Genomic DNA, 105,414 nt, shown 5'->3' on the forward strand with positions numbered 1-105,414 from the left:
GAGTAGTGCCCCGGCACGCACGAAACGCGGCCATGTCACGCACTGCCGTCTGGCTCGACCGGGCCCGGGCATCTTTGGCATGTTTGGTAGTACTCTGATTTTACAGTGATAATGATTTTATGGTGTTAGTAGAGTGAGAGTGATTTTAAGATGAAAGTGATTCTGTTTATAAAAGCGTTTGGTATGTTAGTGGTGGAAATGATTCATAAGAGAATATATGAAATAATATATGAAAGTGATTATGTTTATAAAAATGTTTGTTATGTTAATGGTGGAAATGATTCATAAGAGAATATTATGTTAAAATCGAGAGAATCAGTCGGAAATCGGTATAAACTAGTTTTTTCAACTTTTACCTCGCTATACAAAATGGGAAGTGATTTTCACGCGAAATCAGTCCCAAACTAACCCATTTAACCGCGCTGAGAGTGATTCCAACGCAAAATCAGTTTCCAGAGCTCTACCAAACTGACACCTTAGGGCTCGTTTGCTTGCAGCCCTGGAATCGCAAGCAGCACATCCAGGCGTCCGATTTCAGACACCTAGAGCTGAATGCTGCTGTCTGGCCTAGGCAGCTTCACTAAGGTCCCAACCAAAGAAGCCCCTTGATCCTTGTGACCCTCACGCCGAGGCTACGGGGAAGAGCAGGCGATGCGATGACCACTCTTTTGAGGTGCCGGCCGGTCACTGATGCTGAACCAGCTAGCATGGTCTATCGTAGTACATACGCCTTAACTCGAGCACCTGCTACATATAGGAGTACTCAACTTGGGATCATCAAAAAAAATTTAAGCAAAAGAACTGTCTATTATATTCGTAATAAGAAGGTTGAACCCGACGGTCAAGGTACAGGGAAAAACAAAACGGTGTAACCAGAGAAGCAGAGAAAAGAGAACGCTTACTCTCGGGAGATTAGGTGTCTGAGATGGCGTGCACCTGTGAAGGGTAGATTTTTAGTGATACATCATATGTACCAGACCTATAAAAATATCTTTTAACTTAGTAAATAAGATATCTGAATCTTTAATCTAACAAGAAAGACATCTAAATATTTTAATTATAGATCGGTCACTGCACGTGAAGACCCAGCCTTACAAGAGTATAGGTACATACAATCAACACTCTCTTCTTTGGAATGGAGCTTCCGTTGAGAGAGAAATCAAATTCTATAAGACCGGATCTTATAAAACATCTCTTTCTCTATGATAACATGTGTCTTATTTTTCTATTAGCTCTTCGGGACCGTCATTAGATTAGATAATATATAGCTGGATCAAAATATAAAAAAAATCTTTTGTATGAAGGTGCCTGCATCCCTTCAGATTGGTGTGGTAGTACACGCTGCGCAGATCCAGGAAACCGAGCTGAAGAATTGTTTGACTGATGCGGAGGTCTCCGTGCTGCTTGCTGCTGCTGCTGCTGTCTGCTGGGGTTGTCTGGGAGCAGCAAGCGCGGCACCAGTAGCACCGGCCGTTACCTACGCACGCGGTGCTGACTTGCCAGGGGCACCGCACCCGCCTTTACCTCTTAAACACTTGCGGTTGCAACGGGCAAACCAAAACGATCTGATATTCTGATTCCCATTCTCATTTCATGTACCGGCAGGGTCATTTGGTAGCCCATCTGCTCCTGGCCTTCTTCTGGTTCTGGCTACTGACGGATGGATGATTCCCATTTTGAAATGAAGCCACTCGATCTGAATCTGTTGGGCATAAAGAAAAAGAAAAAGAAAGAAAGGTCATTGCCACAAACCTTGACCCTACCTGTGCCAACATGAATCTGGCTGCTGGTACTGTTCCATCTTCTAATCTTTTGTGTGTTTAGGTTGGGATGGAAGCCGGGTTTCTGACATATATACATGCTGGCCTGCCTAATCAATGGTTTTGCACAAAATTAAGGACTCTATCAAATCAAACAATACATCGGTAAATTTCAACTTCAAGTGAAGAAGGGAGCATGGCCAAGAACAATGGCAGAGGCAAGCAGGCAGGGCACGTGGCCACCACAAGGAAAGAGGAATCCGTTCTGATGCGTTAGCCTGAGAGGAAAGAGGAAAGGTAGCAGACCAGGCCGGACACCACTCCCAACTTCCCAAGCTGGCCGTTCGTTGCTTTAGGAGTCGTATTCCTGCAGGAATCCCTTTCGCTCCGCTCTAGAAACGATTGGAGCGGAGAGATCAATCCAAGACTAGATAATCGGAGATAAGGATCGAAGGAGGATAATTGCCAAGCAAAAGTGAACGGTTGGATATACTGAATTTCAGTCAGAAGACTAGATCAGTTGTATTCCAAGGAAAGAAAAAAGCTATCTTATCTTATGCTTTTCTAGCTATCAAACCGCGAAGGAAAGAATTATGTCTAGAGTTAATTTTTGGTAATATTTTGGGAACGACGTTTGCGGTGTACGTGTATTCGTGATAAACTCAAGAATATATAGATTATCAAGTTCATGTTTCTCTAAGGATAACAACTTTATGTCGTGTGTATTTTATTATTAGTATTTATGAACTGATTATAGATGAGTTTTTTTTATCTTTTTTTTCTGTCTTTTTACAAACCGGATCCTCCTCTCTTTGTATACCAGAGAGAAGGAGACCTTACAAATAGACTCCTTTCTGTTGATATATACCTTAGCTAAACCTCGCACTCCTAAGCTATTTAAAATAGACAACGTACTTGCTCCTTTTTTTCTGATGAAGCACCTGAGCTCATCTTATCTGCTGCACACCTCTACACCTACGTCACTCTAGTCAGCCGGTGCGCCCTGTCCCATCACCGGTCTCACGCGCGCGTGTGAAACAATCTGACACGCCTGCGAATCTCCCGTAACGTTTAATGCTATAGGACGGGGCATGGTATCACTGCGTCGATCATAACTTGTCCGCTGTGGAGAAGTAATTAAGGAAGGAAAACACTTGAGTAAAATACATTTAATAAAATAGACTAGTTAGATGTGTACTGAAGGCTGGTCACGAAAATCTCTTATGTGGTAAGGATCCTCGTCATGAAGATGCAGACTGTTCGTGTGGTAGTACCTTAGACCGAAAAAGAATCTTCTATCAAATGGTATTGATCAGTATGGACCCTTAGAAAAGAAGACCCCAATTTTATATACCGACAAATTGATATGTTTAAGTGGAGTCAATTTTCTTAAAAAGAATTGATCTTATACTTATCTAAGTGGAAATAGGTTGGACAAATTTAAATTTTTTAAAAGAAAAATATTTGATAGGTTATATTTATCTAAACGGTTATAGTTAAGTTTTTATTTAGTTTATCTAATCTAAAACCGTATAAACGAATATAAAAATTAATATTATAATAAATTTACTTATGTAAAAATAATTTTACAACACTAACTATATAAATGGATGCATAAAACGGTATCTGCCGGACCGCACTCCGGATGATATTTACACTAGAAGTCATGCTGCAATAGTAGGTAAGACATTTTTTAATAGTTTTCTAGAAAGACTTTGCATTGATTTGTAGGTCCTGTCTTGCTTATCGTTTCAGTGGATAGGTGCACTTCTTTCTCTGTCTTTGCTGCTGGCACTGCAGCTCTGTGCTTTGCCTTTCTTTTCGCGTATCTCTATGACTAGACAGGATCGATCCGTTCCCATCCACCCATCCACCCATCTCCCCAGCCCTGCACTTGGAGGCCATCAATCAATCACGTCGCCGTTGCCCACACAAAAAGGGACAAGGCCTGGCCGTACATGCAGCCAGCAATCACGGACGGTGTATGCGAGCCGACCGGCACCGAATCAACTGAAGAATCGATGAGTCGATGCATCGGAATCCAGATTATAGTTTTTCCCGATGATCCATGCATGGCTCAAGTATGATGCATTGGGCAGTCGGCACGTCGACTTTCTGCCGTGCCGATCCGATCGAGCGGTGAAAGACAGTGGCAGGGGCGGACCAGCTTAGAAATCGAGCTGGAGCCTACTAGCTACAGTAAAAAATATCTACAGTAAAATGAGTGGAGATCCGTACCTCTACTTCTATGATCCGCCTCTGGACAGTGGTGGGACTGAGACATTCGTAGTTACTGCACGCCGGTGTCACGCCGGTGACGACAGTGCTGGCAACCTGATGACGCGGACACGGGACGAGAGGTATTCGTGGAAGGCGTTTTCTATAGGCGAATGTGTTTTGAGTTATGACATCTGTTAGGCATGTGTTGGCTGTGTGGGGCCCAGAGGACAGTGGTATGAGTGCAGCCTCTGGCGTTAAAGCCATGCCCTTGTATCTGAAGTGAACGGAAGAAACACGCAAAAAGAGGAAGAAGAGACTCTCCTCACCATTCTACCGATCTCTCCATCTCCCCCAGTGTCACTCACGTCCCGGCAATCGCGGGTGGCCACGGGAATCACAGCCGGCCAACCCCTAAATTCGCCTGCCTGCACGTACGTGATCCAGACTCCTCCATTGCCTGAAGCGTAGTGTACAGAAGCACGGAGATCTCGTCCTTGATGAGTTTTTACTGAGCGGTCAATTCGTTTGGCTCGTATCATCATTTCTTCTGAGGTGCTAGTGCTCAGCTGTTAATTTGGAGGACTACACTGGACCTGGACCAGAGAAACGGAAAAATATCCCGGATCAGTTTGCGTTGGAGGAGAGTGACAAGAAGGTGATAGATATCCCAATAAATTTTTTATAAAATTAATTGGCTATTTCTATTCGATCACCTAATACACTTCTATAAAAAAATCATAACAGAATGTAATACACATTTATAAGAGAATCATAACAGAATGTAATACAAATACACAATGAAAAAATTGATAGTCTTTTTCTATTCGATCACCTAATACACTTATATAAGATAATTATAATAGAACCTAACATAATACACAGTGAAAAAACTATACCTAACCAGAAAGTTCAGAGATTACGGAGAAAAATCAAAACCAAACTTAAAGATTCAATAAAAAATAGATCTCATGGTTAGAATCAAACACTAGATTTTAAAAACAAATACACCCCTTAATGAATGTATATTTTTTATTTTTCTTTGAGGTTTGTTGCAAATATTCTCATTTATTTTCCTTTAAAGCATATTTATGCATATTCTCATCTTTATTCATATACTCTCCCTCTTTGACAATACAAGCATTAAGGATAAAACATTATGAACATGCAATCTTAAATGAGTTTTTATAAGTATACCATAAGATATTTGTAAGATCTAGAAATATCAAAGGGTTTCAAAAGATAGAACATAGAGTTCACAATCATATAGAGACTCAAAAAGAGACAATGATACAAGAGTATGAAGCTTGACAAGTTAAACCCAAAATATTGATTGACACATTTAATTTCATATAGCTTATTCATTTCTAAAGTGACTATCACATAAGCATACACTCGTATCGAAACAATACAAACATTAAGAACTAGTCAATTTTAATTTCAAACTAGGCAAACAAATGTTCATAACAGTAGGCTTTGTAAACACTCATATATGAAATCAAGATTTAAGTTGATCAAGTAATTAAAAAGAATTTAATAGGTATGAATATTTCTTTGAATTTTATTTTATCTTCAAGTTACCTCTTATTAAGTAAAGTATCACGCGACTCGTTACGATATTTTCGTCTTTTTCGCCGTTGAATGAAAAAAATTGAAAAACGAAATTGAAATCCATGTAATCAAAATTCTAAATACGGGTTCATCGTCTTCAGGTTTATCCCTTTTCCTTTTGCCTGGTCTTTTTCGGCCACAAAGCATTGTGATCACGCCTAACATGCGGTATGATTTGATGATTTATCAAGCCGTTTTGATTTCACAAGTGAAACTGAATTAAAGATTGTTGCAGAGGATGAGTTGGCGCAACTGCACGACGTCGACATGATTTTAGAACTGCAAAACGATTCCAGTGTTTAGCAAGCAATTAATCTATGTATTTTCGTGTTTCAATCACTTCACGTGAAGTTGGTACGATTGGAAGGTTTTTTCTATTTCTTAATGTTTGTATTATTTTGATACAAGTGGTTGTTTATGTGATTGTCACTTTAAAAATGATTAAGCTATATAAAATTAAATATGTCAATCAATTTTTCGGGTTTAACTTGTCAAACTTCGTACTCTTATGTCATTGTCTCTTTTTAGTTTCTATGTGATTGTGAACTCTACGTTTTACCTTTCGAAGTCCTTTGATATTTCTAGATCTTACAAATATCTTATGGTGTAATTATAAAAACTCATTTAAGATTGTTATCTTTAATGTTTGTATTGTCAAAGAGAGAGAATATATACATAAAAATGAGAATATGCATAAATATATTTTTTAAAAAATAAATGAGAATATTTGTAACAAATCTCGAAGAAAAATAAAAGATTTGCTTATAGAGGCTATCATGCAAATAGTCTCATGACATATCAAACAGGTCAGGCCAACACCAACCTTGCCCACCGTTTTTTTAAATCATTTATCCTCCATTTTCCACCAGTAATTAATGCTTGCCACTAGGGAACAAGATGCAAAAAAAATGGGGAAAAGGAGAAATTGTTTTACATGTCCTACAGCAATTTCTGAACAACTACAGAGAACAGTAATTCATACTCCCTATTATCGTATATACATGTCGTTTTATATAAGGCACGATCTCTAATGTATAACTTAACAACTATTTATGATTAAAATATATTTATAAAATTTATTGAATTTATGTTATTATGAAAGTAGTTTTCAAGACAAATCTATATACAATTTTAAGATTTTCAAACTAATTTTGAAAGTTATTATTAAGCAAAATTTTAAAAGTTTAATTAAACTTTTTTCAAACTAACATGTATTTATAACGGGAGGAGTATTGCCAGTAAAAATTTAATTAAACTTTTTTTTCAAACTAACATGTATTTATGACGGGAGGGGTATTGCTAGTAAGAGCGAATAGTGTTGTTTCGGATCAATTTAAATGCAGCAAATTAATACAACTGTATAAGTAAAACCAGAGAAGTTAATCGAGTCAAACTACCAGCTAGTTATTAAAACGCTTGAAAATTTAAGAAAACTTGTAATAGCAAATCAGTTTTCAGCATCTCCTTGAAAAAAATGTGCCAATAAAGATACAGAAGGGAAATGGCACCCCTCTCCTCAACGGAAGGAACTGATTTTCTAAAAAAAAACGGAAGGAACTGATATGTCTGACATAACTGCCCTTTAACGTGGACACTGACGTGTGAATCCTCTCACATCTGGACCTACACGTAAGTGACCATGTGAGAGGGAAGTTCACATCACAGCAACCATTTTTTTTCCCTCCAAAACCGACCCAGCCACGCCTCCTGCCATCGGTGTCCTCCTCGCTGCATGCGCCAAGCAGGTGAGCGACGAGCGTTAGTCTTGAGAGAGAGAGAGAGAGAGAGAGAGAGAGAAAGATACAGAGCAGCCACGGTCCCCACGACGCCCTCCTAGGACGAGCAGACGGTGACCAGTTCGTTCGCGTTGCCCGCGACTGTCTCCTCCCTGCCTCTGCCACCCGACTCTCTCCTCTTCTTCTTCCCACACGCTTGGCGCGCGCGTGCGTCCATCTGTCGGTCGTTGGTTGGTTGAGCAACAATGGCAGTGCAGGCTCATTACCACCACCGCGAGTCCCCGTTCCTCGCCAGGTACCTGCCACTGCCGTCGCTTTAGTCGTTTCTTCAGAGGTGATCGTCGGTCGGGTCGGTCGGATGAGTGATTTGGGTGTATGGCTTGTCAGCAGAGGCGGCGGCGCGCCGGAGAGCAGTCGGATGGCGGCGGCGACGGAGCTGTCGCAGGCGCAGAAGGAGGCGATGGCGCCGCAGAATCCTCAGCACCTCTTCCTGGACTTCTCCCATGGAGGTAATCGAATCAAAGAGTCGCCTTGGCTCTGCGTTTGCATGATTTCGTGTTCTTGGGCTCCCTCTGTTCTGTTTCGGATGGAGAGATCGAGAGGGTTGATTTGGTTGGTTGCTGTGGGCATGCAGATTGCGGCGGTGGGAGGAAGCGGCAGCGCGAGGCGGAGGCGGCCATGTCGCCGCAGCTCTTCTCGATGCAGCCGCAGGCGCAGGGTCCCAAGGTGATAAGCCTGGCGCAACTACACAAGCGGCCGGCGACGGGGCTCAGGCTTGACTTCTACGAGGGCTCGGAGCACGTGTCGTCCACGTCCTCGGCCTCGGCGTCGTGTCTCCTCTCCGACGAGCTCGCAGCGCAGCGTGATCAGCACAAGAACGAGATGGACCGCTTGATCCAAGAACATGTAAGCAGCGCTTGATTGATTGCTTCGTTGCCGCTATCGACATGGCCAATGATTCGTTCTCTTGGACAGCCCGGCCTCAGATGTTGACGAGCTCCTTGTTGCTTGCTTGCAGGCGGAGAGGCTCCGGCACGCCCTGGCACTCACGAGGCGGCGTCAGTACCGCTCACTGCTCGGCGCGGCCGAGCCGACGGCGGCGCGGCGGATAAGGGAGAAGGAGGCGGAGGCCTCGGAGGCGTTGCGTTGCGGCGCGGAGCTGGAGGACCGGATCGCGCGGCTGAGGGCGGAGGCCACGGCGTGGCAGGAGAAGTCGCTCGCCGACCAGTCCACGGCGGTGGCACTCCACGCGCAGCTGCAGCAGGCGGCGGCCGCGGCCGCAGCGCAGGCGAGGGGCAAGGCCGAGGAAGACAACGCCGCAGGCGCCGCGGACGACGCGGAGTCGTGCTTCGTCGACCCGGACAGGGTGGTAGAGATCGTCCCACCGCCGGCGGCGGCGGCGGCCAGGACGTGCCAGACGTGCCGGCAGCGGTCGGCTTCCGTCGTGCTGCTCCCATGCCGGCACCTCTGCGTCTGCGCCGCCTGCGAACCCGTCGTCCCCGCCAGTGCCCCCTGCGCCGCCGCCGTTGCAGCCTGCCCCATGTGCCGCGGCGCGGTCACCGGCACAATGCAAGTGTTCTTCTCCTAGCACCATTAGGAAAAGGAGAAAAAAAGAAAGAAAAATTGGTACTCCTACCAAAAGGCGTACTCGGAATGGCCGGTGAAAATGAAATCCGAGCGACGGAAAATTGTAGAGTGCATCACTTCCCTCTCTTCAATCTGTTATTAACTAATCCCTCTATTAGTATTAGTTCATTCTCCTTGCTTCAAGAAAATACCTTGCTATCTTTTGCTTTGGTTCTTCTGGATTTCTGGAAGCCATATGATCGATCACTGATCAGTAACATTTTGGAAGGCAAGATAAGGATGCTACCATAAGCAAATACTAGTGTGCAAATTTAACTTTTTCTGCATGATTTTAAGTGACTACTACTCACGTTAGACCCTTTTTAACAGGGCTCATGTTAGAATATGTTAAGATAAACTAATTTAAATATATATTTTTAAATAAAAATAAAAATAAAATAATTCATCTAAACACTCCAACGGTTACAGTTTCATCTCCAGAATTTCTAGAACAGTGCCGCTCTAAGACGAACATAGCCTCAGTTTGGCAACCTGCTATACGCCCGACCGGAATGTACTGTACCAACACTTGATCCTAAAAGCCATAAGCCTGGATAGTACCATACTCATACCGTACGCACACGCTATAGAGTAAATTGAGAGATCTTAGATCTCTAGTGCACGAGAACGTACAATATCATTGAACATGCAGTATGTGTATCTTAGTCTAATCTCATATGCTATTAAGGAAATATCTCCGTGCGACATCCGAAGCTAATCCCAAACCTTACTAAGGAAATATCCTCGAGTGTCGATCCTAAGATTATCTCTAAACATATTCCTTTCATTTTATTCACTTTTTGATTTATTTCTCTATTTTTATTTTTTTTTATTTTTATCATATCTTCAACAGCTTACTTACGATATTATTTGTGAAGAGAAAACATTATTTGTGAAGAGAAAAGAGAATCTAAGGTAAAAGATAAAGATAATAATTATTTTGTGATAAAAACTGAAAAAAAAATTGTTGAATCGCTGAATGAAATGAGAATTTTTTTAAAAGAATTCGGTTGAAGATGACTAAAATCAAACTCGGACGGATAGGTTAGAGTCCCAGCGCTACCACCCAGCCATCGGCGAGCCGCATTAACATTCTCCTTTGGAGAGTGATCTGTTCTGCAGTTGCTAGTACTCCAACAGCAAGCCTACTACTACTAGAACTGCAGCGCCTTTTTTTTTGGCGATTAGAACTGCAGCGCCTTTGCCTCGCGTGACGGGAGGTAGTGGCGGGAGACGCGGCCGTCACGTGACGAGCTCGTGTCGTGCCGCCGCGGCCGTGCGATCCCGATCGGGCGTGCGGGAGCGTGTCGCGGCAGTCCTGTCGGTTGTTCGCCGCGCACGGCGTCGTCGCAGTTGCGGTTGCAACCTTCAATGCGGTGGCAACCGCCCACGCTCTCATCGCACGATCGCAAACCGATCGATGACGGGATCTCGAGCTTTTGGTGGGGAGTCGGTACCATCTGGTCTCGAGTTGGGAGCGGGGCTCACCCCTGTCACTCTCGGTCATTCTCTGTAATATTATTATAATATTTTTTAATATTGTTATAGTAGTTTTTATTTTTTTCATCTACAACAACTACTCTATTTACTATATTTTATTACACTTTCTATCCATTCGGATCCACATTCTTCCTTATAAATAGTGTTACCGACCTAAGATCTTCTCCAACAAAAATGACAAATGCCTCATATATCACTGTAGCAGCTGGATTGCCATCGTTGTTGCCTCGGTTCTCTCTCTAGCAGGGACGGTACCTACCGCTATAGTAATAAGATCATCCTATTACGGTAAAATGACTAACATATTTGCCGATTCTCTCTGTGACCTCTATCACTGTTTACAGAATATATCTGTGGGTATAAGTAGAGAAAAAGAAATGTAGAAATATGATAGCGGTTGAAGATAAAAAATATAGAAAATATTATAATAGTAAGATATTGTAACAATATTATAGGAAATACTGTAATACGGTCTTTTCTTTTTGGAGCGAGTAGTTAGCATGGTGTGTTTTTCTTGATATGAGATGAGCATATTACAGGGAGCGAATCCAAGGGGAGCTACCGCTTCCTAGCCAATGGAGCCTCTCCTGAGTCCTAGCAATCTTTTACAATGAATGAGAGAGGAAAAAAGAAAAGAGAGAGGCAGAAGAAGATAGATAGATGGATGAGCATCTTAACTGGCTTTTCTGCATCTGTTACTGCATATTACATTGTATTATTGTGCTAAAAAAAATTTAGGTATGTTGTGCCGAGATTTTAAAAGTTTATTGGGCTGTATGTGCCGAGGTAAAAGTTTCTCGGTGATAACATACGGGACGCCAGAAGTAGTTAAGTGTACTGGGCGAGTGTTGCGCTCTTAATAAACTAGACCGGCACCTCTATTCTTGATGGGCCTAAAGTGGAAGTGAACAGATGATTCGAACGGACCAAATGGGCTTTTCTAATATCGGCATGACATTGCTGAGGTTGTCAGTCGGCCAAGGCCACAGCCACTTTCCGAATGGGGTAACAAAAGCCCATGGAAGAAACAGAATGGACCATCCACGTCAAGGCCTCACAAAGTTATAGTACAATCGCTAGAGGTTTTTTTTAAGCCTCTGGATACAAGTATCTTAACTTATGTTAAACGCACACCTACAAGATCCGAAAACGATTTAAACGAGCAGATTGTGGCTGAAGAAAGGAATAAAGAGCTTGGGCTGGCCAATGCCGGCAATCCAGGCATTGTGGTTCTGGAGCCAGAGCCATCTGCTACTGGGCCTCAAAGTGTTGTTAATCTTTTGTAGCCAACCTTTTTTTGTATCACTATAATCAGAGTCCCTGCTCCTGTGGGTTAAGCACGCGTCCGTCCTTTAAAGCAAGATTCCACATGCCTTATCCTTTGTGCAACATGTATTTATTAGCTTCTCCTCGGCTAGCTAACGACTTTGTTTAAGGTCACTATCAATATATTTATTTTTTATGATATTTAAGAGAAAAGAGAGTAAGAAATAATTCTTATTAAAAAATTAAGCTTCCAATACATGTGTGTGCAGTGGCAGACTTAAAATAAAAATAAATATGTGTCCTACTTATTAAGCTAGAGGTTTAGATATATCAGTTATTAGGTTAGAAGATATGTACTATAAACTGGATATGTAAATGGATCACTAGAAAATAAAAAATTACTTGATATCTTGTATACTTCTAGCCTTGACTGTGAGTCCACCTCTATATGTGATATGCTAGTTTTTTAATCTCTTAAGATAATTAATTATCTTATAGTCGTTTAGAATCTCAAATGTTACTTAGTATTTTTCTCCATAATAACAAACAAACAAGCACCTTCTCTTATCTTTTTGAATTATTCGCCACATCGCAGGGGAGAGAAGCGGCTCCGAATGACAACAGCCAACGGGCAGGTGTCGCGCAGGTGGGCGGGCGAGGTGGCAGTACGCGCACCCGATGTTGAGGACAAGAATGGGTATCGTGTGGGCCCCACAGCCCCACCACGTCGTGGCCGTCCGCCCGCGACGACACCTTTGCGTGCTCGGGGTATAAAACGATGCCGTGTTCGACGTGCTCCTGTGACAAGCCGATTAAGATTGGAAGCAGGTGGGTTCAGGTGTGTGGGCTCTACACGTCAGTGATCACTGCACAACATCAGAGGATCTCGTCGCATTAAGATTAGGCTGAACACCTTCACGTGCGAGCTGGCAGCATTTTACTCACAAGACTATCAAGCAACCTTGTTAACAGTATCTATAATCATATTTTTTATTTTATTCTTTTTTTTTTCTATTCTCATGTCCTTTATTTTCTCTTATCTTCGAGAATTTTCTTTCAAAAAGATTTGTGAACAGAAATAACAGAGAATCTTGAGTTGAAGAGAATGCGAGAGATAATATTTTTGTGAAGAAAACCGTAGAAGAAAGTCGTTGAAACACTGAAGAGAATGAAAATATTTTTCACGAAAGGAAACCATTAGAGATGATCTTAACGTGCAAGTTGAGCGGAGGAGGGCTTGAGTGTGAGGGAGGGTGGGCCGTAGAGATATTACTCTAGTGACAGTGATGTGTAATTAACTTCAAATCGTAGAGTATTATTTAGCTGCTTCACCAAAATAAACTATGAGAATTATTTTTTTTCGAAGTTAGTGGATTCACGAATTAATAGAGCTGAAACATTTAGAAAAACTTTGCCTAAATTTATAATTTTATAATAAAATTTAAAGCTAGAGCCTTCTCAAACAGTTACCCATAAACGGCTCCAGCTGTGCATTCTCTCGAGCAGAGCGTGCTGGACTATCAACTCCCTGCCCAACCGCCAAGTCCCACGTAGAAACGCCACCACCACTGCGAAGCATAATTCCGGTGGTTTATGAAATGGTGGGCCCAAACACGGTCCGCAAATGAGTACTACTGTATGTACAACTAGATTTTAATTTTGTTTTACACTTTTTTTCACTAACAAAAGACCAAAATTTGTAGAATTTTATCAATTTTTTCCTCTGCTATATGAGTACTACATAACAGTAAAAAAATAGATATTTCAATTTTACATTTTTCACTAAGAAAAAGACCAAAATTAATAGAATTTTACCGAATTTTTTTGTTCTTTTTCGTCATATGCTATGTGAATCTCTTATATCAATGAAATAAAATTTTAAAATTAAATATTTCGTTTTTTTAAAATTCGTAAAATTTTGGTAAAATTTTAATTTATATATATAACTTAAGTATAATTTAGAATGTAATAGATAAAATTATTTAGATAAAAACTCACAAAGAAATCGGATGCTTTAAATGTATTATTGTACTCAAGTTCAATAATACCTCGTGCGAGGGCATTCTGGGCATTCCTCGTGCCACCTGCTTTGTTCTAGCGATCTCCTCGTCTGCTGAAATACTGCACGCTCTCTGGCATGCGTGTCAGCGGCCGTACGTGCGAGGATCTCCTTCCGCGTCTGCTCGCCTCGCCCCTTCTCGACTCATTCGAGACCAAAACCGCCTCCTCTGCTCCGCCTGTGGGCAGGCTAGCCCAGCCTCTCTTCTCCCTCACGCGACACGACACGACAACGCTGCGCGCGAGTGAGCGGACCGAGGACCCGAGCGGCGAGCGCTCTCCCCGCGAGACCCGTCGGCGGCGGCGGCGGAGATGTTGGAGGACCAGGTCGCCTCCCTGCTGCAAAAGTACCTCGGCAACTACGTACTGGGGCTCAGCAAGGAGGCGCTTAAGATCAGCGTCTGGAGAGGTGAGTCAGAGGGCACCGCCGCACTTCCCCCCGTCCACCGATCGCTGCTGGTTTAATCCGACTCCTCGTGTGATCACACAAGCAGTTGGGATTGATTTGGTTTGATTTGATATTTTTCTTAAACTGTTGCGCCGTGCGTGCTTATAAGTAGGAGTGCCAGTGCTGGGTCCGTACAAATTGACAACGAATAGTGGTTTCGGATGTTAGGGTGCGTTTGGTTGGAGGATGAGGTTGGATGGGATGGTTTCATTCCTGTTTTTAGGGATGGGATGGTCCAATTTTCTGTTTGTTTAGATGGATGAGATGAGCCAGTTTTCTGTTTGGTTGGTGGGATTAGAGTGGATAGGATAAGTTAGTTTTCTGTTTGGTTGGATAGATTAGATAAGTTGAGTTGATGTATTTTTATAAATTAATACATCATATGAGAAGAACATTAGTAAAAATTTTCTGATTTTTGGAATTTATTTGTGATGTTAAAAATTGCTAGAAGTTATAAAAGTAGGTTTCTTTAGAGAATTTTAATTAAATATTGACTCATGTTTTTTATCAAATCAATTAAAATAAATTGCTAATGAAATTTAATTTACTCATAAAAATATTTAGAATTTTAGACTACTCTTGTCCTCTAAAATAAAATCGAGAGTTAAAAATTAACCACACGTACGATCCATCACGTGCAAGCACGGCTGCATGGACGAGGCAACCTGGATGGTGTCATCCGACTCATTTTTCGGGATGAACTCGTCCAGGATTTGAAGCAAAAATGGATGATCCTATCCACCTTCGTCCGTGAACCAAACACCGGGCGAGCACAAAAAGTTGAACGGGACCGCCTCATCCGACGCTTATCCGTTGAACCAAACACTACCTAAGGGGTTCAGTCTGATCGTGGTTTGGTATGTATGCTACTTTGTGGTGTTCCGATTGCCGAGAGGTGAGTCTGAGCGTGTTTGTACTAGCAATTACAGTGTTAAGATGTCTATCCGTCACTAAGCATATCTTCAAGCTACACCGCATTTTGTAAAACTTCCTTAGAGATTTGTCAGCAGAAGGGCTAGTGTTGTGGTTGTCTGTAAAATGTTCACGCTGCTTGCTTCAGACTACATAATTAAGAAAGCACTCTGCTGGGAAGGGGAGGTGCAGTGAAGTATCTGGATCCCTGAATATGGAGGATCACTGTTAAAGAGATGCATCCATATAGGAATCTAACCACTATAAATATTGGAGGTGCAAAGAAGTATGTCCTTGTGTATAGATTGTTCACACAAAGTAACTGTAACAGGAATATGTCACTGATTCTCCTGAATCTGTACTCTCACAACACTTGGTTAAATATAGCTGAACTCATAATCCACTTGGAATCCTAGATAGCATACATCTCAAATCTGCTGTTGCTGACAGCAGGGTTATGCTTAGGGTTGCAACTGTAGAGCCTCTGTAACAAAGTGAGCAGGGCATGGGAGATGAATATATGTCATGTGGAACAATTCTTCATCTTGGAACTAATAACCCAACAGACACAAGTGGCCTGCATACGAGAAGGCAGTCAATAGATTCCGACCAGAGGGTTTGCCGATCTTGAAAAAGGAGCTATGTCTCCTTCTACAGTGATAAGATGATTGTCTGAACATGCTGATGGCTACATTCATCTGGAATATCTGGCTGAAAATGTAGCAAGATAATTTTCTGGAAAGAAAAGAAATACAATGTATCAGCTTCTTGGTTCTGATTGTTTAGGAGTGCTTGACTTTCGGCGTCATCTTAGGCCCTGACGATAAGGAGTCCAGATGGCAAAATGAGAATTGGGAGATTTTCACTTATAGTCGCTGTAGCTTCTGTGCATGAGAAATCAATATTCTCAGTTATAGTTTCCTTTTTTTTGTGTTAAAAGTAGCAAATTTGTTGAATGGGGGCATACACTTACCTACCAGGTACATGACTTCCCAACCAAAACTGACATAAACAAATGTAGTGATTTTTTTTGAAGAGAAAACAGTATGGGAGGCCCCGACAGTTGGGATTTTATTAATAAAAATATACACTGTACAAAGAGAACTATACAGAGGATCAGTTGTTGCATTTGTGTGCCTGATTCATTGTCAGCCATCTGCATCAGTTGTTGCCATGTTGAGATGATTGCAAGTTACTTAACATTTCATTTGGAAATTAAGGTGGCATGTGGCTTCGACATTTCGTGAGAGCATGGCGGGAATTTACTGAACTTGCCATGACAATTCTGTATCACGAGAAGTGTATGATATGATAATAGGAATAATATGGCTGCTCTGTTAGTGGCTTCAGGGTGTGAGTAATATGACATCGTGGATGGGTGAGCAGGAAACTCAGGTCACTTGCAGAACAGTTCTAGATGTTTGATGCAATTAGCAGTGGTTTCATTATGAAGTCAAAATGCAATGTATGGTCCATGGTATTACGCGTGTGCATGCACGAGGGCACACACTTATATTCCTTGCCCTAGCTATTGACCATGTTTTTTTATCATTGATATTGTCCATATCTTCTGTGACCTAATGATGTTATGTTTTCTGCAACATTATTTCAGGAGATGTAGAACTCACAAACATGCAATTGAAGCCAGAAGCGCTCAATTCACTGAAGTTACCTGTTAGAGTCAAAGCTGGTTTCCTTGGTTCAGTGAAGCTCAAGGTTTGTAGTAATTTCTTCGGTTTAGTACAAATGTATAATTAGCTTGCTGTATTGTGTGATTTTCTGTAATGTGGATGAATGGGCTAAAGGATGATCGTGTCAATGGTTGTTAGGTTCCATGGAGCAGGCTCGGACAAGAGCCAGTTTTGGTTTATCTCGATCGGATCTTTATATTAGCTGAACCAGCAACACAAGTTGAAGGTTGCAGCGAGGATGCTGTTCAAGAAGCAAAACGAAGTAGAGTTAGGGTAATAAACTTGTGACGATAGTTAAGTGATTTTTGCAATTAATGACAGAACCATGCTTTACTGATTTGCTGTTTATTTACACAGGAAATGGAAATCAAATTATTGGAGCGCCAACAGCAACTGAAATCTGAACTCGTATGTGTTACTACCTAGTGCTCTTACTATTGTGTGTGTGCATTGTGACAATGGACCACCTAATGGTTGGAATAGTCAAGCTCCCCTACAACTTTTACCAGCTCCTGTGTGTTTTGGAACTGACCTTCTTAGATACTTCGTTTATTTCTTACTGCAATTTTCTGTCTTTGAAGAATTCATCATGGCTTGGGTCTTTCATTAGCACTGTAATTGGAAATATCAAGTTGTCCATCGGCAATATTCATATCAGATATGAAGACGTAGAGAGGTACTTCAATTCTGTTTAGTGTACTTATCTTTCAGAATGCATGTAAGAATACCATGACTTGTTTCCTGTAGCAATCCAGGCCACCCTTTCACAGCAGGTCTGGTACTTTCAAAGCTTTCAGCAGTTACTGTGGACAACCTTGGAAAGGAGACTTTTGCTACTGGTGGAGATTTGGACCGAGTGAAGAAGGTACATTATTCCTAAGTTGTACATTTTGTTTCCATAATTAAATTGATATCACTTCATGGCCGCTCTCAACTTCTGGGAGTCCGGATCTGTTTTTGCTATCCATGGATCATTCTTTTTTGAAAGGAAAATGAGTACACAAGGAAATGCCAAATCCTGTGGCATTCAATTGATAAACCCTGTCTTCCATCTCCAGAAAATGGTGCTTGTTCAGTTTTCAGATAACAGAATATTAGGTTCCAGAGTAAAAAACAACTATGGTTCATTTGTTACTTTCTAATTTGGTGGTAGATTTCTTTGATGCAAAGCTTTCTGCATTCAGCTGTGAATTGTGTTGACATCGACAGTGAATACATTCTTTTGATTAGGAACATTTGGCATATCTTCTCGCAGATTGTTTCAGTTTGACTTGTCTTGCATAACTTAACATACTTGCCTTTGGTAGCTTACTAGCAAATGGTTTTGCAGTCTGTTGAACTTGAGAGTCTGGCGTTGTATTTCGACTCTGATAGCAGTCCTTGGAGTATGGATAAGCCCTGGGAAGATTTACTTCCATCAGAATGGAGTCAGGTATATTCAGTTGTGTTCATTTGCAAATAAGAATATCTTGGGCCACATGGTGGAACAACGGGTAGATGCTGTTGTATTATGAGGTTTTGGTGGGAAGTCTTATTTCCATTGCTTACAGCCAGTAGTCTTATTTCCACTTGACAAATTTTTGTTGGTTTATAAAATACATTTCAGGTTTTTGAGTTTAGGGAGCAGGATGGTTCCAGATCTGCTTCAAAAAAGCACACTTACATTTTACAACCTATATCTGGCAAAGCAAAATATACAAAAATACAACTTACTGAAGCAAAGAAAACAGGACAGGCATTGCAAAATGCTGCTGTTGATTTGGATGATGTTACTCTGTCACTGTCAAAGGTTTGTACTCTTGTTTTTCCTCTTTATATTTTATCCAAAGCGCTATTAACAATAATACATTTTTCCTCAAACCAGGATGGCTACAGGGACATCTTGAAGATGGCTGATAATTTCTCTTCTTTTAATCAACGGCTGAAATATGCTCATCTCCGACCATCTTTACCGGTAAAATCGGATCCACGAGCTTGGTGGAAGTATGCATACAAGGTGGTGACTCAGGAAATGAAGAAAGCAAGGTATGTATATGCTGCACATTCTTCTCTGACTTCCACTTGACATATGGATTCTATGCTTTATTTATTAACATGATTCGGTGTTCATTTTATTAGTTTCTGGTTACATTATCCTCCTGTATAGCTCAGGGTAACCGCCTATATTCTGAAGGAATGTTTATTATGTTTTGCTTTACTTCACAATAAATCCAGCACACAACCCATCACTTGTTTTAATCATGCTTGGAGACAACTCAGGTCTTGCTTTTGTTTTATTTAGGTGGGCTCATTAATTGTCCTTGTAATACTGTACCACACATTTACAACATTTACAACGTTTATGAAAGGAAAAGAAAGCAGTTGAGCAGTAACAGGGGAATCAAGCAGCAACCATCTTGATATTCCTGGCAATTGATTTGAGGCATTATTTCTTGTGCTTGTGATGTACTTTACTCTGGATCCATGCCCCAAGTAGTATCACTGATGTTTTGTTTGATTTTTTTATAGCATCTAATGTCTCGTCATTTCATGATGTATTTTATATCAATGTGATTTTGTCAATTCATTTGTGGTGATATGTCTTATGAATGCAGTGGGAGTCTATCTTGGGAGCAATTATTGAGAAATGCAAGACTTCGGAAGACATATGTTTCTTTATATGCATCCCTTTTGAAATCTGACATGAGCCGACAGGCTGTTGATGACCATGAGGAGATTAAGAGGCTGGATCGTGGACTTGATATAGAGGTTATTCTACAGTGGAGGTAATGTACTAATGTGTTTCCATGGAGATTAGCTTGCAAGTCTTGGCTGGAAATATTAAGTGAAAAGCTGGTAGCAATGTTCCATAATGATCTGTACCAGAGTTTCCTAAAAGAGTGTAATGTAGAATTTAAGGAGGTTGACATAAGTTTTGCCTTCACAATGTTGTGCACCGCAACCGATGATTAATCTGCAAAAGAAGCTCACCATATTTCACCGTTTTTATCCACTTCCTGATAGCTCGTAGTTCTCAGCTACCCTCTTCCCAGGAATGATAAGGGAATGCATGCTATTGGTTCAATCTTTGACATTCCTATCACTGCTCTCTCACACCTTTCTTTCGGAGAAACAACAGTGATATGCACATTTGTTTAGTGTAAAAGTGCATGTTCCAGAGCATGGCACCAAGCATACCAATCAGCACTGTTGGCTCTTCTCACAATTCTTTCCAGTTCATGAAAAAAATATGTTATATGCTAGCTCTGTCTTGCATGCAACCGTAGCTGAAAATCTCTGATTCTTGAATTGGTCATCCTTGCAGTTGAATTTTCTTTTGTTGAGTTCAAGATGTATCGCATCATATGATCCCTTAAACAGCGCATGTTTTTGATTCTTCACTTATCCAATGTACAATGAACAGACGGCTATGTTAATCAACTTCATCCTTGACCCTTGCCATAACTTGGCAAATGAAAAAATATCCAAGCAACAGTTTGGATAAATTTTATATGGAATTCAAACAAATCTTGTCTGCATATACCCTATCATTTCTCCCGTTGCTTAGTGTACTTGCCTTTAATTTGATTACATTTATTCTGTCTTATTTTTGTGCAGGATGCTGGCACACAAGTTTGTAGAACAGTCAGCAGAAACGTATCAGTATGGTCAAAAAAATAAGAAACAGTCCTGGTGGTCATTTGGATGGTTGATTTCTGGCCTATACAACCTTGCATTTACTGAATTGTTAAATATGTGGCAACTAATTTGTCTTTTCCATACAGGACTGGCTCTTCAAAGGATGAGGAAGATTCAAAGAGTTTTAATGATGAAGATTGGGAAAGATTAAATCATATTATTGGATACAAAGAAAATAATGAGTATATACCTGGTCAGCAGGATATGAAACTGATGCAGTTTTATTTTGAAATTCGTATGAAGCATAATGCATCAAAGCTTATCGTTGATGATTCTGAGTGCCTTGTTGATCTCTCTTGTCAAGATTTCTGCTGTAACTTGAAAATGTATCCGGAGGCAAAAATATTTGATCTGAAGCTTGGTTCCTACAGGCTTTTATCTCCATATGGCCTGCTTGCTGAGGTTTTCACATCTGGTTCTTCAATTTGCCTTTTACACTTTCAGAGTAAATTATGATAGTCACTTAAACGATACCATTTCCTGTATGAATTAACAGAGTGCAAGTGTTGTTGATTCTTTTGTTGGCATATTCTCCTACAAACCTTTTGATGAGCAACTGGACTGGAGTTTGACAGCTAAAGCTTCTCCTTGTTATATAACTGTAAGCTATCGTCGTTATACTTTAGTGTGCGTATATTCGTCCTACTCTTTCATGATTAAAGTTCCTGTTCTGGCAGTATTTAAAAGATTCGATTGATCAAATCGTTTCCTTCTTCAAGAGTAGTCCTACCATTAGCCAGACCCTGTCACTAGAGACTGCTGCTGCTGTACAGGTATCTCCAAGTAAAATTGATTTGAAGCAAGGCTGTCTTGAGTGATCAGATGATTGATTGATTATTCTGTGCTGCTTTGTGAAGATGACATTAGATGAAGTGAAACGTACCGCTCAACAGCAAATGACTCGAGTGCTTAAAGATCAGTCCAGGTTAGTACAATTTCCCCCCACCATTTTCATACACTGAATATTTTGAAGTGGGCAAAACGATAATGTAAAAAAGCAAACTTTTTTAGGGACTGTGGGTTAAATGAGATTTCAGTAGCCTTTTCACAGGTTTTTCAAGAATCCTCAGCTTTCATTTTTTTTTTCTAACACGTAGGAGAACTGCGCGTCATTGTATTATAGAAGAAAGCACAATCTGATTCCAAGCCCAACACAAACAAACAAACAAACAACCACAACAAACCAAAAGACGAACAAACAGAAAAAAACACGCACTCACGAACTCCAGCTTTCATGGAACCTCTGCATCATTCGCTTCCTACCAGTAGTTGATGTGGCAAAACAATTTTTAGCGACCACAATTTAGAACTTAAACTTGGAGTTCAGCATATGGCAGGACATTTAACTGCAATAAGGGGAGTAAATGTCTTACTAGCATTTCAGCCTCAAGAAACAAATTTCCAAAATGCGAGTGTCACTTTGTCTGTACCATGAAATATATGCTGATGTAGTCTATCATGACTATTGATCTATATTTCAATTACTTTTGGTGTCTATGTCACTGTTTTCCTCTACTCTTTTGCTTCTATGCTAATGTTACACTAAAGAATTTGTTATATATTTTCCTTTTGTCAATACCTTCTTGGATGCTGGCTGATGTACAACATAATCCCTGTTAGGTTTTCACTGAACATGGATATTGCTGCTCCTAAAATTACTGTTCCTACCAAGTTCCGGCCTGATGATGTACATGAGACTAAGCTTTTGCTTGACCTTGGAAATTTAGTTCTTCGGACAGAGGTTATGTCTGCTATTTGGAAGTAAGATTTTATGTCTTAAGTTGGTGTTATATTCTACTAATGTCAATTGTTACTTCAGGAAATATGGGATTCCTATACTTCAGAAAAGCAGGATATATATCTGAATTTCAATTTGGTACTTAGTGATGTATCTGCATTTCTGGTGGATGGTGATTACCATTGGAATGAAACATCTAATGAAATCAACTTGTTGCCAGTTATTGACAAGTGTGGAATTGCTTTAAAGCTTCAGCAGGTAAACAGTACTACCCCAATCCACTGCACACAAAATAATAAAAAATAGAAAAGGGAAAAAAGTTAAATCAATGTAATCAACATGACATGGGTAGCTTTTTTTTTTTACACAGATCCAGTTAGAAAGTCCTCTGTATCCTTCCACAAGAATGGCGATACGGGTGCCTTCCCTAGGATTTCATTTCTCTCCAGCACGCTATCATCGTTTGATGGAAATTTTAAAGATTTTTCAAGATAGTGTTAGCGAGGATAGCAGTTCGGATCTTGAACATTTGTGGGATCAGGCTGACTTTGAGGGATGGTCGTCTCTTCTTACATGGAAGGTTTGCATTCTTTTGTAATGTACTCACTAATGGTCAAATCATTTTGGAATTAGGTGTTCTTATTTCTATATTTCTCTTGACCTGTTATTAGGGTGTTGGAAACCGGGAAGCTTCTTGGCAACATAGATACTTGCGGCTTGTGGGGCCATTTCTCTATGTATTTGAAAATCCAACGTCTACAACATACAAGCAATGGACCAGGTTATGCACTTTCCTGTTATTACCTTTCGGTATAGAGTTCTGGATTTTAAGTTATTGTCAAGTTTGGAGTTTATAGTGTCTACGAGCATGTTGGTAAGTTAATATTTTCTGGGATTCCACTCAACAATAGCCCTAAATTTATTGTGTTTTACCTCACTAAATTGCTTGAACTTCCTGTACATAAAACTTCAAATACTTGTCAGCATTTTTATCACGAGCAATTACTTCAGCAAATATTGTAGAGACTTGAGCTTATTATGTCAACTTTTGGTAGCTTGTTACTTTTAGTGATATTTTTTACTCTAATTTTTGCTGCTTACCAGGTCTTATGGTGATTTGTGCTTTCAATACCACGGACATCAATACTTTACATAGCATAATGCCTTCAATGTTTTAATAACGACATGATAGTTTAATCTATTTGTCTGTTTGTCATAATGTCATGTGACTATATAAATGGTTTATATTCATTGTACTTTTGTTGTGTGCCCGGACGCTTGTTTTAAGTTTAGCCTTTTTGTGTTGAGTTGCAGTTTACGTGGGAAACAAGTTCATCAGGTCCCTACTGAACTTACAAATGGTGTGCATAACATCCTGGCGCTGCATGATTCTGGTCAAGTTAATCCCAAGGAACGGCCAAGTAGCATAGTTCATTATTCACTTCATTAAATGTTTTTTTAGATCACTTCACTAATGTTCTTCTGCTTCAGTCCCCCTTGCAAATTGATTATCTCAATAAACTTTATTTGGTTACAGATTCTGGAAGACACTGGTGCTTTGATTCTGTTGTTTGATAATGACGAAGGACGAAAGATATGGCAGAGCCGCTTGCAGGGTGCTATATACCGTTCATCGGTACTCCTTGGTCTTTTCTCCATTTCCTCTATGTTTCATTATAATATCTTCTATTGGTATCCAGATAACTATTAGCCTGCTTGTAGGGTTCTGCTGTAATTTCTAGCTTTCCTGAAGTTGCTCTCCCATCAGAGTCCCACTCCTTCAAAGGCAGCTTTTCGGATGTTGTCGACACAGAGAAATTGTTTGTTGCTGGCATTCTTGATGAGCTAAAGATCTGTTTTTCATGCGGCTATGAGGTATGTCTTTCTTATCCAATTTTCTTTGTAACCTTGATCTAATACTTGTGATTTAACTTGTACATCTGTAGAGTAACCACAAACTGAAAAAAATTCTGCTAGCTAAGGAGAGCAGCCTGTTTGAATTTCAGGCAGTTGGTAGCCAGGTATCAATCTTTTCTTCTATTTTTTGTTCTTGCTTTGTGACTCTTATTTAGATATACCTTTTTTTTGGAATAAACAGGTTGAACTCTCAATGAAAGGTGGCAACTTACTGATAGGAACTATTTTGCGGTCACTAGAAATTGAAGACCAGTATTACTACCCAGGGAGTCCAGAGCCAAGGTTCTTGGCAAGGTCTTTTATCAATAGCATGCAAACACAAGAAGTCCACTCTACTGGTCGAAAGAACAGCATGGGACCTCCATTGAAAAAAACTGAGAGTGAGGAAAGTTTTTTTGAGGCATCAGATGATTTTGATGAATTTGAAACACCATCTCGTTCAGTAGGGGAAGCCCCTACTGGAGTCGTTCAAAAAAAATTTGAAACACCTATGCTACAAGAGAGGACTATATCAGATTATTTCAGTACCCAGAACCTCTTGCCTACTAGTCTTCCTTCCCTACAACCCCCGACATTTAGTCGAATTCCTGGTTTGATACCAGGCAGTGAACTTCAAACTGTCGGAATCACTTTGGAAGGTAGTGGTACTTTCGATAGTTTTGTGAAAGCTCAGATAGTGATTTATGACAAGCATTCGCCTCAGTACAACAACTTGGATAACAGGGTAAATGTCTCAAAAAATCTCACTACATAATATGCTTAGAGATTTTATATAGATGGAGCTATTGCTCCTAGCATGTCGATCATGGGTGATATTTCATCCTTTTTCTTCATTTTACCAGGTAGTTGTAACCGTTGCTACTTTGACCTTCTTTTGCCATCGGCCAACTGTTATTGCAATCATGGAATTTATGAATGCTATCAACCTTGCAAATGTGCCTGATACTGATAAAGATAAGGACACGTGTCTGGACTCTGTAAAAGATGGTACAGTTGAGGAATCTAAGTCTGGTCTGGAACTGGAACCAGCCATAAAAAGGTTACTGGCCAAAGGTAAAAGCAGAATAGTTTTTCATCTTACCTCCAGCATGGCAGAGGCACAGATATTACTGATGAATGAAAAAGGTGACCGACTTGCTACTTTATCACAAAATAACCTCTCAACTGATATAAAGGTAATGTGACACTGTCTCTATGTGATCGATTTTGGTTTGAATTGTCTTATGCATGTCTGGGTCTGACTATCTTTTGCATTACTCAAGGTGTTCACATCGTCATTCAGCATAAAGGCTGCACTTGGAAACCTTAAAATAAGTGATGATAGTCTCCGTAGCAGCCACCCTTACTTTTGGGTTTGTGATATGCGAAATCCAGGAGGACGTTCTTTTGTGGAGGTACTCCATGTTATTTGATTTGGCTTGCCTGTTGTAGGTTGTAACAGACTATGCTTTACATTGTTCTTTTTCTAGAATAAGCTCTTTTTATGACTCGTAGAAGAATAAGCAATTTTCAAAATTGTTGTGCAGATTGACTTTAGTTCATACAATGTCGGTGATGAAGACTATTGTGGTTATGACTATAGTCTCGTAGGGCAGCTTTCAGAAGTTAGAATTGTTTATCTCAACCGTTTTGTTCAAGAGGTATGGTGTTTAGAGCTCATCTAATTTCTTCATCCTGCAAATTTCTTAATCTCTCTGTGTGTGTGTGTGTGTGTGTGTGTGTGCAGATTATCAGTTATTTTATGGGCCTTGTCCCTAAAAGTTCTGATGGCGTTGTAAAGCTGAAAGACGATGTGACCAACTCTGAGAAGTGGGTTAGCAAAACCGATATGGAAGGATCACCTGCCCTCAAATTGGATGTTTCTTTCAGTAGGCCTATAATTGTTATGCCCCGTGAAACTGATAGCACGGAGTAAGGATGCGTTCGTGGATATGAATACGATCTATTCATCTACTTGTATCATATTTTAAAGATGATCACTTTTGTTTGCAGTTTTTTGGAGCTCGATGTTCTATACATAACAGTCCAAAATGAATTCCATTGGATAGGTGGTGACAAGAATGAGATGAGCGCTGTTCACCTTGACATTTTGACGGTTACAGTAAGTTCACTTTGTCAACATGCTTTCTCTTTTTAATTAGGGACAGCAGGGGAGGGCCCTACTAGAAATATTTATTGATAAAGAATAAACAGGGATTAGCCTAGCTATTGGGAAATGGCTTCCATCATATCATTAGAAGATCTCTCGTTCAGATCTTGGAGCAGGAACTGTTTCCATCTACGCTTTGTCTTGGGCCACTTCATCAAATGGCAAAACTGCGCCAACATGTGCCTTAGGTGTCATGTGGTAATCTAGTAATGATCGTGCTGTTTGGGTGTTTATTAATTACAAGATCGAAGTTGATGGCCAGATTGCATTTTTGGAAAACAATATTCCCTGCACGTTGAAGGACATGGGACCCTTAAATCTCAACATATTAGTGCCATTTCGTGTGAACAAATCTTGTGCCATTATGATCACAGTTGATAAACACATTATAACTGTTCTCTCTTCTAATCTTCTTTGGTGGCACGCAGGCATCCTCTGCATTTTTCTTGTTGAAAAGTAGTAACAGGCTTCTGACTGCAGCTTATAGTAACCACGGCTGATTGTATCTTACTACGATTTTTCTGTTTAGGGCTTGCAGGAATCTGAACAGAGTATCTGTCATGTTGGACTTCTTTTATAATTTGGTTTTCTGTTTAGAACACTAGGTGAATCAACACCGTTTTTGCACATCTTATTCAGCATTATAGCGTCTTTTCTTGTTACCGCGCTTAGAGTCATTCTTATAGTGTGATTACACACTTTACTTTGTAGGTAAGGGACATAAATTTAGTTATTGGTATGGATATGGCATGTGGCGAAACTATAATTCAAGATGTGGAAGGTCTCTCCTTTGAACTTCGTAGATCATTGCGTGATCTGAGGCATCAGTTGCCAGTGGTGGAGGCAGCAATTAAGGTAGCACATTTTTTCTGAATGCATTTTTAGTTGAAGGTCCCTGGTTAGATTCATTTTTTTTTGTTTTAGCACCACTGAAATACTCATTTTTTTACCTACAATATCTCATAGGTAGAAGTTCTGAAAGCGGCACTATCCAATCGAGAATACGAAATTATATCTGAATGTGCATTATCTAACTTCTCTGAGACACTACGTACTTTGCCTGCTCTGGATGATCCTCGATATGGAGCCTCCACAACTCCATCTCATGAATCAGCATCTTCTTCTGAAAGTACTCAAGACTTGTCTCAAGATATAGAAACATGGATAGCTAATAAATTTTCCGTCTCAATAAATCTGGTTGAGCTTTCTCTCCATTCAGGATCGACAAGAGATTCTCCTCTGGCTAGTGTGCAGGTACTCAATTTTTGTAGAGAAGTATGCTTTGGAACTGCATTGACTGCTCCATTTGTTTTTCACAGCTTTTCCTTCCGCTTGCAAGGGTTTCTCTCATAATCATGTTGAGAGCTTGCCTGAACACAATTTGTACAATAATGTACCACCTGTAACATTATCACTAAAACTGTGGTGAGCCATTTAGTAGTCTAGTGAAATCAGTATCAATAAATGTATTTTTACTCACAGACCGAAGTTACTTTGTTATAGGTTTGAAAGAAAGATGTAAATTCTAACAAAAACTTCTTCTATGATCATATTACACTAAAAGGATCAGTAGCTTTTAGTTCATTTGTCCAAAGTCAAGAAAAAAAGAGATGCACATTGCATTTTGGGACCAGTTTCTCACCAGTAGACAGCAGAACTTGCAAAATGAATCCTAGCTAGTTTTCCAAGATGGAAATCGGGTGGACTCCTAGCCCAACAAAATGAAAATATCAAACTGCATTCAGTATGGTTGGAAAGATTCAAGTTGGTTTGTGGGCTTGAAGAAAGTATTGGTCATTTTTCTTTACTTCATCTGGAGTTGCTGCATCTCAGCTATGTAAATGGTTGCAGGTACATTCTCTCCAAATTTGGATAGAATGTTTTGTTTTGGTAGTAATGTAGGTATTGGTATCTGTAGTAACATGAAAGAAAGGAAACACTTGTGTGCTGTTTTTGCATGTATTGAAGTATTCTGCCGGTGTTCTCTTTGCCGAGATCTACCGTTAGTTAGAAGTACATTTTTTTTTCTTTGCGATTTCTGTCATGTAGGGGCTATAGTTCTTTGTTAGAGATAGGTTTACATCACCCATATAATCTTCTGTACTCAGGCGAGTGGTGCATGGCTTCTCTATAACTCAAACACACGGGAGGAGAATTTTCTGTATGCTACTCTCAAAGGTTTTTCAGTTTTTGACGATCGTGAAGGAACGAGAGATGAGTTAAGGCTTGCTATTGGGAAATCAGCAACAGTTAGAGACACATCATCCGTTGATGGGTATGATAATCCAAACGAACTTGATTCAGGTGAACAAAGGATACAAAAAGATCCAGGCCTTGAGCCAATCCCCTCGATGCTCATTCTTGATGCCATCTTCCGAAAATCTTCATCATCTGTGTCTCTCTGTGTTCAGCGGCCCAAGTTTCTTGTGGCACTTGACTTCTTACTAGCAATAGTCGAGTTCTTTGTGCCATCTTCTCACAGTCTTTTATCCAATGACGAAGACAAGGACCTTCTGCACATGATTTCTCCTGTAGTATTGACTGATCAGATTTATTACCAGGAGCATTCAACTTTTAGTCTTTCACCTCAGAAGCCCTTGATTGTTGATAATGAAAGATTTAATCACTTTATATATGACGGGAAAGGTGGAAAGTTATATTTGCTGGATAGAGATGGGAAAATTCTCTCAAGCCCTAGCTCTGAGAGTTTCATTCATGTGCTCAGGTGTAAAAGGTTACAATTTCGGAATGTCACTATAGTGGTAATGCTCTATGCTTTCACTTTCTACTTACCACACATATATCACTTTTTTGGTCTTGACAAGCAATATCTTGCTGCAGAATGGTGAATATTTGGACTCCTGTATATCTCTTGGTGATGATTGCTTGTATTCAGCATCAGAGGATGACCATGTCTACTTAGTAAGAGAAAATGATGGTCTCCTGTCGACACCCAGTGAGGAAATTACAGAAGACATTGTTAAAAATTCAAGTGCTGATATTTCAACAGAATTCATAATGGAACTACAGGTATTTCTTCGTACTTGTAGCTATAATTGAGACATAGTTTTCTTGTATGGTGTGTTGTAGGCTAGAATCAGGTGTATTCATTCTTGCAACCATTTATAAAAGTTGACAAAAAGGTGATTGAAAACTATGTACATTTTCCCCCTTGACCAAGATCCTTGGATCTTGGCTCCAGAATGTTTCCTGCTGGTAATTCAGTTAGATTCCCAGATGTTTAGTCGCCAGAATGCAACCTGTATTTGAAACCACGAGCACGCCAGTTACCTGGCTTTATTTTTGTTTAAGTTGACTGAACATCCAATTTATATCTCTGTGAGCATACAGTTTTCCTCTTGTACTGCATTGTGCTATCGTGTTTTCTGTGGTCTGCTAATCATTTCTGTAGGCCAGCTGTGGCTTATTGAAGCGCTCACACATTATTTTCTTTGATTTCCCCCTAAGCTACTAAGCATATTAACGAACAGTTTAGGAATATATCTAACTTTTGATTTTAAATTTGAATATAACTGTTGAAGTATGAGTCTATTGCCCACCTTTCATCATGAGCTTAAGCTTTTTGGGTGGATTCGTTGATGCATGCAGCTTAATATGGTTCAGAACCAACTGTCTTGAGTTCAATTCCTGACTGATATGAAAAAAATTGCAGCCCGCTCTATACCACATCTTAGGAGAACAAATCCTGTGCTCACAGGCCTTCATGCGCTCCCTTGCTCCCCACGATTTCTTGCCATCGGATTTGAAATGAAGGAACATGATTGCAATAACCTAACATGCTCTTGTACATTTTCAGAAACCCCCATCCAACTGGATGAGACATGCCAAAAAGTCCCCATGTGGTCTCTCTCCCTCCCTCTCTCTCTCTTCCTCTCTCCATTCCCACCTCTCTCCTGTTAGTCATCCTCTACGAGTAACCAACTGCACGGACGGCATTTGAAACACTGCAGTGCATTGCATTGCTGAATTTCGGAAGAAGCATAGATTTTGAAAAAAATGAAACCAAATCATATATGGACGCTCCTTCCCTGCCTTAGAGAAAGGGACAGGGAGAGGGGGAGAAAGAGAGAGGCTGTGCGACTCACATCTTAGATCCATCTGGGAGCTTGGAACATGCCATTGCGGGAGCTTGAACATGGTGGCAGATGATTTGGGGAAGATGTACTGAAAGCCAGGAGGACCGTTTTGCAAAATGCACTGGAGATTGGGATGCACAGTATATGTGAATCGTTAGATCTGGATCTGAGGGACATAAAGCAAGGGGATCAATGAAGCGTATGAAAGCCGGAGAGCACATGATATGTTCTCCACATCTTAGACCTGCGGGCGCCGAGAGCCTAGACATGAGGGGGAGTGTTGAACTATGAGTTTATTGCCGACCTTTTCTTCATAAGATTAAGCTTTTGGGTCAATTGGTTGGTGCATGCTGCTTAATAATAAATTAATAATATTCCTAAATCTGCAAGGTTTTCCAAAATTGCATCAGCTGGGATTACTGGTAACTAGTGCCGGACTGATTTTATCATCAGGGTACAGCTTACGTACTATGAAGCCACTCCCATCATGTAATTTTGTAACCTGCTTTGTTCACACATGATTGCGATTTCTTAATTGTATGGTTGAACAGTATTGTCTGATTGTTTCAGGCGATTGGACCAGAGCTTACTTTCTATAGCACATTGAGGAATGCGGGTGAAAATTTAGCACTATCAACAAAGGTTATTCATGCCCGCACAGATGCATTTTGCAGGTTAGGTTTTCTAGTGCCTTTGGTTGAATGTAGTTATCCCAATTTCTGTCTTAGAACTAGGATAAATCGTTCAGGAAATGAGGAAACTGGAGAGACTAAAGCTGCAAATGTGACTTTGATACCAACCTGGGTGCTTATCCCTGCTTGCAAAAAAAAAGAGAGCATTGTTCTAGAAAATGCCAAAAATCGTGCATATAGTGCACACCTGCAAAATTGTAATATCAAATTCAAACATCAGTGTCTCTAAAAACCATAAAAAGACTAGTACATGTAGCGGATGTTGATAATGCATGATGCACCACCCTCTTTTCCTTTTGTTATTGTATGGTACAGGTGCATTAGATATTGAAATATTGTTAAAACTGTTACTATAAAGTTTCTATGAGTGTATGGTACATGTAGTCTCAACACAAGCATGAAATTCTTTGTCTGGATGTCTGGAACTGATGAAACTAAGCTATCATGGGAGCAAATTTGTGCTTGTTTTTTTTTTAACTTTTAGAACTTGAGATCTTTCATATGTTGAAGTACATTGCAGTCAATAATTGATTGTGATAACTACAATTGAATAGAAAAATAAGTCGAAGGATCTGTCGGTGAGAAAATGTTGGAATGAAGTCCACAACAGCTGATGAAAGGTCGGAAATACACTTCAACACCCACTACGTCTAGGCTCCAACAAGGCGACATGGACTCACAGTGGACTGCAATTTTTTTCTTAAAAATGTGTTAGCTATGTCTAGGCTCCAACTTGGCTCTTATACCATATTGAGCTTTTGGTGCATGAACTGTAGATCATAACACCTTGCTAAGCAAGTCTTATTATACTTATACTAGACATGAAGATCTTTCCAGTGGCTACTTCTGCTTGGGAGTTGTTGTCATTTTAATGTAAATCTAGTGGTTTAAAAATTGGTTCCAGGTAAATTTTTGTTCAAATTGTTCGTAAACTACTGCCGTTTAGTATGTACTGATCTACCATCTACAGGATGGGATGAGTTATGTTGGTCAAAGACAGATTGCTGATTGCTTTCATGTCTGGTTGCATTTCATATTGCATCATTTTCCTTTTATATTTCATATTTCCATCCGACCAGAAAATTATACAATGATCTATTTCCAGAAACTTACTGAAGCACACCTTTTCTTGTAGAGGGGGAAAAAAAATTCTCCAACATTGTTCTTGATGTACTCCTCTGTATGTGTTGGGGATTTAATCCCTTTTTCATGTGACAGGCTTATAATGAAGGGTGACAGTATGGAGATGAACGGAAACATACTTGGTTTAAAGATGGAGAGTAATGGCATCAGAGTTATAGAACCATTTGACATGTCTGTGAAATATTCCAATGCATCTGGAAAGACAAATTTGCATCTGCTGGTTTCAGAGATATATATGAATTTTTCCTTCAGTATTCTCAGACTATTTTTAGCAGTCGAGGAAGAAATTTCAGCATTTCTCAGGATGTCATCGAAGAAAATGTCACTGGTGTGCTACCAGTTTGATAAAGTTGTAACAATGCAAGGTACGTCATAACTTGTAGTTTTGTTGGTATATTGCTCATAGTTATAGTTTACAATTCACATTCACCAAGTTTTATTGACTTGTTTTAGGCAATTCAAATGATCAAGTGCTCTCTTTCTGGCGACCACATGCTCCATCTGGATATGCCATTTTTGGCGATTATCTTACACCGATGTTTGTGATTACTCTCTTTCATTCTCTCATTACTTCTTAACTTGCTTTCTTGGTGGAAGAATTTTGTTGACATTTCTTATTTGTTTCATCTTAGGAATGACCCTCCTACTACAGGAGTCCTTGCTTTGAATACGAACTTTGTAAGGGTCAAAAGGCCTTTATCATACAAGCTAATATGGCAATATGGCCCTTCAAGAACAAACAATTTTCATCAGAATGAGAAAGACTCGAAGAAGAAGCTCTCTAATGTTGACCAGCTCTGCTCTGTTTGGTTACCTGTAGCACCCATGGGCTATGTTGCTATGGGTTGTGTTGTTTCAGCTGGAACTGCTGAACCACCATTGTCTTCAGTTTTTTGTTTAACTGCTTCCTTGGTTTCATCGTGTAATCTAAGGGATTGCATTGTACTGAGGTCAAATGAATATTACCTGAACTTGCTTTTGTATTTGACTATTTGTTGTATGGCTATAGAAATTGCACACTCATGCATTGTATCTTTCAATTATATTTTTCAGGGGTAATGCTAACATGATATTCTGGCGCATTGATAACACTTTTGGTTCCTTTTTACCTGGAGATCCTGTAAGTATGAGTGTGCATGGAAATGCTTACGATCTTCGCCATATGCTGTTCAACAGTGCAGACTCATCTTCCAAGACTATCTCTAGAGGGCAAGATATTAGGAATGATGCCACTCAGCTAGAGAGATCAGCATTGACCTCAGGTCGGCTATTTGAAGCAGTAGCAAACTTTAAACTAATTTGGTCAAATAGTGGGACCTCTTCGCCAAAGAAGCTCTCAATATGGCGTCCAATGTTGTCTGAAGGAATGTTTTACTTCGGTGACATAGCTGTTAACGGGTACCCTTTATATGATCAGTCTTTGCCATTTAAGAACTAAGCTTTCTTTGTGATATGAAGCTTAATAGTTAACTCCAAATGTAGGTATGAACCACCAAATGCTGCTGTTGTCCTTCGTGGTACTGGCGAAGACACTTTTCTCAGAGCTCCTGAAGGTTATGATCTTGTTGGTGGAATTAAGAAGCACCGGGGTACTGAGGGTGTATCATTTTGGTTTCCTCAAGCTCCTTCAGGTTTTGTGGCGTTAGGATGTGTTGCATCTAAAAGTTCTCCAATGAAAGAGGACTTCAGTTTGTTAACATGTATTAGAAGTGACATGGTGGCAGGAGGTCAATTTTCTGATGAAAGTGTATGGGATTCATCTGATGCTAGAACATCTGAATCTTTTAGCTTGTGGACTGTTGATAATGATGCTGGTACATTTCTTGTTAGAAGTGGATATAGAAAACCGCCAAGGAGGCTTGCACTGAAGCTTGCTGGTCCACCTACATCGAGCAGTTCAGATAGAATCATTATTGACGCTGAAATCAAAACATTTTCTGCTGTTTCCTTTGATGATTATGGAGGAATGGTGAGTTTTTTTCGAAATGTAGATGAATCTTCCGCTAGCAACTGTTTTTATTTTAATATCTCAAGTGATCATTGGCCCATGTCTTCGTTTTAAGTGCTGTAGCTCTTCTGATGCTGATATTTACTTAGATGTGTTGATCCCTATGTTCTCAGATTCATTTCCAAACTATTCTGTGCAGATGGTGCCATTATTTGGAATGTCCTTTGATAATGTTGGAATTAATTACCATGGGGGTACTCATCATCTGAATGCAACTGTGAGCTTGTCGTTTGTGGCCAGATCCTATAATGACAAGTATAATGCGTGGGAGCCCTTCATTGAACCAACGGATGGATTTCTTAGGTAACTCCTCTAGGAACTAAATCTTTTTTTAGGAGAACAGTAGGGGAGGACCCTACTGAATAATTATATTAATATTGAGATAATTATGTACAAAGGTCTATAAGACCAAGGGTAAAAGGATAAACATGACCCGGGAAAAAGGGAAGAAAGGCCTATGAATGCACACAAAAGTACAATGTCTAGGAACTGAATCTCATGACAAATAAACCATTCTTGTTGCTACAACAATAACAGCTGTTCATTCTTGTTGCTACAACAATAACAACAACAGCTGTTGTCCTAAGCAAGTTAGGGTAGTCTAGCGATGAAACCCACAAGATCCAACTAAAAGGATGATCAGAAAATAATAATGATAATAAAGGTACTAGTAATAGTAAAAAATAAAAGTAATATCCGTACAAGGAGACTGGTGCATAAGTTATGATTCTAGCATGTGGATTGCTAAGTTCCACGTGTTTCCATCCCTGGATAATTCTTTGTGGATATTTCATTCCTTCAAGTCTCTTTACAGACTCCTCCTATGTTAGGTTTGGTCGATCCCTACCTCTCTTCACATTATCAACGCGCCTCAGTATCCTGCTATGCACAGGTGACTGGAGGCCTCCGTTGGATATGTTCAAACCATCTCAACCGATGTTAGACAAGTTTTCTTCAATTGGCGTTATTCCTACCCTATCATGTATATCATTATTTCAGATCTGATCATTTCTTGTATGTCCACAAATTCATCGCAACGTATACATCTCTGGTATACTTAACTGTTGGTCATGTCGCCTTTTAGTTGGCCTTTCGGCACTATACAGCATCAGGGGTCGAATCGTCGTCTTATAGAACTTACCTTTCAGCTTTTGTGGCACCCTCTTGTCACAAAGGATGCCAGACGCTTGGCACCATTTCATCCAACCGACTTTGATTCTATGACTAACATCTTCATCGATATCACCATCCCTCTATAGCATCGATCCCAAATATCGAAAGGTATTTTTCTTGGGAACTACCTCTCCACTGAGACTTACATCTTCTCCCTCATGCCTAGTAGCACCGAAATCTCACTTCATATACTCGGTTTTGTTTCTACTAAGTCTAAAACCTTTCGATTCTAAAGTATATATCCACAACTCCAATTTCCTATTAACCCTTATCCTACTCTCGTCAACTAGCACCATATCGTCAGCAAAGAGCATACACCAAGGGATATCTCCCTGAATGTCCCTTGTGATATCATCCATCACCAAAGCAAATAAATAAGGGCTCAAAGTTAACCCTTATGTATTTTAAGCGGAAAGTCATTGGTGACACCTTCACTTGTCTGAACACTTGTCACAACATCATTGTTTTACACTATCCTGCCTAATTTACACTGTCCATGTTTTTACAATTTTTTGGCTTTAAGCCCTAGGTAAATTGTAGGTATATACTTTCGTTATTTGTTGCTCCCAAGTATTGTTATCTAACCGTAAAAATTGATTGAGATTGGATAATTCACAAGGTTTCGGATTTACTTGCCTGTCAAGCCATATAACATGTAATGCCATATTATTTACAGAATTCACAGAGTAAATGCAAAACCGATTGCTTTTGTGGAATTGTTGTTGCGTAATTTGGTACTCCTTTTTTGTCATGGATATTAGGTACCAATATGACATCAATACACCAGGTTCTCCTCGCCAACTCCGTATTACCTCAACTCGAGATCTGAATTTGAATGTATCAGTTTCCAATACAAACATGTTATCACAAGCTTATGCTAGCTGGAACAATATCAGCCTTGGTGATGAATTATACAAGAAGGTATATCATTTCTATCCACTTTTCACTATCTATTTATTTTTTTTGCTTTGCTATACTTTAAGCTAAGTTTTAACAATTGCACCATCTTGCCATCTATTTAGTCCTTTTTTTAAAAAATAAATAGGGAAACTACCATTTATTCAGTTTAAAGCATTCACTTCACGTTTTTGTCATCATTTGTCTACTGAGTTAGTGTTCTTTCATTCTATGATCAGGAAACATTTTCTCCTACTGAGCAGCCAGTTCTTGATGTGCATCAAAGAAGAAGTTATTACGTTGTCCCACAAAACAAACTTGGGCAAGATATATACATAAGAACAACTGAACATAGCAGTTTACTTATTACTCTATTGCCATCTGGGGATGATAGGTCCATAAAAGTTCCGGCTTCAAGGGATCTATTGGATTCTCATTTAAGTGGAAAATCTGTTAAATTGTATTGTTTGATGATAACTGCTATTCTCGCGGATGCTGAGGTAGCTCTTTTCTTTCGCATTCAACGGTGTACTCTTTGACCTTTTAGCTGAATCTTCAAGCATCTTCTGCTTCATCTGTGTGCCTGCATATTGCTTGTTTGCTGATGAAGTGGTAGTTATCAACTCTTTTATCTACTTGCAAAGCTTGCTTTACTATTTTTTATTTTGTGTTACACACATGCTCAAATGCCCTTGCATTTAAAGTTAGCACCGAGCACCACTAAGTGGTAGTGACGGGTGGCTGGCTGATTATTGACTGTAACCTGACCGGCGAGACTCCAAAATTACCACAACTGATTATTGACTGGTGATGACCGGTTTCCGGTGAACTGATCCGCACCTATTGTTACAATGTCCTAGCCCATGTTTTCTGACCAAAAATGTGCATTAGGGTGTTCACATGCAAACATGCTAGGGAAGGATTAGCAACTGAACCCGATATTGAAATGTTCAAGCCCATGTTTTACATCGGGTTCTGAACCCAATATTGCAATTAACTTCTCTGCTAAATAAATTATTGCAAAGCACAATTTTCAGCTCATCCTAAACTTTGGTTTTCCTTCCCAGATTAAGGTTGATGAAGGAGTAACAACTGGTGAATATTTGACCGCAGTGCGGCTCTTTTCAGAAGATCGTTCTATGTCTGGTGCTCAGCAACAGAGTGCCCGTACTTGTGCTGCTGCTGGAGAACACTCTTCGCAAAACATCAGAAAGGTGAACTGGAACGAAATGTTCTTTTTCAAAATCCAATCTGAGGTATGTAAAATGAGCACATTCTGGAACACTTGTACTCCTCTTCCTTTATATATCTGTGACAGTTGTTCTCTTACTGTGGTTAGTGATGACTTTTCCAACACCCATGTTTTCATTTAATTAACATTTCGTTTCTACCCCAAATGTTTCAGGATAGTTATATTTTGGAACTTCTTGTGCTTGATGCTGGTAGAGGTTTGTTGTTCCTTCTTTGATGAGCTGCACTACGCCCTCAACTTGAAATGGTGCAAAACAAATGCTATTTTTTGTTTGTTTTCCTACACTAGTTTATTATTTACGCTGACAACAGGTCAACCAATTGGTATATACTCTGCTCCATTGAAGCAAGTTTTGAAAAAGCTACCTCTTACCTCAAGTTCAGGCAGTGCCAAATTTGATTTGACTTTAGGAGACCTTATGTCAACCAAAACAGTGGTGAGAACTGACATTCGAAGGACCATGTATTTAGTCAGTTTTTTCAGAATAGAATGCACACACAGTGTCCTTCTGGAATACTTATATTTAGATAAGATTTAATGACATTATATTTACAATTCTTTGCAGGAACATGAAACTGTTAAACCTAGTGGAAAAATAAGATTCACGGTACTTGTTTCTGGTAGAGCTAATGTACAACAAAGGAACAGAACCAGTCCTAGCAGAAGCAAGACTGGATATATTCAAATTAGCCCTTCCAAAGAAGGGCCTTGGACAAACATGAAGCTAAACTATGCTGTACCTGCAGCATGTTGGAGGTTTGGCAATTGTGTGATTGCTAGTGAAGCAACAGTCAAGGAAGGCAACAGATATGTTAGCATACGTTCCCTTGTGTCAGTTACTAATACAACCAATTTTGTTGTTGATTTGCGTCTAAAAGGAAGATTTTCTCAAAGTGCACGATCAGATGAACAAGAAGAGAATTTTGAAAAAGAAGATCAAATCTTGGTCGGAATGTTAGAGCCCAGTTCTACGGTCCCAGTCCCACTATCAGGCCTCTCACATCCTGCTGTACCTTATACATTGCAGCTAAGACCGGCAATTCATCATGAACACATGAATTACTCCTGGAGTGAGGTCCAGGAGAGGGGCAGTCAAACTGAGTTCAGAAAGGAGGAGATCCTAGATATATGTGTGTCAGATCTGTATGAGTCAGAAAACTTGTTATTCTGCTCACAGATAGATGGCACTTCCTGTTCTTGTCAAGGACTGTGGTTTTGCTTGAGTATAGAAGCCAAGGAAATAGGCAAAGATGTTCGCATGGATCCAATATATGATTGGACCATCGTTATCAAATCCCCGTTGTGTTTGACATACTATCTTCCCATTTCTGCACATTATACTGTTAGTTCTAGCCACCTCGACGATGAAGATTCAAGTTGCTCCCAGGGTACCTTGAATTCTGGTGAGGCTGTGAAGGTTCATAATGTCGATCCAAGAAACCCTTTGTATTTTTCCCTCATTCCACATGGGGGATGGGAACTTATGCATGTACGTATAAATTTGCTTTCATTCATAGATGCTTACTTTCTTGCTTCTGTCCTTATTATTGACATGTTTCTGGTTCCAGGAACCTGTTATTATATCACATCCGACTGAAGTGCCTTCAAAATTTATCAATCTAAGAAGTTCTCTATCCAAAAGGTAACAATGCAAACATGAAAACACTTTGTAGATAACATTCCAAAACCTCACTAGTGAGCTTCTCTTATTCTGTTTGTCTTCTATTCTTCTGTAGGATTGTACAGATTCTTCTTGAACAAAGCAGTGATAATGACTATTTGATGGCAAGGGTTATCAGAATATATGTTCCCTATTGGATATCTTTTGCTAGATTGCCTCCACTTACTCTGCGACTAATTGATATCTCTGGAAGGAAAGACAAGAGACGGTTTCTTGTACGTCCACATTTGGAAAGGAGTGAGAAGCTCCTCTATGATATAAGACATGACGAATTGGTTGAGGGATACACTATAGCGTCTGGATTAAATTTTAAGGGCTTAGGCCTTTCATCATCTGTTGGCAGACATGGAGGACAGTTTGGATCTGTGAAAGAACTATCACCTCTTGGTGATATGGTTAGTTTGGATCTTCTTAATCTTTTTTTATTTTATTTTGAACCACTTTGATTATAATGGTGTTGTTTTTATCTATTCTAGGATGGTGCGGTTGATCTTTCGGCCTATGATGATGATGGAAAATGCATGCATATTCTTCTTTGTTCAAAGCCATCCTCATATCAAGCTGTCCCAACAAAGGTAGCTGCATTTTAATCTACAACTACATATCACAAGTGTCAATCAGTTAACTCATGTCCTGACACAACAGGTTATCCATGTGCACCCGTACACAACATTCACGAACAGGGTTGGACAAGATTTGTACATAAAACTTAGTGTTGGAGATGAGCCAAAGGTCTTACATGCATATGACTGGAGGGTTTGTTTTATGTACTCTGAGGGGGATACTGACAAACTGCAGGTACTACATCATTCTCAATGATTGCACCATCTAGGTTAATTGTACGTATGAGCTGTTGATGAAGCCATTATTAAAAGTAAATGACCATGTTAGTATTTACCAAGATCTTTTGTTAGCCATTTGGTTCAACTGGCTTATGCTTTCTCTTTATGTGCTCAATGCTGTGGTGGTTTTACACAAGATATTCTGTTAGCCATTTGGTTCAACTGCCTTGTGCTTGTTCTCTATATGCTCAATGTGGGTTTCTGTACATTGCACTAACTGGTTAATTTTTTTAATTTGCATCTATCATAGTATTGGTTATGCTAATTGTTCTATCTGAAAACGTATAGTGCTGTGTTTAATAGAGAGCTTGCATGACTTGCTCAAGGTTTTTCCTATCTAGGGAGACTGAGACAACACACTGGACTTGCAAGCCTTATGCCTCCCATGCTCTCCAATTTTTTATATTTCATTATTTTACCTTTGCAAACATTATCTATGTTGAGAAATAAGAGTGATGTGTGAATGCATGTGTTACCTTGCAAAAAGACTAATTGATGTCATCTAAGGATATCACTTTTGGCTCTGCTCTCAATAAGATACCACAATTTTCCTTAAGTATTAATACCACAATTTTCCTTAAGTATTAATCTTTGTTGGTTGAATGATTCAGAGGAATATATTTGAACTTCAATTGCCATTTGTCCTATTTGAAGGTTCGGCTGGTGGATACAGACTGGTGTCAACCTCTGGAGATAGTAAAAGAAGACATCATTGTTATAGCAATGAGAAAGCAGGACGGTACTCAGAAATTTGTGAAAGCCGAGATACGTGGTTATGAGGAAGGTTCAAGATTCTTGATTGTATTCCGTCTGGGGCCAGCATATGGGCCAATCAGGTAGTACAAAATGGTATAACAGCATGCAGACATTTGTTTCCGATTTTTATGACTATGACCATTGCATGATTGCATGTAGGATTGAAAACCGGACGAGTAGTACAACTATCATTACTCGCCAGTCTGGTTTAGTTGGAGAAACTTGGATCCAAGTGAAACCACTTTCAACCAGAAAATATTCTTGGGATGACCCATATGGACAGAAAGTTATTGATGTTAGCATCCAGAAAGGAGATGTTACTATTGTCGTGTGTGTTGACCTGGAAAACTCTGTTGGAAGTTCCACCAGTTTTAGGGAACATGGCCTCGAGTTCAGTATAGTTGAGACCATTGATATTAAGATATTGAAGTTTACCGATTACCTAAGAAGACAGGATGAAGTAAACGGATTGCCTGGATCTGAACTGATTGATCACCAAGCATCAGCATTGGAGACACAGCCAGGTGCTGGACCCTTAGAGCTTACTGTTGAACTTGGAGTTGTTGGAGTATCTTTGATTGACCATAAGCCGAGGGAGCTTTTATACTTGCATCTGCAGAAGGTTTTGATTTCATACATGACTGGTTATAATTCTGGGATCACTAGCAGGTATAGTTTCCAACAAATGTATTGTTTCATCGACATTATGTCGAGACATGCGCATGTCTGAAAATCACTTTTTCTTCCCCATGCAAGAGAACTGGATTTCCATCATTGTGGGAACTGGGAATGTTGAGATACACTTAGTTGTTCACCTTGTTTTTTTTTGTGTCATATAAGTTTACGTTCATTCTTGAAGCCACTCTTTTGGAAAAAAAAAAAGGTGACAAATAGGTTCATCATATTTGGCCAAGACGATGCACTTGTTGATTCGTAGAAATGTTTGATATCTAGCCTGTTCATTTGGTTTATTTTCACTTTCTCCTGTCATATTAGATCAGCTGCTTGTTTGGGAAAGTCATTGCTTTTTCCTATTTATGGCCGACATCTGTGGACATTGGCTGAATAGTTTAACTGATGACAGCTATGAAACTAGCTCCATGGCATATCTTTTTCCTATTCGTAGCATTATGGCATTATGGGCTCTGTTGATATATAGTGCTTTTCAGGTTTAAGTTAATTCTTGGTCAGTTGCAACTAGATAATCAGTTGCCACTGTCTACAATGCCGGTTGTTTTGGCTACTGAGACCAGGTCTGATTCAAACCGTCCTGTTTTTAAAGCTAACATTGCTGTTAGCAATGTAACTTCTAATGGTATTCAAGTCTACCCACATGTCTATATCCGGGTAATGTTGTCACACTGCATATTTCAACAAGCAATCTATATAATATTAACCCATGCTAAAAATTGGAAACTGTATTTTCTCTAGGTAACTGATCAAACATGGAGACTGAATATTCATGAACCTATTATTTGGGCACTGGTTGACTTCTACAACAATCTTCGTTTTGTCAGCGCCAGCAGTAGCACAACTGTCACTGAAGTGGATCCTGAGATACGAATAGAGTAAGCTCCTAAGTTGAAGTCCCTTTGCCATCTGAATATTTAGAGCAACTGTTAGATATTTTTATTTTATTCCTGGGACGAGTCTCTATACATCTGAAGCTGCTTGATGTGTTTCCAATTTGATGTATCCTGTCATTCATCAGTAATTAGTGCTGAAATCTGGCGTAGCACTACATTTGTTATCTAGATAGTGATAGATGTTTTACCCTTTTCTAGAAAAAGAACTCACTCAAAATTTAAGACGGTATTTTTGAGTTGGTTGACCTTGTTTTCCAGTTTGATTGCCCACATAGTTCAATTTGGAGCATTAGCTTTAACTGATAATTTACCCGTGTCTATTTACTTAGATGTTGTTGATCATTGACGACTTGCAATTTCTTGCCATGTAATATTTAAGATAATTCTGGCTGTGCCAAGAACTTGCTTCCAATTTTTTTTTTTAATAGTTCTGGAAGATTTGACATTTCATGGATTGCGACCTATAATTATGCTGATTTATGGAGTTCCTGTGAAACATCGTTGTGTTTAAATGATCCATATGTGATATATTTTGTGCACCCTACAAAGATGTGCAGGTGTTTCCATGCAACCATTTTGGATTCTTTCACATCCCATTTGGTTTGATAGTGTACTCGTGTCCAATTAGTTTGATGGGTAAGACTTATGCAGTGACATAATTAAGTCACATTGTGTGTTTAGACATGCAGGGTCCAAAAGTAGGACAAGGAAGTATCAGTTTGTATTGTAATTCTGTTAGTCCAATTGTTTTGGTTTCTCTGAGTAGGAAGTGTTCTGCGATTTGGTAATTTGTTGGCCTATTGCTACTTTTGAACATAAGCACCACTGTAGTTTGTTCATTCATTCTGCTTTTCACAAATTTCCACCCAATACGCGGCACAAGTACAACCAAAACATGTTGCTAGCAATTGGTCTTCTTCGGCATAGTGGGGTTTTTGTTAAATTTGTGTGATTAGTTTGCAAAAGCATCAATGTCTACTGCCTATATGTTTGAATATAACTTAGCTGAAATACAACATGGCATATTTGAGAAATAGTTTTATAATTTGCAGGCTTTATTTACTTGATATTTTTTTGGCAGGCTTGTTGATATTTCAGAGATAAGGCTGAAAATATCTCTGGAAACTGCGCCTACTCAAAGACCCCGTGGTGTACTTGGCATATGGAGCCCTGTCCTATCTGCTGTGGGTAATGCGTTTAAGATTCAGGTAACTTAATTCCAGAATCAGGCTATGTACCGAACATCATGTTTCATGGCCTGTGCCTGACTATTCCAGTTAGATTAGGCCGGATTTGTGCCACTTTCATCAGAATCCTACTTTGAATTTTATGAACTTAGGTGATATTCTGTAGCCGCGCAGGTGACCATGTTCGGGGCTCTGTACTTTTGTAGGTTAGGATGGGTTCTTGGCTAGTCAGTGTTGCCTTTTATATCCTTGTTTCTTTTGTATAAATGGGTGTGGGCTGGTGGCGGATGAGCATTTTTGTTAACATATCATCTTTGTTCTCTGGTGGTTGGGGGGGGGGGGGGTTATTTCTGAATTGTTACATAAAAGATATTTACTTTCTGAATTGTAACTCCCTTGATGTTTGCATAGGTGCATCTGCGGAAGGTCAGGCGCAGAAGCCGGTTTATGCGAAAGAGCTCCATCATCCCTGCTATCATGAACCGAATCAAGAGAGATCTGATTCACAATCCTCTGCATCTGATCTTTTCTGTAGATTTTCTTGGAGTGACAAAATCAACTTTGTCATCACTTAGTAAAGGATTTGCGGAGCTCTCTATTGATGGGCAATTTCTTCAGCTAAGATCAAAGCAGGTGAATTTTTGTGCTTATGTTTTATTCTATGCTTGTTTATGTTACCGCCATGAGACACTTTAAGTGGTATATGATTCAGGTTTGGTCAAGGAGAGTCACTGGTCTTGGTGATGGGCTAGTTCAAGGGACTGAAGCATTTGCTCAGGGTTTGGCTTTTGGGGTTTCTGGTGTTTTAAGAAAGCCAGTTGAGAGTGCCAGACAGTATGGTGTTATCGGCATTGCACCTGGTCTTGGCCGCGCTTTTGTGGGTTTTATTGTACAACCTTTAAGTGGGGCTCTGGATTTTTTCTCATTGACAGTTGATGGAATTAGTGCTAGTTTTATGAGATGCGTCAACATTCTAAGTAACAAATCTGTCCCCCAGAGGATTAGGGATCCTCGTCCTATCCACCGAGATGGTATAGTAGGAGAGTATGACAAAGTAGAAGCTGCTGGTCAGGTATGTTGCTTTTTTTCATATTGTTCATTTCCTTTTTCCTTTTGCTTTTTGATGGGAAAATGAACGTACATAGGGATCCACTGGTTCCCAGAAGACAGGCCACCTGCCTTATAACTGTTTCTATTTAAGAAAAGCGAAAGAAATTTTTAAAAAATAGCAAGAAGAGCAAAGTGAATCTGGTGAAGCTGCTTCCTGAAGATTTTCATATATGCCAAGAACTGTTAGGATTATCACAGCCAAAGCCAATGTATCATCTTTCATTGTCTGAGGCCCTTCCCTATAGAAGCCCAACTAGTCAACATCAACAAGCAAGAGCTTCATCCATCTGAATCACTTTGAAAATTGCATTTTTATTTTGTTGAATCCAAATATGCTAGCAATCCAAAGTTACCACTTCCTTGAAAATGAAGTTTAACCAGTGGCCTTACTTCTACCAGCTTGCAACATGTCAAAAATATCTGAGTCACAAATACCATCTGAATCTCTCTTTTTTGAAATTATAGGATAAATATGACCATCTGAATTTCTCTTTTTTGAAATTATAGGATAAATATGCTTGTATAAAGAAGCTTGAGTTATGCAGAGTTTTGAAGTGGTCTGTACACTAATAGAGTCAATTAACACATAGTTGTGTTGGGCAAAATTCTGCAATAACATGCCTCAAAAATATGTGCTAAATCATACTGTGTTACTTGAAAGGACCCAGTACCGACTTTACAGTTACAACATGAGCAAGCATAATCATACATTACAAAGTGATGTACTATTGCAACATGAGCAAGCATAATCATACATTACAAAGTGATGTACTATTGATTCTATCAAGCATAGTTTCAATCAGTCAAAAGGTCCACCTTTGTTACACTAATCAAGCACCCAGGCCAAGTTTCCAAAAAAAAAAAAAACAAGTAGCAGGAGATGGCTGTCATGTGGATATTACTCCAGTAGGAGAATTATTTTTGCTATGCTTTACACTTATATTTGATTAATCCGTTCTCCAGATGGCCCTTTACCTGGCAGAAGCTAGCCGATATTTTGCATGCACAGAATTATTTCGAGAACCTTCTAAGTATGCATGGGCTGATTACTACGAAGACCATTTTATTTTACCAAAACAGAGGATTGCTTTAGTAACTAACAAGCGGGTGATACTGCTTCAGGTGAGGCTTATTCCTGTCTGGTAATATTATCAAATTACTTAATTTTTTATTAAAACTCATTTTCTTTTGTTTAGTGCTTGGACCTAGATAAAATGGACAAGAAACCTTCAAAAATACTTTGGGATGTTCCTTGGGAAGAAGTACTTTCATTGGAGCTGGCAAAAGCTGGGTATCAGAGGCCTTCACATGTAATCGTGCATCGGAAGAATTTTAGGAGGTCTGAGAACTTTGTAAGACTTATTAAGTGCAACGTTGATGAAGAACATGAACCTCAGGCTCTTTCACTTTGTTCTTCAATTCGGAAAATGTGGAGATCTCACCAGGCAGCCATGAAAGTTATACCCTTGAAGGTTCTCCACCGCCCTTTGTCCCTCCCTCGCTCTCTCTCTTCCCTCCTAAACTGAACTCATACTTGTAATAGGTTCCATCAGGCCAGCGCCAAATGTATTTTGTGTCAGATGATGATAGAAGGGAATCCCACAGTTTTTCTAGGCCTCTTCTAAGCTCGAGAGGAACTTCTAGTAATGTTGAGCAACAACTCATACACCATACAGTTAACTTCCAGAAAATGTGGAGCAGTGAGCCAGAAATTCGGAGCCGATGTAAACTAGTTGCCAAGCAGGTAAGTGACTATGTAAGTGACCGAAAGAGAACTTTTCTCGGATATGCCATGTAAAATAACTCTCGATCTTTATTCTAGGTTGCAGACGATGGAACGGTGTTTAGCGTCTGGAGGCCTCTGTGTCCTAGTGGGTATGTAGACATGTCGTTGTATCCTTCTAATGTATCTTTTTTAAGCGATGCTGAAGGTATTGAGCGAATTATTTTTAGGTATGCCTCAATTGGAGATGTTGCTTATGTCGGCACCGATCCACCGCTTATTGCTGCTGTCTACAACAACGTAAATGGGAATTTTGTACTGCCTCTTGGCTATGACCTGGTCAGTATTCAACGGCACTTTGCTGCCAGATGCTCTTGGTTAATGTTGACCTTATTTTCATGCTGCATAAACTTATAAATTTTTAGGACAACTCATTGTTGTTATTCGAGCACTGTATGGGGGAAATTCTTCTGGGAATTCGGTTCACGGATTTCACTTTCATATTTGCCTTGCGTGCAGGTTTGGAGAAACTGTGCTGAGGATTACAGGAGCCCTGTATCAATATGGCTTCCAAGGCCACCCAACGGATTTGTAGCTCTTGGATGCGTTGCTGTGCCTGCTTTCGAGGAGCCCCCTCTTTATTGTGCCTTCTGCGTGAACGAGAGATACGCTGAGGATGCAGTGTTTGAGGAGCAAATCATATGGGCGTCATCTGATGCTTGCCCATGGGGATGCTATATCTACCAAGTTCAGAGCGGCTCGCCGCAATTCATGGCACTTCGTCTTCCAAAGGAACAGTCTGAACTGAGGCCTAAGAAGATATCGGGGCCCTATCTACAACCAGCATCGGAGACTTAATACCAAGAAAAGCTGGCTAGGGAAAAGAGGGCCACCCACTGGTGCTCGAACCCGGGTGCTCGCAACAAGTATTTTCCTGAGGAGCATATACTGTATAAATCCGAGGAGCATATACAGTATGATCCTGGCCACAGGGTTTGGTGCCCCTACCTAAAAGATGGAAGCCTGAGGAGCATATATTGTATCATATACTGCTGTCTGTGGCTCCGTGATCAGAGCATACATAGGGACCTATATTCAACACTTCCTGGCTGGGTGTAAATGCTGTAAACTAGTAGGTCAATGGTTTGTAAATGCAAAATTTTGTAACGTTGCTACAGTTTTGTCCAGTATTAGTAGATAATTAGGTGTGGCATTTATTTGCAGGGGAATAATTATGCGTTGTGACTTCTTTTGTTCGTCACTTTCTTGATTTGTAGTTGTGCGCGGTCACTTTCTTTTGTTATCAGTTTCTTCCGCTGCTTCGATCGACTATCTTTTACAATATTTCAGTTGCAGTCACATTGAAAACATCGCACGCAATTAGGAGTACCTGTACAACAGAGGTCCTCTCGCTTTGTCCAAACTCCCAAAGTTTCTTGTAACATCGTCCTGCCGGATGAAGAACCACACAACACATCCTTGGAAGCAAATAAAAGGCATCTGCGATTGCATGCACCCTCGCTGCAGCATTCACCATCACCAATCCAGGGCGAGCTCCCGGTTGACCGAGCACAAACTTGCTGGAGATAAGCGCACGGCACGCCGCCTGATTTTGATGTGCCGCTGATGTTAAATGTTAAAAGAGCATGTTTGGTAGAGCTATAGCTAAAAAAAAAAGAGTTAGTATCTCTACCTCTTAAGAATTTATGGATTTAGAGCTCCAAGTATATCAAGTATGTTTGGATAGGATTTTTTGTTTTGATTTTAGACTATAGAGGTTAAATCCACTTTATATTAGCATAAAAACTTCATATCTGAAGTGGAGCTGAGATTGAAGCTCTGCGAAACAGTGACTTGTCATCGCGTTAGCCGCTCCGTGACCTGTGGGTTTGGATCAGGCAACGCCTCGTCTGGTTCGCATGAATGCACGCACGCACGCACGCAAGCACCTGTGAAGCGCTTCGTCGCCGGAGCCACACATCGCATGAATCAGCGAAGCAACGGTGGGCCGTCGAGACCGCGCAGCTCCGGCACGCAACGCCGCCGTGTGAACCGAAGGGGACGGCTAGCTAGCTGGTGCCTGTGGTCCGCGGCGAGGCGGACACGCAAGGAAAAACACAGACCGTGTAGTACGTCTGAACTCTCGAAGAAGGAAATATCAGCTGATATTTCTGCAAAGTGCACTGGGACTTGTTTCTTTTTTTATTTTTGGATTACAAGATGACTCGCATCACTAGTATGTAAGCACACCACACCACATCCACCCTTTTTAACATATTTGTATAGATAATATCGTTGAAATCATTCACGTGCAAGTAAATCATATGCAGTAGGATTTGAACCTTAGTGAATAAATTCGTATGCTTACATCTCTACCACCACACTAAGTGGTTCCCAAGTGTTTCTCTATTTCCTCGCGTAAACTGAAAAATCAATCAGCAGGGGCCTGAAAATTGAACCAAGCCTGAAAATTCAAACTTGGAGGCGGAATCTGGAGTTGTAAGTTTGTAACTTACTGAATTTACTACACATGCGCCACTTGTCATCATCGGACTCGCTAGCGGGCCATGGCCAAGCGTTAGGTCAATCAGCGGCAGGCATATTGGGCCGGACCATGGCCAGACGTAAACAAGCTCCCCAGAATAATCGCAAAAAATCCTCTTAAAAAAAAGAATAATCGCAAAAAGTCTTTTTCGTAAAAGTTCATTTGAAGTGAACACGACAAAACAAATTCCAAAGAAATAGAAAGGAGACAGGAGAGTAGTCGGTGAGTGAAACGAGAGCCACAAACGGATCTAGGAAGGGGCCGAAAAGGTCGCCGGCGCCGGGGCCTATGGGCCAACAGAAAAGCGCAGGAGGAGACGGCGATGCCCGGAGAGCGCGCCGCGGCTCCGGGAACATGGGGTGGAGATGGCGCGGGGACGGATAAGGCTGCCACGCGAGCCACGCGCTCGCTCTTGGTGCCCGCGCGCGGCCGCGTCAGCACCAGCTCCGGGTCTCTGATGATTCGCTCCCTCGGTCCCTCCCCTGGCCTTGGCGCCACTTGCATGACACCCTGACCAATAAGAAACAATCATCTCCGCCCGAGTGACTTCGCTTCGCCGATCCCCTCGCATTTGGAAGGACTGGGAGCAAGCTGCTTTTACAAGAGATCCTATCAATAGTTTTAACTCTAAAAATTCCTAGATCTAAGTATCCGTAGCTCTAAAGATTTGTTAAGTACACTATAACTTGTGTTGTTTGAATAAGTCATCTTATTTTTTATTTTAAATTAGAAATAAATATGTTAATCAGTTTATTTTAGTATATAAACTCCACGTGTGATGAGATTGAGCTGGGAGCTGGAGCTATCAAGGTTGTTTAGATCCGCGTGTATGCTGAGTCACTCGCGTTTATGCAAAGGCGCAAGCGTCCAAACCGACCACGTACCAAACACCAACGGCCTAGCCAAAATAGGAGTACTAGTAGAAGGAAGGGTAATCTTGCTCCTCCTTTTACACTAGACATTAGACAATGCCAATCTCGCTACCAAGTCCAAATTTCACGGTGCTCCGTGACCTTTTCCTCTCAAAGTTTTCAGAGCTTGTTACCTCGGTGACTCCAGGCCCCGAATTTTCTCGCAAAAAACAGCACCAAAATCTACTGTTTCCCAAACAGAACAAAAACTGTGCCATGAAAATTGTCAAAAATAAAAAGGAAAAGGAGAGGGGTAAAATGCAGGAATACACATGTTCCCACTGGGTACAAGTTGAACAAGGGTTTTTTTTTTAAAAAAAAAGCTAGTCTTGGCTCAGTTAGTGGAGTTTTTTATTTTCTACCCACTAGAGATCTAACCTTATATTTATTTTTTATGTGTCTTATAAGATAATTTTTTTTCAACAATAGACGATATATCAGTCGACAACTAGCAATATACAGTTACTTATCAATCTTCAGTGATAGACGCTGTATGAGTTCATATGTATAATAATATAAATATGCAGATTTATCTACAAATTATACTAATATTAAAAAAAGTAGCCATGAATCACACCGTTCGCAACCAGCTCGCGCGTCGCGTCCCGTTCGCACTTGGACCGGCCCGGACCCACCGCCAGCCACGTCGGCCTCCCGTGTCGTCGGACGGAACGGATAATACTTTTCTTATCCGTTTCAAAGCCAAGAATCGCAGCCAAGTGTAGAGTGGACACGTGGCCCGTCGTGTAAATCGTGCTACGCTAATCACACTCCCTAATCCGCTTCTCTGGCTGACTACAACGTTAGCAGTTTGCCACGTCAGCCCTCTGGTTACCTGTATACCTGGTGTAATTTTCTTTACCCAATCGAACGGTCCGAATCCAAATTGAATTCCGACATACTTATCAGATTCTAAGTTATATTTTATATATTTAATTTTTTATTACCAAATTAGATATACAAATCTGACTCAAATTCTATTCGTGTCCGTGTGCTAATAACACTGGATTAGAGGTAGTGTTACTCAGGACAATTAGGGGCTGTAATAGGCACATGATCGCCGTCAGCATGCAACCAACGGACGGACGGATAGATAGATATGCTGATGTAATCATCTGTCTCCAACATTTAATTAGTCCTAATCACACATTCACACTTGCTAATCATTTGATTAGCGGTAAGAAAGAATTCGTGCCCGTCGCCGTCACGTATCTCCGTTGGAAACTCCGCTATATAGATCACCCACCCTGACCCAGCCTCCCCTCCCAAATCTGCTAGCTCTCTCATCTGCTCACAGCCTTCGCAAATCATTCGATTCGAGGCAAAGCTCTCATCTTCTCCCACAAATCTCTCTCTCTCTCTCTCTCTCTCTCTCTCTCTCTCTCTCTCTCTCTCTCGCTTTGTTGTTGATCCAAAGGCAAAGCCATGGCGCTGACGCTGCGTTCCACCACGTCGTTCCTGTCGCCGGTGGACCCCAACTCCAAGCTCCTGCACAAGGCAGGGGGCGACGACGCGCCGCCGTGCTGCGTCGCCGTGCCCTCTCCGGCCCAAGCCGCGGCGCCGAGCCGCAGGCTGCGCCTCGCCAGGGCGGCGGCGCCCGCGGCGGCGGAGCGCGCGCCGACCGAGGCCGAGCCGCTGCTGCTGCACGGCGGAGGCGCGGGGCAGGACCACGGGCGGCCGCGTGGCGGGGTGCCGGTGTACGTGATGCTGCCGCTGGACACGGTGGGGCCGGGGGGTCAGCTGGGGCGGCCGCGCGCGGTGGCGGCGAGCCTGATGGCGCTGCGGGGCGCGGGGGTGGAGGGCGTCATGGTGGACGTGTGGTGGGGCGTGGTGGAGCGGGAGGGCCCCGGCCGGTACGACTGGGAGGCGTACGCCGAACTCGTGCGCATGGTGGAGCGCGCCGGCCTCCGCCTCCAGGCCGTCATGTCGTTCCACCAGTGCGGCGGCAACGTCGGCGACTCCTGCAAGTAAGATTCGTTTCCTCACCTTGCTTAATTTTGCCTCTCCGTGTTCTACTACTAGTAATCACGCACTTGAAAACTAACAAACCGAAAAAATTGCCCTTTTTCTTGCGTTGATCGCTCCCTTGCACGCAAGGGCATGACATTTCCCGGTCGGCAAGCAATTCAATCCATCTAGTCCAAGTGGTTCTGTGTCTTGACAAGGAAATGTTAAAGGTGTGAATAGTCTAGTGGCAGTAGAAGAGAACAGAGGTCCAAAAATTAATTCCCCAATCACCTCTGCTAACCAACAACAGCAAATTGTGCCTGATTAGGTGGACATAATTTTGTAACAGAAGCGATTAAAGAAACATGAATTAAAAATAAATTAGAGTAGGCTTATCCAGGGAAAAAAATTGGCCAGTATATCCAATATATCGGGTCTACCAGTAGACCCAGGTAGAAAAAAATTACCTGTTTACCTATATTTTGTTTAAATTTTATTTGAATTTTGTCCGATATATCCGATAAATCATATCTACCGTGATCTCCAGTAAATTTTATTTACCGGAGAACAAAACCCTGGGCTTATCTGTGTTATCGATGGATGCTCTGATTGATACTAACTTGGATGAAAAGGGTAAAGAAATTATTTATTTGTCTGTGTTGGTACTCTGATTGTGATTGATGTTGGTTGCTCACTTGCTCTGACGTTTGCAGCATCTCGTTGCCGCCATGGGTGCTGGAGGAGGTGAGCAGCAACCCGGACATCGTGTACACGGACAGGTCCGGCCGGCGGAACCCCGAGTACATCTCCCTCGGCTGCGACACGCTGCCGGTGCTCAAGGGCCGGACGCCCATCCAGGTCTACGCCGACTACATGCGCAGCTTCCGCGACAGGTTCCGCGGCTACCTCGGCAACGTAATCGCGGTAATTACCAATCAATCAGCCAACCCATCCTGTTGTTATCGATCACTGGACATTGAAACAGAGAATTGAGGTGTCAAAATCTGACGACGTGTTTCACTGTTGCAGGAGGTCCAAGTAGGCATGGGGCCTTGTGGAGAGCTGAGGTATCCTTCCTACCCAGAGGCCAATGGAACCTGGCGTTTCCCGGGCATCGGCGAGTTCCAATGCTATGACAAGGTAGGAAATGTTTCACTTGTCTAGTAGTGAAATGTTTCCATGGAGCTATGAGTGAGCGCTTGCTGAATTGCTGTACGTGCTTGTGTTGGTGCAGTACATGCAGGCGTCGCTGAAGGCGGCGGCGGTGGAGGCGGGGCACGAGGAGTGGGGGAGGAGCGGGCCGCACGACGCCGGCGAGTACAAGCAGTTCCCGGAGGAGACGGGCTTCTTCAGGCGCGAGGGCACGTGGAGCACCGAGTACGGCCACTTCTTCCTGGAATGGTACTCGGGCATGCTCCTGGAGCACGGCGACCGCGTCCTGGCCGCCGCCGAATCCGTCTTCGGCGGCACGGGATCCACGCTCTCCGCCAAGGTTGCCGGCATCCACTGGCACTACCGGACGCGCTCCCACGCCGCGGAGCTCACCGCGGGGTACTTCAACACGCGGCGCGGCGACGGGTACGCGCCGATCGCGCGCATGCTGGCCAAGCGGGGCGCCGTGCTCAACTTCACGTGCATGGAGATGAAGGACGAGCAGCAGCCGCCGCACGCCAGCTGCTCGCCCGAGCTGCTGGTGCAGCAGGTCAAGGCCGCGGCGAGCGCCGCCGGGGTGGAGCTCGCCGGCGAGAACGCGCTGGAGCGGTACGACGAGGCGGCCTTCTCGCAGCTGGTGGCGACCGCCCGGGCCTCGGGGCTCAGCGCGTTCACGTACCTTCGCATGAACAAGAAGCTGTTCGACGGCGACAACTGGCGGCAGTTCGTGGCGTTCGTCAGGGCCATGGCCGACGGCGGCTCGAGGCCGGTGCTCCCGAGGTGCGACACGGGGCACTCGGACCTGTACGTCGGGTTCCTCGACGCCGTCAAGGAGAGGAAAGCGCCGGAGGCCCAGGGCGCCGCCACCGCGGCGGCATTGTAGGTGATGCCCCATGGCTGTCTGTGCGTGCACCCCATGCTGTTGTAGGGTACGTGCACCGGAGAAGGGAAGTGTATAGATTCAGGGGCTTGCAGGTTGCAGAGTTTTAGGCTGTAATCGAGCAGGCAGGTCCAGAACTTAGGCTCTCTTCGGTTTTTTTAACTCCACTCGATCGAAACTGTATTATATATGATGAGCAGCTTTGTGACTGCTCACGATGTCATGAACTTGGCTGAAACAACTTGCAAGGCAATACTACAATAACTTGCGCAAAGAAAAATAATCAGGCACCTGTACAAAATCTCACCATAATTCCGTATGAAGTTTACATTAATCAGTGAAAAAATTACAGGGATCTTACAAAATTCTCGCGTTCCAAACGGGTGGTTCGATCAATTCAACGAAGAGTTGAGCTGAGCTTCGATCAAGATGCTACGGTGGGGTAAATAGCGCTTTCAGATTTAATTTAATTCATTTTTTTATATAACATGAACAAGAACATACGCAAATAATCAATATCGACTAGATTTGGACTAGCTCCGATGAGTCTCGATTAGATTCGACTATTACTTCAGTAGTGCTCGATTAGCTCTGACGAGTTTCGACTAAATAGCAATGTACGTATCCGATGACGACATATGATGCAAAAGCCCGTGATGTTGAAGCAATAGACAATGACGAAGATGATAATATAGTCGAAGTATATCGCGATGATGTAGAGGAAGCAGATCGTGAGCAGTCACGACGAGTGCTTCCCAAAAACCTTATTCGTCCTCTCCCGGTGTAGTATCTCAAGAGCGATCGATTCTAGAGACCTACTCTCATGTTCCTCGGTGCATGCCGGCGCAGCGGAATAAAGTAGACTACATGCGACGACACAACAGAGAAAAATTGGTAAAACTCTAATTGTGTATATACTTTTGTGACGGTGGCTGGTAGATATATATAGAGGAATGATTATGTGGTTGAGTCGCGACATGATCATTCTCTGTTACGCACCACGATCAGACTTTTAACCTCTTAACCGACATAATTCCATATACTTATATGTTATCAACGTAGCAAAAAGAATAAAACTAAAAAAAACCCGCACCTGCGCAAGCAACTGAACTCGATTTCGACGGACCATTCAAGCAGGTGTCGCACGCCATCCGCCCCTGGCCACGGCCCAGCCTGGTGAGGTTGAAAGTGCATTTAGCCCTTAAGTGTGGTTTTGGTAATTAATGATAATATCTATGTACTAACAATGTTGTTGAGAATTGTTAATAACATATTTCATATGTGATGCATAGAGAAGAGATATGTATCAAGATGAATGAACTATAAGTGGTGCCCAGATAAGTGATGATAATACCTATGGACTCACAATTATATTGAGAATTATTATTAGGATTATTCTATAGAAGATGCGTAAGAAATGAAGCATGAATTCATTGAAGAATGCCATAAAATCAAAAGAAATGTATCGTTGTCATTGATTTCTTAGTGATGCTCATGAGATGAATGAGAAGCTCAAGAAGATTGATAATAAGCAAAAAGGCTAAGTTACTTGTGAAGATCAAGTAACTAAAGGTATGATATTGCCAATTAGGTTTTATAGACTAACATATGTGCTTTATGCTTGAGGGTGAGTTGAGGTAAGGTTTCATAAGAAGGCATGAGTTGAGTTGAGATATTCAATATGTCAAGTCAGAAGAGCAAGATCAAGATAAGTTTAGTGGACAACTTGTGTGTTTGATGCTTGCGGTTCATGCCTAAGTGGTGAACCAGATGAAGATAAAAAGAGAGAAGTCTTTCATGCTTGGTGCAATCAAGAAAACTTCATCAACCTTTCGGAATATCAAAATGGAAGTGGGGATGATCATCGTCATCAAGAGAAAAGGAGTTGATAACGAGCCTTGAAGAGTTATGAGAAGCATCGAGACTTGGATGATGTGTTTTTCTAGTTCGACGGGATTGCTCAATGCAAAGGTATAACTAGAATAGGTTTTCTAGTTTTGACGATCACAAGGAGTTTGATGGGAGACCGGATTATAGGATAGATAGTCGTACTATCAAGAGGGACTACCAAAAGCATTGCTTGATTGTTGTGTCAAGTGCTCAAACCATGTGCTTAGTGTGGGATGAGTTTGTGTTGAGAGTTCACTTTAGGAGTCCAGATTATCTGAAAGGTGTTTTAGATCTAACCCTTTGTGTTGTTGGCCTTAGTGGTAAAAAGTGGTTTTAGGCAAGCCATAGTGGTGTTTGGCATGTTCCATGTAGTTCCTAGTTTAATCTTGGGGGATTAAACTTTGGACAATAGGTAGAAGTGTCTAAATTGGTCTTCGTAGTGTTCCTAGATTTGATCAAATGTGTTTGAGATCATGAATTCAGTTGAGATGTGTAGCCCTCTGAATAAGCTTTTCGTAGAATCCAAAATCTCAAAATCAGACTTCAAAATCAAAAGTTATCACCATTTTCATAGTGTAAACTGTGCTGAAATTGGAAGTTCCAATGTCAGTCAAAAATTCTAATGTTTTAGGAATTTGGGGCTCTCAGTTTGCTAGTTTTTCGATCAGTACAAAATCTGCCCAACAGCTAGTTTTGCAGAGTGGAGTATAAATACCATTTAGCCTCATTTCGTGGGGCTGGTTGCTAAGAGGGTTTTGTGCTACTCTTGTGAGGTGTTTTGAACTTAATGTTCCACCTTGAGTGCTCCCCTTCCCTCTCTAATAAGATTTGGTGAAAATCAAACCTTGGTGACTTAGTGAGTAGAGAGAGAGGTGTGTAAGAGGTGTGGTGCTTTGGTAGCCCACGGATTGTTGCATAGGTTGCATGTGTTTGAACACTCGGTGTTGACCGTGCACTAGTTCGGGAATTTGTTACTCTTAGAGACCACCGCCTCCTAGACGACTCAATGGTGGATTGTCGGTGATCTCCTCAAGTGAAGATTATGAGGAGGCCCGGAAGTGGTTGCGGAACTCATCATCTCTGAAGTGGATGAAGAGTTGGCTATAGTGGAGGTGAGGAGATCATGTGTGCAACCTCGTGAGGACAAGGGTTAAAAAAGACTCAGCTCAAGTGTAACTAAGCTTCCTCAACAAAGACGTAGGATATCGGTAGATATCCGAACTTCAGTAATAAATCATTTGCTTTTGTATTTACTTACTTTGTGCTTTACTTTGATATCCATACTTGTATGCTTGTTTCTATGTGCATAGAGTCAATTTCATACTTTTGAAATCTGCTATTTTGAATTGATCAGAACTTTTGATTTAAAAAATTGGAACTTCTGATAAACAGTAAAATCAGAACTTCTGATGATCAATACCGGAACTTCCAGTGAACAGAAATTTCAAATTTTCAGATTAGAATTATCTTACTTAATTTGAATAATCTTTGTCTCACTCTAGGATTATAATCTTGCACTAGTTGAGCCTAGCATATTTAGATTTTTCACTTGTGAAAAATCCGTTAGTTTATTTCCACTGCAAGTTTCGGTCAAATAGTAAAAGAGGCAAAGTTTTGTTAAAACACCTATTCACCCTCCCCTCTGGGTGACATCATTGTTCTTTCAGATGCGAGCGAGCACGCGCGTGTGTTCTTCTAGTCCTCACATCTACACATGCTAAGTGGAAGAGGAGAGAATCCCTTTTAAGTTTATCTCACTCCACCTCCACTAGCAAGGTGTGACTAGAAGATAGACTCCTACCTCCACATGGTTGGGCATTTGAGATTTATTTGGAATTATACAAATATAATGGGCCAAACCTATATATTCTAACAATCCCCCACCAGATATCAAAGGGCTACGAATATTTGTCTTTTTCTCAATACTATTTGATATACCAGTATTTCAATAGAGACATGTTAGGGTTGAACATCCACCTAGAACATTAAGTTACATTCATTTACAACTTGGACAATAGACTAAGTCTTTAATTGTAAGTTTTGTACAAACAAGTTTCACTTAAAGTTATAACTGATACTTGGCTGTCAATAGGCTACCCCTTAGGTGGAGCATATAAGTCATACTCTATGATTTCTTCATGAGTTTATTAGAGATCATCCAATTCTCATAGACTTCGAACAATAGTCAGGCTTATATATGTGTGTTCTTTCAAAAATGACCTATAGGGTAGCATCTTCGCTAATTAAAGCTAACAGAACACATTAAAACAATAGTCAACTTGCCTTACAAATTTTGAGAGTATTGCATTTTCACTCAAGTGTGTTGTGTGGTACTCTCCTTCAGTTAACCAATAGCTTATTCTTTCTATGTCCTAATTCACAAGATCTCCGATCACATAGGTTAGGTTAGCACTATAGTATAACTCACATGGATCTCATACACATCTCATTCGATATATTATCTATCACATTCTGTGATATTCTCTTTATAAATTGATTTGACATGTTTTTACTTGTTTGGATATAATCCAATGCTATCACTCCAGAGTTTCTCAATTTTTTGACATATTTCAATCTTCCTTTACATGTCTTGAGGATTTCATGTTGTCCTTAGAATTGTTTGCTTTGATAATAATCGTTTGATTATCACAGTTCATAAGGATAGCCGGTATTGGATTTTCAACTACTGGCAAATTCATCAAGAGTTCACGCGGTCGTTCTACCTCAACAGTAGCTGTGTCTAACGGTGTGAGTTCTGCTTTTATAGGTGACCTCGTCAATATGGTCTGTTTGCAAGACCTCCATGAAACAGCAATACCACCAAGAGTGAATACATATCCACTCGTGACTTTGATCTCATCAATATCGGATATCCAATTTGAATCACTATAACTCTCTAGTACTGATAGGTACCTGGTATAGTGAAGTCCATAATTTATAGTACCTAGCAAGTAGTGCATGACTCGCCCAAGCGCATGCCAATTATCGTCACCAAGGTTAAAAGTAAACCGGCTCACTTTGCTCATATCAAATGAGATATTAGCCCTTGTAGCACTAGCTAGGTACATGATTGATCCAATTATCTGGGAGTATCTCAGATGATATCTAGCAATCCTTTTATTCTGATGAAGTATTAAGCTAGGATCATAAGGTGTTGGAGCGATCTTGTTGTCCATGTAGCCAAAGCGGCTTAGGACCTTTTTCACGTAATGGGATTGCAAAAGTGTAATCCCATTATCACCTTTGATCAACTTGATGATTAAAATCACATCAGCATCTCCCAGATCTTTCATATCAAAATTTCGAGAGAGAAATGACTTAACCTCATTAATCACATCAAGATTTGTCCTAAAAATCAGTATGTCATTAACATACGAGCATAGAATAACTCTCTCACCCCCACCATGACGATAATACACACATCTATCGATCAGCTTCATTAACTACAAAGCCTGCAGATGTTTCTATCAAACTTCTCATGTCATTTCTTAGGAGCTTGTTTGAGACCATACAAATATTTCAGCAACTTACATACCTTGTCCTTCTGACCTTCTAATACATACTCATCAGGCTGAGCCATATAGATTTTCTCATCCAACTCTTCATTAAGAGAAGTTGTCTTAACGTCCATCTGATGAATGAGAAAACCATGTGATGCGGCCAAGGAAAACAATATTCTTATCATGGTCAGTCTAGCGACAGGTGAATAGGTATCAAAGAAATCTCTGCCTTCTTTTTTATATAACCCTTGACCACAAGTCGAGCCTTATACTTTTCGATAGTAACATCAGGACTAAGCTTATTTTTTAATACCTACTTGCAACCCACATGTTTATAACCATAAGGTCTATCTTTGACTTCTCAAGTCCGGTTGGCGAGAATAAAATCCATCCCGCTATGAACTGCTTCTTTTTAGTAGTCTGCATCTAGATATGTATATGCTTTTGAAATAGACTTAAGTATCACCCACAAGGTACACAGTGAAATCATCATCAAAGGATTTTATTATCCATTGTCTATTACTCCTTGGAGCTTGATTGTCATCCTCCTCAGCAACTAGCTCATGTGGTTGTTCAGAATACTCAATTGGTATGGTATGTTCATGAATTATGTCAGAAGTTTGACTAAAAGTGTAATGTATATCTTTCATGGAAAAAATATTCTCAAAGAAAGTAGCATCTCTCGACTCGATAATTATATCGACAAGCATGTTAGGTACCTCAGATTTAACTACTAAAAACCTATAGAAAATGTTGCGATGAGCATATCTCACAAAGACACAATCCATTATTTTAGGTCCCACCTTGCACTTTTTAGTTATTGGTACATTGACTTTCACCAAGCATCCCCAAATGTGTAAATAAAGTGATGATTTTCTCTCTTCACATTCCTTATATGCGGTTTTCTCTTTATTCTTAGTAGTAAGTCTATTTATAATATGACACGAAGTCAACAATGCCTCCACTATCATGCCTTAGATAAACCCGCAGTATCTAACATGGTATTAACCAAGTCAGTCATGGCACGGTTCTTCCTCTCAGCTACCTTGTTTGATTAGGGTGAATAAAGAGGCGTTCTCTCATAAATAATTAAATATTTCTTATAGAATAAGTCAAAATCACAAGAGAAATATTCCCCACCACGATCCGACTTAAGTCTTTTGATTTTCTTTCCCATTAATTTTGAACTTGTGCCTTATAAATTATTTTAAGGTAGTCTAGAGCCTCGCCATTAGATTTCAACAAATACACATAACAAAATATGTATATGCATTATCAATTAAAGTTTGGAAATATCTTTTTCCACCCTTCATCAACACACAATTCATATCGCATAGGTCTGAATGTATAAGTTCTAACGGTGATAAATTTCTCTCCTCGACTGCCTTATAAGGCTTATGAGGTTGCTTAGATTGCACATAACTTTTGCATTTAGAACTTTTGACAATTGAAAAATTCAGAATTAAATTTAAGCTGGAAAGCCGAGTCATATAACCAAAGTTTATGTGACATAACCGTGAGTACCAAACACTAGCCTCATCTCCATTAATATTGCCACAAATATGATTCATATTTTATTGTAGAAATCATAAAATGAAAAGAGGAACAAGCCTCCACACTCCTAGCCTTTACTAATAAAAAGTTCATACTTTGACACAACTACTTTATTAGACTCTAATACCACCTTAAACTCATCTCTACAGAGAAGAAAACTGCTAACTAGCTTCTTGTTTGTTTACATGACATGTTGCATGTTCCTCAGCTGCACGATTTTTTTCGAAGTAAACTTTATCTACCGTACCAACACCATAAATAGAAGCATGAGACTCATTCTCCGTTAAGACAGAATAATCCCGAACAACCTGATAAGAAGAGAATATTGAAATGTCAGCTCACACATATACATTAGCACTATTATCAATCCACCAACTGGTAGATTGATTCACTAGAAGAACAATAGGTAAATTATCATACCCATTAGCTCCATCTCTTATATTGTAAATAGTCACATTGACAGACTTGGTGTTGTTTCCTTATTAAATTTCTTTTCTTTGTGTTGTTAGCAATCTTTAGTCCAATGGTCAACCTCACCGCACACGAAGTAAGGTTTATTATCTTTCTTCATTTGTTTCTTCTTGACTTTGTTTGGCTTGGTTTTTTTGACCTTGTTATTTTTCCCTTTGAACTTACCATTAGAGGACTGTTACACTATATTTGTGCTAAATTGTTCATCACCTCCTTTGTAATGCACATCCTTATCTCGAGCTTTCTCCTCAACATCAAGAGACGTGATCAGACTCTCAACAGAGATTTCTTGTCCCTTGTGTTTTAGAGTAGTGGCAAAATTCCTTCATGAGGGAGGCAATTTGGCAATAATGCCCCAGCCACAAACCTATTAGGTAAGGCACACTTTAGGAATTCATGTTCCTTTATAATGCACATCTCATGAGTATGCTCGACTACCAACCGATTATCGATCATCTTGTAGTCATGATACTGCTCTATGATATATAATTCACTATATATATCCGAGGTATCAAATTTTGCATTCAGTGTGTTCCACAACTCATTTGTGTCCTTTATATGCATATACACATCATAGGGACGATCGGCAAGAGCGCTAAGAGCACATTCTATAAAGAGTGTGTTGGCTTTTTCGAACTTCTTCTCCTCATCAGAGGAAAGAGTTCCTTCAGACCTACCAGACGCAACTCAGTAGCAGTTCATAGCCATAAGCCACAAAGTGAATTTGATATGCCATCTCTTAAAGTGCATACTGGTAAACTTGTCTGACCTCAATGCATTAGCAAAACCAGTCATCGTTAGATCAAAGTGCCTACAATAAGGTTTTTGGATTGCTAGAAAAATAATACTTTAGATTTACTTTAATTCAATTCCTGATATAACATGAACAAAAACAGATGCAGATAATTAATATCGGCTAGGCTTCGACTAGCTCCGATGAGTCTCGACTAAATTTGACTAGCACTCGAATAGGGCTCGACTAGCTCTGGCGAGTCTTGACTAGATAGCAATGTACGTACCCGATGGTGACGTGTGATTCAAAGGCCCCTGTGATGTTGAAGCAGTAGACGATGATGAAGGTGATGAGGTAGTCAAAGTAGATCACAATGATACAGAGGAAGCATATCATGAGCAGTCGCAACTGATTGCTTTCCAAAAACCTTATTCGCAGTGCAGTATATAAAGAGCGACGGGTTCTGAAGACCTACTCTCTCGTTCGTCGGTACACGCTGGCGCAATGGGATGAAGTAGACTACATGCAACGGTATAGCAGAGAGAAATTAACAAAACCCTAATTACGTATATACCTTTGTGGCGACGGCTGACAGGTATTTATAGAGAAGATTGTGCGGTTGAGACGTGTCACGATCGAACTCTTAACCGACATAATTTCTATATACTTATCTGTTAGCCCATGCAGAAAAAAAAATAAAACTACAAAAGAAAGCTACACCTACGTAAGTAACTGGATCTGATTTCAACAGATCATTCACGCAGGTGCCACGCGCCTACACCCTCCACCCCCGGCCAGGGCCTATCGAGCAAGCACGTGCATATGTGCATATGTTCTCTTAATTCTTCCATTCACACATGCTAAGTGGGAAGAAGAGAATACTTTTAAATTGGTTTTTCTCCATCTTCACTAGTAGGTAAGAATAAAAGATACATTCCTATTTACATATGGTTGGACTTTGAGATTTATTTGGAACTACACAAATATAATGATCATGCCCGTATATTCTAGCAGCTACAGTGTGTTGTCTTGGGTGTGGCAGAGGCACCATTTCCATCTTTGAACACTAGCTGCTGCCTAATCATACGCGTACACTACTCGCCCTGCAGAACTGATCTTTGGGCTGTCAACGAGTTTCTGAACTCTTGGATAGATAGTTCGTCTCCGAACCGTAATTGGAGACAGAGTTCGAAACGGATTCTGAGTCGAACGAGACGGCCGTGGCGCCCGCATTTATAAGTCCTCGACGTGGGCACAACTCTTCGTCGTTTACAACGCAGAGGCAAACCGGAGGAGCGCCATGAACTCCGCCGGCGCGTTCTACCTGGCGCGACCGGCTTGGTACCCCGCGGTCCCCATGCTGCCGCTGCCGCCGCCGTTCGGCGTCCCTGTCCACGCGGTGTGGGCGGACAACCTCGACGCCCAACTCGGCGCCGTCCAATACTTCGCGGCGAGAGCGCGCTGCGTCGCCGTGACCGTTCATTACCCCGGCGTCGTCCACGGCGCCAGCCAAGACCAAACTATGCTCACCGCAGAGCAGCGGTACGCTATTGTGAAGGCAAACGTGGACGCGCTCAAGCCGCTCCAGGTCGGCCTCTCCATCTGCACCCACGACGGCCGGCTCGCCGCGTGGGAGTTCAACCTCTCCGGCTTCGACCCGGCCGTCGACCCCTACGCCGCGCACTCCGTCTCGTACCTCGCCTTCCGTGGCCTGGACGTCGACGCGCACCGCCTGAACGGCATCCCCATGACGAGGCTCACCACGGCGCTCCGTTTCTGCGGCTTGGTCTACCGCCCGGGGATCTCGTGGACCACCTACGCCGGCGCCTACCACGTCGCGTACCTGATGAAGGTCATCTCCGGCGGTAATAAACTTCCCGGCGACATGGCCAGGTTCCTCGGCGCGGTGCGGCGGTGTCTCGGCGAGGTCTACGACGTCGCAAGGATGGCCGGTGACTGCCAAGACATGCCCGTGGGGCTGGAGCGCGTTGCTAGCAGACTCAGGCTGGCGCCACCTTTGTTCAGTTCTCAGCTCGCCGGGGCCGGCAGCGTGCTCGCTCTACAAGCGTTCATGATACTCAGATGTCACGAGTTCCAAGGTGACTTGAACAGGCACAGAGGTGTGCTCCAAGGATTGCAGGCTATATGAAGGCTCAGCGATTCAGCTTTCAAGCAGATGATCATTGTTTCCAAGCTACTGATGTGGCCTCATCCTTTACATGGGGCCTTGTTTTGTTTTGTTTGTTTTACAACAATATAGGGGAGATTTGTGTGGGCTCATTGGGCCAACGTGCACTTAAACCATTGTTATATACATTTTCATCTCACATTTTTTTATTCTTTTATTCGTCTAAAAAGAAAGATTTTTTTTTTAATATTTCCAGCCTATTACTTCATTCGTACTCTATGTGTGACCACTTAAATTAAAATATTATGGAAATATTCCCCAACCCTTCAGCAGCTAAATGGCAATGATCCTACAAGGAAAGAGAGAATAAAAAGGCACTGCAGCAACTGAAAACTGAAAAGTAAATTACACTCGTCTCCAAACCTGCACTGAACATTATGGAGCCTGGAACAAAGAATAACTCACATTCCCTCGTACTGGGAACATTTCTATGGGAGCAAATCTTGTAAATATATGAGTATCAAATCCACAAGCATACGTGTTAGCTCTTTTTATGGGGTGGATGGAGCGTTTCAACGATGAAATGTACATGATGATAACATGCAACGTGGATAGGGGATTCAGTACACCGGGCAATACGTGGAATGCGTCATAGCGAAAAGGGCTTTGCGTAGACATCAAATGGCTCGCATGCAGTTAGCTGTGGCTCCTGCAGAGCAGACAAAAGCAGTTATCTATAAAAAACAATGCTATATGTTTAAGAAAAGAGAGTTAAGTACCTATATAAAAATGGTAATTTCTAATGCAAATAAAGACTACATAAGCTTAAATATAATTAACTATCTTGTTAGCCCTAATATAAGTAGCGGTGCTTAAATAAGCACATTACCCTCCGTCTAAACACCTGTGCTACCGCAGTTGAGAAAAAAAACTTTTTTTCATAAGCACCTCCTCTAAGCATCCCAAAATTGTACATGCTCTTATAGTACTAGCGTATTACTGCTGCCAATCTGAAACGCTGATAAAAATTTCAAACAAACCAAAAACTATGCAGATTAACCAAAGCGTATATCGAGGTGAGTAGCAAGTCCAATAATTTACCTGTTTCAAACCACCACTAGTAAGGCTCCCTCCTGTAAGGAGCATTGTAATTAGCGATGTAACTGCTCCACCACCAGCACCCGTCGATTCACCTGTGCTACGTATTGTCGAACGCATGGCGTTCAGGATACTGCCATAGGTGGCGCCCTGCCCACGTTCAATAGCTTGGATGAAGCAGAATGTCATCGCGCCAGTCGAAGTGATCTTTGACAATGCCTGATCAGAACAGTTCCAATTGAATAAAATGTTACGAACCACACTGGATTGAAGCAGAGCAAAGAAAACTTGATCAAACGAACAGCAAATAAGAAACTGTATGGAAGCATGATCTGCCAATGGAATTCTAGCTCTAAACAGACTCACGATTGCAACTTCTAAAGAGCAACACATAGATATTACTGCAATACCTTATAGAGAAGGAATGAATCTAGAACTTACTGAAGTATCTGCAGAGGTCTCGTTATCGTCACAACCACTAAATGAAATAGCCTCCCCACCACTTGTGCCTTTCCAGATACCAGACCGTGGCCGGTGATCTTCCCATACATATTGCCCACTCCTGTACCCATATAGATAATGCCGAGAGTAAGAGAGAGAAAACGAAAAGGACAAATAGGCCGTGCACAAGATAATTTAACCTGTTCATTCTGCAGAGGAAAGGCAAATCAAGCGCAGTCCCACTATGACAAGCATCAATGAGGGCATGAAGTTTAACTCCATGAGGAAGTTGTCTAACAAGAGCTGTATTTATCTCGTCGTCCACAATCATTCCTTGTGTCTCAAAATCCAATGGGCAGAGGGTTTCATCAAGCCCATCAGCCTCATCTCCACTGTAGTTTCTTTGTTGTGCTCCATGCCCAGAATAATGGAACACCAATGAGTCTCCAGGTTGACATCCTTGCACAAGCCAATGCATGGCCATCCTTATGTTATGCTTTGTTGGAATTTTGTAGGGGTCGGATTGTTCTTCTGCAAGATTGTAACCAAATGTGTTGGAATGATAGTTCTAAGAGTTGAAGTGCAGTAGAGATTATCAGAAAACTAACACTCAGTACCCAAAAGTTTCAATCAAAATGTAAATTCATCAGGTTATCTAAGTGTATCAATTGTGTGTGGCTCCAGAGATTTAATGTCAACACTACAGAAGCCAATTGGACGAAACACAGGTGGTAACATCCTAGAAGTTGACTTCCATAAATCCACACTACTAGTTTGATTATCAAATTAAACATTGTAGAAGTTGACTTCCATAAATCCACACTACCAGTTTGATTATCAAATTATTTTGCCAATGATATTTTTTTGAAAGATCCAGCAAATTGCTGGCATGTATTAATTAGTCAAGTGAAACATAATGACAAGGGCAAAAAAAAACGAGCTATAAGGGACTATTCACATTCAATGGTATAAAACGTGGACAATCTAACTCAACTTGAGCAGCATACTAGAAAGAAGCTAATAAACACGCAAAGCCATAAGCATATAGATCAAGTAAATCACTAGTGGAAAAGACGATAAACATTAAGTACAATTCTGTTAGCGTTGTATACCGGACACAGATGAATACATGAAATATAGATAACATTCAAAAGTTGCAGATTCAATTTAGAAAATTCCCAACTGTGGAACTGCTTTGCCTTTTTTAAAGTTAATTCCAGTATTTGGAAGAATGAACAGTACAAAAGCCCTAACTCTTTTTTAAAGATATTTGTAGTACCCATGACTTACACAACCACCCTAAACTGTCTGAACTTTTCGTGATTTTTGCAGTTTCACAGTTGAGATTCAGTAGCTAAAATCAAAGCATTTAAAAACAAAAGCTCCTGACTTGGCGAAATATTAGCAAAAACCACACCATTCTTCTGATCACCTCAACTTGAACATGATGGGTCATTCCAAATGGCAAAGCATGGCCATATTCAGATGGTTCTCTTTTTTTAGAAAAAGAATGGCTTCAAGCAAAATTATTAGGCCAGCATGTGCGATTCACCAAATATATCCAACGAAATCGGACGAACTATTCATTCATGCGATCCGGTAGCATTGAATCTAATACGTACTGTTATATTAATTCCCATAATTTCACCAATAAGCCAGGAAAAAGAATAACAGGAACGAATAAATGTATCCACCGGCAATCCACAATATCCTGCGCCTAGCAATCAATCGTGTCACTTGAAGAACCCTATATACGAGAATATGATAGTGACACGAAGTTGACCCGAAATTGCAGGCAGCCAATTCGATCGATCCCTTAGGAGGTAGCAACAACAGCAATGGAGAATGGAGATGCGGCGGAGTTACCGACCGTTGAGCATGATGATGGAGTCGTCGGGGAAATTGAACCGCGTCATGAGCAGGTGTCGCATGCACTTGGCGTCGTTGATGCACCCCTTGAGCTCGTGGCGCGAGTACCGGTACGAGATCCCGCACACCACGGCGCGCTTCCGGCCGTGCGCGGGCGGCGGGGGCGGGCCCCACCCGGGCTGGACCGCCCCCGCGCCGCGGCTCGGGTCCGCGTGCCCCGGCGCGGCGACGTGCGTGACGGCCCCGCAGATGGCGCAGCGGACGCAGAGCGCCCCCTGCGGCAGCTGCAGCGGCGTGCGGCAGCCCGAGCAGTCGATCAGCGTCATCGACATGCTCGGCGATCTCGCCGCGTTGCCCGTGTCGGCGCCGAAGCAGGAGCCGCGACGAGAGGTTCGGGGTGTTTGCCGGCGAGGTAGGTGGTGGATTGGTTGGTTTGGTGTTGGTGGATTCGGTTTGAGTTGCGCGTGGCCACTGTCCAGACCTGCCTCGCCTCCCCTTCGTCCTCCTGCCCCGCCCGTGCCTGCGCGTTTTCTTTTGCTTCTTATCGATGGATGAAGTTGGGTTTTTTTATCTTTTCCGAAATTTGAAAACCAGCGTATCTATACTCTTATCGCCCGTGGAATAGGTGACAACAATTTTTTTTCGAAATTGAAAAAATGGTGCATCTATTTTGAAAACTTACAGATCTATACTTATACCATCCGTCAGACGAACGATCAGACCATGTCACACATTCAACAAGCAATAAATCTATATGGCACACCACGTCAACACAAGTGCTCCACCGTCCTATTGAATAGGTGACAGGTCCTATCAACAAAATATATTCTTGTAGCTCATTCAATCGGTTGTAAGAGTATAGATTTGTAAATTTTTAAACTAATGTAATTTTTGCTAGTTTTAGAAAAAATATAAAAATAGAAAAGCTCGATGATGCTTGCCTTGGTCACTGGTGGCGTAGCACAGTGTTCCGAGGTTCAGCTCTGTCCGTTGAATATATTAGGTCACTGGTGCAATTGAACCCTCGAAAAATTGGGAATGGCATCTAGGCCCTTCCTTGTAAAGGCATTCGATTGCAATGTTTACAGTTTCGTTTCTGAATTCCGACAAAAGTGCATTTTTTTCAACAACAAAGATGCATTTTTTTCAACAACACGCAGCGACAAAAAATCATTTCCTTTCAAAGAAAACGCAGGGAGCCAATGAAACTGAATAACTTGGAGTTCAGCGGGGCAGGCTCAAAGCAATGTTTGTCGCTTCCCTTCTTCAGCATGGTTACTTAATTCCTGTTCCTAATAGACGATCATTGCGTGAGTCCTGTCACTGGCCCCCAAATGATAGTGGCCAGAAACATAGAATACTACACAAACTTCAGCAACAACTCTTCAATTTACAGTAACACATCAACCACCAAAACAACAGGAGGCACGCACTCATGATCATGATATCTTTATGCGTTCTGGTACAAAGTACAAACATTGGCGGGCAGCATGTGTGGTCTCTCCAACCAGCACGGCCCCGGCGACCGCGAAACATGTAGGTTCTGTGCATGCTTGAAGAGAGACAAAAGAAACATATGTTGTCTCCTGATGTTGGGGTGTACATCATCATATCTCTCTAACATAGGGTGGGTATTACACTGAAGAAAAAGCAGGAGAAATCTACTACTGACCTCCACCAGTTGCCTTCGACAACGGAAAGTTCTCCGAGCAGGAGTTCTGCTGCGGCGCAAAAGACACCACAAAGATGTATGGAAGGGATGGCAGAAAACTCAGTCTGCTCCCAAAGCTTGATGCAACAGCACTCACTCGGGTGTCGAGTGCCACCATGGCCCGATGGCAGAGGGACTTCCCCTATCGGGAAACCAAAGGTTTTGTCAGACATCTGGTGATGCGATGGCATAGCGAAGCAGCTCCATGCCAACATTATGTTGGCTTATTGTCACACTATCGACAGTGGTAGATCGTCACCATTATTGGGGATGCGCTTTTGTGCAGCCTTCACGGCAGCCACCCTGGCTGCATTGGCCGCTTTATTAGCTGCTGCAATGGCCTTGTTCACCTTATCGTCTACTCTTGGGACATCATAGGCCTTCTCGGTAGCTCTTCTAGCTTCCTGCATAGTGCGACATAATCAGGAATTAGCAACTACAGTTATGCCATACATCACATGAGTCTGACAGCTAAGGTGATCTTCAAGCACATTACCTGCACTGCGTTAAGGACCTTGGAATGGTTCACAGCAATAGGCGATCCAGGGATGATGTTCTGGGTGCTTAAAGTGTCAAGAACTCCATTCTGCCAGTGGCCTGCTTGTGTCTCTCCATTCCTGAAACTATACATGCCTAAACCCTGTCTTCTGCCCTCATGCCATGCTCCCTCATATCTATGGCCATTGGCAAAACTGTAGACTCCAAAGCCATGCATCCTATCAGCAAAGTACTCTCCAGCGTAGGTGTCACCATTCCTTAAAATGGTAAGTTCACAAAAACATTAGTTCAAAGCTCAAGTCAGTTATGATTTTAGTTACCTATATACTACAGCATATATACACAGATAACAAATACGACAGGATCAGACCAAACTAGAATAAAGGCATAATGATAACATATTGCAAACACAACAATGCAAGATTGCTTATTTTTATGTTCAATTATTTCAATATTCAGCTGCAGACAAAGAGTGTCCTCAGTTTTGGTGTCATTACTCAAAGCAAAAGGTGAATTTATAATGAAAAGAACAAAGCATGAAAGAGAGAACTGACGAAAAATCAAGGGAAATACAAACAAAAAATAACCCAACGAAACTCCCATCGTGACTTTAAAAGCAGAAGATGGTTGCACCGTAAAAATGTCCAAGCACAATGGAACTAACATACATCATGTATGATTTAATATACTACCTTGCAACAGATGCCAACATTGAAAACATAATAATTTTAGCAACCTTTTAAATTAATGTAAAGTAAATAGAGATAAAACTGTCATTATTAGATGTAGCCAATTCATAGGTGCCAACAAAATAGGACCTCCAAATCCAAATATACCTTGATGCAATCATTGATGGCTAATATAGTCCATACCCAATTAGACAACAAGATAATGCAACAATGGATTCATATAATTTTCGAACACATGTCTGCATGTATATATTAAGAGAATAATATGGACAGAGGTTGCAACAAATGGGCTCAATGATGTGACCAGGCCCTAACATGGGTTGCAACACATGTCAGAAACCTTATTGAACTAAGTCTAATAAAAGAGAATGCAGAATCAGAATAAACCACAAGGCACACATAAAATTCGGATGAACAACACAGAAGCAACATAACTAACATGACGAACAATCAATGTATACTACTGGTACATGCCACCAAAAGACCGCTTGCATAAGAGAAGTTGAAAACATGGAGTTTTTTTCCTTCTTGAAAAAAGAGGAAATTTCTATTAGTTGATTCAGGATCTTACAAGAGAAATTAAGAACGTAGCGTATGCATATAAAGGGTTTATACATTAACCCTTCCAACAGAGAATTGGCAGAATGATATCAGTACAAAGAGGTGATAGCAGACTATCAATATCTTTTCAGATTCCACTGCAAACAGCAAAAGGCAAAGCCCGAATTGGCTCTTTCGCAACCAGCCATCTCTTATCTCCATGGAAAAAACCCATCTAACCAAAGTCCTTTACTTTGGTCGAAGGAACCATTCTATTCAACAGAAAGCAACGAAACAACAAACTATCGCAACTAATGCTTCACCTACTTGGGTGGAAACGTTCCACAGATGGGTTGATGTAAAGAAGCATTTTGATTGAATACTAGCTCATAGAGCATGTCCTCTATCACAACATTAATAACGACAATTCATAGGTTATATCATGACATAGCCAATTACACAAGAGATCTGTTTAGGATGGATACACAAATTCCACTTCCCACAACAATGTGCTAATGTTTATAACAATTAAAGGAGCAAACCACTGAAAAAAGGCACCCATTTCCTTAGTCATCATACGTTGTTGCCAACACAAACACATTTTAGCCAAATTCAACAGCAGCACACAAACATTTTGTGACAGCTATATATCTATAAGATAAGAAGGATCATGTACTAGTACTAGCATGCTAGTTAGCTGCACATTTCAATTTGATTTCATAACAATCGCAAAATCTCTAGCAGCACAGGAAATACACGTTCAATTCCACACCTGAAATGGTAGTGGCCGAGGCCATGCTTGACGCCCCTCTTGAACTCCCCAATGTATCGGCTGCCATCCTCGCAGGTGTGCACGCCATACCCATGGCTCTGGCCGTTCGACCACTCTCCAGCGTATACATCCCCGGTGTAGAATCTGTACACGCCGTAGCCGTGCCTGAGCCCCTGCCGGTACTGTCCCCTGTACCGGCTCCCCCTGGCCCAGGTCTCGACGCCGAAGCCGTCGTACTTGCCGTCGACCCAGTCCCCCTCGTACCTCCCACTCATGTAGTAGTAGTAGACGCCGCTGCCTGTGCAGCGGGAGCGGTGAAACTGGCCCTCGTAGACGTCGCCGTTGCTGTACACCTGGACGAAATGGCCAGTGGTGGGGGTGGACGCGGACGCGGACGGCGAGGAGCCGATGGACCAGAGGATGGGGGATCGGCGCGCGCGGCGGAGCGGGAGCGGGAGCGGAAGCGCGTAGGGCAGGCGGGGCAGGGAGAGGCAGAGGATGAGGAGGAGCGCGCAGGAGAAGGCGGCGGCGGAGAGGAAGTCGGCGAGGAGGGAGCGCGGGAGGATGGCGGGGGACGGGGAGAGGAAGTAGAGGGAAGGAAGCGAGATGAGGAGGAGGATGCGCAGGCGGAGGTGTAGGCAGCGGAGGAGGTGCCTGGCCGCCGCCGCCGCCGCGGGGGCCGCGGGGGCGGGGACCTTGCGTCTCCGCGGCGGGGTGAAGGGCGACGGCGAGGGGCGCGTGGGGGTGGACGACAACGAGGAGGAGGTCATGACGACGGGGCGCCTGTGCGGGGTGGAGGGCAGCGCGTGGTGCGGGCTCGACGGGATGTGGATGCGGAGGGAGGAGGGATCGGGGACCGGCGGCGGCGGGGGGTCCGTCGCCGCGGCGGCGGCGGCGGGGAGGTGGTGGTGCATCTAATCGGATTCAGGGGCGGTAGCCTGGTTCGGGGTTGGTCGGGTCGGGAGGAGGGGGTGGTGGCCGGCGAAGGAGAGAGACATGGAGGCGGAGATGCTGCCGCCTTACGCTTTTTCCTCCTCCCTTTTCTGCACCGATCTTTCCGGGTCTTCTACCTCTCTTCTCGCTGGCTTTTCATTTTCGTTCTTCAGTTCTCGTTTGTATAAAAAAAATTAGAAACACCAATAAAATTAGTAGACATCAGCAGATGCACACCACTTTCATCGTACAGGCGTACTCACACAATACATATTTAAGTCTTGAGTTGCTGAACTTGGAGAATAACAAAATTACTGAATGTGTCTCGTTGTCCATAAGTATATTATCTACCATTGAAAAAAATTCATCTTAACAAGACACTAAGAAATAAATTTAAGATTTGATTCATGATGGATAAAGGGTATAACCACATTCACTAATTATCCACGCTAGGCTTGGTTCTTCTTGCTTGTGCAATTCAAATGTTAATCAGGCTCCTTTTCTTCTCTCAGTTCTTGTTTGTGCAAATAAAATTTTAATCATGCTGTTGGTGTAATGTAAGGAAAATCTAATTGATGGTTCTAAATTTGAATCATGGGACCAAGCGACTGGCTCGGTTGGCAGGGAGCTTGTTAAGCAGCATGCTCGCCGCCCTGGAACCGGGGTGCCCTTCTTTTTAGTGAAATCTACGGTTATTATCATAATTTCAGAAATATAAAATTTGAATCATGATTCCATCCTAAAGTTATAAAGTGGTTATTTAAAATAACTGGTATAGACAAAAAAAAAATGAATGATCAAACTTCAAATCTTTAGTTAGAAAATATGCTCTCTTTTAACAAGTAATTAACAGTACAAAAGTAGGTGATAAGGAAATGGTTGTTTCATACGCGCCATTGACACGTAAGATATGTTTTCTAAGATTAGTTAGAAAAAGAATACAATAAACAAACCCAGCCATAGCAATGGTTCGATAAATATTAAATCTGGCGGAGGAGAGAGAGGCATGGAAGCTTAGTTCCTTGAGACTCACTCTGGCACGCTACATATTTACGGTCTCAATTACGGAACCATCACTTTACTGCCAAAAAATCAAGGAGCCAAATCGAATTCAACATATAAACCAATCTGCTTGTTGAACGTTTGCTTCAAAATATTAAGGAAAGTTGCAACCAACAGGTTAAATAGTGTGACAGATAAGATAATATACCCTTACAAACAGCTTTTCTATAGCGGACAAATATCATAGTAGTGGTGGTAATTTTATATGAAATAATCCACAAACTTTATCAAGAAAAATGAACGCGTCATTTTAAAAATCAACTTCAAAAAGGTGTATGACAAGATTAAATGATATTTTTCTCATACACTCTTTGGATGAAAGATTTTTTTAGAAGTCATGCTCCTAGTTAGAGAACTTTATCTCGAGGATGATAGCAGCGGTATGTACGTGGCTGAAGCAGACGGTTAGGGAGTTCTTAGCGCAGACATGTATAAGGTTCTAGTCTTCGGATGATGAGCCTACCACCATAATTTCATATGTTTTTAATTTCCCCTTTCATTTGGACTTTGTCTTTGTTTTCACATGCTTTCCTTTTCATTTTAGGATGTGTGTATCATACAGAGATTAGGTGTAATTTCTTATTGGGTTGTATCAACTTTTTATGATGGCAAAGAGTTAATAAAACTTGCATGCCAGATAACTGACGAACGAGGACGAAGTACTACTGCTCCACTATTTTTACTTGTGGTGTGGTGTGATACATGGAACGCACGACAAGTGGTGGCCGGAGCGGAGCGGCAGATAGACAAGAAGAAGTACATGCAGGACAAGGCCAGAGCAGGGCCGGCAGTTACAATTGCCTCCCTGTCCCTGCCTTGCCTTGCTTTGCTCTGGATCTGAACGGGGAGGATGCGAGATCCGGTCGTCTTCACCTGCAATTAGACCCTGGAAAAGTGGGCCGGCTTCGGCCTAATCCTCGTCAGCATCAGCATGTCGCTTTGCATCCCTAAAAAAATGCCCGCCTCGGCTTCGTTTGCTTCAGCGAGTATTCGTTGAAAATTCACGTATGTTTGCTCGTAATTCGTCGAAAATTTGGCGTCAAATGCAAGGAACAAGCGTATGTTCTGCACACGACCGGTTCTTCTTGTGGCTCTATTCGTCGACAGGGATGCCGGAAGAAAAATCGCCGTGTGAACTGTGATTGATGGATGATTCCATCGGCGGGCGTGCTTATCCGCACGAACCAACATCCACGACGGCGACATGATCCTACGTGCACTCGATGATTACCAGTTTTAAGCTAATCATCGAGTGACCTGCAAACACCGACGCGCCCCAACTTGCAGGCGGCGGTCAGAGTGACGGCGAAACGGCGGCGAGTACGGCGAGAATCTGATAGTGACACGAAGGTGAGTACGTGCCGATGGCCGCACGGTGCACGCCGGCGGCTGATGATGATCGGCGGCTCGACACGCCCAGTGCGTGCTTTCGGAGCTGTATCCACGGAGCCGGTGAAGACGGAGGGTGTCTTACTCTCCCGGCCGGACAATTTTCCTCCTCTCTGCTCCAAGGGCGGACCCACGGCACAACCCCACTTAAATTCTTATTTTTAAATGAACTTATTTTTTTTAAGTAAAGCTGTAAAGCTCGATCATGTTCTACTCAATTTTTAGGCTGAATCAGTCCTGCTCGGCTCAGTGCTCACACTCGTCCAGGCTGTTGCAATTTGTAGCCTGCCATTTTATAGACTATTTTCTCTTAGAGCTATGGTTTCAGGTAGCAAGTATAGTTAGGTTGGACGAAAAGTTTGAAGCTTGTGAGATAATTTAACTTGTGTCTAACTCGACTCAGTTCGATTTATTTAAAAATCTAACGAGCCGAGTTAGAGTTTTAGCTCGTTTAAATTAATAAGCTGGCTCAAGAGTTAAACGAGCTACTCACGAGTTAGTGGTGTAGCTAAGTGAGCTAACTGCTTCTCTCCTCTCCCAGAGGCTAGCAAACTTTATCCCCTCCTCTCCCTCTCTCTGTTGCACCGAGCGGCTACTCTTCCCTGCTGCCTCCTCTCCCTCATATCTGGTCGGCCGTCCTGCTCTGCTACCTCCTCTCCCTCAGATCTGGCCAGCCGCCCTGCCTACGGTGGCCTCTCGATGCCATCGCCGCCACATCTCCTCCTGTGTCCGTCCTGCCCAGCCACCTTCCTTGTGGTGTTGCCCGTCCACCTTCCTCTCCGCGTCACGCCTCACTTCCTTCCGCGTCGCGCCATCCGCCACCATATTCGAGCTGTTTAGTGTTGCGTTGTTGATGTCGAGCACGGCCAATTGACCTGTGTATGCTGCCGTTGCTTCCATTGGATAGAGGAGAAGGGCAAAGCCTCCTGTATTGTCGTCGTCCACTGGGGAAAAAAGAATCTCGCCACCGTGCCGTGGTTTGACCAATTCTGGTGAACCGTCATGGATGTGTGCTAGCATGCTGGTCTTGTTTTCACCATGTTATATTGTCGACCTAAGGTTTCCTGTTCACTGTTGATCCGTCAGGGCACTGTCGTGCCACGCATCGTCGCTGGCGCAGTGTGCCACCGCCGTACACGTTGATTCGTGTGGTTGCCGAGGTGCTCGTGTTTAGCACCGATGTACATATACGTTTGAGTGCCGCCGTTTGCGAGCCGCTCGAGCTTTTAACAAGCCGAGCCAAGCAGGACTTCTTGCTCGTTTCGCTAACTAGCTGGCTGGCTCGTTGGCCAGCCCTAAGTACAGGCAACGTGCATATACCCCTGATGAAAAACAATGAACAGACCAGGAGTACTGGGAACAAGTTTCAAACACAGACGGCGCAGGGACCGCAGACAACCACACCAAACAACATTTCATCACGACAGTGACCCGGCAGTAAATCCTGCTTACCCCAGGAGCGATGAAAAGTATGCGAAATATAACAGATAAAAGCGAGCAGGTGAAAGATGCCGTGTACAATGACCTGAAACGTGCTGATGGTCATAACTTGAGCGAGCGAGGGAGAGAGAACCTAAGGTCACAGAATGGTAACATCTGAAAACAGGTACAATTGCTCAGCAGTTGCAGCAACATTCAAGCGCCCGAGTTCCTACATCAACAGGCCACAATGTTCTCCCTACAAACTAGGTAAAAGGAAGCTTATGCTGATCGTACAACCATGTCATGACCGCTTGTGAAGTTTGAAGCCGAAAACTCTTGGAACATAGTGCTGCGGCGGCTTCTGTGGCTTCAAATGTGGATAGGTCATCAGGAAAAGATGAGGGAATGTTGTCCCATAGTATGCTCCGTCAATGTCTTGGCCAAAGTGAAGGAGATACAAGGGTAACAGAACGTTGACACTAGAATGCAATTACCAAACTGATGTCTACTGATGATTATTTACTGAGAAGAACTTACCGCCTTACCCCAAACCAGGACTCGAGGCAAGTAATCAAGACAAATAGGTCCAATGTGGCTCACTAATAAAGACAAATAGGTCCAATGTGGCTCACTAACATCACAAGCATACTGGCATGGAGATTGGCGAAAACATATATACAGAACATATAGCTCCATAGTTGAAAAGATAGTTATAATTGGAGATCGCAATTTAGAAAGAACAGCATGAAACCGGCCAAGTAGGTCATACTCTTCACTGTCCACCAGAGGTAGACGGAATTATGTAAATATCAAAACTAAAAACTAAGGTGAACCAAAAAAACAAAAGGATACTGCCTTGGTACTTGGATCTTGGATAGTGAAGTTCTTCACATTTTGGACAATATATCTTCACAGTGCTCGATCTAGGAATATCAGATTGCCCTGCTGGAAGACAGGGCTGGCCACAGCAGTACACTCTAGGGCATCTTCCAAAGTCATAGTTCTTGAACTTCTCCAACTGCAGCAAATGAAAGCAGGATTATTCAGTATTTGAGTACGATAAGAAAGCAAAGCATCTCTTGATGCCAATTGTAGGATCAAAATTACCATTGCAGCCAGACCCTTGCTGGTTAGGATGTATCGTGCATGAATTAATCCATACAACATCTCCGCAGATGACTCAATTAATTCATTTTGCTCCTCAGTGAACGCGTCAGCTGTACATAAATGCATTTACATGAGTTTTCAACAGTACTTAATTTGTAATTGTACCTATTTGTGGATTTCAAAATACAAGAGGCATATGTACTGGTTCGTGGAATTGGTTCTTTAGGGAATGCGATTTATCAACATAAATAAAGAATGCAGAAAGATAAGCATGTGGTATGAAAATAATTCACATATTATAAGATTCAGAAACGGCACTTGGTGTATGCATTATATGCTACAGTTATTAAATTTGTAGCTTTCTTAAGAAAAAACAATCTCACCATTAGACGATTCAATGTCTAAGATGAGATCAAGCGCATAATCATAATATGGCACCTGATTACTCAGACCACACAGGTTGAAATCATCCTGTATATAATCATCATCGATCTCACAGAAGAATTCATTGCCTCGCAAGCTACAGAACCATGAAATCCAAGATGTGTCCTCTCCCTCAGAACCACTGACATCAGAATATTCACTGTCAGATTCAAATTCCTCTGCAATCCCAAGTGGAAAAAAGAAGGTTAGGAGGTGCCTAGTGATTCAAAATCAATTTAATAAAATCATAGCTACTGCAGTTAAGAAACAACAAACATAAGCAGACTACTGACAAATACTGTGAGAATTTACATGTCTTGCAAGTTCAAAGCATCTTATAACAAACAAATGAATACTATTTACATTCCATATAGATCCAAAAACCACAAAGCAAAGCAAACCACAGCATAGATGAACCAAAAAAAACAATCTTTTAGTATCGAGTTGTTCCTCATAAAACTGAATTTGGTATTGTAAGTTGGAACAAAAATAACACTCCCTAGAGTTCCTAAAGTTTGGTCAAACGTATGGTCACATTTTGCATCAAGGCATGATAGTGCCAAGTGCCAACCATTACCAGAGAAGAGATGTTCAACAAAAGAACAACGTATAAAATCCTGCAGACTGCATATAGCTAAATCCGGGGCAGAAGAACACCTGGGTTGCACCTCCCACGCCGCTCAGGTCTAACAAAATAAAGTGGTTATTTGTACCTATAAATATCTCTTGTTCGAATGGTTAAGATGCTGATTTTATGACATGTTGTCATGGGTTCAATCCTCCCTTATGCCAATGTTTTTTTCTTTTACAACATGAGCATATCCTATCCATAATCCGCATGATGGTATATATCCTTTTTTGCTAACCCAGCTCCAATTCCACAAGTTCATGGTTCCACTCTAGCTATATCTATATGCCAGAATATAGTAAAAAACTGAATCAAACAGAACAGTATCACCTTGTTTGGTCAGCGGCATTGGTCTCTTCTGTTCTATTCAGAGATTTTTTTTAAGGAAAATTTAGGTTCTTGCCATCGCTTCCATTACCGTTTCGGCTTTTGCCATCGCTTTGGTAATTATTCGGTTCGTGCCACTGGTTAGAAAAACTTGTTCGGTCCTTGACACTAGTTGGCACGGTTGGACCGAAAAACTTGTTCGGTCCTTGCCACTGGTTCGGTCCAACTAGTGGCATGAGCCTAACAAGTTTTGAAACCAGTGGCATGATTCTAAATATTACAAAAGTGATGGCAAATGTTGAAACTGAAATTGATGCAATGCATTTGAGCAATTAGTTTGCTCACCAGCTCCACATGTGCAAAGATCGACCCAAGTACCCAACCAAAATTAACAACATGTGCAACACATCAAAGAGTGGGATCGGCAAATGCCTCCTGCGGCGTAAGGTGCCAAAACAGAAGAAAATGCCACATCCGAACCATCCACAAGTCACCTGCACCTGAGGCGATTCCAGCATTGGACGACTGGAGCCGTCCTCACAGAGTGGCCCCTGATTAGCAGGCTCAGGCCACAGTCAATGGCCGACCATTCCACAGGAATGGATTACGTTCACTTCCCACTGGTTCCCATCATATTCCCTTTCCTTTCATTCATCATGCTTCTCACCATACTTTATCATCTAAAACATTCGACGGGAAAGCTAAATTTTTAGTGCTTGAAAAACACTAATTTTTTCATTCTCATTTTAACCTTGCTTACTTTTTATGCCAATAGAACATCACATAAAGAAGGGCGAAACCTATACAAGTATACAACATCATGCTGCAGCAAGTGGTTCATTTGCCTCCAACACCATATTAAAGAGACTCACTTACAGATAAAAGAAGCTTGAGAGTTCCAATGGCCCAACCGACAGATCATAAACCAAACACATGGCTATAACCAAACAACGAAAAGCACTAAGCCCTTACCTAGCTGACAAAGAATAATCCAACAACGAAAATGCTAGACCTTTCCTTTTTCTGCTTTTGTATGTTATATGTTTCGGTAGCCTTTGATCCATCTAAGCCCTTACGCAATATAATCCAGCTTACTCACAACTACTATCTTGACACTTTTATTTCTTCCTTATTGTAGGCTTCAACACGCATCTGGATTCTATATGGGCCAACCTTTCAATGCTTTACCCATTTTCACCCGTTACCTAATTCATATTGCTTAACTAAATCCTAGATGAACCAATGCAATGTTGAGCTAATCTCATCGCATGCAGTAGTTAGTTAGTCTGCTTTTATTACGCAACGTGTGCGGCTGCATGGGGCTGAGACGTGCACATTCGTGCTGCACGTTCACATTCATTCACATCACCTGGGTCGTGGGATGGCGCGAGCCAATCGTGGGCATGAAGGTCGGCCACGTCTGGTTGTTTAGCTTCCTTTAAATAAGAGATCAAGCAAAACGGAAAAGCTGCACCTTAACGCAGCACAAAATACTCTGCTCGTGTGTTGAGAGGTGCCGCTGACAAGCAACATAGTATTTACATGAAGCTCGAATGGATGGTACACCGTCTTCAGCTTCAGGCAATGCACTAAATCACTAATGATGTGAGCTTATCATTCCAATGGGGACACGGAATGGAAGCCACGACATATAACTACAGCACACTAATTTTCACCATAAGATTCTACCCGAAAAGCCACCAAACTCGCATCTTTCAAACAAAACATGCAATGCAGCAGTTCATGCACAGTAATAAAGGTCGTCCAAATAGGTAAACAACAAGGAACCTTCGCGAACGCTCTCGGCTCTTACCACCGTCGGAAACCTTCCCGGCCTTGCCGAGCGACGCCGGCAGCTTCCCGTCAGCGAGACGCTCTCGCTCCCTATCCTTGGCTGCGCCCCTGGAGGTGGACGGCGATTTCCTCTCCAGGTGCTTCTCGAGCGCGTCCTTGATGCGCTTCCGGTCCATCCCCGCGCCGCCGCCGATCCCCGCACTACGACGCCGCTGCTCTTCCGCGCGCGGCAGCTCTAGCCTCCGTCGCCGGGGGTGGCGGGTTCCGAGCCGGGCCGGCGCTTGCGGGTGCTAGGGTTTGCGCTGGCTGCGCAGGCGGGGGAAACGAGATGGAGAGAGGAGAGAGAGATCGGAGCGATGACGAGGCGCGAGGTGAGGGGAGAGAGCCCGTGGGCGTGCGTGAGGAGGGCGGGCGGCTGATGTAATTCGGACAAGTGCCGGGGGGTTTCTCGGAAAAATGGCACTCCACCTCTCCAGATATTTTACTCCGCTTCTGTCTGAATGCGTGTGGGCTGAGCCCAAATACTTCTCAAGCATGTGGGCCAAAGCCCTTCTCCTTTTCTCTTTTCAGACGCAGAATTATTCATCTAAATCTCTACTTACATAAAACAGTGTTAATTTCCACGCCACCTTTCTCATATTATACTCTCGGCTAATAAAAAACCTTAAACTTTAAATAATTTATCTATTTTTATTATACACCTTCATCCTCCAGCCTCGTTACCAGCTACATATATAAGACCAGTCTTACTAATAAAAATAAATAAAGAAATTATGAGGAATTAGTGGATAATCTTTTTCTCTTTTTTCAGATCCCATCTGAAATCAAACTATAGCATCGCTTTCGACATATTTGTTCGGCGGCACTCTCACGACACATCCATGTCTCCGTACCTTAAGTTTGTGTTTAATGTTACCGCATCCAATATTTATGTTTTCGTTGCAAGCGTGGTCACTTAGCTAGTCCTTAATAAATATCAGTCTAAATAATAATCATACTATATTTGTCTTAGAAAATGTTTTCATAATATTAAAATATTACTATATTTTGTACTAGTAATATCAGACAGGAGTAATTTGTCTGCTGTGAGGATTTTGCTTTGTAAGAGCAGTCATTCAAAGAATTTGTGCTTCCCTTCCGCATGACGCCATGACCTCGCCAAATAGTATGAGCATCAAAACCATTATGAATTCAATCAAAAAAAAAACCATTATGAATTGGATCAGGTAAGCGGACTTTGTTGTATGCTCCCTGTGCTCAGTCTTTTTCCAACATATCTCATCCTCTTGATTCGAAAGCTGAACTAAGGGAAGAGGCTTAGGCCTTAGTTTAGTTAGATAGTTATTCACTGTTTTGTTGTTTTATGTGTCTGACTCTTCTTCTTAATATAATAAATAAATTTTACAAAACTACAATTATTTTTATTATTGTAACATATAACTACAACTTTTAAAGTTTATTTCATAAAATCACAATTACTTCGACGCTCGGTACCAAGAAACTACAACTTTTGGCACATGTGTGGTTGATAGTTGAGATCATGCTATGTAGCACATGTGTGACTGACGGGTAAGTCTAAACTAAAAAATTATAGTTCTTGTTATCAAAGATCAAAATAGTTGTAGTTTTATAAAATAAACTTTAAAAGTTATAGTTCTATATTACAATAATACAAATAGTTATAGCTTTGTAGTTCTGTATTACAATAATACAAATAGTTATAGCTTTGTAAAATTCACTCTAATATAATAGATAACTCTCCTGTTGGTTCCTTAAAAAAAACCTAATGCTGGTGCTAGCTTTGAAGAGCTGTTTATCAACATCATCGCATGGTGGTACAGTACCCACGCATGGTCTGTTTGTTCTTTCCATTCATACCATAACCATCAAAGGTAGAGCCTGCTGCAATTAGAGGTCGGGATGGAAGAGAGAACAAAATTTACTAGGGTGAGACGGCCAGCCTTATTGTCAATTAGAGGTTGGACTTCAATCTTCCTTATTTTCCTTGTGCCCAAAGGCAATCCGAGATACTTGCATGGAAGGTTAGGTTTCACAAGGAAAAGGTTGCATTATATCTTCCGGGTTCAAACCCGTGCAGCTAATCTGATAGGCTGCCCTTTTGCTTAGCCCAAATATTTGCAAGATTCCAAGTATTACCTTTACTCTTCCTTAACCGGGAGAACAAAAATAACCGTGTGAACTATAGGTTTTATATGATCAAATAAAACGCAGTACTTATGACAAGAATAAGCTGTGACCAGCACAGGTAGATTGCAGTTCACAAACAAAACAAAGACTTCCCACTGGTAAAAAAAATGAAAAATGTTGCATCTCTTCGTACTAACTCTCAATCACCAAAACAAAAGCACTAGCGTCTTGCGTGAAAACTACAATATCAGGTGTTACGTACTTCTGTGGCAGCCAATTTGATGCACAATTCCATATCATAATACAAGAGAAAGCTAGAAATTTCCATGTTGTGTACCCCTCCACGGAAGGTTCTACCTTTTTCATTTGAGGGAAGCAAAAACTCCTTTCATTAACTATGCGTCTATGAGAGGATCATGGTCATGTGACGATATCGTCGACCTCAGAATTAAACACAAAGCTGGGAAATGTGGTTGTTATGTCCCTGAAATATCAGGGTAAACGGTTAGCAGGTAACTTAAATAGCTGCAAATCAAAGTTCATGCAAGGTGTGCAGCAAGTGAACTGATGATGCTTCCAGTTATATGTACCACACTATGACAATATCATAAAATCTCTAGAGAAAGGGTTCCAATAGAAGCAGCCTTTGAACAGTAAACAGTTTTTGTAAGTTTGAGGTGACTGAAATAGAACTGCAGATCAAGTAAACATTCTGAACTCCTACTGGCAAATAAAATGTGCATGTCGCAGCTATGTACCACATTAGTTAGCCCCTCCATTGTTTTCTCTCTAACTTGATAGCAGGCTCTCATGCTCCCAGTTACCTTAGATTTTTCATGTTCTGGCACGGGCTTCAATCAAGCTTTAAAATGATACAGCATAGATTTATTTAGGAATGAGGAGATAAAGATAGTTTCCACAAAATGCTTCTGAATTTCTTTTTTTTTCCCCTATCATACTCACTTGAGGTATGGCAGAGTCATTATCTTCATCAAGGAAGGATTTCTTGTGACAAAATTCTCCCATTCAGTTCTATCTATTTTCCCATCCCGATTCGCATCAGCATCCGAAAATGTCTGCGATCACCACGTAATTCACTGTAAGTCTTGACTCCATTACAGGTCAAAGAATTACTTACAACTCAAGTAGCCATTAAATTTCTGATGAGAAGTTGAAAACCTTGTCCAGGATTGTCTCGATAATCTCATCAGATAATCTCATTTCAGATTCCCCTAGAAGAGCGATTAACATCTGCTTTACCTGCAAAGGAGGATTATAATACAAGTTTTAGTGGCACAATAAAGGACAGTAGGCTTTTCTTAGTTCAGCAGTACATAAGCGTATATGCCACTGGCTTATCAAGTAGAAATTAAAAATCAGAAAACGTGTGCAGACGTATAGATACCAAAAGTTTCCAGAAATTACCTCCTTTCGTTCAATAAACCCTGTACCATCCATATCATATAGCTTGAACGAGACTGTCAGGTAGTTCAAAGTTTCAAACTTTAAGAAAGAGCATGTGGCATAAAAAGAAACGAGATGAAACAAAAACATAAAAACTTACAATCAATTTTCTCTTCCATTGGGATGTTTGGATGAAATACATTTAGAGCTCGGACAAAGTCGCCAAAATCAATGGCGTCTCTTTTCTTGACATCGAAAAGGTCAAATATCTGCAAGGTCAATTCCATGTAAATTTAACTGATGGACATAGCATTGTGCCTGGAAGCACAACATATCTAAATTCAAATGAGAATTGTTGCCAAGGAGATGCATACCCGATTAGCAAAAAGATTTTCCTTCCTCTGGTTTTTAAATAAGGCAAGCTGGAATTCTTCCTGCATGGTAAAATGACAAAAAAGATTAATCATTCGTAGTTTTTCATGCCTACGAATTTAGTTCCTGATGGCATCAAGATGATAGTTCATGATCAGTGAGGCAGTGACATACAAAATTGTATCTGTATGGTCGCTATCATGACAGTTCATAAATTCCTTGATATATGGCTACAAGATCTATAAAAACAATCTGGATTAGAAAGACCTTCCCCCTAAGCTCTAGCTGTGTAGCATAAATGGTCAAATCAAATTCACTTATGTGCTTGCCAATCCAGAAGTTTGCTTATCTGCCAAAACCCAGTCTTGCATCTTAGCCAAATAGGAATGACACAGAATACAAGACAATGCTTAAAAATTAGAACAGGTATAGCGTTGCTATAGATCCATAACTTGGATAACATCTCAATTCAGGCAATCAGCCTACACAGCTCACTTAGGGAAAGAAGTTTCGCCAATTGTATTGTCAGCAGACAAGGAGTACTAATAACCATGTCATAATTTGATGTGAAAAAGGGTAAAAATATTTATCAAGCAGTATCAATGAGTTAATTTGAACAAGGAAAGTTGGTGAGGAACAACTATGGGTAGAATAAATATACACGTTTGGTTAGTGTGTGGAGGAATATATATCTTGGTGGCTACAAGTAATTGAATTCATGAAAAAGGCATTGCAGCATAAGTCTACGGCTGAAGGGAGACAATATGCAGGACTACGAGGTTCAGTTTGTAGTCCCACAATCAACAATAAAAGCAAATAAAAAATAGGTCTGATGAGCCCAAATAACGAAATTACTAGAAATGGCAGAGATGTCCTAAAAGAACGTACCTTGTTGATCAGGCCGTCATCGATCACCGAACCGCTTATGCTCTTGAACAGCTCGAATAGAGCCTCAACTTCACTGACGCTGACTACATAAACAAAACAAATGCACAAAGATAAGCAAGATCCAACCAAAGCAGTGAATCAATTGCATAAAGCACAAGGGCGGTCTGGTGTGGAATTTATCTAGCACTCCCTAAACGTCGCGTAAATTCAGGCATATCCCATAACTGCATACAAGATCCTAGTATCGCAGATGGACATATACACGAACATTTGACATTTCAACCCGATTGCAACCACCTAACCAGAACTTGAAAAAGGGAGGCACGTGAGTAGCTCGCACGCATAGGGCAAGGGATGGAATCGACGAACTCACAGGCTGTCTGGGAGGCGAGGTTCACGGGGTCCTCGTAGCCAGGGTGCTGCCGCTTCGCCGTGGAATGGAAGCACCCCATCGCCGCCCCGCGTCTGGCCGGAGAACCCAAACCAGTCACTGACAACCAATCCCCTGGCTCCGCGGCGAGCAAACGAAAGCCAATCGCCTCCTCAAAGAACCACCGCCACGCTCACGCCTAGACAGGGCCCCGCACTCGCAGCCGCCTTCACCGCGGGGCGGCGGCGAGGGAGCGAGAGGCACGAGCGGGGCGGGCGGATCTGGGCCGTCGGCGCGGGATCGGAAGGTGGAGGCTGCGGCTCCGCTCGGCGTCTGGCTGCTTCTGGCGATGTGAGGCGGGCGGGTGGGTGGTGAGGAGGCGAGGCGACGCGGCGGTGATTGGTGGAAATAGGTGCGGAGCGGACGAGACGGGAGCGCAGTCTGGTCGGGCACACGCGCCGGAGCGGAGACGAGCCGAGCCGTGACGAGACGGGGAGCGGGAGAGCGGAGCCCTCCTCCTCCCCCGTTCCGCTCGGGCTCGGTTAGGCCAGCCAATGGGCTGCGCGCGCGTCCCTTTCGAGTTTCGACGCTTCTTCTGCTGCCAGGAAAAGCCCAAGACGTGCGGCGGTGAAAGAGGGAGACGGTTCTAGTCTAGAATAGCAGGCGAAGCAACAGCGCACGGCGCAGCCCCCCGCCGCTGCTATTCTCGGCCTCGGCCGTCGCTGGCCAGCCCAGAATAATGGCAGGGAGGGAGGGTGGCGCACGGGCACGGCGCCGGTGCACCGCACGCACCAATCTGGAAGGTCGGTCGCGGCCGGCGGGCGGGCGGGCGGGCGGCGACGGCGTATGGGGTTCTCCTCGACTATTTTGGGAGCGAAAATTCCACGACGCACGCTCTTTCCATCTCGACCATCTATTTACCTTAACATTAGTGCTAAGGATTAGTGAAAAAATAAGAAAAAAATAATAATATTAGTGTTAGAGGGATAAGATCAACCTTAATTATATTCCCTTAATTTTGTTACTTTACTGATTTTCTTCTAAGTTCTCGTTATCTTTATTTTCTCTTATCTCTAATAATTTTTATTTAAAATAATTTGTAAAAATAAATGAGAGAATTCCGTACTGGATGGAATGACCTTGAAAATCCCTTTATGACGTGAATCGTGAATAAAAACTGTTGAAATGCTGAAGGAAACGAAAATCCCTTCACGATAAGATTCTTGTCCACGACTCTCGTCCACGAAGTGACTCTGTTGGAGATGATCTAAAAGATGGGGATGATTGAGACTGAGGATGTGTGTATACCATATTATGTGGTTGCATTTTCTGACTATTTTGGTCAGCTGCAAGCTGCAGAAGCGGAATTCATGAGACAGTACATACGTTGTTTATAGAGTATCTTGAATTATTATTATTTAAGAAAATAAATTGATAGGAGAGATACTGATTATATTAAAATCATAGCTGGTACAGTTCTGACTCTGAGATTCACCATAAATTAGGCAAATATAAAGTGATTTTAGTATATGTTTTTAGTTTAGAATGTAAATAAGACGACTCACTTAAACATTTTAGCGTATACTTAGCTCTAGCTCCACAAATTTCTAGACCTACGGATATCTTGCTTTAAAAAAAATTACAGTTGGAGTTCCGCCAAATAGACTCTAATAAGAAGTATCCAACAGGTAAAATAACACATAAACAAAGTACCCCTTCAATTGAAAATACATGACTTTTTTTATAGTCTTTGACATACAACTTTAACTACTATTTTTCTATTAGAATATAGTTATAATATCTAATAAAAATATTTTTCAAGATAAACCTACACTTATGAATTTTATATTTCTAAATTAAATATTTTGTAAGTTATTGACAGTTAAAATTTTAAAATTTTGATTAGATCTTGATTAGGATATTAAGTGTTTATGATTGGAGTAAGTCTTTTGAATTGTTCTGTTCTAACTCCTGATTCAAAGTTTGTTCTGACTCGAGCAGCCCCCCGCGTGTGGAAATTCATTTGATTTTCACTGTGATCATGTCGTGGTTCGTGCGCCTGTGCTATCCCGGTGCAGTGCCAGATTATTATTATACCGGAATTGTTTTTTAGCTTAAATATTATACGACAATTATTGCACGTGATTGCGATTGATCAATGGAAGGGCTGTGTCATTTTTCTCGGCTCGGCCTGATAAATGCTCGGGGTCTAGATCTAACCCGATCTCCTCGGCCCACGCTCGCATAATCCCAACTATAACCGGCGGATTTTCGTCTGATTTTTTATTTAGTAAAAAGAAAAATAGAGGTAAAGATAATGTATAACTAACTCATGTTTTATATAGTAAAATCTATCAAAGTGATTCATTTATACCGCGAAAATATATTTAAAAAAAATCATAGGCACACAGCTTATGATCGTTTGTTTATATAATATATAATACGGCAACAATAACTTAACTGGAGTAGCTCATTTTTATGGCAATATAGTTGCATGCAATGTTTACCCTTACAATAACTATATTTTGCACTTCGACTGCACAAACGGTTATTTGCTTATCACAAATACGGTTCCTTGTAATAACCAGGCCAAGAACGAGGTTTGACACTGTTTTAAAAAAGTAAAAAAATCTCTACTGGTGAAGAATTCTAGTCTAATGTATTCCCCGCGTATTCTGAAAAAAAAAGGACTTGCCCAAAAAAAAAATACGTTAAGCTTTTGGGTAGAGTAGATGGTTCAAAACCCAAAAATCTTAGGTCTTTTGTGTGTGTGGTTTAGGGGGGTGCTTTTAGTAAGCTGTCGAGTGAATTAGCTAGTGCATAGGATTAAGAACCAAGCATTGATTTGGATGATTAGTGAAAATAATTATACCCTATCTATTAGAGATCATACCTCATGTTTGCTTCTTACTAGCTAAGTGTCCGTAAGTTTTATCAAAAATATAAACATTACATACGGTAATATCAATCGCACACTTAATGTATAGATATGTGTATGCACGATAGAAGTGCTGTTAAATGAATACGTTGGGAGTGATATCGCAGTTTGATTTAAAACGAGATCTTTATTAAAAAAATATAGACTCGTTCATTTTGTCTAACTTTGTCACAAGTATATTTGCTATTTTTCTAGCCACAAATGTGTGGCATGTCACACGTGATCAAGATCAGTTATGACAGCATTATGGATGAACCAAACAAAAATATTTTAGTATTGTAAACAGAGTATGAATCTTTTGATGGGGGCATGCTGCACAAGCCTAGGGGTGAGCCTACTGCCCGTGCTAGGGGTTCTAGCACCGGTTTGACCTAAATAACTAAGGGATAACACCCTTACAGGCCTATTTAGCACCCTCTCCCTAACTGACAAAGCTCGTATGTCTTGACCTCCAGTAGTCTAGCTACCGCGCTCGACACCTTGACGACTCCCTCCAGCGGTCCAGCTTCCGCGCCGTTGCACGCCACCAACATGACTACAGCTACCGTCGGTCCTCCACACCCTCATGAGATCCCACTGAGATGCCGAATACGGTATACGGTCGGCCTTTGTCACTCGTGACACTTGCGTGTCTTGTCACCACGTCTTGTCACCATTTTATGTGTGATGCTGCTTTTGTCGAGTTTTGTAGTCCACGCGCTACTGTCCGCACGTTGCCGTGTTTTGCTATAAAATGAGAGCAGGCTGTTAAGAAGCAACAATGAGAGTAGTGAGGAGACTAGCAGCAGTGTGACTAGAGAAGAAGTAGCACGAGGCGAGGAGAGAAGAAGCAGTGCAAGTTACAGTAAATACTTAGATTATGTATTTAATTAATACTTGCAACAATAATAGTAATTAGAGTAAGTAGATGGTGTAATCCGTTCAGTTACATTTATTTAATTATATTAATTTGATAAATTAAAGTACTTATATTATTTGTTTAGTTTGATTATATGAATTTGATTAGTCTGTGTAACTAGATTATTTATTTAGTTTAATAACATGAATTTCATTCATCAGTGTAATTAAATTATTTCATTAGTATGATTATACGAATGCCATTAACTAATATAATTAGAGTATTAACTTAATTTAATCATTGTTATTATAGTTATATGATTAATCAAATTAATTCATTTTATTTATTTATTTATTTTGATTAATTTGTTTAATCACTTAAGTTTAGTTAAACCGTAGAACATAGTGTATCGCAACAGCAAAGACGCATGGTGGTGGCCTCACATGCCCATGGGTGCCTCTCTTCGTGGTGCCACTTTGTGTAAGTGGTGGTGTAGAGTGATGTTTTAGTGTATGCATGTTTTTTATAGGTGTAAGTAGGGTGTCGGTATAATGAGAGAAAAAAGAAAAAGAAAATAAATTTTAGAAAGATTAAAAAACTTCGGTTGGACAGAAAGATTTGATTAAAATCACAATGCATCGAAAATTGTCAAATTAAAATTTTGCAAAGTGAATTCTACGAAAATCATTAATAATTATTAAATATTTAATCATAATAATTGTATATTAGTACTTAGGTAATATTTAATTACTATTTTAATTCAATCTTAAATATTAATTATTTAATTTGAATTCAATGTTAATGATTTAATTAGTATTGTTAATTACTTAAATATTTAGCATCGTTAAGTATTGTACTATTTAATTGTATTGCTAATTTACTTACTTGTAAATAATTAGTTGTGTATCATATATATATATATAAATAAATAAAAGTAGTTATTTTATTATATACACTCTCGAAGACAGGACAAGGAGCGAAAAGAGAGGAGAGGGAGCACCAAAACGCAGGAGCACTTGCGGGTTGCGGCGGCGAGGCGAGGGCCACGCGGCGGCGGGATGGGCGGCTCCGGCGGACGATACTTCCCCGTCGAGGACAGCGAGGCGGACCCTTCCGCCGCCGAGCTCCGCGCCCGCCTCTCCTCCAAGGACCAGGTGCGCGCGTTCGTGCGGTGTGCTTCTGCGTGTGTTCGTGTGTGTGTGTTTTGCAATGTCGTCCCGTCTCCTACCTCGCGTTGGAGGTCTGGAGCAACGGCGGTTTGGTTTGGATTGGGTTGGGTTGGTGGTGTGCGCGGTGCTTATGCATGTTAGGGTGTGGTGGGTTGCAGGATATCGAGGAAATGCGGAGGCGGCTGCGGGAGTTGGAGAAGCTCGACTACGAGATACCACCCGCCGCATCTCATGGTAATCCGGTCGTGAAAACACCATCCCCGTTCGCCTAGTTAGCGATTTTGTTTCGTCTGTGCAAGTTGATGCTGAATTCAACTACGGAATTTGGTTGGATACGGGAGGGCGGCATCCTAATTTAGCCATTTAGGTGATATGTGATTGGATTTGTGGCGCCTTTTGTTGGGAGCATGCCATTCTTCTGGTGTTACGTAGTTAATGACTAGTTTGTGTTGTAATATGTGCGATAATGAGAGCATATATATCCAAATTTAAAAAATAACATGATAAGAGCTCAACAGAACATAAAGTATATATATATATGAACTTGTAAGAATGAACCATAAGTGCATAGACAGCAAGATCATTCATCATGAATATAAAACACAGTACTGAACCACAAGATAATAGAGTGAAATATTGCTCTCAGATGGTTCTTTACAGCTCGCCCCAGAACTTAAAATTCTGCTCCCAAGCTGATCACAAAATACATCAAAACTTAAGCATGCAGCTAAGATCACACCTAGTGACATAATCGGACAAAAAATTCTCTGAAACCAAACTAGTTATCCAAGACAGTGCTGCCCACCAAATCAGAATCACAGTAGGAAATAGGCTGTGCAAACTGAAGTTAAACAAGCTGTAGACCAACAGATCAAAAGAGACTAAATCATCAAATTCTACAGCCCCAGCCAATACCAGCAGCACTGAAACCAGGAAACAAGTAAACTAGCCGTGTACACAGAGACAAAGGAGATAGAGCTCGGTTTACATGCCTCAACTAGAGAGTAACCAACCACAGATAGCACAACCGCCTGGATCGGTAAGGTAAACAGATAATTATTCTGATTCTGACTATTGTACTTATGCTACACGCCCACTTTCAGTGGTTTTCATCATCATCATTGAGCATATGTGCAGTCCAGAACATAGAAAGAGAGAAAAACTTGAATACTCACAGTGATATGCAATCAAACGAGTCAATAAGCGAGGCAAGGCATGGCTTAACAGTCGCTGTCCTAGAAATCCGATCACCCACCAGTTGCCACCGGTGAGAAGAAGACGGAGATACAACACCTCAACCGTACCACCACTGCAGGTACGGGCGAGCCTCGGCGGTTGCAGTGTTGCAGTAAGGATAGTAGATGATACATTTGAGCGTTCTCGGGTGTTGTGTGTTATTTGTGAGCATTGTTTGTCTGTGCCTCTCCATTATTTGTTCTGTTAAACAATAGTAGTTTTTTACATTGAATTTGAGCAGCTTTTGATGGGCGCTGGATGATTGATGTGTTATGGTCAAAGCATGACTAGTACAGTTCAGTAGGTAAGGTTGCTTGGTTACTTACTGTGTATGCTTGTGGCGCAGCTAAGGATTAGAGTGGCTGTTATAACTCGTAGCTCATCAGTGGGAGAAACTTTTAGCAGCTTCTAGCACTTAACATCTGGAGCGTTCTCAGGATAGTGGGTGCATTTGAGCGTTTTCAGGTGTTGTGTGGATTGATCAGCATTATCTCTGTGCCCCTCCATTATTTGTTTTGTTGATCAGTATTGAATTTGAACAGCTTTTGATGAGGACTGGATGGTTGGTATATTATGGTCAAAGCTTGACTAGTACTAGTTCAGTAGGTAAGCTTGCTTGGTTACTTATTGGGTATACTTGTGGTGCAGCTAAGCATGACTTAAATTGACTGACATAAGCAATCGGTGGGCAATTTGTAGCATTTGACATCTGGAGCATATCAGAATGTCATTTCGTCTGGTCAACGATTGCATTTCTAAGGAGCATCATTAATTCATCAGACCCAACCTGCATTTTGATTTTTACCTAATGCTAATGTTGTGTCTCCATAGGATTCGATTATGAGCCAGTACAGCTAGGAAATAAGTGTGTTAGGCATCTGGTTCCGCGATGAAAGTGTTTAGGTAAACACTTAAAAAGAACATTGTGATGTATTTTTTTTCCACCTAGCTAGAATTTATGTGGTGCAATAGTGGAGATTTCCATAAGATGCATTGCATATATTTTTTTCTCTCATATGCATGGCATGGGGGCTCATAAACTACAAAATTCTTTTCAGATTATACAACTGTGCTGGCATAGGGCACCATGATGACACTAATACCAATATTCCATAGAAAGCACAGTTTATACACACTGACACAATTTTCACTAAAGCTTATGCTCAGCTTAATTGCTTATAGCCATCTCTTCTGCCCCATTGGTACTGCTACTTCTGAAAATTTATTGGTAGTGAAGACAAACTTTCAGATGATCTTGTTTAGAAAGTAAGTGTATTCTGCAAACATTTTGAAAATGGTATGGTATGCAAAGTTAGATATGCCACTTACCTCAAATCGGCTTATTTACTTAATTAGTAAAACCATCTGTACTTCATACAATCATGGATACTGATTAAATAGGTTCATTGCTGTTCTTGAAGTACCTTTTTTATTATTATTTGCTTCATAATTTCTGATTGTGAATGCAGTGCAGTAATTTCACTTTCCCCTGCCCCAATGCTTCAATGGAATAGTGCTCTCAATTACCCACTGAGCTCTACAGTATGTTTACCGCTCTTTTTCCTTTTTGTTTGCATTTCCAGAAGAAGAACCAGAAACAGCTGCTTCAGCAACAACTGCTGAGAAGGCAGAGGTGGATGCTCGCTCTATATATGTCGGGAATGTGAGTTTTCTTCTTATTTTGTACAATTTGTCCAAATGTTATTCAAGCATGTGCTATACACTTTGTAAATATCCTGTAACCCTTGCCCATTCTTGAGCAATGATTCTGTATTTGAAGGGAGCACTTTAATAAATTCCAATTGTTTGTGAATTTTGATACTTGCCTATGTTTTTGGTATGTTACCATAACTGTTTCTTCCTGGGGCTGGGATTCATGGCATCTTATATGTTTTAAAAACAAATACTTGTCCTATAAGAATGCATTAAAATGGCACCATTTAATTCTCAGTTTGCGACAACTGTGATTAAGAAGTAAACCGTGTGCCACCTTGCTTCAGGTTGACTATGCTTGCTTGCCGGAAGAAGTTCAGCAGCATTTTCAGTATTGTGGAAGTATCAACAGGGTGACAATCTTGACAGACAGCTTTGGTCAACCCAAAGGGTTTGCTTATGTGGAATTTGATGAAGTTGAGGCTGTCCAGAATGCTCTCCTTTTGAATGAAACAGAACTACATGGTCGTCCTTTGAAGGTCCAAAAGAACTTGCTGTAATATTTACGTATGATTGGTTTCAACTTCCTAACATTTCTTTTGTCTCCTTTTTATATGTAGGTCTGTCCAAAAAGAACTAACATCCCAGGAATGAAGCATTCTAGGGGAAGGCACCCAGTTCATCCCTTCTATCCAACATATGGGTAAGGATTTTCTTCATAAAGATATATTGCACGTGAATGTGAAAATATGATAAAAATGAAAAATGCTATTTTGGTTAGGTGTAATCAGCACATTATCACTTTTGAGGTGACTTAAGTCCTTGTTTGGCCTAGCTCCACTTGAACTTCTCCAGGGTGGAATCTGAATCTGGGCCAAATGACTGGCTTTTTCACCCAGCTTCTCCAGAAGCTAAGCTCATCTATTGGAAGGGGATACAAGGTGTGTGGAGTTCCTGACTCATCCTTAATGACATTATTAATTTTGTTTCTGTGCAGGAAGGTACCAAGGTTCAGGAGGTTCCCGGGATACAGCTACAGCCCTTACTACTGATTCTACTGGGTTGATGTGATTCACTGATTCCTTAGGTTTTCTGGCGCTACAAAATCACCCAACATATCATGGTTCCAGTGTAGTGCATCCGGTATAGGCAGGACTCCTCCCTTAACGACCAAACTACGATAACATCCTTGTACGTTAGGAATGACTCTTTGTTGTCTCTGAGTTTACCACAAAACTTCTGCAATCAACCGGATTGGCAGATCGCTAAGATAGGACTGTTGGTGAACTAACTGTACGTCTTTTTTGGAGACCCCCATTTGATCAGAAAGTTGCAATGGAGTAACTCCAATTACGGCCAATATTCGTGATGTATGCTTCGTGTTTTACTATTATCTTTCGCAGTTCTGGTAATCAGTGTGTTTTGTATGGACGGCTGTGTTACTATTATCTTTTGTAGTTCTCTACTCGGCAAATTAGCGGTTTGCGGTAGTGCTGCAGCTTAAGAAACATTCCTGACTGACCTTATAATCTATTGCAGCTTAAGAAACATTCCTGACTGACCGTATAATCTACTGCAGTTAACAGACGAACACGTTCAAATAGCCACAGCACCCAGCGGAGATGCCACATGCTTACCCGCAGAATTTTCACAGAGATGGCACCTGGGAATTCAAAAACAAGACAAGAAACGAGCAAAGCAAGATCAGAATCAACAACAAGCGGAGCAGGTGCCATTTGAACAAGCTGCATAACAGCTTCCACCAAGGCGGCAGCAGCTCATAACACAAGCAGCAGCAGTTCACTGATTACATTACAACAGAGCACTTGTAATTCAAAGCTCCTCCCTAATCCACCATATCCTACACCTACATCCATCCTTTGCCCCCAAACCAAACACCTTGCTTAATTACCATAGCATCCAAATGAGAGGAAATCACTACCAACATCACAAGTCAACAACTATCAAGAACTAGTAACACGAGCAAGTAAGCATAGACGACACATGGCTACAGCCAAGGCAGCAGCAGGGCGGAGCTGCCGGTCTCCATCGATCGATCAGTCCTCCTCCATGGCTGGGGAGAGCTTGGCCCTCTTGTGCTGCTGCTGCTGCTGCTTGCCGAGGAAGGCCTCGAGGAAGAGCTGCTGCGCGTCGAGCATCGTCTGGGTGCGCTTCATCTCCGACTCCATCCGCTCCTTCTCCATCTGGAGGGACAGCTCCAGCCTGCGTTCCTCCGTCCTCATGAACCCCTCCCCGACGGCCCGCAGCGCGGCCGCGACCTCAGCCATGGCCTCTGACTCGGCGTCGTCCTCGCTGCCGCTCCTCTCGGGCCTCGCCGCCGCCGCCGCGGGCTTCGTGCGCGAGGCCTTGGGGATGGTGAAGCGCAGCCCGCTCCCGGCACCGCCGTTGGAGATGAGCCCGTGCAGGCTCCTGCTCCGCACGGCTTCCTCGGAGGAAGGGGAGGATACGGGGGAAGGCGGGGACGCTGGCGGGGCGGGGCCCTTGGTCTTGATCTTGACGATGGCGTTGGGGCTGGGGTCGGGCGCGCCACCGCCGGCGAGGTCGTGGAGGAGCGGGAAGAAGGGCCACTTGGGCCCCTTGGAGCGGCCGGCGGAGCGGCCGCGCTCAGCGCGGTACCGCTTCCGGAGCTTCTCGATCTTGTGGCGGCACTGCACGCCGGACTTGTGGGTGGCCGTGGGGAACCTCCCGCAGCGGGCGGTGACGGCGCCGGCCACGTCGTCCCAGTCCGCGGCTCGCAGGTTGCCCTTGCGCAGCGCCTCCCACCTGTCGCGGTACGCCTCGATGAGCGCCAGCGTCTCCTCGTGCGTCCAGCACGGCGGCGGCAGCCTCCGCCCGGAGCCGCCCCCTCCCACCCCTCCGCCCGACGACGCGGCTGCCGCCGCTGCAGCCGCCGCCGCCGCGACGGGAGCGGCCAGCGGCGGGAGGTCGGGGGAGGAGACGGCGTCGTCCTTGGCCTGGTCGGAGGACGAGGAAGACATGGTCGGTCGGCGGCGGCGAAGGCGTCTAGGGTTTGGTGGTGGTAGAGATGGGGAACGGAGGAGGCGGAGGTGGGGAACCGGTCATATAAGGAGGCGGAGGTGCGCTGCGGTGGTGGGCCGCGCGGTGAAATGACCGGCTGGGGAGGGCGTCACCGCTGCGGCCGCGTGGGCGGTGCGGGGCGGTGGTTTTGGGGGGTTTGTCGCGGCGGGTGAGGTGATGAGGCCGTGAGCCGGGGCGTAATGGCACGGCACGGCACAGGCCACGGGCGCCGCGTCGTGCGGACCGTGCCGTGCTGGGTGCGGCCGCGCGGCGTGGCCGTGAGCCGTGTCGGGTCGGGGACTCGAGATAGGTGGCGAGTGGCGGCCGCCGCGCCGTTGGGTGCGCGTGACGGTGTGAGCGGCCACGCCGATCGACCCCATCAGCCGCGCCGCGCCGCGCCGCTTAATAATTATTCTTTCGCGCGGCGGCGACACGCGCGCGCCGTGCCGGCGTGGTGGGATTACGTGGGGGCAGGTGGGCCGGCTGCAACGATGGCGTTTGGTTCCGGTGGTTGGCCCGCGCCGGGGGGCGGGGGGTCACGGATTTTTCCGCTTTGCCGCTGGTTCCCTCTGTCCTTGCTGTCTTGCAACGCAAAACGGTTGCTGCCCGTTGGGAAACCAAAATGAAGTGCCAAGGGAACGATGACAACTTCGGCGGTACGATGATTTTGCATGAAATGCGTCAGGGTTGTAAATTTTTTTAAGAATACAAGTCGAACTATACACGTGCACACACCATACTCACGTCGGGTTATTCAACACGTTACGGTGGCGTTAGGGATCTTTAAGCAAGAAAATATACAGAATCGATGCAAATATATCTAGAGATTCTGCCAAGTGGCCATGGATGTAAAAAAAAGGGAGCTGACAAGCAAGATAAAGTCCCAGCTCTTTAATATTAGATCTCCTAAAACTGTAGTTAGCTTAAATAAATACTGCAGGTTATTTGAAAGTTGTGATATGTAGCCCTTTGATTTCGTTGTTATCTAATTTGTTAGGTATTATTTGGTTTGTGGATGAGATGGGACAGAGTAGATCTATGTCGTGTTTAGATATTTAGATAGAGATCAGTGAAATGTAATGATTCAAAATTAGAAAATATTCTTTAAAAATTCGAGACGAAGCTATTCTAAAAATGTGAGAACTCAATCATCCCATTTCAAACGTGACACTGATAATAAATCCAAAATACTAAAATAAACTTATTTTATCCTCCCAACAAATAAATATCAATTCAATATATAAACAGAATATCTCATCCCAATTCACTCTCTAACCAAACACCATCTTACTTCTTCAATGGACCTAGGGGCAAAACTGTAAATCTGCGGAGTTGAGGGGACTCGAGGGTTCCCCGCACCCCTCTCGCTCGCTCGCTCTTGCCGTCACAATTTTGTTCCGTCTCATCGTCGGCGACCTCGTCGCCGGCGACGGTACGCAACAAACCAGACCTTCCCCACCGCGGTATCCTCTGGAGTGGGGAACGATCCGGACTCGGATAGACTGCTTGCTTAAGCAGTTAAGCGGACTGCTGCTGATTTATGTGCTGCGTGGTTCCCTACAAATCCAATCCACCCACCCATAGTTCAATTTGACTCGTCTTCAGCAAGCGAGATCAATCCAGCCGAGGTGCGGGCGCAGTTTATTTTCCAAAAATCTGAGGGGTTCACTGACTGATTGAACCCCCATGGCCGACGTTGAGTCCGCCCCTGGCGGCGGCGGGAAGCCTCCGCCGTACAAGGACCCCGACGACGGGAGGCAGCGGTTCCTTCTCGAACTGGAGTTCGTGCAGTGCCTCGCCAACCCTACCTACATCCACTGTACTGTGCTCTCCTCAACTCTTTCGTTTCACTTCACCTGGTTAGGGTTAGCTTCTTAGATCTTGCACGCTTTTGCGGAACGATGTTGGGTGGGCAATCAATCAACCCGTAGCTACTTCGGTTTGTGATAGCCAATTTGGAATGGTGTGCTGCTGCTAATAAGTAATAACCAGCAATTGCTAGTAACGCAGAGAAAATTTGTTATTTTAGCTGAGTGTGAATGTGATGACCTCTTAAGCGACTTCCTGGTGCGACGGGATGTGTTAAGGCTGTGGCACTGTTAGTGGTATTGCTTGAATTTGTCTTTGCTTAAGCTTCATTGCTTCTTGCTGTTGTGGGGTTTCACTTCAATTTACTTGTTGAATGAGTATTATGTTTGGTACCACACGGAAGATATGTGATGTATGTTTTGATTGCACAGATCTAGCGCAGAATAGATATTTTGAGGATGATGCGTTTATCGGGTACCTCAAGTACCTTAAATATTGGCAGCGTCCGGAGTATATCAAATACATAATGTGAGTAGGCTATATCTTTTTTAGATTTTCTGCAAGTAGATATGCTCACTGACAAAAATGACTTGCTCATGGTGCTTGCTGATGATACAGGTATCCACACTGCCTTTTCTTTCTTGAGCTCCTCCAAAATGCGAATTTCCGGGGTGCAATGGCACATCCAACAAGCAAGGTGATCTTTTGAGAATCACACACAAGCACCATTTTTTAGCTTTTAGCTTACTGTTTTGTAGCCTCATTCCTCCTTTGGAAACCTACCTGGAGTTGTGCCTTTGGAACATATTAGACTGTAGCTTGTCAGAATGCATCAAGAAACAGAAAAGTGGATAAAACTTGATATTAATGCTCCTGCAGATATATGATTGATATATTATGTTTAGGAACTGCTTAAGGAAAATTAGGTGATAGCGAAGCATGTTGAGCTTTTGCATGCTTGATTAATGTTCATAATTTTACTTTGTACAATATTCTTTTTAGTCAGTTAAGATCACTTGTATGAAACTAATGCTTACCAGCACATTGTTTGACAGGAGCTTGCTCATAGGCAGCAATATTTCTTTTGGAAGAACTATAGGAATAATAGATTGAAGCACATCCTACCACGCCCTCCTCCCGAACCTACTCTTGTGCCTGCACCTGCACAAGCACCCACAATGGTGCCCCTACCACCACCAGTGCCAACAACTGCGGTTCCACCTGTTCCAGCACCGTCATCATCTTTGCCATCTGTGGCAGCAGCTGGTGCATCTGCAATGTCTCCTATGCAGTTTGTAGGAACTCCTGGCATCAATATCCCGAAGAATGACATGAGAAATCCTATGGGTAGCAGAAAGAGAAAGTATGCACCTCCCTTGCAATCCTTCAATGATTTGTCTCATGAAGTTATTATTTGTCCATGCTCTGATTTTTTTTCTTGCTACTTTGCCTGTGTCGTGAAAGCATTAGTGAACCATTATTTTGTTTTGCTACGATCCAATTCAGATAAATTTGTGGCCATTATTCCTATTTAGATTATGAAGATCGTCTTTTCTGTTTCAGGAAAGATGGTTGAGGCTCTCAACATGCTTTGCAGGAGAGCCGCATCCTCTTCTATGGTAGGACATTGACTATTGAGTGGAACAATCTTTTTATTTTTGCTTCTCGTGGACCATCTGAAATTTTGTCAATGACGCATACATAGTTTACAATGGAATTGTTATGACAAAACGTTTGGTAGCCAACTGAAATGTCTGAACTGGGAAGGCAGCATGTGTAATTTCATTGTGCTACGGCAGCTTATTTCCTTTTGTTTTTGTGCTGTTTGGTTTGAGCTTAGGGGTATGATGTGTATATTCAATAAAATTATCAAATGGTGACTGATCATCCTGTGCACGTCTTCACTGCAGGATGGGCTAGTGGAACATGATGAGCAACTCAACAGCAAACAACATTGGATGCAAGAGCACAGCAACCGATCCTGGAGCCTTGCGTTTTTGTCCTCCGTTGTCAGGACTTGTAGCTGAGGCCTGAGGGCAACTTAAAACAAATACTGTTTTGCAACAGCTGCAGATGCAGATGTAACTTTAGATGTCGTTATGCTCCTGATTGATTAAATATTTTGTCTTGTCCTTGTCGTAGTTTGATCTTTCTTACGGTGACTTTGGAAACGCCGACAGCCGGAAAATGCACGTTTAGTGCCTATCCATAAACCATAATATACGTAGCCACTGGCACACAATGTCACGGCGTGATGAGGTAGTAATGCTTGGCAATATTTTACACGTGCAAAAAATACTGCATGCACAGACAGATGCACACGTTGAATTGGATCATCTCTTACACAAAATGGTGTTCATCAAATTGCAGTGATCACAGAAACAGGCACCGTTAAACCACGAAAAACCAGTTCAGGTTACAATTCCATAGAAGGGGAAATCTATAAATCATCTGTTTGTCACCTTAACGACATGGGATACAATATGATCTACCAGATTCCCGCCCGCAAGCACACTAAAAGTCACCAGAAAACTTGGTGACTTGTATAATGGTCATGCAGGCACGGTACAAGGTAGCATCAAGCATTCAAGCCTAACGATTAGCTGCTACTAGTACCGGTAACTCGACCCATACCCGCCCAGACCTGAAGACGGATATCTACCATCATCGATGCTAGAATAAGATGGCAGCGATGACGATGGATAGGTGGAGCTGCCATACTGTGAGTAGCTGGACCTATACACTGGATCTAATCCTGCCCCTACATAGCTGCTCCTGACAGGTTCTCTGTGTGCAGCCAACGAGTCCTGGATGAAGAGATGGTGTCAAAATGTTTAAAGTCGAAAAAATCTAAATTTCAAAGGAACACATGATGTGCTATTACCTGGATGAGCTGTTGGGCAGCTTGTACCTGCGACGATGTCCCCTTTATTTCAACAGTAATATCATCAGGGCTACCCAAACTCTCCTGAATTGTGACAACAGCCCCACTATTAGCTCGTATGTATGCAATGTTTGCTCCTTTAACTCCTATAATGTCTTCTGCATATGTAAGTGGGATCTGCATGGTCTGAGTTATCTGCATATGGTACATTCTTGTCAGCAACAGCTCGAGTTATTTTAAAAAAAAAATGCTCTGCTTCCGAGTAATATCTGTCAAGTTACTTGTAAAAGGATAAATGGATGGAATGAATAAACAGGCAAGAAAGAGATTCATACAATAACTGACTGAAAAGATGCTTATTCCACCAAACATCTTATGTAAAGAAATGAAGAATCGTGCTTATTCCACCAAACATCTTATGTAAAGAAATGAAGATGCATACAAAGCGAAGATAATCCAGACCTGTGTAAGTAGATGGCCAGCACCATGTATCCCAGGGGGTCGTAATGTTGACAAGGCAGGATCCCGCCCATAAAGTGATACGCCTGAGCGATGAATGTTATGATCTACCAAATGTTCTCGTTCAAGAAACAAGAGATCCCTCTTCACCGGAAGAATATATTCATCAACTACCGAAGGTGGTTGGTTTACTTGTGTAGAACCAATTGAAGGATGTGACATATCACTCCAACCATCACCACCATGGTCTTGACTCACCGTAGTATTCTGAAAAAAAGATAAGAAAAACGGTGTATTAAAAATGATATGAAGGGTGGACTAGTGAAGCTTAGCATAAGCTAAAATGCGTGCTTAGTGCTTACAGTCTTTTCAAATAATGGAAGCACACTATGGTCAACCAAAAATTTCCGCAGATGGTTAGAAACTGCTTGAAGTGCTTTTACAACTCTCTCTGTTTCACCTTGTATCTCAACTATCCTTTCATCTTCAGTTACATAGAACGGTCGCTCTCGTTCATCTACAAATATTTATAAGCCAAGAATAGCCATCATTCATTTTCACGAAGGTTGAATCAACATATTATCTTCAATCCTTAAAGTATAACATCTTTGTACATCTGGAGAAGGTGAACCTTAAATTTTCAAAATCTCTATGCTATAATATTCTGTGCTAAAAGCTAATTTTAAAACTTATCAAATCCATTTTTTTGTACTGTGACCAAGAGTACATTGTTGTTCATCCAATCATGCAAGAAGAAAAATGCAATAGAAATCCAAGTAAAGCTCCTAAACATTGACATTTGACAAAGAAAATAGCATACGAGAATGTAAGCCAAAAAGGCATGACTTCTCGAAAGAGTGATTTGCATTACTTAAGGGCTGCCAAAACATCAAATACTCTAAAAAGGATGACACACTTTTGTGTTAAGAATGTGCAACTTGGAACAAGTATAAAAGCTAAAGCTTGACGGAAATTCAACCATTGAATTTGAGCTAGGAGAAAAAGATAAGATACTACGATCCAATAGCAAGATGATCAATTCCTGTACCAAAGCAACACTATACATCTGTCAAGAATACTTTACCTACTGATATAACCCGTATTGTAGCACCCGTGCCCTCCTGGATTGCCTTGATTGTGGCACCTTGCTTCCCAATTAGGTTAATTGCTTGAGCCCCAGGAACCAACAATCGGGCAGCACATACACTGGGTGCAGCAGCTGCCTGAGTACCCTCAGCAGCTCCGTCTGCTATTCCATTGACACGTTTAAAAACTCTCATCAGAGCATCAGTAGCTGGAGGCAGCTCCAAGCTTGGGTCTTCTTTTCCGGACACCAAAACCTGGAATATTTAGAGAACTGTGATTCAGCAAGAGTATCCAAATGAGAGCATGAAGCACGCAATTCTATTAACAACATAGCTAAATAATAAAAATCAAAAGAGCTATCCAATATCAAATTTGAATTCATTCAGGGCATAATCGGCATACATAGATAGTTAGCCTGCCTAATTGCACCAAACAAAAAGGCAACTACCATCTGCTGTTATCACCCAAATAGCCATACGGAACAACTCTATGTGCACCATGCTAGAGTAAGCATAAAATCACATCGAAAGGCACTTGTTCACATAATCGTACCCTTCTCTGTTCACAACTGTCTCCTACTGACATCTGAAGGCATACACCTCCCTGGTATTTACAGTCCTCACAACAAATGCCGCACACACCATATAATCACACGGAAACAACATCCATTCTTAACATGACCTTGGTCTCCAACCATATTAAGAAGTTGACTTCCACATCTGTCCTGTGAGTACTTAGCATCACAACCAAATCAAGTAACATTTGCAGTACCATGGAGGATCAATCAGACAACTCCACCACAGCTGAGAGATCATCCCATAGCGAACTCATGTCACAGCCTAACAAACACCCAACTTTTTTACCACGACCACTGAAATCGTATCTCGTATGCGTTCTCGACAGGTAAAACCGTTAAAAAAATCCTAGCTCATGATACTAAGAAACCTCTACAAAAACCCTAAAAGGGATTCTAATTTCAATTTCTTCAACATCACATCATATTCGCATCAATAAAGATATAAGCCCATCAATCACCAGCGAAAATTGTACTCACAATGCGCTCGGTGGCGCCGACGGGGCCCTCGAGGACGCGGACCCTGGCCTTGGTTTCCTCGACGAGGCGCTTGATGAGCTCGCCCTTCCGCCCGATGATGCTCCCGACCTTCAGCACCGGCACCACCAGCCGGAACACGCTGTCCCCGGGCCATCCGGGCCACCTCTTCGCGGTCGCCGCAGCCTCCTCCGCCGCTGCGGAATCGGCCTCCTCGGCGGCCGGCGGGGGCAGCGATGCGTGCGCCCCGACCTCCGCGGCGGCAGCGGATGGGTCGGTCATGGCGGTGGCGGTGGAGGGGGCTAGGGTTTGGGGCGTGGGTCGCGGATGCAGTTGCAGTCTTGCAGAGGCGACGGAAGGCAGCCTGGAAGCGGAAGGGGTGGAGGAGGAGCACGAGATCTCTGGAATTTTTATATTTATATTTTTTTTAATATTTACAAAAGTATATACTAATTTTTAAATATTATATACCTAGACTATTGTGGCCTTTTGAAAAGACGACACTTTAGAAAAATTAAGATGCCATCCTTTTAACGGACGGCAGTTTAAAAAATAAAAAACACTATATTTTATTACTTTAAAATTTAAAATACTAAAATAGTTATACAACTTTTAAAAATATATATGTCATAGAGGATGCTATAATCTATCTTAAAAAATTTAACTCGAACAAATACTTTTATAATGAGTAAAAAATACAAATTTTATTGTAACAAATTATATTTTTATCTATTTTTTTAAAGCTAGATTACAGTATCCTCTATAACCTATATTTTTATAAAAAAATCATGTATTTAAGTACTGTTTTATAAATTTTTAGAGTAATATAATACAATATTATTTTAATTTTTTAAAGATGTCGTTTATTAGATGGACTACACTAATATAAAAAAAAATCAGACCTGTGTGGCTTCGCAATTTGGTTTGGCATGGGCCGGGATTCGACTTTTAGGGCTGAGGATGTTATATATTAGGCCCATAGTGCTACATTTTCTTCTTTTAAATACAGCTCATAAACCACATTTCTGTTCAGTTTGCATCTAGAGCCGTTAAAAAAAGCTTGAGTTTAACTCGTTCTAGTTTGATTCGAGCTCGGCTCTATTTTAAAATGAGTTAAACCTGAGCCTAGACTAAGGCTCACGAGCTTAAGCACGATAAGACTCGAGTTAATGAGTATTACGATTTTTATTTTAGTTTGTTAC

The 105,414-nt window shown here is 41.9% G+C and overlaps 12 protein-coding genes across 19 annotated transcripts; 6 read left to right on the top strand and 6 right to left on the bottom strand.

Moving 5' to 3' along the window:
- The first annotated feature begins 7,359 nt into the window (after window positions 1–7,359).
- LOC133902912 (probable BOI-related E3 ubiquitin-protein ligase 3) lies at window positions 7,360–9,074 on the top strand. Of its 2 annotated transcripts, none has more exons than XM_062344235.1 (4): window positions 7,360–7,619; window positions 7,712–7,833; window positions 7,959–8,230; window positions 8,343–9,074. In XM_062344235.1, the coding sequence occupies exons 1-4, from the start codon at window positions 7,570–7,572 to the stop codon at window positions 8,910–8,912; spliced, it is 1,014 nt and encodes a 337-aa protein (XP_062200219.1). In that variant the 5' UTR covers window positions 7,360–7,569; the 3' UTR covers window positions 8,913–9,074. The 2 variants fall into 2 exon arrangements, with proteins under 2 accessions (XP_062200219.1, XP_062200220.1); XM_062344236.1 differs by having other exon boundaries at window positions 7,715–7,833.
- A 4,774-nt stretch (window positions 9,075–13,848) lies between these two features.
- LOC133903301 (uncharacterized) lies at window positions 13,849–47,757 on the top strand. Its single transcript, XM_062344607.1, has 63 exons — window positions 13,849–14,183; window positions 16,747–16,850; window positions 16,964–17,098; window positions 17,183–17,233; window positions 17,407–17,501; window positions 17,573–17,690; window positions 18,156–18,257; window positions 18,432–18,614; window positions 18,690–18,850; window positions 19,420–19,590; window positions 20,423–20,512; window positions 20,590–20,905; window positions 21,000–21,104; window positions 21,181–21,276; window positions 21,361–21,428; window positions 22,124–22,244; window positions 22,323–22,499; window positions 22,612–22,821; window positions 22,913–23,022; window positions 23,556–23,670; window positions 23,779–23,877; window positions 23,964–24,116; window positions 24,188–24,262; window positions 24,340–24,882; window positions 25,001–25,333; window positions 25,421–25,552; window positions 25,685–25,798; window positions 25,885–26,069; window positions 26,151–26,259; window positions 27,019–27,162; window positions 27,274–27,561; window positions 28,416–29,069; window positions 29,149–29,337; window positions 30,975–31,078; window positions 32,315–32,604; window positions 32,693–32,777; window positions 32,872–33,189; window positions 33,293–33,637; window positions 33,722–34,208; window positions 34,387–34,550; window positions 36,182–36,341; window positions 36,557–36,817; window positions 37,385–37,573; window positions 37,723–37,765; window positions 37,881–38,005; window positions 38,135–39,058; window positions 39,138–39,211; window positions 39,306–39,645; window positions 39,727–39,825; window positions 39,896–40,048; window positions 40,747–40,928; window positions 41,008–41,517; window positions 42,018–42,195; window positions 42,280–42,416; window positions 43,516–43,642; window positions 44,033–44,254; window positions 44,334–44,693; window positions 45,695–45,853; window positions 45,928–46,203; window positions 46,275–46,475; window positions 46,554–46,606; window positions 46,685–46,793; window positions 46,974–47,757. The coding sequence occupies exons 1-63, from the start codon at window positions 14,087–14,089 to the stop codon at window positions 47,310–47,312; spliced, it is 12,657 nt and encodes a 4,218-aa protein (XP_062200591.1). The 5' UTR covers window positions 13,849–14,086; the 3' UTR covers window positions 47,313–47,757.
- Window positions 47,758–51,171: 3,414 nt separating this feature from the next.
- Window positions 51,172–54,142, top strand: LOC133903429 (beta-amylase 3, chloroplastic-like). Its single transcript, XM_062344811.1, has 4 exons — window positions 51,172–51,877; window positions 52,571–52,781; window positions 52,887–52,997; window positions 53,092–54,142. Exons 1-4 carry the CDS (start codon window positions 51,336–51,338, stop codon window positions 53,890–53,892), a joined length of 1,665 nt encoding a protein of 554 aa, XP_062200795.1. The 5' UTR covers window positions 51,172–51,335; the 3' UTR covers window positions 53,893–54,142.
- Window positions 54,143–63,337: 9,195 nt separating this feature from the next.
- LOC133903994 (probable CCR4-associated factor 1 homolog 11) lies at window positions 63,338–64,186 on the top strand. Its single transcript, XM_062345491.1, has one exon. The coding sequence runs from the start codon at window positions 63,338–63,340 to the stop codon at window positions 64,184–64,186; it is 849 nt and encodes a 282-aa protein (XP_062201475.1).
- A 340-nt stretch (window positions 64,187–64,526) lies between these two features.
- LOC133903773 (metacaspase-1-like) lies at window positions 64,527–68,107 on the bottom strand. The gene is made up of 5 exons (XM_062345233.1): window positions 67,575–68,107; window positions 65,905–66,235; window positions 65,705–65,825; window positions 65,267–65,482; window positions 64,527–64,874 (listed from the first exon to the last, which is right to left on the bottom strand). The coding sequence occupies exons 1-5, from the start codon at window positions 67,903–67,905 to the stop codon at window positions 64,815–64,817; spliced, it is 1,059 nt and encodes a 352-aa protein (XP_062201217.1). The 5' UTR covers window positions 67,906–68,107; the 3' UTR covers window positions 64,527–64,814.
- Window positions 68,108–68,943: 836 nt separating this feature from the next.
- LOC133903456 (phosphatidylinositol 4-phosphate 5-kinase 5-like) lies at window positions 68,944–72,886 on the bottom strand. The gene is made up of 4 exons (XM_062344841.1): window positions 71,784–72,886; window positions 69,781–70,039; window positions 69,544–69,688; window positions 68,944–69,426 (listed from the first exon to the last, which is right to left on the bottom strand). The coding sequence occupies exons 1-4, from the start codon at window positions 72,695–72,697 to the stop codon at window positions 69,191–69,193; spliced, it is 1,554 nt and encodes a 517-aa protein (XP_062200825.1). The 5' UTR covers window positions 72,698–72,886; the 3' UTR covers window positions 68,944–69,190.
- A 3,742-nt stretch (window positions 72,887–76,628) lies between these two features.
- LOC133903547 (putative casein kinase II subunit beta-4) lies at window positions 76,629–81,306 on the bottom strand. 2 transcript variants are annotated; one of them, XM_062344968.1, is made up of 5 exons: window positions 80,915–81,306; window positions 78,080–78,298; window positions 77,697–77,806; window positions 77,442–77,607; window positions 76,629–77,024 (listed from the first exon to the last, which is right to left on the bottom strand). In XM_062344968.1, exons 1-5 carry the CDS (start codon window positions 81,042–81,044, stop codon window positions 76,891–76,893), a joined length of 759 nt encoding a protein of 252 aa, XP_062200952.1. In that variant the 5' UTR covers window positions 81,045–81,306; the 3' UTR covers window positions 76,629–76,890. The 2 variants fall into 2 exon arrangements, with proteins under 2 accessions (XP_062200952.1, XP_062200951.1); XM_062344967.1 differs by having other exon boundaries at window positions 80,888–81,304.
- Window positions 81,307–83,056: 1,750 nt separating this feature from the next.
- LOC133903038 (calcineurin B-like protein 1) lies at window positions 83,057–86,776 on the bottom strand. Its single transcript, XM_062344378.1, has 8 exons — window positions 86,054–86,776; window positions 85,681–85,763; window positions 84,795–84,854; window positions 84,581–84,689; window positions 84,442–84,494; window positions 84,196–84,276; window positions 83,980–84,092; window positions 83,057–83,500 (listed from the first exon to the last, which is right to left on the bottom strand). Exons 1-8 carry the CDS (start codon window positions 86,130–86,132, stop codon window positions 83,437–83,439), a joined length of 642 nt encoding a protein of 213 aa, XP_062200362.1. The 5' UTR covers window positions 86,133–86,776; the 3' UTR covers window positions 83,057–83,436.
- Window positions 86,777–90,794: 4,018 nt separating this feature from the next.
- LOC133903039 (polyadenylate-binding protein 1-like) lies at window positions 90,795–95,591 on the top strand. 5 transcript variants are annotated; one of them, XR_009907190.1, is made up of 7 exons: window positions 90,795–90,980; window positions 91,154–91,229; window positions 93,815–93,894; window positions 94,232–94,423; window positions 94,505–94,587; window positions 94,720–94,825; window positions 95,464–95,591. XR_009907190.1 is itself a non-coding variant. In XM_062344381.1 (6 exons), the coding sequence occupies exons 1-6, from the start codon at window positions 90,885–90,887 to the stop codon at window positions 94,700–94,702; spliced, it is 564 nt and encodes a 187-aa protein (XP_062200365.1). In that variant the 5' UTR covers window positions 90,795–90,884; the 3' UTR covers window positions 94,703–95,423. The 5 variants fall into 5 exon arrangements, 4 of the variants coding, with proteins under 4 accessions (XP_062200365.1, XP_062200366.1, XP_062200363.1 ...); XM_062344381.1 differs by lacking the exon at window positions 95,464–95,591 and having other exon boundaries at window positions 94,666–95,423; XM_062344382.1 differs by lacking the exon at window positions 95,464–95,591 and having other exon boundaries at window positions 94,720–95,423.
- Window positions 95,591–97,276, bottom strand: LOC133903037 (trihelix transcription factor ENAP1-like). Its single transcript, XM_062344377.1, has one exon. The coding sequence runs from the start codon at window positions 96,881–96,883 to the stop codon at window positions 95,942–95,944; it is 942 nt and encodes a 313-aa protein (XP_062200361.1). The 5' UTR covers window positions 96,884–97,276; the 3' UTR covers window positions 95,591–95,941.
- A 911-nt stretch (window positions 97,277–98,187) lies between these two features.
- On the top strand, window positions 98,188–100,873 carry LOC133903041 (mediator of RNA polymerase II transcription subunit 31-like). Of its 2 annotated transcripts, XM_062344384.1 has the most exons (6): window positions 98,188–98,742; window positions 99,164–99,260; window positions 99,351–99,429; window positions 99,788–100,095; window positions 100,296–100,351; window positions 100,643–100,873. In XM_062344384.1, exons 1-5 carry the CDS (start codon window positions 98,610–98,612, stop codon window positions 100,306–100,308), a joined length of 630 nt encoding a protein of 209 aa, XP_062200368.1. In that variant the 5' UTR covers window positions 98,188–98,609; the 3' UTR covers window positions 100,309–100,351; window positions 100,643–100,873. The 2 variants fall into 2 exon arrangements, with proteins under 2 accessions (XP_062200368.1, XP_062200369.1); XM_062344385.1 differs by lacking the exon at window positions 100,296–100,351.
- Window positions 100,874–101,072: 199 nt separating this feature from the next.
- LOC133903040 (RNA-binding KH domain-containing protein PEPPER-like) lies at window positions 101,073–104,607 on the bottom strand. The gene is made up of 6 exons (XM_062344383.1): window positions 104,216–104,607; window positions 103,160–103,415; window positions 102,438–102,592; window positions 102,079–102,342; window positions 101,617–101,811; window positions 101,073–101,539 (listed from the first exon to the last, which is right to left on the bottom strand). The coding sequence occupies exons 1-6, from the start codon at window positions 104,492–104,494 to the stop codon at window positions 101,342–101,344; spliced, it is 1,347 nt and encodes a 448-aa protein (XP_062200367.1). The 5' UTR covers window positions 104,495–104,607; the 3' UTR covers window positions 101,073–101,341.
- Between the last annotated feature and the right edge of the window lie 807 nt (window positions 104,608–105,414).

This window comes from Phragmites australis, chromosome 21 (genome assembly GCF_958298935.1).
Source record: "Phragmites australis chromosome 21, lpPhrAust1.1, whole genome shotgun sequence".
Classification (NCBI taxonomy): Eukaryota; Viridiplantae; Streptophyta; class Magnoliopsida; order Poales; family Poaceae; genus Phragmites; species Phragmites australis.

Bases quoted from the DNA above. Each gene is read 5' to 3' on its own strand.
- LOC133903429 (XM_062344811.1), top strand. From the start codon at position 51,336: ATGGCGCTGACGCTGCGTTCCACCACGTCGTTCCTGTCGCCGGTGGAC. The intron at 52,782-52,886 runs GTAATTACCAAT...TCACTGTTGCAG, and splicing joins ACCTCGGCAACGTAATCGCG to GAGGTCCAAGTAGGCATGGG. The intron at 52,998-53,091 runs GTAGGAAATGTT...GTGTTGGTGCAG, and splicing joins AGTTCCAATGCTATGACAAG to TACATGCAGGCGTCGCTGAA.
- LOC133902912 (XM_062344235.1), top strand. From the start codon at position 7,570: ATGGCAGTGCAGGCTCATTACCACCACCGCGAGTCCCCGTTCCTCGCC. The intron at 7,620-7,711 runs GTACCTGCCACT...ATGGCTTGTCAG, and splicing joins GAGTCCCCGTTCCTCGCCAG to CAGAGGCGGCGGCGCGCCGG. The intron at 7,834-7,958 runs GTAATCGAATCA...GTGGGCATGCAG, and splicing joins CCTGGACTTCTCCCATGGAG to ATTGCGGCGGTGGGAGGAAG.
- LOC133903037 (XM_062344377.1), bottom strand. From the start codon at position 96,883: ATGTCTTCCTCGTCCTCCGACCAGGCCAAGGACGACGCCGTCTCCTCC.
- LOC133903038 (XM_062344378.1), bottom strand. From the start codon at position 86,132: ATGGGGTGCTTCCATTCCACGGCGAAGCGGCAGCACCCTGGCTACGAG. The intron at 84,855-85,680 runs GTACGTTCTTTT...TTTACCATGCAG, and splicing joins ATGACGGCCTGATCAACAAG to GAAGAATTCCAGCTTGCCTT. The intron at 84,495-84,580 runs GTAAGTTTTTAT...ACTACCTGACAG, and splicing joins AATGGAAGAGAAAATTGATT to TCTCGTTCAAGCTATATGAT.
- LOC133903994 (XM_062345491.1), top strand. From the start codon at position 63,338: ATGAACTCCGCCGGCGCGTTCTACCTGGCGCGACCGGCTTGGTACCCC.
- LOC133903301 (XM_062344607.1), top strand. From the start codon at position 14,087: ATGTTGGAGGACCAGGTCGCCTCCCTGCTGCAAAAGTACCTCGGCAAC. The intron at 22,500-22,611 runs GTAAACAGTACT...TTTTTTACACAG, and splicing joins TTGCTTTAAAGCTTCAGCAG to ATCCAGTTAGAAAGTCCTCT. The intron at 24,117-24,187 runs GTATGTCTTTCT...GTACATCTGTAG, and splicing joins GTTTTTCATGCGGCTATGAG to AGTAACCACAAACTGAAAAA.
- LOC133903041 (XM_062344384.1), top strand. From the start codon at position 98,610: ATGGCCGACGTTGAGTCCGCCCCTGGCGGCGGCGGGAAGCCTCCGCCG. The intron at 98,743-99,163 runs GTACTGTGCTCT...TTGATTGCACAG, and splicing joins CAACCCTACCTACATCCACT to ATCTAGCGCAGAATAGATAT. The intron at 99,430-99,787 runs GTGATCTTTTGA...ATTGTTTGACAG, and splicing joins TGGCACATCCAACAAGCAAG to GAGCTTGCTCATAGGCAGCA.
- LOC133903547 (XM_062344967.1), bottom strand. From the start codon at position 81,044: ATGGACCGGAAGCGCATCAAGGACGCGCTCGAGAAGCACCTGGAGAGG. The intron at 78,299-80,887 runs GTAAGAGCCGAG...TTGGGATTGCAG, and splicing joins CGGGAAGGTTTCCGACGGTG to AGGAATTTGAATCTGACAGT. The intron at 77,807-78,079 runs GTGAGATTGTTT...ATTTATGTACAG, and splicing joins AGACATTGAATCGTCTAATG to CTGACGCGTTCACTGAGGAG.
- LOC133903773 (XM_062345233.1), bottom strand. From the start codon at position 67,905: ATGTCGATGACGCTGATCGACTGCTCGGGCTGCCGCACGCCGCTGCAG. The intron at 66,236-67,574 runs GTCGGTAACTCC...ACAATCTTGCAG, and splicing joins CTCCATCATCATGCTCAACG to AAGAACAATCCGACCCCTAC. The intron at 65,483-65,704 runs GTAAGTTCTAGA...TGTTCTGATCAG, and splicing joins AGACCTCTGCAGATACTTCA to GCATTGTCAAAGATCACTTC.
- LOC133903456 (XM_062344841.1), bottom strand. From the start codon at position 72,697: ATGCACCACCACCTCCCCGCCGCCGCCGCCGCGGCGACGGACCCCCCG. The intron at 69,689-69,780 runs GTAATGTGCTTG...CGCACTATGCAG, and splicing joins AGGTCCTTAACGCAGTGCAG to GAAGCTAGAAGAGCTACCGA. The intron at 69,427-69,543 runs GTGACGATCTAC...GTTTCCCGATAG, and splicing joins AAAGCGCATCCCCAATAATG to GGGAAGTCCCTCTGCCATCG.
- LOC133903039 (XM_062344379.1), top strand. From the start codon at position 90,885: ATGGGCGGCTCCGGCGGACGATACTTCCCCGTCGAGGACAGCGAGGCG. The intron at 90,981-91,153 runs GTGCGCGCGTTC...GGTGGGTTGCAG, and splicing joins GCCTCTCCTCCAAGGACCAG to GATATCGAGGAAATGCGGAG. The intron at 93,895-94,231 runs GTGAGTTTTCTT...ACCTTGCTTCAG, and splicing joins GCTCTATATATGTCGGGAAT to GTTGACTATGCTTGCTTGCC.
- LOC133903040 (XM_062344383.1), bottom strand. From the start codon at position 104,494: ATGACCGACCCATCCGCTGCCGCCGCGGAGGTCGGGGCGCACGCATCG. The intron at 102,593-103,159 runs GTAAAGTATTCT...AAATATTTGTAG, and splicing joins AATACGGGTTATATCAGTAG to ATGAACGAGAGCGACCGTTC. The intron at 101,812-102,078 runs GTCTGGATTATC...TACCATATGCAG, and splicing joins CTGGCCATCTACTTACACAG to ATAACTCAGACCATGCAGAT.